Source organism: Nesoenas mayeri, assembly GCF_963082525.1.
Source record: "Nesoenas mayeri genome assembly, chromosome: 1".
Classification (NCBI taxonomy): domain Eukaryota; kingdom Metazoa; phylum Chordata; class Aves; order Columbiformes; family Columbidae; genus Nesoenas; species Nesoenas mayeri.
This window is the reverse complement of record NC_137541.1, coordinates 145469824-145601588: the sequence shown is the minus strand read 5'-3', so window position 1 is coordinate 145601588 and position 131765 is coordinate 145469824. Positions and strand designations below refer to the sequence as shown.

Sequence of the window (131765 nt, the reverse complement as noted above, 5' to 3'; positions counted from 1 at the left end):
AGATAGGTTCTACCACATTTGAGCAAATCACTGCTCTGAAGGTCTATTTTGATCTTTTGTTTGTGGATCATGCTTTGGAGCCTTCAATGGTTAAGGCTGTCAAATGTGATTGTGGTGATCCAAAGACATTCCAGTCTTCCAGATGTTCCTTGTTACCTGTCCCATGGAGAGTACCGTTCTGTGTCATACATTGCAAAAGGGAACATATGCCCATACCTTTTTCATCAATTTAAGCTAGTGCATCAAGCTGCCTGTAGTAGTACATAAGAGACCAGAGCATCACCAAAAAAACTCTTGTTCAAATTTAGTGGATTAATTTGATGTGCGTGTACACTGAGAGATGTTTGATGCTTGTTGATGAAAGCAGGTAGTTAAGAAAACTTCCTTTTAGAGATCCTATGATGTGCATATTCTAATACTACTTTTTTTTTTTTTTTATTAGCTATTACAGCAATGGCTTCAGCTGCCTAAAATAAACCACCACTGATCCAGGAGCCATGTATCTGTGTCAGCTTGGTGTTCAGTCTGTGCTAATATACTTCGCCTTTTTGAACACAACCCGTTCAGGCATCATCTGCCTCGTGGTATGATTTCATGATGTGACTCTTAAAGGTTTAAAAACTAACTTACCTGTTTCACAAACCATGCAATCTTCATTTTACAACTGGTTTTTCCCAAGTTGACAGTGTATGCAAATCAGGTGGTTGTAATATACAAAACCACATCAATTCCTTTTCTGATCTTCTTCCTTCTTGCTAATTATTTCTTTTGTTAGGTTGCTGCCCTACAAAAATTCTGAAACTGTTTCCTGTTTGGTTTCTAAAATGTTGACAGTGCTCAATGCTTTGTATCATGAATTTCAGGCACACAGAAATGCTGTTAATAGTTATCATGATTAATGGGTAAAGTTAATAATTATTAATGGTGTTAGGTTGACATCCCTGTGAGTCATGAATGTCCTATCCTCATTTTGTATGTGGGAAACTAAGACACAACTAGCTTTATGGAAGGACCTAGGAACACCAAGGATTAGATGGTCCAGTATCTAATTCCAGTCTCTTCCTGGAATCCAGATTTTGAGATTAGGTGTGTCAGTTTCCTCTCCAGCGGATGGTACTCTGGGGCAGGATTCAAGGCATCCAAAAGGCTGACGAACGCTGGAAGAGTGAGCAATTACAAAATGTTTTACCCAAGTGCGGCGTTCCTCTCCACCCTCACTTCTGACAGCACAGCGTCAGGCTTGTGGGACTGGGAAGAGGGAGCAAGAGACAATTTGACTTGGTAGCTTATGGATTTGAGAGGAGATGGGGTTCTCCTCCACATTCCCAGTGCTTTGTGTATTTTCCACACTTACTACAAAGTATTTTGTTGATTTTTCTTTTCCCATCTCCCTGTTCAATATGAAACTTTCTCAGGAACGTGAAGCTCATGCAACTTTGTACCTGTAGGGGCTATAGGGCCATTCTCTTGTCTTCCCACTGACTTCTCTGTCTCTGCTGTTCTCTGCTGTGCAGTAACACAACCCCGACAGGCTGAAGAATGAAAAAACGTGCATCCAGTCTTGGTGAGGGATGTGATTTACAGAAAAGGGAGGTTAGTGTAGGTTTCTGCTTTCTTGAGGTTATCTTCTGAGATTGACCTTGCTTCTGCCATGGCTGGTTTAAGCAAAGTGGGCATCACAGCCACTTTTTGTGAGTAAACGCATGAGTGTGCACTGAAAACTGCACTGAAAAAAAGATTTTGGGACTGAGACACAGTCTGGTGACCAGACTTGAGGACATAAGCACCAAACTCCTCTGGCTGGGCCACTTCAGACTCAAACAGGAGTGGAATTATATCTCAGCTTTGGAGCCTTGTTTATGACCCTATCCTGCTTTGAACATCAAATGACTCACTTTAGGTGATAGATCTGTTTTTAAGTTGGGACGTGAACTCAGGTCTCGTAAGATCCAGTCCAGTGACCTTTTTGCTAGAACACCTTTCCTATAGTAAAATTCAGGCTTGTTTTAGAGAACAGAAGGAAAATACTTTTTTTCCTCCCTCATAAACACTTCTGATCTTAGTTTTTTTTATGTGATGGCTCAAGAGATGCTTCGTACAGAGCAGGACATCATTTCAATGCCCACCTGCATTCTTCAGAAAAGCCAGATAAAGGAAGAGATTGGGGCCCTCAGTACCCGTTCACTTTGGAATATAGTGCAAACCAAGAGCCTCACATCTTACAAGTTTAAAGATCTTTGCTATCATTACTTACAGGTACACTAGATGCAGAAAAGACAGTCCGTGGGAATGTAATTACTAAACTGGCTGTATCTCTTTAAAAGTCAGGAAAGACAACTCTAGAGGGTTTGTTTGAGATGATGACAGAGATGCATCTTTAACTGGCCAGTTAATGGTAGGCATCCAACATGTGACAGCTGTCATGGGCAGTTTCCCTATAAAGCTGTTGTAAAGTCTGTGAATACCTGGTGTTACCTATAATTACATCCCAGACAAAAGGAACAACCTGAGAAATGCATCTGCCTGATGATGTTATGACACCAGAGCTGAGACTCACAACAGACACAGTAATTAGTACAGGTATTGTTCTAGGTAATTTTAGATAGCATTCTCACCACCCAGTAACATGGGATGATATCACCCTTGACCTGAAGGAGAATGGCATGTGCAAATACATAATGCTTTTCAAAATGATGCTCCATTTTGATCACATCCCTGTTAAGTGGGATGATAAAAAAAAATCGCCCTGGTAGGTCACTTGGCATGGTTGGGGGGCAGGGAAACAAAACAAAACGTTAAAATCTGTGAGTAGGGAAGAACTGGTGGTATTGAACCTTGGTGTGCTTTAGATCACAGGTGTACTCCTTTCTAGCTTATATAAAACAGGTGGAAAATGCTATTCTGTTGAGTAGCATTTATGTCCACTCTGTACTCCCTTCAGCTCAGTGTGATTAATGGTGTCAACAAGAGACTATGTCTGTGGTCACTGGCTGGAGCTTATTGCCGGGATGCCGCTCTGAAATGCAGGATGTTTTCCTGCTTCTTAAGCTTAAGAAGATGCAGATACCATTTGATAAGTGAACTTCTCCTCTTTCTTTGACTTTCCATCCCCTCCCTCCCAATCAGATGCTGTGCTGACCCAGAAGGTGAATAGATACTGGCATCCTTTGTGTGTAAAAATTACACAGCAGCAAAATTGGTTTAAAATTATACAGTTGTTTTTGTGTTTGCCTTGTTTCCTTTTATTATTAGTATAACATTTGTGACCTTTTTCTTCAATATTAATTTAATACATCATATTTCCATGGCTTTCATATATTTGAGGGCTAGCAGCTCACTTTCCTACTAAATGAGAGTCTCACAATATCATATGAATCCAAAACCTTGTGCTTCTAAACAAAATAACAAAAATAATAAAGAAATATATAAAAAAAGGTGCAGTAGTGTTACAAGAGAAGGTAACATTTTTCAGGGACATCAGTCTAGCACAGTCCTGGATATCTACTCATATTTATGAAGTCCAGCCATTTAGAAAGAGCTGCTTTAGACATATACACAAAGATGCCTTCTAACTCATCCCCTCTTCAGCCTGTCGAAAGTAGCGCCATATCACAGCTGCTTACATCCCTTCTGTCAGCTCATGGGTTGTCAGAGGTAACTGACACTTGGCATAGTTTTCCAAATTAAATCTAGCATAAAAATGAAAAATGAGGCTGCAGTAGTGACAGACACAGCCAGCTCTCATGAAGTGGTCCACCTGAATTTGGGTCTCTGGGTTTACATTCCCTTAGAGATCTTTGAGCAGAAGATCACGTTTTCTGACATCCTGCAGGTTCCATTTGGTGGTGGTGCCTTGGACAAGCCCTCTGGCTCAGCGTCCTGCCCCAGTCAATGTATGTGAGCACGACCTTGCTTCCGTAGAGGCTTCCTGCTGTTGGCATTCACTCTAAAAGGCAGTTGGCAAATTTTGCAAGGACAAAAATGTTTTTAGCAAGAAAAAGTCCCATTCATAATGCTGCTGAAAAAAATACCCTCTTATTTGGCCTTATACTGGAAAAGACATGAATACAAGGAATCTGCTTCAAGGGCCTAAGAGCATACAGCAGAAAAAAATAATTGTACCTAAATATATCAACCACCATTCAACGAGTAAATAAAGAGCAATGCAATGCAGAGCAAGCATTAGGAAAGAAATCTTACCTAAGGTCAGAGGCTACTTTGTAAAGCAAGATCTCAAGTCATTAGCATGAACACAGGTTCAGTGACAGAGGAACACTAGTTCCTCTAGTTATGGCTACCATGATACTGATTTTGTGAAAAGTAATTGGATGTTAATACTAAATTATTTTCATCTATTTGAGACACCACATGTCTTCCTAATGGAGGTTCTCTTATTCGATAGAAGGCAAATGAATGTATCTACTGGGTTTCTTGCGATCATGCTGTGCAATCTGACCTTTCCCAGCTCATTTCTTCTGGCTTTCCTCCCCTCCAGCATTTCTTTGGTCACTATTTCTTTTTGAAAGGATTAAAGCTGCACTTTACATGTGACATCTCTATTTTCTACCTGTTCTTTCAAAAGATACCACATAAATTCTTAACTTTTACATTATTTCAAACATTGCCTTTTACTATTTCAAAGAATCATAGAATGGTTTGGGTTGGAAGGGACCTTCAAAGGTCATCTAGTCCAACCCCCTGCAGTGAGCAGGGACATCTGCAACTAGATCAGGTTGCTCAGAGCCCTGTCCAGCCTGGCCTGGAATGTCTCCAGGGATGGGGCATCTCCCACCTCTCTGGGCAACCTGGGCCAGTGTTTCATCTCCATCAGTGTAAAAAATTTCTTCATCATGTCTAACCTGAATCTCCCCTCCTTTAGTTTAGAACCATCACCCCTTGTCCTGTCACAACAGGCCCTGCTAAAAAATCTGTTCCCATCTTTTTACAGGCCCCTTTTAAGCATTGAAAGGCCACAATAAGGTCTCCTCAGAGCCTTCTCATCTCCAGGTTGAACAACCCCAACTCTCTCAGCCTGTCCTCATAGGAGAAATATGAAATGTTAAATCCTCGTAAAAGAATTACTAAGTGATAATCTAGTCTGGGACACCACAATAAAATACTAGACTTGAATAGAAACAATAAACACCTGGCCTTGTTGTAATATTTGGTAAGATGTGTATTATTTCCATGTTTCACTCAAATAAATTAGTTTTATACTTAAGATTCACCTTAACTCATATCCCAATCCTCCTGTAACAACAGGGCTAAGTTCTCCAATGAAGCTTGCCTCCTTCATACTGATTCAGGATCTAAGTCCATTATATTTGTGTTTATTGATTTTTCAGGTGACGAGGCACACTTGATCATCTCCTGTGCTTTACAGACTGATAATCATTGTTTGGTTTTGAACTCACTATCTAATATCTGGCCAAACCAGTGTTTTCTACCTGCCATGTCTCAAGCTCAAGAGAGGCCAATTGGAATAGATGGATTTGTGATGTATCAAATAACGAAGAGAAGGCTACTGGAATATCTTGCTTTCTTAGCCTCTGCACATGCTGGGCAGAATCTGGGGAAGGGAAAAATGTGGGGAAAGGGGACAGGCTTGAAGGGCTTCAGCCTCCCAGACCTTCTTTCAATTTCCGAGCAACTCAGGTGTTTTACGTACGTGAAAAGTGTCTCAGCCATATGGTGGAAGTCTCTCAGAAACCCTCCGTGTGCCCCCAGTGGCTTCAGCTGCCAAGAGACCAGTCCCCTTCCTCCTCGTTTCAGCTGTAGCATCCTGCCTCCTCAAATCTCTAAGTCAAACCCTGCCTCTGCTCTTGATGGATTCAAGTCACCCTCCTGAATTAGATTTGCTGCAAGCAATGAAGCAGCGAAATGCTTTTATTTCATTCTCCTTTTTGGAATTCATATGAAAGTATGATAATCAAAAGCAGGCCAATCTGAAACTGAGGATCTTAGGAACGTGGTTTAATGACAGTGTTAGGTTAACGGTTGGACTTGATGATATTAAACATCTTTTCCAACAAAAATGATTCTATGAAATCATTGAAGAAACAAGACAAAAAATCCTTCCAGAAATACATCCAGACTGATCTCATGTACAAAGAGAGCACTAGACAGGGATTTGATTTTTGCCTGGCCTCTGCCACTGATTCACTGTGATGTTTTCTTCAAGTCAGTTATTGTGCATCAGTGTGCTCATTGATGGAGGAAAAACATCTCCTTTAACAGAGTTGTCCTGAGTCTTACTAACCATTGCTTGTGCAAATCTTTGGATGAAAGGAATCATAAGCTCTTAATAAATGTTACTTATTGTACTTTAAAACAAATGTCATCACACTAGGTAGAAATTAACATTCCAAAGCCTGTAGGGTGGGTACCTTTTCATACACATGTATATATATAAGTCATCAAGCGATCTGCCTCAGAGGAAGGCTGATTGAAGACAGGTGAGTCTGAATTCACTCATAGAATACCTATTTAGACACAGAAGCCTTGATTTTGCTTTGATTTAGCATTTTAACAATATTGTGATTGTTATACTCTATTTAAGGCCTGCAGTGATTTTTGTGATGGAAGAGAAAAAGAGAAAAAGGCTGTCAACTTAAAAATTTGTAATATGGGAATTTTCTGTATGTGGAAACATCCACAGCCTGTAGCTTTTGATGTGGCCTTGTATGCATTTGTGGCTGAATGAATAGACATTGGATCAGGCTATATTGATCCAGGCTTGCAAACACTCACTCTTAGAGCTCAAACTGAGCTACTGCATGTACCCAGCCTCAGCCAGGGGTGTTTGCTGGCCTGAATAAGGGACAAGGGAGTCTTTCCAATGACAGCGGTGGACTATTTGTTTTTGTGCATCCATGCAGTTTGGTTTGAAGTAGAAATATAGACTAGTGAAAAGATCACACGTTATTAAAATCAATAAGGCATTTTCAAGTGTTAATAGCTTTGCATGATGATTGCCTATGCAGCTCATGGTGTGCTTTGTACTTGAAACCCTCTGAGGGAAAAGAAACATTTGTAAGCTGTAAAAAAATGCTCAGTTTAAATGCACTCACCAGCAAGCCAATTACACTCAATGTGTTTTCCAGTTGATAGCTACTATCTGATGACATTTGGGGGTTTTATTAATAAGCACAATAGACACATTTATTACTAAAGTGATTATCTGCCATTATCACACATAGGAATCAATGCAGACATGGTATTTCACCAACAAAATCTTTGCCTTGCATGCTCTTAGCAGAGAGGGTCATATTGCTTGTTTTTCCAAAGTCATTTTTCCAAAAGCCAGACAAAAATCCCATTGCCTTTCGAACAGAGAGACAAAGGATGCATGCATTCTGTAGTACCTTAGACTTCAAACACCTGTATAATTAAAGCAAAGGTATTGTACCTTCTCACCATAAAGGTGTGCTACTAGTGTTATGGAGGGGCCATGTGAGCAAGTGGTATGAAGTGAGAGAGGCTAAAAAATCCCTGCTGTTCCAGGCTGCCAATGGGGACCTCCCTGCTCCCCAGCTGCCCAGGCTCTGTGCTTCCCTCTCGATGTGATGGTGTAGAGGCACATGAGATGGAGGAGACATTCAGCCATAGGAGAAGCCTGTGTCCCCCAAACAAGGAGGAAATATTGGCCAGATGGGGCTCCCATCACTTGCTTCTCCTCCCACTATCACTCTCTGAAGCTGGTGGCTGCATCCCATGCTGGGGGTGATGAGGGGAGTGTGCTGTGGGGAGCGTGCCTCTGCTCCCTAACCTGTTTTCAGCTAACACCACCCCTGTCTGGTGCCTCAGGTGCAGCTTTTGGCACAACAAGCTTTGCTACGGGGCTGTTGCAAATCAGCACAGATTTCTTATCATTTTGCAAACCATTCTGTTTCCAGGTCTCCTGGGGCAGCTGAGGAGAGTCATCGCCATGATCCCCACGCTGCTCTTGCTGGGCATTGTGGCCCTTGTTGGTGAGCCAGGGTTTGGGTTTGGTTTGCTGTCAAAAGCACCCCAGGACCGGTTTGCAGAGGGAGTGGGGAGAGCAGGGGTACGGTCAGGCCTGAGGTCCCCTTTCTGCGGGGCACCATAAAACCCTGCGTGGCTGAAGGTCCTCAGCTGCCATATGAGGCTGCCCACCCGCATCCTTTAAATCAGCACATCTGGGGCACAGGACTGACACCAAAAGGGAGGCGCAGCCATACCTTAACTTCATTTTCCCAGCCAACCTTATTTGATCTCTCTGCCTACTCAGAAATGGCCTCACAAATGTCGCAAGCTGTTTGATGGAGGCTACTCATTCCTCAGTTATTGCGGAAGCAGGGTAGTTTGCCCAGGCTGATGCAAGAACTTCCCTGAATTAATTCCTCACCAAGTTAGGGAGGGATACAGGAGACATTCCCTGCCAGGGTGCTTGGGTATCACCTGCTGTTATCTGAGGGGTCAAAGACATCAAATGGCATTGAATGGGAAAATCCCCTTAAATAAATGCAAATTCTGTCGTTCCCCTCTCCCAAACCAATCTTTAGACCTAGCAGGGCAGATGTCTATTCATGTAAGTTGTCATTAGCTTCACTTGCTTTGACCAATCAAATTAGAAAAGAACAAATTTCTGTTCTCTGGCTTTCTTTGATAATGTTACTGATGGAGAGAGTGGCAACAACACAAGCACAGCCAACACGAAGTGATATTGGGTTGCAGGTCTGGATGAATCCCTCATGCTTGCCTTGTACTCACAACATGCTGTACAATATTGCTCTGAAATCTTATGTGTTCAAACACCTTCATTTAATTTTTCAGCTCCATCCATGAGTTACAGTTGCTATGGTGATGTAAGTACTCTTCAAGCCCCCATGGTCTCCTGTTCAGCTGTCAGAGCCCCAGACTGTGGTAGGTATCATTCATTGCTTGATTTTGCGACCTGTTTGTAACCAATAGAGATGTGCTTCATCTTCCATTGTTGCCAAATTAAATGTGGTGCAGCTATTCAATTATCCAAAAGGAAGAAAGGAACACCTCCTCTCCCAAAATGGCAGGTACTGTGAAACCTCCAGACCTGGTGGGAAGTGGGAAGACAAACCTCAGGTCCCACGGTCAGGATTCTCGGCCTCTAAGCAAAGGGAAATGGCACAACCCCTCTTCATCAGCCAGGACTTTAGCATCAGCATCCTTGCAAAACTCTGGGGCCTGTCTGCTCAAAGGGAAAGATGAGCAGAGCCAGGTCCTGTGTGCTGTCATGTCGGCTGAGCTGGCCAGTGGTGACCTGCCAGAGACACAGTTTGCAGGGGCAAAGTCCCAAGTGTGTAGCCATCGTACCTCTGGGTGACCTATTTTCGGTATCTCCTTCCCATTTCCCTCTTTCTTGCCTTGTGCTGTTGCCCTGTGTCACTGCACAGCTGACTACGTCAGGTTCGTATTGCTGATGCCTACAGGGACTTTGCCCCGTACCTCGGATGTAGGCACCTCCAGGGCAGACACCTGACCATGGGTGTCCAAGTATGGATCTGAACCCATTTACTTGTTTCCAAACTGTTTCAAAATTACTTAAAAACGAACAAACAAGAACCAAACTTTTCTATACACAGACTAACAACGCAGCTGTTAACTGCAGTTCGGTCATCAGCAGTAACACACCTCTTGATCTTTTCAAATGCAATTTGAAATTTCACTTTTCCAACTCCAGAGCTGCATTTCTATGGCAGCAGAGGAGGACCACGAATGCACAGTCCCACCTCCTGAGAAGCTGCCCTCTTCCCTTCATCATTTTTGGGTGCTGGCACAGCAGCTCCCTGGCAACAGTCAGAGCCAATAGCCAATAGCTGCATTTTCTTCAAAATTGGAATTATGCCTTTGATACACCCATTCAAGGGGAAAGTGAGGGTTTTGTATGTGAGGGTATATAATTCTGCCCTTTCCTACACTGCAGGACTTGCCATGATACGGAGAACTGCTGAGGCAGACATTGTACGCCTGAGGAAATATGAGGTTCCAATTAAGAGAGTAGCCAGAAACCTGTGCTTGGACCCAGCGCTCATTGCTGCCATCATCTCGCAGGAGAGCCGTGCTGGTCTGCTCCTGGACAATGGCTGGGACCAGGAACGGCACAAGTACGGCTTGATGCAGGTACATCAGGATGACAAGTATGAATAATGGAACAGTAAGGTAGTGTATATCCCAGGGCCTTATCTTAGTGGATAAATGTTCTCTGTTCAAGATGGCACTTAATGTTTTCCCTCTACATCAAAGGCTGTGCTCAAGTGTTGTCCCAAATAAGGTCACTTCAATGAGTCACAGCCTAGGATCACAAAGAAGAGGGGGAAGCTACAGTGGCAGTTGTGTTCAGAGGGAAACCCATTTTCTTTCTTGACTTTTCTAGCTTGGCAGGCAGCAACAGCAATCTTTTGGAATGTGGGATAGTGAAGAACACATAAATCAGGGCTCAACTATCCTGGTTCTTTCAATTAATGAAGTACGGGCAAGACATCCTACCTGGACCTGGGACCAGCAGCTGAGAGGTACGCGAGTGGCTATATACTAGAAACAGACATGTTGAGTGATGGAAGGGCTGTGCATTTGTTGGTGTCACTTTTAAGGGAAAAAGAGCATCAGTCTGGCAGATTTTACAGCATCTCTTACAAACAAACAAACAAAAAAAAACACCAAACAAACAAAAAAAAACAACAACAAAAACACCTTGGAGTTTTCCAGTTTGAAAAAGGCAACCCAAAACTGCAGAACAGCAAGAGGTCTGACTATAGACGCAGTTTCCCAGCTCAAAGCACTGTTCACAGGGCCCCAAAGTTTCTGCCTGCAGAAGAGAGACTGTGGTGGGACATCAAGCTCCTTGACAGCTTTGCTGGAGTAGGAAGCAGCAGGAAACCAACTCAGCCTGGGAGCTGCTGCTGCAGCATGGATTCACCCCACATGGGGCTGGGCGAAGGGGTTGGGCACAGCCTCAGCAGGTCACCCCGTTATTTCAGTGACGAACACCCACGGAGGCCCACTGCTTTGAGTGGCTGGGCCATCACTAGTGAATGGCAGACCCTGGACCTCCTCAGAGTCCCTGGAAAGGGCATTGTGCTCAGTGGATGTGAACAGGTCTCACAAGTGAAATGGCTGTCAGGTGGATAAACAACTTAGAAAACAACCAACCAAAAGCCACTGGAGAAGGCAGAAGTTGAGGCATGGCAACACAACAGGCTTGTTGCGTCAGGCTGTTGTGTCCAGGAAGCCTGGAATCCAAGTTTGCTTGCAGTCTGAGTTATCTGCATGCTGGTTTGTTCTTACTCTCCCATGCTTGCTCTCACGCTGCCTTTTTAGATGACACCCTTTTCTGGGACCAGTGTGCCAATCCCATCCACATTTGGAGAGAGTCATGAGTTCTTCACTATAGAAATAAGGCTTTTGCAAAATCAATCACTTTTCAACAATAATGCACAAGTAGTGATTTCCCAAGCAGTTGTGTAGGTTTGGTGAAGTACATGGACCTTTTGACGAGGAATTTTTACTTTTAAATCCCCATTTCCTACTTATAAGCCCATAACAATTCCTTCTTAACTCTTTCCAGGGGGACTCTGCACCTACCATGCAAAAATGGGCAACCTCCAGGTGTATGAGGACGACCCGTGTGACAGAGACAACTACTACGCCAACAGCGTGATTAGGCGAGCCCAGTACTTTAAGAGACATGGGTTCTAGCTCATAAAGCCACCCCACCACCGAACCAAGCCTCTACATAGCCTAGCCCAGTAGTGACCATAGTACCCAGAGCAGTTCCTTGGGGTTCCTGGCAGGACCAGTGCTGGCAGCACTGTCACCAGCACTCCACTCACTCCAGCAAACTCCAGCTCCCTGCTGATTAAGGGGCGAGCTCAGCGCTGCATTCCAGGGGACCCACAGGGATGAGGTGCCACAAGCTCAGGGCCTTTGAAAGGCAGATGGGGACAGAGCAGCAATGTTTAAGTGTTGGATGAGGAACGTGCCTCTTCCCATTTGAAGCTGAGCCTGGACCTGTTCATGTATCCCCCACGTGTAGATGTGCAAGCAACTGTCTCTGAGCACTGGCTGTGCTCTGCACGTCTCCTCCATCCATCTTCTTCCCTCTCCATGGCCAATAAAGGGGAGAAGCCCCTGATCTGAAATCTTCTTTCCCCTTGATTATGCTACATACTGGGCAACAAAGAGACTCAATGAGCCTCTGGTCTCTGCATGGTTCTGCACTAGCTGTGTATTCCCATGGCCCACCTTGTGGCAAACAACGCTAAATATGCTTCTCTTAGTCTCCCAGTCCATGGGGCCCATGGCCATGTTTCAGCTGGAGACCGAATCCAGGTGAAAAGCAGCCTCACACATTGGGAAAGCCTTTAAATGGGAAGTACAAGTGCCATAGCAGGCATGCAAAACATCTCTCCACTAGAGAGCAGCCCTCCGAGCAGGAGCCAGCCCCATATATAGCCTCCCCAGGAGCCATATCACAACAGCATTGTAAAAAACCTCCACAACCCTTCTTGTTTTAGCTTTGGCACCTCTGTGCTGGGTTTCCCCCAAGTTTGAAAGCATTTCAGCATCTGTCCCTCTGCCAGGAATCTCAGCTTCGAATGAGGAGAGAATTAGCTCTGGGTTTATAAGCTCTGATTTAAAGTGTTCTTCAGCGTGGATGGGTCGGGGTGCAAATTTAGGTTTACTGAGAATAAGAGAGAAAATAAAGATAAATGTTAATCCCAATCTTTTTTATTTTTTCTCCCAAATTTCTTGGGGCCAGGTGGGCAGCAACCTGCAACTTGGGTAAATAACCCAATTCGGCACTCTTGGAATGGGTCTAAAACTCAGTTTGAGAACAGGGAGAGGAAAAGGGTGCTGTAGACCAAGGTGGGTGAGAAGAACCAGGCTGGGAGGAAGCACATGAGGCAACATGAGCCCGGCTGCTGCCCCCAAACCTGTGATCAGAGCAATAAGTACATTCACATTTAGCCTTTTGAACAACCATCTGAGAGGTGTCAGGCCACCTTTCTACCTGCTGTTGCCATTGACAATGTGATATGCCCGGCGGTCCTGGGGCTGTCGGGCAGGGTCAGCACAGGTAGCTTGAGAGCTGTTTTGGAGACAGCTTTTGCATGTGGAGCAGTTTTAATGCTATGCTCCTTGTCTTGCCAGTGACTCATCTGCTTGTCAACATGGCAAGGACTATGCATGATTAAATTATTTGCACGCAAACTGATCTCTCGAGACCAGAGGGAGCTATAGGACATCTCTAATGTTACTAGTAGTTTGGGGTTTTTTTTTAGGCTACAGAAAACAGTTTAGTGTTGAGCAACCAGGGGTATTAAATCATATATTATTTATTCTTTAGTGAATTCTGCACTATATTAAGAGAATTTTAGTAAAATCATTACTTTGTAATACAAACTTGGGAAACATATCATATGGTTTGATCCCCTCTACTTGAAATAGCTTATGTAAAATTCATAGGTTGAAGGATTTCCTGCATTATGTTACATAAAACTCTATATTATACAACCTCTTATGTAAAACCTATGAATGCATTTTTAGTAGATCAGTATAAATTTCAAATGGGGCGGGGAATCTCATTGCTGCCTATGTGTATAAAGTTGTTTTTTTGAGTTTGGAGAGTGAACAAGAGTAGAGTTTTCTTTGATTCTCTTCATGTCACCTTTAACTGCTATCAGCAAGCTCCCTGTTGCCAGCACTTGGTGTTGCCATCTCTGTGCCCCTGTGAGCTCCTCAGGAGTTCAATTTTTGCGTGCATTACCAAATAAGTGATTGTCTCCCTGTACTCGGCACTGGTGAGGCTGCACCTCAAATACCGCATTCAGTTTTGGGCCCCTCACTACAAGAAAGACACTGAGGTGCTGGAGAGAGTGCAGAGAAGGGCAATGAAGCTGGTGAGGGGTCTGGAGCACAAGTCTGATGAGGAGCAGCTGAGGGAACTGGGGCTGTTTAGCCTGGAGAAAAGGAGGCTGAGTGGAACCACCTGAAAGGAGGTTGTAGCATGGAGGCGGTTGGTCTCTACTCCCAAATAGCAAGTAACAGGACAAGAGGAAACGGCCTCAAGTTGCACCTGTGGAGGTTCAGATTGAATATTAGGAAATATTTCTTCCTGGAAAGAGTTGTCAGGCATTAGAACAGGCTGCCCAAGGAAGCAGTTGAGTCACCATCCCTGGAGGTGTTTAAAAGGCACGCAGATGTGGTGCTCAGGGACATGGTTTAGTGGTGGATTTGGCAGTGCTAGGTTAATGGTTTGATGTGAGGATCTTAGAAGACTTTTGTAATCTAAACAATTCTATGATTCTATGAAGCTGCTGCGTCATGTTATGGTAGCAACACCCAAGGGACTGCAGACCTGCCTGCTGGCTTGTGCAGCATTGCAGCATTAAAAAGCATTATTGCTTTTTAAAGTTTATTTAAAAGTCCTGGTTACAGGTCTTCCATATTTTGTTGCAAATATTATTTTAGGATATCAGCACTTTGTAGCAAGTAAGGAAAACCTCTGCAGAAAATCAGTTGAAATATAACTGCTTGGTAAATGGGCAAGGAGGAGTAAATATATAAGAAGAGCTTAACACTGACACACTGCCTTAAAATGTGAGCAAAAGCTTTCCTGATAAATACTGAGTTCAGATTGCTTTTCTCCTGCAGTATTTTTTTGTCGCCCATGTCCGCATTACTGGAAGTTACCCATCTGACTGGTGTACATAGGGCTGCTGGGGTCACACTCCTGGTCACCATTTTGACTCCTGGCCTGTTAAAAACAAGTAGCTTGCAAAGTAAATGGTGTAACACCAAGTAACATGTCAAAAAAAAAAGAAAGCAGAAGCACAGACAAGGGAAGAGAAAAGCTGAATCAGAGGGGAAAGAAGGGTCTGGGGAATCACAGACCAGGACGTCTGGCTGCAACACTGGACAAGATGCTAGGTAAAGGATACAAGGGTAAAGGATTGAATGATTGCTTCATGAGTGCCTGGGTGACGATGAAGCAGCCAGAAACAGTCAGGAGGATTCTGGCAGCTTGGCTTGGCGGGGGAAAAAACACCTCTGACCAATCCAAGTCCTTATCTCACCAGGTAAGTGCCCAAGAGAGAAGTTGCAGTTGTGCCATATAATGAGCTCAATAAGGCTTTCGGCAGCAATCTGAAGTGCCCTATTACGTGAAGGACCTCAAGATAAGTACAAAAAACACTGTTAATCAGCAGCTTGTGGGCAATCTGGTGAGAATTTCAAGTGGAGCCGCACAAGTCTATCCTACACCAGTTTCTTTCAAATTTGTGGTCAGAAAATAATAATGGACAAGAGCTATCGAATCATGGGCTAGACTGAGGGGGAACATGAGCACTTCCACTAATGGTTAAAGACTATGAAAAGCAGTTAGGAATCAAAGTACTGAAATAAAGTAAACATGGGTGCAAAACACTCAAAGAGCTCAAGCAGGGGCAGAGAGCGCGGGCAACCATCCCGTGAAAAGGGCTTAGGGTTCCAGTGGGAACCAAACCAATCGATGCCAGGGGAGTTGGAGAGGTGGGGAAAAAAAAAAAAGAAGAGTGAAAATCCATTTGGGAGATTCATTTTTATTGTAGCTGTGTGTATGAAGCACTTGGGGTAATTCAGCTGTTCAGCTGTCAGCATCAGTGAGGCTTGGCTACAGTGTTTGTGCCTGTTGCACCAACAAAAATGTGCTCAAGACAACTGCAACTCAAATGGAAGGTACAGTCTATAGAAAAAAAAAAATATATTTTCTTTTTTTCCAGAAAAACAAAAAAAGAAAGAGGACACAGTTACACCTTTCTAACATGCAGAAGAAATGGAGGGCAATGACCCATGTCCTTGCCTTCCCCTTGAGTGCAGGGCAAGTAGCACTGAGTTTGTCAGCAGGTTTGTGTTAGATACTACAAAAAACTTACAGGGCATTGAAGCAATGCATCGTTCACTGGGTGTTTTACAGAACAACAGGATTGCAACCTTAGAGCAGTTTCCCGCTAGCACTCCTCAAACTAAGCCCTTGTACCACTCTCTCGTGTTTCCTTCAATGAGTTCCCAGACCAGCTCTTTATGGAAGCAGGGATTTATTGCAATGAAAAATTCTGTTTCTACATCTGCTCCTGATGAGGCATTGAACTGGCCTATATGCATGCTCCCACTTGTACCACCATCCTGTATTTACTCCTTCTCTTGTCTCACTGACCACTTTCAGTGTCCTCATAAAGGACAGATAGTACAGTCTACTATGGCATTTTTATCAGTAGTGATTGAGATTTCCACACACAGTTTTTTAGAGTGCTTTTCCTGTAATATTTTTATGCTGTTACATTTTTATCCTTCTCACACGGCATCACTTCTCCGCATCTAACTCCTACCCTGTCATTCCTGTAAGTGCTGTATCTCATTGGTTCTCTAGCCTCCTCCAAGTGTCTGAGATGCCTGCTATCTTAGGGTTATCATTTGGCACCAGGCCTTTGGGTGCTCCTGGCTGGTTTTTGAAGCCTCTAGCAACCATGCAGAAGTACTTTAAAGTTTTCCCTTACTACGTTGCTTAATATTCCACATGCCAAACCCTTGCCACTGTATTCTGTCTATTTTGTCTTCCTCATTTATTGTGATCATGCTGTTTATTTCCCTCCTGTTTTTTGTTTGTTTGTTTGTTTGTTTGTTTTTAGAGATAAATTGAATGTCAGCCATGTCCACTTTGTAGATCACATCAGTCCAAATCAGGTACTCTTCTGCATCTGTTAGCTTTCCCCTGCTTCTAGGGGAAACACTTCTCTACAAACTCTTTAATTTCCAGTGCCAAAGCCTGGCTGCATTGCAGCTCAGGTGCAGCCCACCCCTTCTAGGCTGCTCCTCTCATCCACAAAGTTCCACCGGGTCCTCACACGCCTCAACTGTCTCCAAGTCCCTTCCCCCAAGGCCACAGTGCAGCCTCAGAACAAGGGACCTTACCCCAGTGTGGGAGCTCCCTGCACCCAGAGCATCCTGCACCCAGAGCATCCACCTCCCTGTCACAGGCTGGGTAACCTCCCACAGCTTAAAAGGGCTTAATTGCTTTGGGAAGCTTTTATCAGCCTAATTTCTCCCCTGAAGGCATAATAAGGATCACTAATTTCTTAACCTGCTTTTATTAAGTTAGTTAGCAAGAGAGAGAAGTGCTCAAGAGCATGAAAAAACCCACACAGTGAGGACACAGGTGACCCAAGACTCTTGTGTCCTCACTCATGAGCTGCCCTGCTACATAGCCCTTGGCCTTCCAGAAACACTTCATTTCCAAGGACTGGAAAGGTTTCTTGTTGTGAGGCAGGCAAGGAGAAAATTTGTCCCATTTCTTTCTTTTAAATTAGATTTTATTTTATGAATAACCTGCCTACTCAGCCACATCTCAGTTGATTCAGATCAAGGAACTGGCAAAGTTCAGGGAGGTGTTGAATGTGTGCACAGGTATAGAAATCAGGAATATAGATTCCTGTCATAATAATATAAATCCTGGCAGCATTTTTTGTGCCTTTTCCTTAGAAATTAAGACAATCTCTAACAAGACATGGCTGCATGCTTGAACCACAGGGGCTGTATAGGGGATCAGGTTATCGCACAGATATCTGCCCTGCAGCATTTCATGGCTGGAAGACATCTTTCCCTCCTGACAGACAGAGGAGAGAAAAGAGTGGCTGGTGCCAGATCTGATCTCGTGCCCTGCAGCCTGGTTTCTGGGTAAACCTGAGTTGTCTCTCCCATGTGCCTGCTGTGACTGGTGAAGAGCTCCCTACTGATAGTTCATGAATACTATTTAGTGACTGGATCATTGTGGCCCTGCCTATACGTTCTATAGGTAGTTGTTATGCACTTACCGCATACCCGAGCTATTTCAGTAGCAGGACTGTCAGGTTGCTCTATACAGAGCCTGAAAACTGGCTGGACTGTTGTGGCCAAAAGCAGGTGACCAACAGTTGAAAGATTTGCTGCTGGTCAGCTACCAGTGGCATACCTTGAGGACTGATCCTGCAGCTAGTACTGCTTGGTGTCCTCAGTACCAACACAGGACAGAGGACACTCCCAGTAAGCTCACAGGTGCTTGGTGGGATGGGACTGCCGCTCAGAGGAATGTGGACAGGCTGGCCAGGAATCTCACGAGATTCAACTACAGGTGCTGGAAAGTGCCACACCTGTGATGGAAAAGCCCCAGGCATCCATACATGCTGGAGACTGGCCAGCTGGAAAGCAGCTCTGCAGACAAAGTCCTGGGGGTCCCGGTGGAGAACAAGCTGTCCACGAGTGTGTGGTGCACCCTTGCAGCAAAGGTGGGCAACAGCCTCTTGGGCTGCATCGAGAAAAGCATCACCGGCAGGTCCAGGGAAGTGTTAACTCCCACCTACTTGACACTTGTGCTGAGTTTTAGGCTCTCCAGTATAAAATTGACCTTGATGTGCTGTAGGGCAGTACATGCCACCAAGCTGAAGCACAAGTTATACAAGGAGAGGCTGAGGAAACTAGGTCTGCTCAGCCTGGAGAAGACAAGGCTTTGCGAGACATTTCCAGACACCTCCTATAGAGAAGACAGAGTCATACTTTTCTCAGAGGTGCACAGGAAGAGGGTCAGATGCAAGTCACATGTTGCAACAAGGCCAATTGGGACTTGATAAAAGAAAAGGAGTTTTTCACCAATAAATAGATAGATAGATAGATAGATAGATAGATAGATAGATAGATAAAGGTGGGTAGTTAAGCACTGTCGTGGCTTGCACAGTGAGGCTGGGGAATCTCCATCCTCAGAGATGCTCAAAACTTGACAGTGCAAGGCCTTGAGAAACCCAATGTAACTTCAAAGTTAGTACTGCAAGGGGTTGGATTTGAGACCTCCTGAGGTCTTCTCCAACCTCAGTCACTCTGTGCTTTTGTGGCTCTGTGAAGACACAGCTGGAGGGGAGGATGGAAAATTTAGGTGTAACCTTCCCGACACCCATGGTGAGAGATGATAAATAAGCTGCTCACACAGGTGTTGCACAGTTTGCCACACAGAGGAGCTCCCTGCATTGGCTCTGGGAGCATCAACTTGGTTTTGGTGTCAGTCATTCAAGAGCTGGGCGGGGGAAAATCAGCAAAACAGTGATGCCCCCACCCAGGTGTAATGGGCCCGGACTGAAACAGCTCACCCCAGCATATTACGTGGCACTTTGGCATCTGTAGCCCTTCTCCCCACAAAGCTCAGCTTGGCTTTTAGAGGTAAAGAAGCAACATTTTAAGAAGGTTGTTTTGAGTCATCTCATTCCTGTGATTCTGTGGTTCCTCTGACTGCAGACCAACAGGGACAATAAACTGCGGTGGCAGAGGAGAGCAGAGCAGCTGGGAAAGCCGGCACTGTGGTCCCACCACAGGAGCACAGGACCTGCAGGAAAGCTGAAATCATGGGGCCTGACGGGTTCTCAGAGAAGACAGAGACAGGGAGCAGAGCAGCTAATCCAGTGACCAGAGCAAACAGTTAATAACCACCTCAGTGTTATTTGCCTTGCTCCAACTAAAAGTGAAGGGAAATTCCCACTCTACTATTCATTGTCAGCTTCTCCTTCTGTGAGATAATATTAAAATATCAATCTCCTCAAGCAAATATGCCAGGTCTATGAGATACTCCTCTGCCTAGGTAAACCACGGGGGAGCAGCATGTCACTCCTTTCGTCACAGCCAGCCTTGAGCAGCGGCTCCATCTCATGAAGGTGCTGTTGGAGGTGGGCTGAGACCCCGTGCATCCACACCATCGAAGGACGTGGGGTTTGCAAAGGAAGGCATTGGAAGAACAAGGCAGTCCCACCGCTAATAAAGCTGCGCCCAACAAGCCATCTTACACTTTACTTTTTGCCCTCGTGCACCCTTTGGAGGCTGACTGCAGCCTAGAAAAACACTAACCAGACTCCCCCAACCACAGCGGGTGATACTTTTCCCCCTTGTGGTATTTTTGGCATGTGAGGTGGCCAGGGAAGTGTTGTGAGTGTGCAGAAATGTGTCTGGGAAGCAGAGGGAGGAAGAGGTCTCTCAAGGGCAAGCAAGGAGCTTGGTGGACACAGGCAAGGGTCTCCAAGACCCTCTGACTTGGGCAACCACAGGCAAATGACCCCTAGCTAACATGACACCAGTATCCTTAGCACTGGTATCTGTCCCCAGGTGGCAGAGTTTCAGTGATAGAAAATGTCTGGCTCATTACAGTCCCTCTACTCGCAAGCAGTCGTATGCCAGAAAACTCTGCCCTTCACAGCAGAGAGAAATGTTGAGACAAAGGGTTCCTGAATAATTTCAGAGATGCTAAAAGATATTATGGAGAAAAAAAAAAAAACAAACACTAAAATGACAAGGCATCATTATTTTTTTCTGCTGACAAGTGATGTCATTGGAGCACCTGCCCCAGGTAGGAGGAGATGGGCCACCAGCATGGACATGGCCAGCCTCTCAGGAGAGTGCTGGCCCAGGTGGTAGGGCTGCATGACCATTTATGCCATGTACCTAAGGGTCAGTCCCAGCCCTCTTTTCCTGAGCAGCAGGGACAGAACCCAGGATGATGGGATGGAACTGGGGAAAACACCTGCAGAACAGCTGGATGTTGGGTCTTTAGCTCAACCCTAACCATGGTTCCCTCCAGGAACAGGGTGTGCAATATAAGCTGTAGGTGGAGAGACACACAGAAAAATAAGGTGGGGATTTTTTTCCCTTTGGAAATCTGAGAAATGCCACTTCCGAGAACATACTTGCCACCACACCAATGTCTACGGTGCAAGAGGTTCTGTTTACATTAGAAAAAAAGTGCTGTTCAGTCTCACAAAGCCACAGCCCAATACCTTTCATCACAGCCTTGGATTACCGCAGAACAGAAGTTACCGTCCCCTATAAATTAAACTTCCCCAAACCCCAGTCCTGTGCAAGAAGCTGAGCTGCAGACAAGCAGGTAAGATACCACCTCTCAGGGTGGGAACTCTTTTCATTCTCTTCAGCAATACCATCTCCTTGGTAGCCCAGGGGCTACAGCTTTTTGCTACATCAGATTTCTGCTTGAATAAGGATTCCTGTATTTGTGCTGTAGTTCTGGATTTAGGTTGCCTAAATTTAGCTGATCCAACCAAGAGAATCACCTTATCAGCTCAGAAAGAGATTTTTGTGTTTATTCGGCAAGCAGTGAGATATATTCATGTCTTCATTTTACAAGGAGGGTGGTGAAACACTGGCCCAGGTTGCCCAGAGAGGTGGTAGATGCCCCATCCCTGGAGACATTCCAGGCCAGGCTGGACAGGGCTCTGAGCAACCTGATCTAGTGGCAGATGTCCCTGCTCATTGCAAGGGGGTTGGACTAGATGACTTTTGAAGATCCCTTCCAACCCAAACCATTCTCTGATTCATGTCTGCCCACGCTGACTGACTGATTTTCAGGCTGTTCTGTGTGCTCGGGAAGAACCACGCCATGTACCCGATGCTCATGCTGCTTGTCCTCGCTGCCCTCCTGGGTAAGTCTGTCTTCCCTCGCTGCATCACCCCAAGCAGCTGGGGACACAGTTCCTGGGGATGAGAAGCAGGAGACATTGATGCGCCTTCTTGTCCCCCTCCCCAAAATCTCAGTAGCCGCTAGACTCTATTGGAGGAGAGAGTGCTCAGGTCCCCTTCTGAGTCCTGCACAAGGAGGGGTGGTCTCTGAGGGACGGGTGGGTGCAGGGTGCAGGGCAGGACGTCGCCTCCTCTCCATCCCAAGGAGTGATAGAGGCATCTCCTGCACATCTCCCATGCCCCACAGCCCACATTCTCCGGGGTGCAGCCTCCCCTTGGGTTTTACTTGTAGTCACAAAAGGCTTTCACTGCTTGAGCCTCTCTGTGTTGCCTCTGCAGGTGCCTCCCAGGGCCGCACGGATTGCTATGGCAGTGTAAGCAGAATTGTAACCCCTGGGGCTTCGTGCAAAACTGCAGCGCCAGAGGGTTTATCCTACTGTGGTGAGTATCCCCCTTCTGCCACATGACTCCATCGCTCCATGGCACAATAATCCCAAATAATTCACATTTCCACAGTGCTGAACACACACTAGCTTGCTGGGCCTGTGTAATATCCCTGTAGGCAATGATCTACCTCCTCCCAGAGGTGAGGAAAACACAATTTTGATGTAATTCTGTTTGTATTAGGAGGAGAAAAGTGAGAGACGATTCTGAATTTTAAAAGTTATAAAGCAAATATCTTTACTTTTTATTTTATTTACAGGTGTTAAGGCTTCAGAAAAGATTGCTGAACGGGACCTAGGCGCTATGAATCGATATAAAACACTCATTAAGAAAGTTGGTGAAAAACTTTGCATTGAACCAGCCGTGATAGCTGGCATCATCTCCCGGGAATCTCATGCTGGCAAAATACTGAAGAATGGCTGGGGTGACAATGGAAATGGATTTGGTTTAATGCAGGTATTTGCTGTTACTGCACTAAAACCTGATAGACAAATAGTGTATAAATAAAAGTAAGCCTCCTGAACATATCATCCATTACAGCAGGGACATTACTTCTTTTTGTTGTTTTGATATTTCTAGGTTGACAAAAACTCACATAGACCTGTGGGACAATGGAACAGCGAAGCTCATCTTATGCAGGGCACAAACATACTTATCTCTATGATAAGGGCAATGCAGAGGAGGTTCCCACGCTGGACAAAGGATCAAAAGCTGAAAGGTAAGATACAGGCCACAGGTTTTGTCCAAGAGTGAAGAAAATCTTTAGGACAAGAACATACTGAATTAGTTCCCATGTTCCTCAGTAACCACATTTCTAACAGGCTGTCGCTTAGCTTTTCACCCCTCTTTTATTTCACCGGCAAAACACAAGCTTTTTCAATTCTGTGTTGTTTTTGCTTTTCCTTAGTATGGCACTCTCACTGAATTTCCACCACCACACAGCAAATATTTATACACCTGAAATCTAGTCTATATAAGAGCTGAGCTTTCCTTATCTGACCATGAGGAGCCTCCTAAAGCCATTCAGGTTAACTGAATAGCTCTGTGATTTACTTGAATGGAGCCGGCAGTTCACTCCATGTCTCTGTTGACAAAGGAGACGAGGTGTTTGCTCTCAAGGAATTGCAAAACTGCACTGCACAATGTGGAAAAGCTGCCTCCTTCAGACCTTTGAACTGCTGGGGTGCCATGGTGGGATTGTCCACAGACACCTCAGACACCTCTGCTTTTCAACATGGCATATGGAGTAGCATATACACAGCTGCAAGACAAACTAAATGCAACGCATGAGTGTGTTTTAACCCTCTTTTAAGAGGAATACTTTTCAAGGATGAGCGAGAATTTACGAGGCTGCTGGATATGATATACTAATTATTCTATTCTGCTCTGTTCTAAACAAGCCTAGTATAAATGAACTTGTGCTGGGCCACGTAAATGGTACAAGTTCATCAAGCTGCCAGTTTTTGTGAACATAAAACCTCAGGTATTTTTCTTATGTTTTGACAGATTTAGGAATAACTGTAAGCTGTCTGCAGAGACCCACTTAAGTCAGCGGAGCTCTGATAACGCCACCTACTCCCCTTCTGAAATCCCAATAAGTGAAGGCTTTCAAAACCAGCAAAAGCAGAACACATCAGGCTGGAATTTTCCCTTTTTTTAGTTGTGTGGTTTTTTTTTTTTTAAAGTCTATATGACTCCTTTTGGTGTTTCATTTCAGGTGGGATTTCTGCCTACAATGCTGGTGCTGGTAATGTCCGAACCTATGACAAAATGGACATCGGCACCACTCACAATGACTACTCCAATGACGTGGTTGCACGAGCCAAGTATTACAAGAGACATGGATACTAGACTTGGGAATCTCTACTGAGTAACTTCCTTACCCTCGCTTGTGTGACACCCTTGAAGCAGCCAAGACACAGAGCAGCTGTACCCTGCAAACCCATACAGCTGAAAACGTACAGGAACGATTTACATGAATAAGAATCCAAAGACTGAAGTTCTGAATTTTTAAAACAATATTCAGTAAGAGACCAGTCATGTAGTTTCTTTACAAGCAGTATGGTTTGGAATTTACAAAGGGAATATTACCAAAATCTTAATAATTGTTTTTTGCTTTCTCCATATTTCTCTGAGTTACGAGGACTATCTTGTTTTGCTATTGATAATTTGTTGCCTTCCAGATCTTAATATACATTTCTGCCAAATCTGTCATTCTCTTAAGAGATCAAAAGGCAAAAAACTTCCTTGGGTATTAGTTTCATGATTTATTTTTTTGAAGCTGCTTGATATTTACATTATGCTGCACAGTAGTCTTTTTTTTTTCTGAATGCTAATTTTTCATATAAATGCATGGGCTAGAGATGGGTGTTTTCAGTCATACAGAAATAAGCAAACAGAAGCTGAATAAAAGTCTTACTAGCAAATGAAGCAGGACTCCAATGTACTCATATTGTCATGCGTGTTAGTGAAGTTTGGATAAGTACAATGTTAATTTTAGGCAGATAGAGAAACTGAGAAGGGAACAAAATGAAATACATGTTTGCACTTCACAAAATTCTTTTCCCTCTCTGCTGCTTGCAGAAAGAATAATGACACTTAGGAAAACAGCAGTCTTTAAGTTGGGCATATTTTGGTGTTCCTATTCCTTCTAGACCTGGAATTGAACTAATTTGGGGGTGGGAGGGTAGAAAGGCAACAAAAGGAGAGGGGTAGATGCCTGCAGGACTGAGTGACACTCATTCCCCAGGGCCAAAGGAAAAGCTGGTTCTGGTCTGGCAGCAAGCAGTGCCCTGCCTGTCTCACCAGCATCCACTTGCTTGCTGAGGGAATTTCTTTTATCCTTCTATGGCAAGCACAACTTTGGGGACTGGGAACAACTGTATGTCACAATAATTAGGAAAACCACTGGTTGCAATAATCTTAAACAGATGGGAAAACGCAATCCAAAGCCACTAACGGTGCACAGTTATGACACACATCCTTCCAGGAGCCATTAGAGACCATGGTAAAAACATTCAGCATGAATTTTAACAGGGTAAATAGCGCCTGGCCAACCTGTTTGCCTCTTGCGATGAGATGACCCACCTTATGGAAATGGGGAGAGGAGCAGATACGGTGTACCTTGACCCAGCAAGGTCTTTGCCCCAACCTGGGGTGGTATCCTTATAGACAGACTGGTGAGATATGGACTGTGTGTGCACATACGCAGGCACATTGCAAGAAGAGCCAGAGGCCACGAATGCATTTGCAAAGAGCAAGTTTTGTTTTAGTTACCTCTCTACTGGGGGATCTCCGAAGCCACACCTGAGCTCCTAGGCAGAGGTGACACCAGCAGGGACGCAGGCGCTGGTCAGTTCAGCCCTGCTGGAAGATCCCTGGGCCTGCTGAGCTCACCTGTATTTCAAGGCTTCAGGCAGGCGCAGCCTCCCGCTCTTTCTCATAACAAAGCAGGAATCTCAGATGTAGTGATAAGGTGCCCAGAGTTTCTCACAGGCCTATGTTATCTAACACAGAGGTTCTGCTCATCAAGCACACAAGGTCAGTAAAACAATTAGTGTGATATATGTGTTTTTTATACAGACAGGTGCGAGTCACTTGAGCTTATTTACATTTAACTAACCTCCTCGCCATTCTTCCACTATATCCCCATACAGACTGGATAGGTGAATAGAAATTTGGCTAGAAAGTCACCAGGCTCAAAGCATGATGGTCGGTGTTACAGGGTCCAGCTGGTGGCCAGTTGCTAGTGGCGTTCCCCAGGGATGGATCCTGTAGCCCAGCACTGTTTTGTTTCTTCAGCAGCAATTCAGACTAGGGACACAGAGAGACCTCCCAGAAAGTTCACAAATGGTACCAACTGGTAGGTCTTGGAGAGGCTGGAGAAATGGGCTGATGGTAGCTCCATGACTATCAGTTAAGACAAAGACAAAGCCCTGCACCTGGGACAGAATAACCCCATGGGCCAGTATGGGCTGGGAGACAGACAGCTAGAAAATAAGCTGTGCAAAAAGGAACCTCGGGGTCCTGGTGGACACCATGGGCCTTCGTGGAGATGTAGACTAAGAGCATGCTGAGCTGCATTAGCAAAAGTCTAGCCATTTCCCTCTCTTAGATGCTTGTGAGACCGCTCAGGTATCCAGTTTGGGGCTCCCTGACACAAGAGGGATACTGACACACTGAAGTGACTCCAGCAGAAGCCACTAAGCTGGTCATAGGCTGGAGCACAGGACACACAAGAAGCTGAAAGATCGGGGTCCAAGAAGAGTCAGCTTTGAGGTGACCATGCCGTCTGGGCCCTGACTACACTGAGGGGCTCTGCAGCCTCCTCTCTCTCTCTCTCCCAGGAGTCTGCCTGCATGGAAGGGCAGCTCTGGTATCACACTATGATAAGCCTCATCTGTTCTCCCCTCCCATGCACCTTCTGCCTGTTGCCCCAGCAGCTGCATCTAAGTTCATAATCTTGCCCTAAGTCCTGATCTGAGCTGCACTGGAAGTCAGCCTGCACCTGGCTTTGTAACCTACTGATCCTGATTTTGCCTTGCTGACATTCCTTCTTGGCATGCTCTTGAACCTGTCATGTAACTATGGACTTGCCCCAGCAAGTCACCTCGACTTGGAAAGACCCTGCTTGGCATCATCACCACGGCCTGTGTGGTGCTGTGAGCAGTTTGCACGGAAAGGTTGACTGGGAGGTGTCTGCCTTCTCACCCTGGAGAAGCGGCTGTCTGACAGCATACCCTTGGAAACCCAGGCGATACACTCTTGTGTTTTTTTTAGTGCAGGCTACACAAATCACTCAGAGGTAGCAAATATTGATCACTGTTCAACTCTTAGATGGACCCATTACTCCTGCAGATTGACTCTGATCAAGCACTTCTGCAGATGCCTCATGCCACTTGTTCCTGGGACCAGCACAGAGTGATGTCCCTTTCCCACAGCTCACCAACCCACAGGTTCCATTAGCTGGAAGGCACCTTGCTGACACTTCAGCTAGAGCTGCTATGAAGTTCCTTGTGTACCTGTTTTAAAGCTACCGTTTCTTGTCATACCTTGTACCAAATTCCTCAGTAGCAAATCTGAAGGCAGGGTCTTAGCACTGCCAATCTCCATACTAACTCCCACCAAGCCCATAGAACCAGTGTCAGGTGAGGTGAGGGTTGCTGTGCATTTAAATACAGTTAAACGTGAGCACCTCCATATTTTTTACCGTTGATGTAGCAGAGTTTTCCAGTAGTCATATCATAAATACGTGTCAAAACATCTTGCCTTTTTGTTTCTGATTCAGAAAAGAAAACTAGAAAGCTTTATAATTTGCCTCAGCAAAGATATAATTGACTTTAAATGTATCTTCACAAGGTCCTCCTTATGTACACATGGAGATGGCTGCAAACCTCCCAGCATATGTCCACTGCAGAGATCCCTCCATGTGGACACGTGGCATCTTCACCTTCTTCCCATCCATGCCACCAAGGTGGGATGTGCTCCACACACCAGGATTTATCTCCCATAGCTAGGGAGGGGATTTAGTCTCTATCACCTGCAGAACTGGGATGGCTTAGACAAGAAAAAACATGATATGGGTGGGTATTTGCATCTAAAACTATGCGATAGACAGCCAGGAAAAGGGAAGAAGTAAACAGGTTTGCCACATCCGTATGGACAGAGTAGAGCAGGTACACATACATAAATGCAAAAATACATGTAGTTTCCCATTTGGGGCTTTCATTTTTAATTAGCAATGAATATGAAGCATTTAAGTATTGTTCTTTAGGATATAGATGATATGGACATAGATATAGATATAGATATAGATATAGATATAGATATAGATATAGATATAGATATAGATATAGATATAGATATAGATATAGATATAGATATAGATATAGATATAGATATAGATATAGATATAGATAGAATATACCATTTGTTCATAAGAATGGTCTTTGCTGTACTTAGGTGAGGTCATGAACAAGACTTCCAAAATACTTGAGAATTTATATGAAGTCTCAGCTCACCTTTGCAAGACTCAAGGCTTGCAAAAATGAACTTATTACAAAAGACACCAAAATTTGTGCAATTTGTGTAAGTTCCATGTCCCAGTCCTATTTGCGCTCTCCAGCATGGGGCTTTATATCTGCTGTTGGGATGAGTAGAACTTCCGCAAAAACTACTGAGGACTTTTGAAACCAAATCAGAAAAATAAAAACAGCAGAGTTTTGAAACGTATGGTGTAACTTTTTTCCTGTAACAGGCACAGCCACTGCTTGCCTTCTCTCAGTTCTCTGTTGGATCTGCACTGTCAGGCTTAACATCTCTTTGATTGCTTAAATGTTAAACTATAAAACTGAGCTTTGCTACACTGGTGTCTTCAGTTAATTTCCTAAATGTGAACCGTTATTACAGAAAAGAAAAACACACAAACAAACAAACAAACCAAAGCAGTAGCTGAGAATCACAGGTCGTGAAGGGGAAGAAGTACTACTTGATCTGACTATATTTAACCACACATCCAACACCAAGAAGCCATGGGTGCTTCTAAAACAAGTCTGCAGCAGTAAAACAGATGAAGAATAATCCACTCAAAATTTTTATTACAATTGGGCTTGTGTGATTCTTTATGAAATGCAGGAAGGGCCTAAAAGCATGTTCTTAATTTGATTTATGCTACTTTAAACATTGTTTTGTGTCAGACAGGTCCTGTTTGACCTCCTTGGGTCTCTTCCCCTTACAGAGACAACTTCTATTATATGTACGCTAACATTCTCAAATATTGAGTGACCAGAGTGAAAGAGAGACTTGTTTCATTTTACGAGAAGAGGTTCTTCCTTCTCCTTACTGAAGATTAACAAGAGCTAAAAGAAACAGAAATCACAACTGCCTTCATGAATTGTTTAAACATTTCCCAACAGGGTTAGCCAACCTCCACTTTCTGACTCAGGAAAGGTCAGTGTTTCTCTGGCCAACAAAAATCCTGCAAAGCCAGGCAGGGCACACCAAAGGACAACACAAGCAAAAGTAGTAAATCCAGTAGAAACAGGTCAAGTAATGCTCCTACAGTTAAAAAAAAAAATCTTAATACAGTTCAAAAGCAGTTAAATATAAAATAAATAAACACTAATTAAAAGTAAACTAAATTTCATTAATCTCTGCAAGCATTTTTTTTTTTTAAAAAAAGCACGTTTATCACTGCTGTGTCTTTCATTGAAAACACTTCCAAGCCACCCTGTCCCAGGTTGCATGATCTCGCCTGCCCTCTCAGGAGCTTAACAAGGGTTAAGCTTCTTCAGACAAAGCTTTTGCAGATGAGCCGACATGCAACTCCCATGCTGAGAAATGACTCCCTGAATCTCTTTCAACTAACGCATGATCTGCTTCTGAAAAATTGTCGAGGATTTAGATTGCGGGGTGGCAATAAATCCTGGCAGATGTATTGTTAACCTCCTCTTGCCCCCCCTTTTGCCTCTTCCTCTCCCCCTCTTCCCACTCAGGACAGGCGATCGGGAGGAAAAGAAGGACAGAGAGAGAAGTGTTGGAAAAATTAACAATGTTTTACTAATGCTACTAATAAGAATAGAGAAAATAATACAAAATATACAAAACCAATCTTGAAAGTCTCAGCAACTGCAGAGCCGGCAACCAAAGTCCTGGACTGGACTCTGCAGCCAACCGGAGCTGGATTCAGTCTGTCACTAGGCCTCAGTTCGCAGGGACGAGTAGCAAGGTCCTCTCCTAATGTCGGCCATAAGCAGAAGGGAAAAGGGAAAGGGAAAGGAACGAGATCCCTGTGATCTCCCACTTTTATATGAAGGCTTGTCCTGGTTTTGTTAAAATCAAGTTTCTCTTTCAGTGAATTTGCCTGTCAGCTAAAGCCTTCATATTAGCTGCATTTTCCTGGAGAACCAGATACATGTTTTGGTAAACCTAGCAATGGAATGCTAACTTATTGATAAGCATGGATGGACATCTCGCGAGAGGGGCGACGAGAAACCGGTGATCAATAGACTGACCAACTGTGTACAACATTCCATTCATGTGAATACTTCATATAAAATGGGAGATCACGGGGATCTCGTCCCTTTTCCCTCTTTTCCCTTCTGCTTATGGCCGACATTAGGAGAGGTCCTTGCTAGTCGTCCCTGTGAACTGAGGCCTAGTGACAGACTGAATCCAGCTCCGGTTGGCTGCGGAGTCCAATCCAGAACTTTGGTTGCCGGCTCTGCAGTTGCTGAGACTTTCAAGATTGGTTTTGTACATTTTGTATTATTTTCTCTATTCTTATTAGTAGCATTAGTAAAACATCTTTAATTTTTTCCAGCTCTCTTCTCTCTGTTCTTCTTTCCCTCCCGATCGCCTCTCCTGAGTGGAAGGGGGGAGAGGAAGGGGCAAAAAGGGAGAAGTGGGGGGGAGAGGGGGTTAACAATACATCTGCCAGGGTTTTATTGTCACCCCGCAATCTTAACCCTCGACAAGGCTTTAGCTGACAGGCAAATTCACTAAAAGAGAAACTTGTTTTTTAACAAAACCAGGACAAAAATGCCAGGGCCTGCCACCACAGCTATTATCTCTGTTCTTACACCAAACATTTTCAGTTTATAGGTAAGTTTCTGTCTTGATAAATCTCCCACACATGGAAACCAGATTTAACTGATGTGGTTTCTTCCCCCTCTTCCGACTCATTCTGTCAGGCTTTTCCCCTCCTGACAGATAATCAACAAGTTAAATTATTCCTTCAGTCATGTATGTGTATATCCCTATTACCTTCAGATTATGCCCCTGCCTTCAGTGTGGTGGTACAGACAAAATGGACTGAATTCAGTGGCAGTTTCTGGGGAGAAAAGAAGCACTGGTGTCGCAGTGCCATGGGGTGACCCACAGCCCATGGGGCTGGCTCATGGCACCCTGTGGTGAGGTCAACACACGAGACCAACTTTTGTGGTAGATCCACACTCTGACGGGTTTTTGTAGCATTTCTGAGAGATGAAGAAAAACGAGGATGAGCTGGATCTGAATTGGAGGTTGCTGAATGCCTCAGCTCACAATGGGTACAGCGGGAATCCAGGACATAAACCACAATTTGGAGCACTTTTGAGGCTGCCCAAAGCCACAACCTATACCCCTGACACAGCAGGAGAGATGGCAGTGCGGTGTGGCTTATGTACTGTCTCCTCTGTGGTAGGCAAATGATGGGACGAGTGAGAGATGCTGCAAAGAGCGTTGACAAAAGCTACAGCCATTTCTCTGTCCCTGGAGCCCACAGCCTGCAGCAGCTCCCGAGCTGGAGCCTGCAAGCTGCAACTTGCTCAACATTGCGGAGGTGACAGGGCTGTTGTTATGAACCACTGTGCGGACATGCCATTCTTCCCCAGTAGTCTGAATACAGATTTTTTGAGGAAAATACTTCCCAGGACATGTGAGACTGTGAATGCATATATCATTAAACAGTAATTTCTGGATAGGGCTCCAGAAAACATGGGAGATCTACCTACCTGCCTCAATTACTGTGAGGGAGCAGAAGCAAATTAGTACATCCTTTACGATTGTCCTCCAGCAATAAGCAAATTATAGCACAGGCTGTTTGGAGATATTGGTTTGTGAACCACCTTCAGTGGTATTTTGAATTTTCTTTTTTTTTTTAATTAATCTCACTTCTGTTTGAGCCATATCTGTTTTCCTTCCTACCAGACATACTTCCCTCTTCTTCAACCGTCTTTAAACTCGTAATCATAAGCATGAAGAGCTCCATGCATGGGCTGCTGTGACTTTTTCAAGCTGGTTCTCTATGGGAGGTATCAACAGTACAGGAAAAATCTACAGATCTGAATCTTTCAGTGCAATGACACGGGATGAATTCCCCAGCTTAAAAACGTGAAAGAGCAAAACAGCATTTCACCCTCATGAAATTTACCGTGGGGGAGAAGCATGTCACGATGGGTGAGCAGTGACAGGGAGGTCTGCCATCCAGCGGCTTTCTTCCTCACTGCTGAGCAGCTACGGTAGCTTTGATCCATGTTCCCTACTTATTTGGGTTTGTGCCTTCACCTTTGCTGTCACTGCAGAAGAGGGGATAACAACAGGGACCTGGCATAGTCTCTGCATATCCAAGTTCTCAGCAGTTATTGCTGCAGGAACTTTATTACATGCAAAAGCGCAGGTTCCTGTTTCCCCACTGTCAGCTTGTTCTTGCTCCCAGCAACTGAAGGGGGGCAGTTGTTTTCAGACAAGGCTCCTCCTACTTCCAAAGTGTTAGCAACGGGGTTTAAAATTACATTAAAATGTATTTCATTTTTTAAAAACGTAATTGTGTTTGTGCTGTAGAGCAGAAACCATGTTGTGTTCGGGCGGACATAAAAGAAGTTGTTAGGCGTTCCTGCTTCCCATAATACAGAGGCGTGTGGGAAGTGCACTGAGTCAGCTGCTCCAAAATACTGACAGCTGATAAAAAGCCCATTTGTCTCTAGGAAGTGTGGTGAGAAGGTGGGGAGACATCCTGCAGCAAACATGTCAGGTCTGTGATGTTTGTCTAATATTTCTTGTAAATAATTCACTGTACCAAAGCGTGTGTTCCATTAACTGCTAGGCTCATGTTAGCATTGTTCCACTCAGTTGCTGTTTGCTTGTTTTCCATTCTGTAACTGTGTGTTTAGACAACGGATAAATGCAGATAAATCACAAGTCAAACAAACTACAAGTCCGATAAATTGTAATGGATGTAACTGAAGGATGTTTCTCTTCGATTTTTCTTGTTGATGGTAGCTATGAAAAAGCAAGCTGGAGCCAGTAAGTACTATAGGATTTCTTTTGACTCTCACAGATTTATTTTTTTTAAATAGAAAAAAAAATCTTTTGGAGATGCCTTCCTCCATTGGCTATGCAGGCAGCCCAAGTCACAAGCTTAGACTAGACAGCTAAGTTTTAGGCAAGTTAAAATTAGGGGAAATTAACTGCACACAAAGCAGCAGTTCACCTCACAAGCTACACTGTGGCTTTATGCTAGTACAACCAAAAGGTAATCCTTTCCAGAGCATACTATACTGTGACTGCATCTGCTAGCACAAATCCTACACTACTATCGAAATGATGCCAGGGGTTTCAGTCATGGATCTGAAAGCATTTTAATGGCATGCATCACACACCATGCTGGCTTGATGTCTGGTTATAAATATTGCTTTTAGGCTGTTTGGGTCGTTATGGGAATATACTGAATGTTGAAACAACTGGAGCTTCAGAGGCAACTGCGAAACCAGAAGGTCTGAGCTACTCAGGTAGGCGCTGATTGGGCTGTTCATCTCCCCTTGTATCTATGCAGGAGTTCACACCTATTATGGATCACGATCTCTGGCTGTCAGTCAGCTGATTTTTCCATAACCAATAAAGATCCTACTTGGACACATAAGTTTATGTTGCAAATATTGAGACAATATTCAAAACCATCACAGGGAAAATGCAAGGTCTCCTGGGTGCATCCAACCGCTGCCATCGAGCCTCCTTTTCCCTCTCCCTTAAGAGTATTGCCCTCATGACCTAAGTTTCTGAATATTTCCCCATTATAGTTCTGAATTAAAAGGAAGTAAATCTGGGACTAATCAACCCGAAGGCTTAGATTTAAAAAAAGATCTGTCTTTTAGTCTGCACGCTAGAGAACCGCCCTCTCTATTTGAAAAAAAACCACCATATTTTATATAATCTGTGTATTAATTTCTTGGGCACTTACCCTTCAGCAAAATGGGTCAATTCTATCATTGCTTCTCTCTAAATAGATTCAGAAGGATTCAAAAAGTCAGCTCGATCATAATGACTGTTAGAACAGCTTGTTTCCAATTTTAAAAACGAAAGGAAAAGTCATGCACATTGTGTTATAGGAGTTCTTGCCTCAGAGAAGATTGCAGAAAAAGATTTAAAGAACATGGAGAAATACAAAGCCAAGATTACAGAAGTTGGCAACAGCAAGTGTGTTGATCCAGCTGTGATTGCTGGTATTATCTCTCGAGAGTCACATGCTGGGTCAGTGCTGAAAGACGGCTGGGGTGACCATGGAAACGCATTTGGTTTAATGCAGGTATGCTCAACCTTCTTAAAAACACAAACTTTATCCTTCTTTTGAAGCAGAAAGTCAGAAGAGTAGCAGGGCCCCTGTTGAAAGCCAACACCCTAAACCTTTTCAGCCAACTCTGGCCAGAATAAAGCTGATGCTCACCCAGCTGTTAGCTCCTGGCACAGGGGAAGGATCCTGGTGAGTGCTGCCATCCAGCGAGACCTGGACAGGCTGGAGAGTTGGGTGGGGAAAAATTTAATTAAACATAAGGGCAAGTGTAGAGTCCTGCATCTGGGCAGTAACAACCCCAGGTTCCAGTATAAGTTGGGGAATGACCTATTAGAGAGCAGTGTAGGGGAAAGGGACCTGGGGGTCCTGGTGGACAGCAGGATGACCATGAGCCAGCACTGTGCCCTTGTGGCCAGGAAGGCCAATGGTATCCTGGGGTGTATTAGAAGTGGGGGCTAGTAGGTCAAGAGAGGTTCTCCTTCCCCTCTACTCTGCCCTGGTGAGACCACACCTGGAATATTGTGTCCAGTTCTGGGCCCCTCAGTTCAAGAAGCACAGGGAACTGCTGGAGAGAGTCCAGCGCAGGGCAACAAAGATAATTAAGGGAGTAGAGCACCTCCCTTATGAGGAAAGGCTCAGGGAGCTGTGTCTCTTTAACTTGGAGGAGACTGAGGGGTGACCTCATTAATGTTTATAAATATGTAATGGGTGAGTGTCACAAGGATGGAGCCAGGGTCTTCTCGGTGACAACTAATGATAGGACAAGGGGCAATGGGTACAAACAGGAACACAGGAGGTTCTACTTAAATATGAGAAGAAACTTCTTCTCAGTGAGGGTGACAGAGCACTGGAACAGGCTGCCCAGTGGGGTTGTGGTGTCTCCTTCTGTGGAGACATTCAAACCCCACCTGGACACATTCCTGTGTAACCTCATCTAGATGTTCCTACTCCAGCAGGGCGATTGGACTAGATGATCTTTTGAGGTCCTTTCCAATCTCTAACATTCTGTGATTCTTTGAGAGTCAGGGCATGAGCAGACTGCTTTTATACCGTGAAACCACTGCTTGCTTCCCAGCAATGTCTTGGGAATTAAGAGATTAATTGTCCCTATTTCATACTTTAGATAATAAGTATTGTTTCAGAAAGCATTTATTTTAACTAAGCAGCTACACACAGTCAGGTTAATTACCCTACATGCACCACAGGGCCCTGGCTAGTGGGAGATCTTGCTTCTTTATTCATGCCTACATTCATGCCTTACTGGTTTGCCAAGTTGTGTGCTTATTCATGCACTCCCTAAACATTTGCCGTATGTGTTGGGATCTGCTTTTGTAACAGCTCCAGCCTCCTCAGACTTACGCTTTACTACCCCATGGATACGAGGTGAAGAGGGAGAAGGACTGGGGCAGAGATGCGAGGGAGTTCCTTAGGTGAAACAGGGATTTTCCCACCCTTGATGTAGCTGGGGAGGCAAGGAGCAATTCCCTTTCAGCTGGAAAAGCTTAAGCAGCACTAACTCTGCTTTCCGCACCCCGTCACTTTTACAGCAGCAGCTGTGATGGTTTTTTAAGGCCTTGACAGACAAGGAGGTGGGGCAGGCATTCCTCTTCAGTGCTCTGACAGTCTGCTGGTCACACATCTGCTGGCTTCCCCTGCACCTTGAGCTGAGCTTGCTTCCTCTATGCAATTACAAAAGAGGTAAATGATGAGATTAAAGATCAGAATGAATACAGGCAGCCTGTAAACAATGAAGAGCTCTGGATAAATAGCAGGGTTTCTGGTGTGGTGGTATTGCTGTCTCACTTTCAGGTTGACAAACGGTACCATAAGATCGTCGGGTCATGGGACAGTAAAGAGCACATAGAGCAAGGCACAGAGATTTTATGCGGGATGATAAATGAAATTGATAAGAAATTCCCAACTTGGACAAAGGAACAGCAGCTCAAAGGTAGAGTTTTGTCAACTTTAAAACACTTCACACATATAAAAGTCAAGAGTGATAATGCTGTATAACCATGCACATCAGAAAAGTAAACACACCCCTGTCCCTCTCTTCATTTTATTGAAGTGTGGAACAATATTCTTTCATACTCATTAAAAGAAACAGAGGAATAAGATTTGATTAGCTTGCTAGCAGGCTTTTGGAAAACTTGGCAAATATCATGACATTTTCAGTTGCAAGGAGTAAGGGTGGGTTTTTCTCCTCCTCTCTCCATTTCATTCGCATACCCACCTACAAAAAGCTACTATCCCAGCAACTCTGAAGAAGGAACACATTAATTTTGAAAATGTAAGGTCCTCTCTGGAGGAAATATGGTTATATTCCTGAGAGCTGATTACAGCTGAAGCCATTGTTATCATTGGGTCCCTTTATTTCAACTACAATACAAAGGTGTCTGCGGTTATAAATGCGGGTAGGCGTGAAGAAATATGCACAAAAGGAAACAGTCACACAACTGAAAACGTTAACATTAGCAAAATACAGCAAGGGGACAATGAAAACCAAGTCTAGATGTAACGAAGGAAATTGTAATTTCTTCACAAAGTTAAAACATAAAAGGAACACCTCAGTGAGAAAAAAAAAGAGCTGGAAATAGTAATTCTTTGGCCAACAACACTAGTGAAAAGAGAGCTACAAACTAAAGCAATGCATTTAAGTTATTATTTTTGTTTGGTTGGTTATTTACTGACAAAGTTTCACCTCTGTTTGTGTGTTGCTTTCACTTTCATCTCAGGTGGGATCTCAGCCTATAACGCAGGAGCAAACAATGTCCGGAGCTACGACAGGATGGATATTGGCACAACACACCATGACTATGCCAATGACGTGGTTGCAAGAGCCAAGTTTTATAAGAGAAATGGATATTGAGATATCTGAGTAATTATTAGATTTGAATCACTGATTGCGTACTTTGCTTCTAATTTTAAAAACCCTGGAAACAGTTAGAATGGGAGCAGGCAATGAAGCCAGAAACAAGTGCAAGCTTTCAATGATTTATTTTTTCAGCTAAGGCTAAAACAGACAAACAAACTTACTTTAAAAGATAACACTACTAATAATCCAAACCGCAACCTATCTTTCGCCATTTATTTTTTATCTCACTTCATGAGAATATCCAGGCAGAGTTTTCGTCTGTGCTTGCAGTTTCTCAAGCAGCAGATTAATGCTGCAAGAAAGTTATACGCTGCTTAACAAGATTGTATTTGCTTTAGATTTTATCTGTAAATACATGTGTCTAACAGCAGTACAAAACTGATTGTTAACAATTTGCAATTTTGGAATTGGATATTTGCAATAAATATCATATATGTTTAATCTACAAGAAGAGTGTATGAGTGTATCATATCCTTTCAGAATAATTGCTCTTAACTTTGGTGATGTGACCCCAAAGTGGCTGTTTCTTGTGACAGGAGGGAAAATGCTAACCTATCCTTGGCATTCTTTTGCCCTTGATGCTACTCCATTTTAGCCTTTACAGTTGCAAACAATCTGTAAAACTCGAGCCACGCTAATGAATACTTCTATTGATAGCTTCAGTGCAGGGTGTGCAGTAAAAATAGGCACATTCCATCATGGTTTTAGTGGCGTGTAGTTTATAAAATATGATGCGAGTTCACGCACAATAAACAGATCCTTTTAATCAATCATATAATAAAGCTTTTGGAAGCCTTAGCTTCAGAGATGTCGGATTCATTCAGACATTTCAAGACATAGGGGAGAAAAGTGGTTAAGAGTGGTTAAAAAGAACCCTCAAGCGTACCACTAGGGGCAAAAGGATTAATAACAAAGAGTACAGGGGGTTGTTTGCTTTAAATACGGTGCACTTTTATAGAGAATATTTTGTACCTGTAACTAATACTATCCTGATGTTATTATTAGAATTGTATTGATCTACTCACACTACAGTATGAATTACCAAATCTGAAACAGTAAATGAACCTGTAACAGAACAATACCACAGAAATAGATTTTTTAAATTAAAACAGCACATTTCCACACTGCTACCATATATTGCACCAAAAAATTGTTTGAATATACTTTAAATGCTACAGCAGGTAGACACAGCCAATGGTTCCTACCCAAGAAGCAAGCTCAGTATGAGGCAGCTGTGTGCCCAAGCAGCACAGGCAGCTAAGGGTACCCTGGGCTGCATGAAGAGAATCATGGAATTATAGAACAGCTTGGGTGGAAAGGGACCTTTAAAGGTATCTAGTTCAACCCCCCTGCAGTGAGCAGGAACATCTTCAACTAGATGAGGTTGCTCGGAGCTCAGAAGCACAGCTTGACCAAGGGAAGGGATTACATGCCTCTACTAAGTACTTAGACCACACCTAGAGTAGTGTCCAGTTTTGGGCACTCTTGACACAGGAAAGACCAATTAGGTTGAGCAAACTCTGTGGAGAGAGACCAAGGTGGCTGAGGCTGGAGCACTTGCCCTGTGAGAAGGGAGAGCTTCAGGTGGACCTTGCAGCAGCCCCACAGTGCCTACCTGTGAGGGATGATTGAGGACACGGAGCCAGGCCAGCTCCTCCTGGTAGTGCAAGTTGGGAAATGACGAAGGCATAAGGGGCATAAACTCAAAGAAGAGAAGCTCGGACTGGGTAAAAGGCTGTACTTGGCATATAACCTTTTCCCCATGCGGACAGCCAGGCAGCAGAGCAGGCTACCCAGAAAGGCTCCACTGTCGCTGTCCTCAGGGGTTTTCAAGACTCGACTGGACAAAGTCCTGAGCAACCTGTCTGACCTCAGCGCTGGCCCTGCATTGAGAAGGAGGTTGGACTAGAGACCTGTGAGGCACCTTTCAATAGGTATTTTGCCATCATCTGAAGTCAGCCTGTTTGTTCCCTGCACAAAAAGGCGGTATCTCTTACCTGTGGTTCGTGAGAATTTACATGAAGCATTTCCAACGCTCCACTAATGAAAAGATGTGGACACATGCTGTTTGTGCACCCTGTTGGTTCAGGGTTTAGAGCTGACAGCAAATCTTTAGAGGAAGTATGCTTATAGACAGAAGGTTTGGGATAGGAGATTGACCATATGACAGTTGTGACCTTGGAGGAAATACTATTTTGGAAATGTCAAAACCTACACATATATTAAAGATCTTAAGAAAACACTATTTCCTTTCCCATGAAAACTGCCGTCTTGTCAATTAAAGACAGCTGTAAGCATCTCTTGTAGCTAAATCTTACCCAGAAATAACAGGTACTATTGAAAGCATTTTCCTTTTTCTGTATGTAGGAAGCAGTTATTAGCTCTGCTTTAACTAAAGTAGTTTATCACACACTTTTTATGTTGTGCACAGTACCAAGCAAGCTTCTTCATTAGCACGTTATTTCTGGTTTACACTGCAGTACTTTTGAAGGTTGTCGCATCTGTATAGTATAATGAATAGGAGATCCATACACATTCTGTGTATGACAGAACTGGCAGCACTCCCTCTGTAGGAGATTCACCAGGCTGCAGTGCCGTGGACACAAATCCTGATTGTGCTTGGAAAGGCTGAGCAATTGTGGTTTGGGTGCTCCGGGCCACCAAGCTTGCTACAAGACTTGTATTAGCTATCCCTCAGCAACAAGACCCATTTGCCTAATTTTCTGGGCCCTAGTACCTGTGCCACCTCTTTTAATCGTGCTCCGTACCTTCAATGGTCCTTCAAAAGGGCTGAAATTTCAGCTTTACTGAGTACCTCCCTGTGGGAACATGGTCACCACCCCACAGAGGCTGCAGTTGTAACACACTGCAGCACAAGATGCTATGCAGACGCTGGAAGTAAGCAGGGAGGGAAGAAAAGCAACATTCATTTCTCTGCTTCACTTCTGCCTTGCTAATCTATACACTTCAGACTGACAGCAGTTATTTTCTGCATCTGTCCAACCATAGCCTGTAGCTTATTGAGAAACTGATATTTTTTCAGCTCAATTTCACATTTCCACCTTCAGCAGGCCCCCAGAAGCCCTTACTTTTCAATGCCATTGCCATGGCCTTTCCTTCTTTTTCTTCTGCACACAGTGTCTTCAGCTTTTATGTTCATCTACCAATATGTCTGTTCCTTTGAACTCCTACTAGTGTTTACTCTTCTCTGCAAGTATGCAGAAAGGATAAACATTCATTTTCAGCAACTGTATCCCTCTGATCTCACAACATACAGTCATTAAGATTAACTCTGCAGCGTGTGTAGCGTGGGAGAGGCTCACAGTCTGTTAAACTATGGAATTTATGCTCGCTGGAATGAAAACTACTTTATCATTAGATACAGAAGCGGCTTGCTAACTTTGGCCACAATTCTTAAAACTGTAAATAAAAATATGCATACAGTACTATTTGAGATCCTTCAGTAAAAACTATTATTTTATAAGCTTGCAGCCCATCATTACTAACTTGCATCAGAGGCATGCTTTAGGGTCTCCAGATTTCTAAAGTCTGCAATTTTAGAAAAGGACAAGTTATCAACTTTCACCCAGACTGCAGCTATTAGGCTAGTACATTTCGGATTGAGAAATACATATGAAGTCAGACAGTACAACTCCTGAAAGACAAATTATACAACCTACCAAGATGTGAATCACTCCTTCTGTTACTCCCAAGCAGGGAGCTCAGGTACTTTTTAAGCAACAGAGGAGGCCAGGTGACAGACTGTTTGCTTAGGAAGAAGCGTGAGAGCTGGATAACAAGGTAAGTCCCCCAAATGCCTGCCTCAACCAAATGACACTCTCGGTGGACAGCCAGTCAGCTCTTGTGTAACTGGCAAACAGAGGGCTTTTCAATTCCAGTTCCCTCCTTCACGCAATAAAGATGTAGTCATGCACTGTCATTGCAAACCTTTACTATTAGCTGGAAATGCCCTCACCAGCAATAGCTAAATCTATTCTACTTATTTCTCTGCTTATCTGACTTTATGTTCTCTCATAACTAGCCATAAACTGCAGTAATCTAGCCACAAAGTTAAAACACAAGGAAAGAAAGCCTATCATTCATTTAATATTTCAGGCAAGCATTACCAATCTTGAATTTTATATTTGCACACATGTAATCCTTCTTTAAGCAGTGTCACCTCCATCACTCATACCAGACAGGGTACTAATTAAGCTTACATTTAATAAACAAACTCTTAACTCAAGAGTTAAATTATTTATTTTATAAAATATAAATCCAACAAGCACATCTTATGGCTTAATTTCTTTCTGCTCCACAGGTTTCAGATGCCGTTTAATGACAAGCTCTCCCTTGCTCGTAAGAAAGGTGTCCGACATTTCCTCTTCTGTTGGCAACCCGTAAGGTAGTTTCAGTGGCTGTATTCTACAGACAAAAGAGTTTGCTTAGTGAAGTCCTATGACTAGAAGAGAGTTACACTGTGTTCCAAATTAAACAAATAGTTAACAAACCTTATCAGATGTTTAACAACCTTCAGTTTGGAATTCACAGAAGGGATATTTTTGTGCAGTCTTGGCTGATGTGCCTGTAGAAAGTATAGAACAGGTTTTATAAATGCATTGCCAACCCCCAAATCTCCATTTACTAAACTTTTCACGCTGTCAGTAAAAATATAAACCACATTTGCAAATGTAAGATTTAGAGAAATCTCATGCGTCAAGAACACATATGAAAATATGAAATCAAAACTTCATCAAACTATATTCTGGTAAAATAACAAATTCGGCTTCATTCCCATTACGTTATAAATATATTCAAGTTTCTTCCAACTGTTAAAAATACTATACAGTTTAGGGGAAAGACTGCTTGCTTCAGATCTTAAATTGAACAACCACACATTTTTTTCTCTGCAATATAACACTGACTAGATGAATCTTTACACAGTGTGTTGTTGGCCTAAAGAATTTTGATAAAAACACCTTTGACACAAATTCTTAAAGTCTTGGATTTGGAAGCGTTTTCACTAACAAACTAGTCTTATCTATGTATTTGCAACATCTGAATAATGTGACCCACAGAAAAAAAAATTAATTCAAAGTATTTACAAATCTATTTTTATTATTTTAGCAGAATTCTCAAGGTAAAGTTCTCCTCAGGCATCCAGAGCAACACCACATAATGATATTCTGAATTCCCACTAAAAGGGCACTTGTAATTAACATTCCTCTCAGTTCTTAAACACATCATCATTTTCTCAACTAAATTTATAGCAGCTGTAAAACAATCTGAGTTTGGTGACTGCAAAATCGAGGTCCTTAAAAAAAACCTCATCACCTTAATTCTACCCTATATTTCTACATTTCTGATGTACACAATAAATATAAAGAACAGCACTCATACTTTATCCAGTCCAAGATCATGTATTATCTTCTTTTCCCAATACGGGCGACCAATTACACTTTTAATTCTAGTAATAACATGGATTTTGTGGGGCTGCTCAGGGTCACCTCCATACTTTTCATGATCTCCAGGCCGTGGCTGAAATACCTAGAATAAGAAGTTCACAAAAACAATGTTTTTCCCCTAAATATCTGAATTATTATTACAGATAACAAAATAACTCTCTAAAACATACTTCAACCTTGGTAAAAATTCTTACATGTTTAGCTGTCCTTCTTTTCAGAAGGTCAGAGCACTAATAAGTGACCTCAAATTTAGCTTTTGTAACATAAAGTCAAAAATATTTTTATATGGGTTTGCTGATGAATATATTAACTCCTGCATTTGGCAGTGTAACTGAGGTAAGGCTATACCACCAATGAATACAGCAGGCCAATCACCTCTTTTGACCTGCTGGTTATGCTGTTTCATGCACCCCAGGATGTGGTTTGCTCTCCTGGCTGCCAGAGCACACTGCTGACTCCCACTCAGCTGCTGTCAACCAGCACCCCCAGATTCCTTTCTGCAGGGCTGCTCTCCAGCCACTCCTCTCCCAATTTATACTTGGTGCCCAGTCTTACTTCATCCTAGCAGCAGAATCTGGCACTTGTTCTTGTTAAATCTCATGCCATTAATCATAGCCCAATGCTCTAGCCTATGTAGATCCCTCTGCAATGCCTCTGGTCCCTCAAGAGACTTGACAGCATCTCCCAGTTTGGTATCATCAGCAAACTCGCTAATGGTGCATTCAACTCCTGCATCCAGATAATTGATAAAAACACCAAACGGAGCTGTCCCCCTAGAACTGAGCCCTGAGGAACACCACTGGTGACCAGTCACCAGCCAGACATAGCCCCATTCACCACAATCCTTTGGGCTCTGCCCACCACTCAGTACACTGCACACCTGTGCATCTCAGAGCCTCTAGAAGTCTGTCACGCCACAGAAAGCACAGAATTAAGCAGTCTAACCCTTATTTTTCAGTTTCTTGGCTACTGAAGCACGTACCGAGTCTGGAATCCTTGACCTGGTAAAGAGACAACGAACCCACGCTATGGGCGCCATCCCCTCCATCCTCTTCTCCAGCACCTGCAAAGAGAGCAGGACTCAACTCGTCTGCATTTCCCTCATGGCTCTTCATATGTGCAAATACATTATGTAGCCAAACTCAGGCCGGCAGGGCACATATCTCGCGTTAATCACATCTCTGGGCAGCTGAAGAACAGCCTGTGCTGACACCGGGCGCCCACAAGCTCCTCGGCCTCCCCACCGGCCGCGCTCTCCCCTCAGGGGAGACACCGACCGGGCCCCGCGGCGGGAACGCCCCGGCATGGGGGGTGAAGCTCCCAGCATCGCGACGCCCGGCTCCTGGCGCCACCCGTGTCCCCCTCCACACGGCCGTCCCCCGCCGCTGAGTGGTCGCGCACGGCCAGAGGGGCGGCGCCAGCGATAGGTTGCTCCCAAAGAAACCCCCAGCCCGGGCCAGCACCTTCCAAGCGGCTATGTGCCCCAGGCCGCCCCGGCCCGCAGCAGCCGCCATCTCGGTGCGCAACGTCCCGGCCGGGAACCGACGCCGCGGCGCTTCAGTCCCGCGCTGGCGGAAGGACAACGGTGAGACACAACCCCGTCCTTCTTCCTCCGCGTCCGTGCCTATTCCCCGGGAGGCGGGGGGAGCGGAGCGCATGCGCACTGTGCCCCCCCGGCACTGCCGGGGGCGTGGCCGCCTGGTGCCGGTCCCGGTCGTGGGCCCGGTCCCCGTCCGCGCCGCGGCGCCCATGTCGCGGGCGGGGGGCGATGGCACCGCCGCGCTGGAGCGGGCCGGGGCGGAGACGGTGAAGCGGGCGGTGGAGCTGGACCTGGCGTCTCGCTTCCAAGAGTCGCTGGTGTGTTACCAGGAGGGCATCGACCTCCTGCTGCAGGTGGTGAAAGGTACCGGGCGGGGCGGCAGCGGCGGGCGGGCGGGTGAGGGGCGGTTGGGCAGCAGTTCGTTGCAGCCGTTGAGGAGACACGAGCCGCATTTAACGGCCTCGGTCCCCTGTCGGCTGGCGGGGACGCTGGCGGTGTGTGCCCCCTGCCTTGAGGAGAGCTGGCCTGGGCGCCTTTGATCCACAGCCACGAAGGATGAGGCCAAAAAGCACCGCTACCGAAGGAGAATATCCGAGTACATGACCAGAGCTGAAGACATTAAGAAACACATTGAAAAAGAGAAACAAGGTATGGAGCTGGGGTGTACCTGTTTGCATTTAAATACGTGTTGTTGTGTGAACGTTGTGGTTAAGGCAGGAGTTATGTCATGATGTTTACTGAGAGACTTCTTTCCAGATGGCAAATACCATAAACAAATCAGGATAGAGGACAATGCAACAGGTTTCAGCTATGAAAAGATTTTCCAAGAGTACCTCACTGAGATTCTTTCTGAAGTTTGGGTGGAGGACCCGTACATTAGGAGTGCTCATCAGGCAAGTAGATATTCGGTGTAACTAATACAGATGTAACTACTAAAAAAATTCAAAGTTACTAAATTAAATAACACTTTTGCAGTTGTATAACTTTCTACGATTCTGTGAGATGCTAGTTAAGGGGCCGTGCAAGGTGAAAACAATCCACCTCGTCACTTCCTATGATAAAGTAAGTGTCTAGACTTTGGTTTCTATTTCCCCATAATCAGGTGTTACCACATGCAAATATGTATATACAATGTCTTTAAATATAGATTTGTTGTTACTTACCAGTATGTGTTAGACTGAGCCTTCATCAGAAGACACAGATTAAAAGAAAAATAAGAAGTGGGAGTCAAACATAAGCAATTTATAAGTTAAGAGTTTTCTCATAACTCTAACAAATTCTTGGTAAACAGAATCTTAAATGGAAAAGATATTTTTGTGAAAGTTTTGTTATGGAAAATGTCATCAGAGCGAAAGCATCTATTGAGACATGTTTTTTTCTCTTCCAGGAACTGTATATAGTTGTCATTTTAGAGGCTTTGATGAATTAAAACCTCTCAAACTATCACTGCATTTATTTTGGCTCAAATAGTATTAGGTATCTAGTTTCAGAGAGGTGAGAGTGAGCACCTCCTCAGCATTCCTTAGCAAGTGTATGTGTAATGTCTGCTTTTTATCCTGTCTCTGAAACTGCAAATCTGCTTTCATCCAAGTTACTTCCTTTTGGTTTAAGTTTTTACTAAAAAGGTTTTGTTGGTGAGTTTAGGAAGAGGTGGCCAGAAGTAGAATAATACATGATTAAAAAAAGAAAAACACCACATTATTTTTACTTTTAACAGGGTAGTGGGAAGAGTCAGCAGATAAGTGGCTTGGAAGAAATACAACAATCATTGAGAAATTATGGAATAACACTGGATATCACATTTTCTTCTTCAATACATGATCGAGAAATTAGGTGGGTGATATAAAAAATCAGTGAATGCCAGTTATTTGAAGTCAAACTACTTAAGTCAAACAACTAGTCAAGTTGAAAACTAGAAGTCACACTACTTTTGGAACAACTTCTAATTACAGCTGTGGTTAACAAAAGTGAAAGGCAGTGGCCCTCTCTGGATAAAAGCAGCTCTCCATAGTTTCATGTGTTCTAACTGTGAACATAATAGATGTCTCTTTATACAGAACAATGTCCATACAGGTATCAGCTACACTAGGAAACAATTGTGATTGAAACAAGGAGCTTCTGCATCATGTGGATATAACTTTTTTTATTCAGCATACTCATAGTATTCAAATTTGTGAATTTTTACAACAGATTCAACAATGGATGGATGATTAAGATTGGAAGGGGTCTTGATTATTTTAAGAAACCACTGGTAAGAATGCTTTGACCTCTTAACTTATTCTGTAGAAGAGCTGATAGTATTTTCACCATGTCAATTCTGTTAATTTCTGCAGGGTCATTTCAGCATTGGATACTGTGACTTTGACTTGCGACCTTGTCATGAAACAACAGTGGATGTCTTTCATACCAAAAATACAAAGAAAACGTGATCAGATATGACTGCTTTTAATGAGTGTTTTTATAAGCATAAAAATGTAAGGCTGGAACATGCTGCTTGAATCCAGCTGTCCACCCTTAGAAGCAACTCTTCTAAGTGCTTAGTCTAGCGCAGCTTTTATAATCTATAGGTTTAAGAACATTTGAGATTTTTTCAGTGTGAGAAAGCACAACTATACAGTTCCTCCACTGTAGTTCTCCCATAATCTTAATTAATACAATTCATGTCTAAATTTTATCTTGGTTTCATAACAGACCCTCAGTACTGTCTCTCAAAGGCTCGTTTTTTGTCATTGCTATTTTTACTGTTAGTTTTTGTCTTGAGGCAAATTTTGGGCTTTTTAATCTTTATTTGACTGCCTCACAAAGGTATTTGAAGGTGGGCTGCCACATGTCCTCTTTTATAAGCAGCCTTATTTATTTTCTTTAATTCCTGTATTCTAGTCATGACTACTGTTATGGCGTGTTTTGGTCAAACGCGTAATACCTGATTTTGCAGACTTTACTAGTAACCTCAAATATAACATACAATTTTCCAAACTCCTTGCATAGAGACATTTTAGGGTCATCTTATTTGTCTCTGCATGATGGACGTTGGGTTGGAAAGGATGCAAACAGCTGTATTTTTTTCTCTGTCACTTGTGTATGTTCTTTTATTCTGTGATACATGGTCATATGCCTGGTTTCCATCCTTAGCATTAGGTGTGGAAAGGTTGCATTATCTTCTGACAAACTTTTCCCTGACTTGCAAGTTTATTGTCTTTCCAGCTAGTCATGCCAATCTGAACTGCAGTAACCTGTTTCCCTGCTACTAAGATAGTCCCCTAAATAATAAGAATTTATTTTTAAATTCTGCCACAAGTTGGATACCCTGAAACTTTCTTATTAATAATGATTCTAAGGAATTTGCTAATTGGAAGAAAGACAAAGTCTCTTCTTGTCTTTACTTAATCCTCTGTAAAGCAGAAGGTAGCACCTGAGCTGCTGCTGCTTTTTCTTGTAACACATGAGTTCTCGATCATTGTAAGCACGAATCTAGCAAAGTCCTGTATTCTGACATGAAGAACAGGTAGTAGCCTCTTTTACAGGTCACATCAAAGTCTTTTCAGCCTCAGGACTGATACGTGCCTTACGTTTTCTGTATTTTGTAATACAATAAGCCTCCGTATTCTAGTCGCATTGTTCAGTGCTAGAACTTTTTCTCTGTCCTGTGTTTCTTTTTCTGGATGGCTGGTCTATTTCATGATCATTTTTTTATTATTTGCTTTATTGTTCTTTCACCTTCTATCATCTAATGCTGCTTTCCTTTTATTCTTGCTTCTAATGCAACAAATCTACTCCATAGCTATCAAGAAGAAACAGAGCTGGTCTTTGCCTTGTTCTTTGGGTCACAGTTTGCCAGTGTTTCGCCTTCTTTATCCTTTTGCATAATAATGTGTCAGCTTTTCAGTGTTACATCAGCAAAAAGAATAATATGTGTGCCACAGAAGCTGTACGCAACCAGTCAGTCCCCTCAAACATTCCATAGAAGCTCCCTGGCTTGCTGCTGTGATACTAGATTTTTGGTGACTGTCATCAGATTTCTTCAGTTGTATATAATATATGCCTATTTTTAATGAGAATAAAGGTTATTTTTTATTATTTGTAGTTTTAGTCCTCTGTTTCAATTCTTGTCTGCACTACATAGGGTAATTCAAGGAAGCTGGGTCATGCCTTATAGATCAGCCATGTTTGGGAGAAGGTTCACTGTAAATAGAGTAAGCTTCCCAGATGTCAAGCTTTGTATGTTTTAACCTAGTCCAGCCATTTCAAACACAGAGGGGCAAAATAAAAAGCCACCTTAAATATTGTAGATCAACTATAAATCCTTATACTCAATTGGAAATAAAAATCTTTGTTTTCTCCATCTTGTAATACAATATGCCTGTCTGTTCTGGTAATAAGCTCCTATGATGTGGTCCTCTACAAATACCACACAAGGCAAGCATGGTCTTCCCTCTCCAGCCTTTTCATTGCCAGAATGTTTTCTGTTTTATAGTGAGACTATAAATCAGTAGCTAAGACCATGGCTTTCTTTTGCAGATCTCATGAATATGTGGTATCTGTACATATGTCCAGCTAAGCCTTTAGTGACATCCCAGTTGGTGCTGCACTGCAATTTTTACCTATAAGCCCTTTATTTCTGAATAGTTCCTTTCGCTGCCAGTAGGAACACCAGGTGTGAAGAGGAATAGGTGTTGATGAGCAGGGAAAAAATTATCAGAGAAATCTGAGAGTGCAGTTCTGCAATTTACTGACTCCAGGCCATATTCTGTGCTGCCACTCACACTTAGTATGTCAGGTCATCACCTGGGTTGTGCAGCCGGGACTGTCCTTCCTGGCACAATCAGTGGAGATGACCTTAAGCCACCTTCCCTACCAGAGTCTGTCATTCAGCCCTGCAATATGGCTGCCAGTCCCAGACAAGGGCTGGATTCACCCCCACTGACTGCTCTCCCTAGCTAAAAGGCAGGTCACTTCAGCAATGCAAATTCCTCCTGAATGCTGATCGACCAGCCATCTTGTAAAGGTTACAGTGTGGAAGGGACATAGTAACACCTCACAGCCATTTGCAGGCCTCACTTGTTAAATATTTGCAGGTAAGGGTCTCCTCTGGTCAGCACAATTTAATTAGCAAAGGAGGCAAGTATTCATAAAAGGAGAGACTGCTTAGGGCTTCCTAATCTGCTTAGAGCCTCCTTATTTGAAGAATTTCAGTGACCACTGTTAGTTACCACATCATGGTGCTTATTTGATGGTTTCATGAAGAATGAGTTGTATAACCCAGCAGTATATCAACTCAGTAACAGCCTCACTTGGGCGGAGGTCGTATCAGCAGAGGTTGTCCCTCTGCTGCTCTGTGTTCTCTCTCATAGCAATAAACCACTGCTGTTTGGACCTGATCAAACTTGCATTCCAGTTATGCTATGACAGAATTTGGTGCTGTGACTTGAATTCATACGCCCTGCTTCACCTGGGAGGATCGCAGACTGATCCCTGCCAAAACCCCCTTAGTGCAGCTCAGAAAGGTGAGGGACCTTTTGAAATCCCTGCTGGAGCTTCAGCTGAGGGCTGTCTGTGTGGACAACAAGGACACTGGAAATCAGAATGACCTTAGCAACCCAATTGTAAGTCTTTTAAGTCCAGCAGGACTCAGTCACCCTAACTTTCCACCCAACTCTTCCTTCATGCCACAGCCTCAGAAATGTGATTATGACAACCCAAAGGACATAAACATCATTGCTAATTACCTTCTTTGGGCCAGACTGGTCTTTATTTATCTTGCCTAATTATATACCTGCCTAATTGATACTGGTGTTTCTCAATCTACTTTATGTGCCTCTGATTTTCCTGCAGTTCCCTCATCTTCAGAAGTAGTAAACACTGTTGGTATTTCAGGACAACCCTTATGTTATCTGGTAACAAGCCCTTTGAAACCATCCGCCTCATTTCTGGATACCATGCTTTAAGTCCTACCACCCCATTTAACCACCTAGGAAAAGACGCCTATGTAAAGTGGGTTCTACTATTTATTGTGCCATGAATGGAATTTACCTTGATGTGCTCACACCTCGGACAGGGTGAATTTATGCCTTTTTTGCTAGATGAACCTCCCACTTTGTATTTAACTAACACTACTATTCAAGGGCAGTTTGGTGGAGAAAGAGTGTATAACCTAAAGGTATATAAACTCTGTAACTACCTCATTTGGGCAGCGTTCACATCAGCCAAGTCTGTCACTGCTGCTCTGGGTTCTCTCCTACAGCTATAGCAATAAACTGCATCTGTTTCAACCTGATCAAAATTGCATTCTGCTTATTTCGCAACAACAGCATAATACATCTTGAGCCTTTCTTTCATGATGTTACTTTATACTGAGCTATTATTTTTATTTCACATGAAAACTGTCATTTTCAGTTCACTATTGCCTTTCAGTAGCAATTTTTTTCCTAGGTAGTAACATAAGGAACCCTTTGCTCCTCAATCTGTATTTGCAAGTTATTTTCTAATGTAGTATTCCCACTTTTAGGTTAGATAGCAGTAACTATGGTAGCAGGGACTCCCAGCTTTGTGCCAGGCAGTGCAGTTACAAAGAAGGCACATGCAGCTTCTGTCCCACTTAGCCTTTCTTGCCCTCATCACATAAACCCCCACACTGAACTTCCTAACCCTCCCTTGCTTTTGGATATGCATAGACAAAAGCCCTAAATCAGGCTGGAACTTGCTGCAGAATGCATTTAATCAAACTATCATTTTAATTGTATTTTAGCTGTATTATTTTGTTTGAATAACCTATTTTAGCATGAATAGCCAAACTTAGCATGAGCGGCCAGGCTCGCTGGAATTCCAGGTCACATCTTGTGAACTTATCTTAACTTTGTTGCTTGGTTATGGGGGCCTTGAAGACTAGTACCACAAGATAGAGAGGAAACTGTCAGCAGAGGCTGCAAAAAATTCAGATGAGAACAGTTAAAAAGTTGCCTGAAGGACAGAGAAAGAGAATCCAAAAAGAAACAAAGCCGCAGACTCAGAATTACCATTGGAGCAAAAGGCATGCGGACACTGTGTGAAGTACACATGAAGACCAGGTGCATAGATTGTGAGGGTTTAAAAGCCCAAGCCTCTTTTGTCTCAGGGTCCCTCCCCTTGAGAGGCACTCAGTCTGGACAGTTTCTTTGCTGTACCTTTCAATTTATTTTTTATTTTACCTTTTAATTTAATTTTTTTTTTTTTTTAAGCAGACATCTGAGAGTATGCTACTGGAAACCTAGGGGCAGCTGCTACACTGATGCACTACACAGTGGTGAGCTTAGCTTACTACCGTGCTTGTAGGGAGGTAGAGGGTCACCAGCAGCACCCAAGAAAGGACTTTCTACCAGAAACCAGGGTCACATCCCTCTCCACACAGCTTAGGGGCTGAGACGTGGACTTTGAGCCACCGTTCGCAAGGAGCGGGATGCAGGCTGGGGCATCCAGCACAGCAGCAGAGCAGCAGCTGTCCCTCTACCCCAGCCCATCTGTGTCAGCCTTTTGTACCTCCTCTGCCACAGCACCAGTTCTGGATGCCTCCACCAGTTTCCCTGATTTAAGCAGCAGTGATGTCTGTCATCATGGAGCCATATAGGGCTGCAGGCTATTTAAGGGGCTTATATCCTGCAGTTTGGGAACCTCAGGTACAGGCAGCGTGAAAATTAATTGCTAGTACGTAATGTTAAGCAAAACAACAAGACTAAACAGCTCTAATAACTAATAAGAGAAAAATTCAGCTTGTAGAAATTCATGTTTTAATTTTGTTTTCAATAAATTAAAAAGCAGCAGAAGTTTAACTTATACTTTCAAAATGCAAGTCACATTAACCTTGTCATATTCTCACACAGCAGATTCCACCTGCTGTGCATCTCATCATCTTGTGGACACACTCTTAGTAATGTTGTTGCTAGTGTAGTGACTTCATTTGGGCAAAACTTACTGCCAGTAAAGCTGTTCACCAGTTCACTGCACAGTGCTGGTGGCAGCCACTGCTCTGGCAGATCAATGTTACAGACTTCAATCCTTCCGTGCTTTACATCTAGATCTACTTTAACATCAATAACAGAATCTTTATAGACCACATTCAAACAAGTGCTAACATTGAACTTGGGTGTCTTTCCATACACCCATTCCCAGGCTTGCAGTTCTTTAGTTTTATTACTAATTCCAGGAAGCACAGTCTCATCGGCTGGATTTACTAAGGTGATATGATGATCTATTTGGTGTTGTGTGGCATATTCTTCAGCAATGGCATCCAGGAGCATCTCAGAAGTTAAACTAGAATCCTCTTCAAAGAGATTTTTCACTGAGGCAGGCACACTAGGAGTGGCATTGCTTTTTATCCCTTTATAAGGACTTTTTAGCACAGAAGATAAAACAAACTTATCTGCATTACAGAGTAAGGTACAGTGGTGATAAGCAGTCGTCCTTCCCAGCTTTGCAGCAGTACCCGAGATTTTGTATTGCCCATCTAGCAAGATGTCATATCTGTCAGTGACATGTACGTCTAACTGGGGGCTCAAGGCTTTCAGTGCCTTCACAATTAGTTTCAGGTTTTCCATTCGTTCGTATTTTTTTCTCGCTGTAAAGAAAGTCAAATTGATATTGCCTAAGTCATGGTAAACTGTTCCTCCTCCACTTCTCCTTCTGGCCAGTTTTATATTTTTTTGCCTCATTAGCCTGAGGTTGCATTCTTGCCAGGGATTCTGATGTCTCCCTATTACCACAGCAGGGGAATTTCTCCAAAGGAAAAGGACCTGTCGGTTCTCTAAATTCATGTGGTCATGGATCCAGTCTTCCACAGCTAGATTTTGGTAAATATCATTAGATGTAGACTGGATAATGAGGCCTCCACTCGTTGTGCTTCTGAAACCAGCTTTTGGAGTCTTGAGGAGGCAGGATAACTGAAGGCAGCTCTTTAGTGATGACCGGAGTACCATATTTTTAATAAATGGACAGCAAATGGAAGGAATACTTGGTCTGGTAAAGCTGAATGTGGCAAGTGCACAACCTGCTGTTGTGACAGAAATGAAATGCTAGTGGCTGTCATGATGCAGTCCCACTGTTCCCAAAGCAGCAACACTCCCCAGCTGATGTGAGTTACAAGGCATATTTCTCCTCTTCAAGCTTGTGATGCTGTTCCAACCCCGACGTGTGTTTAACGTAAAAGCTGGGGTTGTCAGAGCAGCCTGGTGCCTGAAAGAACAAAGGAAGAAATGGAATCAAACAGTGTATTTTCCCCTCACTCAACACAGTCTTGCTAATACAATTTTACTTTGTGTATTTTACTAAAGTTAGCTTTAGCAGTCCAGGTTTGGTTTTTTTGTTTGGTTGGTTGGTTGGGGTTTATTGGGTTTTCTGTTTGGTTTTGTTTTTTTCTTTCATTGACCTGATCAGAAAAAACAGGTGTAACAAGTTCACGAGCTTGTGGGGTCAGTGCCGAGCCAGCCATGCCAAGGCTTCATAGAATTACAGAATGTTAGGGATTGGAAGGGACCTCAAAAGATCATCTAGTCCAATCCCCCTGCCGGAGCAGGAACATCTAGATGAGGATACACAGGAATGTGTCCAGGTTGGTTTTGAATGTCTCCAGAACAGGAGACTCCACAACCTCCCCGGGCAGCCTGTTCCAGCGCTCTGTTACCCTCACTGTGAAGTTTCTTCTCAAATTTAAGTGGAACCTCCTGTGTTTCAGGTTGTATCCATTGCCCCATGTCCTATCATTGGTTGTCACCGAGAAGAGCCTGGCTCCACCCTCGTGACACTCACCCTTTATATATTTATAAACATTAAAGAGGTATTAGTAGTATATATACGGCTTCTTGCGCTGGAGCCAGCAGCGCCCAACTGAAAGCCGAGGCGAGCCCCGCGGAGTTACCGGAGCCGCTACCACCCGCTGCCGTCCCGGGCGCCGCTTTGCTCTTGGCGCGGGTGTCCCGCTACCCACGGCGGCTCCTCCCGAGAACCAAGGCCACCCCTGGGCGGCAGCGGGTCCCCCTGCGGGGCTGCACGGAGGCAACGCACCCCCTGCCCCCGCTCCGCTCCCCTCAACGGCCGGCCCTGCGCGGGGTGGCCGGGCGCTACTCACGGCGCGGGCAGACCCGTCGGCGGCCCCTCAGCGCGCTGCGGCACGTCTTCCGCTTCCCGGGGTTAGAGGTGCCGGGGGCGGGCATCCGGCCCGGCGGTCCGTGATTCTGCCGCCCGGGTGGAGGCGGAGGGGGAGAGAGGAGCGAGGGACTCCGGCGCCCCGCTGTTGGTGTAGGGGCCGCCAGCTGCTCGGGGGGAACTGAGGGCAGCTGGTGGCACCGCGGCGAGCGGCGCCTGCGGGTACCGCTTCTCCCAGCGCAGCCGGGCCGGGGTACGGCTGGGGGACGTGAGAAGGGCTGAGAATGGTCAGCTGCTCTGCTACGTGCTGCTGATTTAAAGCTCTTCAGCCTGGTAAAAACAAAAAACACACCTCTTGTGGTAAGAGATTTTAAAATAGTAAGTGATATTAAAGAAAAACCTTTGTGACCTCCCAACACTGTAACTGCAGAGCATCGCAAAGAGGCAGATGCACAATGGATAAAATGGATGATTCTTTGTGCAGGACCCAGCTGTGCAGTTCCTCTATACAAGATATTCTGGGTGCTGGAAGCTTTCATCAGTTCAAAGGGAGACTGAACAAGTTAACACAAATGCACAGAGGGTTGTCAAATACATAGAAACTCTCCACAGCATTTGTGAACATATGGAAACTAAATGTTGATAGCATAATTCATTAAGAAGCTGGAAATGGGCAGACTAGATAATTAAAGATGTACTGCATACAGCAGATTGTCTTCAGATTTGCATTGATTTAAGCCATTCTTAAAGTCATCCAGACCTTAGCCGTAACTCTTCTTCAATAACTGTTGTCTGTATTTACATTGTGGGCTAACACTTAGCACTACTAGTTGAAATTTTTATGCACAGTAGTATCTATATGGGCAAATATGTGCTATATACCTCTTGCTGGTGTGCATGCATTCATAAGTGATACATTGCATGCCTTTATTTCTCATTCCTCCTCAGTATTGGAGTCCAAAGATGTGAAAGAATTGCAGAGAGAAAGGGTAGGACAGTGGGTTGTGATAGTTCACATAGACTATTCCTCTTGAAGAGGGACAGTTACAGGTAATTTTTCTTCCTTCCAGTTCTACGTAGCTTAGGAAGAAATACCAAGTCAATATTCTTATTTGGATGAAACAGTGAAATTAGTTGAGGAGTGATTTGGCTTAGGGTATGAGGTGCTCATATGCTTGCTTTACCAATAAAGAAAACTGTTTATGATGAGGCCTGAATTGCCTTTACCTTCTGATTGAAGAAACGGTACTAGAACAGCTATATTCCGTAGAAGGTGAAGGAGAAAAGAAGGTGGATAAAGGGTAAAAGGCTCCAGAGATTAAAGATTTGAGCTTGGGGTTGTTTCCTACTGAAGAACTAGATCATTAAGAGCAGGACAGTTCCTTACCCAACTCTTAAAAGAAATGTGTGGGTGTAGTAGGGCGAGGAAAAAGTAACAAATATGTCACCATGCCCCTGCACTTGGCAGGTTGTATTATCTCACTAAAAAAAAAAAAAGAAAAAAAAGTTGGTAATTACTTTAAGCGGTTTGAAATGGGCATAGCTTGTTGCTAAACTAGACTGGTGATAGCTTTTCACTGGGCTGAACTACTCTGTAATGCATAGGGTAAAAACCATATAGAATTTGTCCATAAAAATGTGTTGAGGTAGTGTTCCAAATATTGGAAGATCAGCTTTTGAGGCAGTTGGCAGAAAGCAAAAGTGAACCTGGGCACTGTAGCACTGGTCAGCAAAAGTGAAATGCATCTTGTGGCACTTCTGAAGTTAATAAAAAGCAAACAAAACACAGGACCATTTGTTTCGGTTTTGGCACTCTTGGAACTTTGTAGCGTGTTGTTCCTCCATTTTTGCCACGGAGTGTCACTAAAACATACTGTGTGCTGTCACACTCTTTTCCAAGTTGAAAACTGTAGGCCTAACCAAGGCAATTCTGTTCTTTTAATTAGAACTAGAATTTGCTAAAAATGTAAAGTGTACAGAACACTAGGTGGACAGGTAAAATTGTTGTGGGTCTGTTTCTGTTGCACTGAAGGATAAAATAGACATGCAACAGCAAATACCTCTCTTGAAAAATGGTTATTGTTGAAGATAAACTCAGCAAGATAATTAGAAATATTCTGGCCGTAAGCAAGAAGTATGAATTTATAAAGAGGATTGTATTACATTATAAGCCAGCAGAAGATCCTGAGAGATACACATAAAATCTCAGAATATAGAGTTATCCCATGGTACAATTCAGCAAAATCTACATTAGTGACACTGACACTGTTTGATTGCAGGGCGACAATAAACCGTGGCAGATGCTCTCTGTCAACCTCTTCACCTTTCCCTCCCCCCAGCCCCCTCTCCTCACTAAGGAAAGGCAACAGGACAAAGAGGCAAAGAGAGAGAGGAATTGCAAGTTGGAACAAGTTAAAAATGTTTTACTAATGCTACTAATAAAATTGAGAAAATAATACAAAATATACAAAATCAAACTTGAATTTCCTGGCACAGCTCAGCACTGCTCCAGCAGCTGCAGGGCAGGCACCTGGAAGTCCTGGGTTGGACTCTGCGGCAAACCGGAACCGGATTCAGGGATGCAGGATCTGTCACTAGGGCTCAGATTGCAGGTATGGCAGGCAGGGTCCTCCCCAGATGCCGGCCATAGTTGAAGAGAGTGAGACCCTCGTGATCTCCTGCCTTTATATGATGTATGACGTGGATGTGATGGAACACTTAGTTTTAGCTACCTGTTCAGTTCGCTCCTCCTTGCAAATGCACCCCTCTCGCTTATGGGACATGCATTCTTATTAGTGACCTTGCATACCATTGCTATGTCTGGAAAAACATGTATCCAACTTCAGAAAAGTGCAGTTACTTGGAAGAACTTAGCTGAAAGGGAAATTCACTAAAAGAGAAACTGGTCTTGTTTTTAACAAAACCAGGACAGACACTTATTCTGGTATTTCAGGAATGCAATTCTGGGTTCAGTCTCTGTGTGCAGGAATTCCAAAGCCATTGGGCTGCTCTCCTGTGGTGGAAGTCTGAGGCAAACGTCCATCTGCATAGCTGATGTTAACTTTCACAGAGACTCGGGCAGCAGCCTACAGAAGATTTATTACTTTCATCATTTGCTCCAGCAGAAGCTGAATTATGCATGAAGATGTGAGTGGGGCAAGAGGAGGGAAGAAGGCTTGTCTTAGCAGAAGAGAGGTTGAACCAAGTCTTAATAAAGCTGCCATCATCTTCCTGGTGGACCCAAGTAATACCTTTCTAGACTTGACTTCAAATATCCAGGTTGCAAACTGGACTTCTGCAGTAAGAGGTACTCTGCCACCTTAGCTCTGCTGTTCTCATAATAAATCTCAAATTTTTAAACGTTTTTTAGAAATATAACATTCTCCCAACTAATTTTAGAGAGATTTTCCCCATTTTCTGTCAGTCCTTAAAACCACCTTAGAACACAGACCTCCCTGTAACAATTGGAGGACTTTGTTCTTCAGGGGCCAGTAAATAAGCTGGACTTATACTGTTGCTTTGGTTCAAGTCTCATGGCCCAGCTACCCGATAAGCAATTCTGCATTCATGTTTTACTGCATTCACATCACTGGCAATGCAAACTGCTTGAACTTCTCACCACCCATCTCAGTTACTACTCTAATAACAAGTTGTTTGGGGTTTTTGTTTGTTTGTTTGTTTTTCGTTGCTGGAAACACAAGAAAGGGGCAAGCCTATCAAATTAACATCAACACAAGAAAACATCTCTAGCGTGTTATATTGGCTAACAGGACTAGTGTCCTTCTGACTTCTTAAACAGGCTGTGCATTCTGTTACAGAAACACATCCTTGATGCCCACCCTACCCCCAACAATCAAGGTAATTTGGAACAAACGATGATGTTTCAATATCTGCCCTAATTTGTCCCAGATTTCTGGATGTAGTATCTGATATGTTCCCAATGAATACAGTGTACACACCATGATTTATTTATCTCTTCACTCAGTCTAGTGAGGACTGCGTTATGTAGAAAGCTGTGAGTTTTGGAGGGTGAGGTTAATGTAATAGAGGTAGTACAAAGATGTACTAAAGCCATCTTCTCTGTGGACCTAAATAAAAACCTTTCTGTACTGGACTTTTAAAATTTCTTACATCTTAACCACAACCCTATAAATCACACACCTGCAAAATACAGCAATTATTAGATTTGCTTTTGGAAACAATTCTGTCTATGAGTTTCGTTCTTTCTTTGATCAACAAATTTTTGTTTGGTACACAAAAAGCAAAGCAACTGTTCTGCAAAACATTAACCAGCATTAACACATAAGAGAGAACTCACCATACATCACTTAGAGAAAACCACAGACATACCAGAACAATGCCAACTAAAAATATATAAATTTACTCCTAAAATGAATATTCATGAAGAATAATTTTGATAAAGTTACAAAAACCTGAAATGTTATATTTTCACATATCTTTTTGAGGCAAACATGATAATGCAGAATCTTCTGTGATTATTTCCACCATAACAAATGCAGGGTGAGGAGAGGAAAAGAAAATGACTGTTTCTCTTGCCCTTTTTCTGGAAGTTAAAAATCTTCCAGTTTCTTGTCTGTCTTTGGGTGGGAATCACATTTCAGTGATATTATTCCTAATTTCCAAAAAGGTGACCACGATCCATGAATACTTAATAGTGGCAGCTTGCCAAAAAGCCCTTGTCATTTACTCAGAACTGTCTCCAGAATATAAAATCTGTGTTAATGCCTCACAGGGAAGAGAGTAAGCACATTTTCTCTGGTGTGTCAGCTTCACTTTGGGACTACCTAAAACAGCCTCTTTCAAAGACTGTTTATATCCATGCCAGACATGAGCAGGCAATAAGAGTCACAGGATTCATGTAGCTTCCTTACCCTTTTCATGTAGCTTTCTTCAAAGGCACCAGTCTTATTCCTGTCTGTGCTATTCCAAGAAGAGACGTGCAGCTAGAGGTGCTGTAATTAAGAACTCCTCTCTTGGGGTGTAAGAAAACATAACAAGTAATTTATTTCATATGATTTTGTTACTGGAATGAAGAAAAGTGTAATTATCCTTGTAATACCTTTACATTTTACCTTTACAATGTTTGTAAACAAGTTAACGTCAGTCCTAGGCTTAAAAAGTGGGAACGAGTTCAGACTGGGGTTTATTATATGTGTGAAGCTAATGCTTGATACTGTCAAGAAACAAGTGTGATGTTAAAGGTAATATTTATTCTGGACAATACAACTGACACATATTTCTTACAAACACATATGTAAATTAGATGGGGTTTGGGTGGAAGGTAAGGTTTAATTAAAGGAAGGGAATTTTCACAAGATTAAGTCTTTCTTACATAACACTTGTTTTGTTCTTGTCAAGGCAGTACAGGAATTGCTGGAGTTTTCATCTGTAGAAGTGTCTCCTTGGATATTAGTTTCTGAAAGAGATGAAAGAGATGCTTCATGTGTGCAGATGGGCCCAGGGAGGTTTGAATTGAAGGTGTTTAAGGGTGCTTTAAAACCAAACTCCACTCAAACCAACAATAGGAGGTATTATTGCATATGTCAGACTATGTCAATCTGTGATATTCACCCATATCCCTGTTTTCATCCCCAAATAACTATGAAGAATTGTTATTTGAGGAAGTCATCTTTTTATCTGTCAAGCTCTGGAGAGAACATTATGTCACTTGAGGAGAGGGTTGGCTTAGCTCCCCCCACCCAATAAAAAAGCCATTCAAAAAGATATAGCAGCAACCAATCATGCAATATCCATTTGTATTTATAACCAAAAAGAAATATGAGCACCTTTTCTTGACTTTAGTAACATTTACTGAGGAGCTATGCTATAAGTCATAAACCTGATATCTGAAAGTTTAAATTTCATAGATAAGAGTTACTCAAAAACCTCCCAAGATGAAACCAAGTAGAGAAATAATGAAAATATCTATGAAGGCAGTGCTCATAAGTATTTATATCTAAATTAAGGGAAAAAAGTGTTTTACTGATAATTTTGTACAAGATTTTACAGTTCATCCATTTTTAAATGATTTTTTTTGATTATTTCTAACATTTCATTTGGTTTTGCCTCTAGCATTTCAGTCATACACACCTGTAAGGACAACAGGTATTATGATCATCTTCAAAAGCAAGATTAAAGAGAATAAAAGCACAGAGACTGCATTCTCACTACACAGAGCTACTTAGCTAGGCTGTTGTGCTGGTACTGAGCCAGAAGCTGGTACATCCATCATGGCTGCTTGGCTTCTTTCCTGCAGGGCTCCCAGCCCAAGGAAGTGGAACAGCCTCATGGGGAAGGGTAATATTGTGAGAATGTAGTGGTTATGGATAGCTTTTCCTTAGGGTACAGAGCTGGAGTCCAGGTTTCTCACAACCGTCCAGATTAGCCAAGGCTTTCACTCAGCTACCTGGAAGAATCAGAGAATATCAGGTCGGAAGAGACCACAAGGATCATCCGGTCAAACCTTTCTTGGCAAAAGCACGGTCTAGACAAGATGGCCCAGCACCCTGTCCAGCTGAACCTTGAAAGCGTCCAACATTGAGGAATCCACCAGTTCCCTGGGGGAATTATTCCAGTGAATTATCGTTCTCATAGTGAAAAATTTCCCTCTTGTTTTCATCAGGGTACACTTGATTCCATCATCCGGATCACTTATGAAGATTTAAACAGCTTTGGGCCCAATATTGAGTCCTGGGGGACTCTGCTCGTGACAGGTTGCCCCTCATTTCACTCTTTCCCATGACTTTAGGATTATTTCTCCTAGTACTAGATTAATAATCCATTTTATTTACTGGAAAATCCTCCAATAATCTCTCTGGATTAGGCTTTTTTCCCCCACTGTTACGCAGCATCTATGTCCAGAAACATACTTTTCTTTTTCAATGTAGATTCAAGAATAATTAAGGTTCAAAACAGTTCTTTGGTTCAGCTTAACTCCTGACATGTAACTCTTCATTTTGAAGACCTGCCCTTCTAAATCATCCCCCATCTGTTGCTGTTCAGAATGTCTTCAGCCTCTTAAATAACTTTGGACCTGTTAACTAGAAAGAAACACAATAGTTGTATTCAAAGCACTCACAGTATCACAGTATCACAGTATGTTTGGGATTGGAAGGGACCTCAAAAGATCATCTAGTCCAATCCCCCTGCTGGAGCAGGAACGCCTAGGTGAGGTCGCACATGTCCAGGTGAGTCTTGAATGTCTCCAGAGAAGGAGACTCCACAACCCCCCTGGGCAGCCTGTTCCAGTGCTCTGTCACCCTTACTGAGAAGAAGTTTTTTCTCAAATTTAAGTGGAACCTCTTGTGTTCCAGCTTGATCCCATTACCCCTTGTCCTATCATTGTTTGCCAACGAGAAGAGCCTGGCTCCATCCTCATGGCACTCACCCTTTATATATTTATAAACATTAATAAGGTCACCCCTCAGTCTCCTCTTCTCCAAACTAAAGAGACCCAGCTCCCTCAGCCTTTCCTCATAAGGGAGGTGCTCTACTCCCTTAATTATCTTCGTTAGTTCCCTGCCCTTCTTGAACTGAGGGGCCCAGAACTGGACACAGTATTCCAGGTGCAGTCTCACCAGGGCGGAGTAGCAGGAAAGGAGGACCTCTCTCGATCTACTAACCACTCCCCATTGTAATACACCGCAGGATGCCATTGGCCTTCCTGGCCACAAGGGCACAGTGCTGGCTCATGGTCATCCTGTTGTCCACCAGGACCCCCAGGTCCCTTTCCCCTACACTGCTCTCTAATATGTAATTTCCCAACTTATACTGGAACCTGGGGTTGTTCCTGCCCAGATGCAGGACTCTACACTTTCCCTTGTTAAATTTCATCAGGTTATTCCCCGCCCAACTCTCCAGCCTGTCCAGGTCTCGCTGGATGGCAGCACAGCCTTCTGGCGTGTCAGCCACTCCTCCCAGCTTAGTGTCATCAGCAAACTTGCTGATAGTGCACTCTGTTCCCTCGTCTAAATTGTTAATGAATATATTGAATAATACTGGCCCCAGTACTGACCCCTGAGGCACTCCACTAGATACTGGCCTCCAACTAGACTCCGCACCATTGACTACCACTCTCTGGCTTCTCTCCTTAAGCCAGTTTGCAACCCACCTCACTACTCTATTGTCTAGACCACACCTCCTCAACTTAGCAACTAGGATGAAAGTTGATCTGAAATGAGTGGCAACCCAGTTTGAAAATAAGCCGTTTTCCGCCCCCCTCTGCATGCGGCCTGTCAGCCAGTTCCCCACCCACCGCAGAGACCACTTGTGCAGCCCCTAACGCCTCATTTTCCCCAGGAGCCCGTGAGACACCGCATCCAAAGCTTCGGAGACGGCGATGCGCCTCCCGCCTTTGGAAAGCTCGGCCCCACCGCGGGGCCGCTGCTGGCGCAGAGCCCGGCGGGCCGTTCCCAGAGCTGACGAGACGTGTGGGCGAATGCCCGCGCTGGGCTGCCCCTTCCCGCCGTCCCGGCCGGCTGAGAGCGGCGGTTGGAGCGGGCCGTTGCCAGGGAGCGCGGAGGGAGGCAGCGGTTGGGGCGGGGAGCGGGCGCGGCGGAGGGTGAGTGCGCGGGGCAGCGGCGGGCGCCTCACTTGGCCCGGGCACCGGCCATGAGCGCCCGGCGCTCCCCAGGGCGCCGCGGAGGGAGAGCGGAGAGTCGCCCCAAGGTAGAGACCGGCGGGGATTTGCCTCGGCGCCCCGACCGGCTGCCCCGGGGGAGTCGGCGCGGAGGGGTGTGGGCCGAGCGGTGCGGAGGGCGGCGGTGCAGGTGTCAGGTGCGGGTGCTGTGTGCGCTGTGGAGAGTAAGGAGGAAAGCAGCGCCTGAAATGTTTGATCACTGAAGTACTTGGAACTCAAAAGCACTGTTGGGGACTTAATCAGTCCAAAAAGTTTCCTAACTCCGAGTTCTTCAGTGCTGCGTGAAACTTAGAGTGGGCTTAGTGTGAAGTTTTGTCACAGTTGCAAAGGGGTTTGCATGATTGCAGTTTGGAGGATGATGGTGAAATGTGCCAACAGCTGTAGTTAAATCTCACCACTTCACAGCAAGCATAAATAGTAGTTATTTTAGGAAATATTATCTTTCAAAAAGTTCTCTTCCATAAATTGAGTAAAAGTAGTGTTGGGAGTGAGCAAATACTATGTATTCTGTCTGTAAATTTGAGTCCCCAATGCTCAGCGAGGTACTGAATATTAGGATGGGATTCACCTCATCTGTCAATGGTGATGATGACTGTAATAGACATTTAGGCTGTCGTTATTGTCAGAGATACTCCCAGGGCATGATTAATTTAGGAAATGCCTAAAATTGATCGTGGGAATCACTTTCTAGAAATTCGTCTTTATAGGTACCCCAAATTAAGTCAGCTTACTCTAAACAAAACTATCACTTATATTGGTGCTTAAAAACACCTGGAGACTGACGGTCATACTAATACTTGGTGACCAGAGATTGGATTCAGATGAAGGTGAATGTGGTGGGGAATCATAGAACAGAATCATAGAATCATTTCGGTTGGAAGAGAACCTCAGGATCATCGAGTCAAACTATAACCTAACCTAACTCTAGCACTAAACCATGTCTCTAAGAACTTCATCTAAATGCCTTTTAAACACCTCCAGGGATAGTGACTCCACCACTTCCCTGGGCAGCCTGTTCCAATGCCTGACAACCCTTTCTGTGAATAATATTTTCCTAATACCCAATCTGAACTTGGCGTGACTTGAGGCCTATATATAGAGAGAGCAGAGTTCTGTGGTAGTGATGAAAAGCCTCCAGCACCTTGGTTTTGTTCCATTGGGCAGTTAAGCAGATGATGAAAGGAGATACATACACAACTTTATGGTTGTGATTATATAACTCATCGAACCAGCTGCTCTAAATTTCCTTGAGACTCTTGAATCTGAGCATGAAGAGAAACTGTTGTGGTTATTCTGATGGTAATAACTTCCTGCTGGTGGGTAACTGAATGTTCATATTCTGTTGTTAGACCTGTGGGCTACTTCCCATATGACAAGAGCAGACTCTGCACCGTGAGGCACTGGTCTACTTGACACTCACCCTGCCTTACTGTGTCTCATTCGTCTTTCACTGAGGGACTCATTCTGGCGACCCTCCTTTATCATAGTCATTCTGAAGAAAGCTGCCAGAGAGGACTCCATCTTTTCCTTCCTATCTTATATTTCAAAGTGTTTGTGGCTTTGTAAGGAAACATAAGCAGCAGTGCTGTGAATTGATGATAACTAGCTCTATATCCTTATGTTCAGCTCAGCTGAACAGAATTTGAACATTTAAAATATTTCTGGTCTTGCTCTATGTTTGAGAAGGTGCTAATTGATAGAGAAGATACATAAGTTATAATATGTCCATGTTTCTTATTATCATGTATTTCATTATATAGCTGAAATACAAAAAGATGGTTTTCTGCATCCTGTTGTGCCTAGGTACTTGAATGGTAGCATTCTCCTCCCCTGTTAATATTGCTGGAATAAGCTGTCATGAGCTAGAGCAGAATGCAGTAACATGACAAGTTGTTTGTACTTCATGATTTTTTAAAGTATTTTTTGGTAGTGGGGTATTGGGTTTTGAGTCTACGAAGCCTTAAGTGATCAGTGATTTTGTCTGCTTACAGACCACTTTCATTGTATTGCATTGTTAGCACAATTGTAATTAGTTACTGTGCTCTAATTATATTTCCCGTTGGTATAAAGTGGCGTAAATTGCTAAAATGGTATCTTCTATGAAGAATGCTTAATTTTGTAATCTTAAGATGGTATCTCTAAGTGCTTGCCAGAACTTTCTCGGTTATCCAAAAGAAGTTGAGGTGGGAAAATCATAGACTCATAGAATCATTTAGCTTGGAAAAGACCCTTAAGATATGATACAGGTTGGCTGTATGAAGCAAGAAAACCACTTTGAGTATAGTCAGTTACTTGAGGCATGAGGGTGTAGATGTGATTTGGACTTGACAATTTTGTCATTCTAAGTGTTTGTACATTCAGATACACAGTAGGATTTAGCCTCCCTGCCCTTCATTAGCACTCTTCTTCCTACCATGTAAAGCAGGCATCATTGTGAACTTCCTCCAGTAACAGCAGAGCTGTATTTTTCACATATTTTATAACTTGATGTACAGATGCTGTCTCTGCTTACCTTTGTGGATACTTTCTGTGGTGTGCTTTTGTTGTTGCCGTCATCGTTGCTGGAGGTTGGTTGATTGGTTGGTTGGTTTTGGGTGTGTTTTTTGGTTATTTTGTTTTGTTTTAAATTTTCGCTCAACCAATCCACAATTATCATGTTTTCAGGTTTATAACTGTGTCTTGTTATTAATTCAGTAGCATTAGCTGTACCAGGCTTGATCAAAACATAAAAATAAAAATCAATGAAAATAACTTCATTATTTTTTCACTGACTCTCCTAATATATTTGTATACCCATTGAACAGAAAAAAAGTGGCAAAATTAACTACTACAGAGTGTCACAGGACAGAGGCCACCCAGAAAGCCCTATTTTACAAAGCATCTTTCAGGTCTTTCTAAATAATTCAAGATGCACTGCTAGGAGTGCCTGAAGAAAACTCTCTATTAGAATGAAGTGAATCTCGCAGAATTCAGTATTCAGTGATACTGATTTCTCATGCATTACAGGATCAGCCTCTGCAAGCAACGGAGTTTCTGCATTGTACTGTATTCATACAGTGATTATGCTGGGATTTTAGAAATCTGAGGTCTCAGAAAACAGAAAAGCTGTAGGAGGCTGTAATGCTCCTATGGACTAAGACATTACAATATGTTGATAGTACCAAAATAGTTAGCAACTTCTGGTTTCTTACAAGAAGGCTGTATAATATTTTTTTGAAGTCAACATTGTTTCATGGAAATTATTAATATTTTATTAATTGATGAATTAGTATTAATAAATGATCCATTACATTTCTGCTGGCCTCTGTGATTTTATGTGTGAATGATACAGGCCCAACTCAAAAAGGATGATTGAAGGGCATTCCTAAGGTCTAACAGAACCACAGTGAGTGAGTTAAGGGTGTTGGAAACTTGAGACTAGGCCTGGAGAGACATTTCCTCTCACAGTACTATTGGAGAATAACTGTAGCGGCAGCCCAGCTAGAGATAGTTTTTAGCATAAACAATAAGGATCGGATTCTGTTGTCCAGAACTCTTCAAAATTAATCTGTATTAATCTGTTCAAAATGGTGCTAGTAGTGTGCATATTCTTCGTTTGTGAATAACGTATACTGATTTTTGTTTTGTTAAATTCCTTCTTCTTATTAAATACTTCCTGCAAATCCTTGAGGAGAACATAAAATACTTTCTTCTGTCTTGTCCTCACAGATTGAAGACCTGAAGAACATAAACTATGAGCTAAGGCAACATGTCATGCAACTGCTTGCTAAGAAGCAAGTGGTGGAAAGTCAAGTGGATAGGTTAACTTGTGAAAATGATCATCTGTGTAAAGAACTGGCTATAATTGGCGAACTATCTGAGCAGCTGGAAGAAGAATTGCTCTTGAATACTGCTGATAAGGACCTTGAGGAAGCAAAGGTATCTACTTACTAGAATTAATATTTTAATGTTGATTGCTAATATTATGGGGACCTTTTGTTGTTGTTGTTGTTTGTTTTTACATTTTGGGCTGAATTTGTAGTTTTCATCTCTATTTTGAAGAATATTTGGTGAGATGAAGGAGTAGGTTCAGGCCAGGGTGGTAATTTTAAAGTATAGAATGATTCAAGGATTAAAATAATACTTGCAGTTGGAAATAATGTAATTCAGTGAAAACTGTTTTTCATTTCACAGGATAATGGAAAATTGCATTCTGTGCTATGCAATTACATTATTTAGTAGTAGCCAGATGGGAGAAAGCATATTCTTTGTTTGCCATTAGTGTAACTGCATATTTATCTCATAGTTATAGTCAAACTATCCCTGTTTTCAAAAGTTCCTTGGTAAGACAGTTCTGAGAAAAGGTATCCCATGCTTCCTTTTTCCTTCACTCACCTGAGAGTAACTCAACTGTTACTGTTTTTTCTAATCCTGGACTGCATCTGAAATAAAACTTTTAACTGATTCTCTTCTAAATTAAGTTTATTGTTACTAAATAGTATGTTTTCAGCCAAGTTGAACTAGAAAACATACAATATTCTCCTTTGGACTAGAACAATAGAGCTAAAATGCTGGATTTGCAGTCATTATTATACAAAATTAATGCATCTCTTGCTGTCATTTTTTTTTGTGGTAGATTCAAATTCGACACCAGCAGAAAGAGATAAAGAAGCTGGAACACACGGTGAAAACACTGAAGTCTGTGAGTTAAACATGCATCCTTAATATATATGCAGTTATGAAAACAGACCATTTCCACATGAAATTAATACTTGTACAAGTGAATTTCGTATGCTTTATTTTCACTGATAACAGACAAGATATAAAATGGATAAACATATCTGTTTTCATTTGTAGTTCTTTGTCTCTAGATGGATGGGAATTTGTTTCTGTTTTGCAACTAACCTGTAATGATTTTGGTTTGAGAATCTTTTTTTATTTTTTTTCCTACAAAATTGCATGCGACTGTTTTGAATACATTGTAAGTCACTTGCAAACCAGAAAGAAGTAACAGTGTTTCTTTAAAAATTATATCTTAATATTCTGTTTTCCTTAAGGTGTAATGATACTGTTGGAATATTTTGAAATGTATACAAGGATGTAATTGTAGAAATATTTGCCAGTGGTAAATTTAACTTAAATTAACATTTGAATTTATTAAGTGGACTCATTCACCTGCTTCCAGTATAAATTGATAGGGAATTGTTAATGTGTTCAAGATAATAATTTCTTCCTGTAATTTAAAGATTTGCCTCTAATTTCAAGGGGATGGGAGGGGTCATATTTTTCTTTCCTGCATATTATAAAATGTTTGAACTTATGCCACAATCCTGCAAAGAACCCTCTCTGGTAAAAAAAAACACTGACCATTTAGAGCTTACTGCTTAATTACCCTGGAAACACTTTGATCCTTCAGCCAGAAAGCCTAGTATTTGAGAGCTAGATTCACTTAGAAATTTAGGTGATTAATTTATACATTTTCAGGAATCTAAAGACCTACTTCTGCATGCATCCCAACAAAAATAATAAATTTACAGAGTTTAGTATTCCCTAGGTGCTTAAACTTTCAGGAGTCCAGATACTATCTATCCAGATAGATAGTAATGGAGAGGGATTTCATGTGCAATTTTGAACTTTGGAATTGGCCCCTACGTAACTTCCTGGATTTCAACTATATTTACATGCACATTATTTCAATTTCAAAAATTCACCTTTTCATGGATTTTAAGCAAACCTATTGGCCTAATTTCTTTCTTATTTAAAAATTAATTAGATATGCGAATACAAACCTACTTTTTGAACAGATATATTTCAAGATAATTAACATTTAGCTTTTATGTAATTTTCTGTCCTGTTAGATGCATTTTAGAAAGACATTCAAACATATTCTGCAATATAACAAAAAAGAGAAAATATAGACAGTCAGAAGTTACTTTAAAGCATTACATGAATATTTATTTTGATTAGATATGTGCTTCATCTTCGTTTTGAAGAGTATGTTTATCCATCTTCAGTTGAAGTCTCTTTCATTACAAAAGTTCTATTTCAGTGAATGAATTCTCTCATTTTTGCAAATGCAGGTTATTATACAAACAGAAGCTGAAATAAATGAAGGGAAGTCACCGTCGAGGCTTGATGCCTTTATTAAGACATTGGAAGAGGACAGAGACTACTATAAGCGTCACACTGAGAATTTGCTGAAGGTACTTAGAAAAACATTTTCAAGTCCTGAGCAAACGTCTACTTGTGGCAGCATGTCACAAAAACTTCCATCCATCCAGGTGAGCTTGTGAAAACATTTTGGAAGAGGAGAAATGCATTTTTTTAAATGTTGGTTTATATTATGCTGAACTACCAAAGCCATAATTACCAGGAAGAAAAATTAATATATTGTAAACAGAAGGATGCATGTGATGGGAATGGGCCAGTAATGTGAACTTAACTGCCCTGTTACACTGTGTGTATGTATATCACTGTATATCACAAGTGCTTACATTTTAAGTAATTATTAACATGGCTGTCAGTAGCATTTGTAATAGACATTTTCTGCTCAAAATAATGTATTTTAGTGTGTTCAGTGTATTTTAGAAAACGGTATGTATATCTGGTCTCTACTACCAAGAAATATATATGTAAAGTCTTGACTATCTAGAAGTTGCTAGGTCGAAGGCTAAATAAATCTTCTATAGAAATTTCCAAACCAGTTATAATGAGAAAGCATATCAAGTTTTGTTTCTCTACTTTAACCTTATGTCACCTTATTCTTTAAGAGAGCGTGTTCTGATGCAGAGATTTTGAAAATATTGAGAGAACGTGAAGAGCTGAAGTCGACGCTGAAAAAATATGAGCGCCATGTGGCAGAAATTCAGGGTAACATCAAAGTTTTAACAGCTGAGAGAGACAAAATTGTCAGTCTTTATGAACGGGTAATTTTATTTATGTTTGTATGGTTAATTAAAATAAATTAAGGTCTTGTGCAAGGAAGAAATCCTGGTTCTGCGTAAAACAGAAAAAAATGCAAAGCATTGATTTAAAACATAGAAAAAAGTCTTGGACATTCAGGATTTGAATCTGTTAGTGAAATACAAACTTGCAAGTGCTGTCCTGAGTTAAGAATGTTTTCCTGAATCAAAGAGTATATGCACAAATCATTACTTCGTCTTTAATACTGCAGAGTTTTTGGGATGCTCTGCATTACCAGCTATATGTCACAGTAATATGTTACATAATCTATTCCATCTTTTTGTTATACTGCTGTTTTTAAAAACAGGCACAGGAAGAGATTTCCCGACTTCGTCAGGAAGTGATCAAATGCCCTAGGAGTCCTAAAAGCACCATGACAGCTCAAGCTATATTAAGACATGTGGAGATAGAAAGGGATATAGCACTGTCAGATTTCCAAAGGATGACTACAGAACGTGACAGCCTCAGGGAGCAGTTAAAGGTTTGATTTTTCCCTCCACCCTGCCAAGGTTATTTTAACATGAAAACTATTTAGTATTGTAATTAAAGTTGCTAAAGATTTCTACTCTAATACCGAGAGTTAATCGCATTGCACGTCTGTGGTGAGGCTGAACTTGTTCTATCTGTGGTTTTGTTCTTGTTATTCGATACAGATTTCTCAAGAGACTGCATTTAATGAAAAGGCTCATTTGGAACAGAGGATTGAAGAGCTAGAAACTACTATTAAAAATGTAAGGGTAAATAAATATTTGTGGAACTGTAAATGTAATACAGGTGATGTTCATGGTTAATACTGCAGGACCAACCTGTCTGCTTCCTATTGTGGAACAACAAGCTGAGAGCATTTACCAAGACTGTAGCAAGGCTTTTGACACTGTTACCCACAGTGTTCTTGTGTCCAGGTTCAGATGTTATGGTCCAGATGGGTGGGCAGCTGGATGGGGAACAATGTGATTGGATGGTCAGTCTTATCAGGTAGAAATTAATGGGTTGTATGTGGCCTAGAAAGTGTTAACATGGAGCACGAAAAGATTTGTTCTGAGGCCCGTCCTCTTTAACATCTTTATTAGTTGCCTGAAGGAGAAAACAGAATGTGTGCTCATAAAGTTTGCAGATTACACCAAATTAGAGAAAACTGTTGATATACTCAAGAGCAGGGCTGTCAGCCACAGTGACCAAGACAGGTAGGAATAATGGACAATGGGAACCTTATGAAGTCCAACAAGGATGAATGCCAAGGTATGAATTTAGGATTGATTAGGTCTGATTTTAGGCACCAATACAAGTTGGGGACCAATGGCTTTGGGAGTAGCTCTGCTGAAAAGGCCCTGGAGGTCCCTTCTGTACAGCAAGCTGTACATAAGCCGTGGTGGCAAAGAAGGCCAAGAGTGTACTATGCTGTGTGAACAGGACACAGGCAGTAGCTCAAGGGAAGTGATTGTCTCCTTTACTGAGCACTTCTTAGACCACATCTGGAATTCCACATCCAGTTTTGCCACCATGGTAGAAGAAAGACATTGCCAAACTGGAGCAAGTTTAATGGAGGGCTCCAAGGATACTCAGGGCTGGAACATTTTCTGTATGAGAGGAGGCTGGTGTAATTGGGCTTGTTTCACCTGGAGCAGAGGTGGCTTAAGGGGGACCTAAGTCCTACGTGCCAGTAGTCGTCAAGAAGTCATAAACAGGCTTTTCACAGCAGTGCATGGTGGAAGGATGAACAACAATGGACATCAGTTGAAATGAGAAGGGTTCAAGCTGAATATAAGGAAATACTTATGTCCCATGAGGACAGTCAAGCAGTCTTCAGCTTTGGAGATTTTCAAGACTGGACTGGACAAAGCCCTGAGGAACTTGACCTCAGAGCTGGCCCTGCTTTGAGCAGGAGTTTAGACTAGAGACCTGGAGTCCTTTCCAATGTAAATTATCTTATGATTGCATATTGTTAAAACCTGATGCTCCAAAACCAAATGTAATTGTCCTGTTTTGGCAGTTCTTATTTAATATGGGTTAAGTTACTTGTGTGTGCAGTTGTTTGTGAACATATGACCCTAAAATAGAAAATGAAAACATTAATAAAATGAATATAAATTTTAAATATATGTACAGTCCTGGTAGAACTTCATTTTTAAATAGATTAACATTGATTTCTGTAGTGTATCTTTCTTCTAGATCTTGTGTTTATAAATTCTGGTTCATTTTCTTTCTCCTCCAGCCTTTTAAATCCCACCATGCTTAAAAGCATAGTTCCAAGTATTATAATATTAAACTGACTGCGTCTGTGGTGAAGAATAACACTATAGGCTCAAATAGCACAGAGCACTCTGAGCAGTAAATTAGCTTTTATCACGCACTTGACATGTGATGTGTAGTGAATACTGGGAACAGTCCTCATTTAGGTACATCATCTTATTTCTTCAGTTCATTTCATAGTCTTAGAGGGCTATACATCAATATTCAATTTATGGCACTAGTATTGAAAAAGCTAATGCATACCAAAGGCTTACTGACTTGCTCTTCAGCAGTCTGATCTTGATTATAGTAGCACAGGAATTAGTACTGAAAGAGCTGGTAAAGGAGGAGAAGGATGAGGTGAGAATTTTTTACCTTAAAACAGCTGTTTCAAACAATTTAGAAAGGACAGTTCTTTACATGTTAAGTGTAAAGATTTTAATAATGAAAGGCAGCTTTCTTTAACTGTATATTTCAAACTAACTTTGCTGGAGACTGTGAAAGAGTTTCTGGACCTGTTGTCCTGGTCCTGATCTAAAGGTCTCATTGTGGTAACTTTGTCATATAGTGCTTTAAGCAAATGCTTTACAGTGAATTCTCTAGCCAGTTGTTGGCATAGCTATAAAACTTAGTAGAGGCCTAAATCCATCATTGGTAGTGTTGTATCCCGAACTGTGATTTCTCCCTTCCTAGACTCATAATAATGTTTTCAGTTATGTTACTTTGCAGTGAAAACTGTTAATGCTGATCAATGCTGAACATTTTTGCCCTTGGGCATAATTACCAGCCTAAAATTTACATTAATAAATTAAAATATTCTCAGAGATCTGAAACACAGGAAATTGATTGTCACAGGATTACAGAATGTTAGGGATTGGAAGGGACCTCAAAAGATCATCTAGTCCAATGCCCCACCGGAACAGGAACACCTAGATGACGTTACACAGGAATACATCCAGGATGACCTTCAACAGAAGTAAAAATCACATTTCAGCTCTTTGACAACTACCCTCAGTAGACTTGGAGTCAGGCCCTGTGCAAATGAAATAACTGGATGTTTATCTTCAGTGAAATATTCATACTAAACCCAGAGTAGAACTTGAATTAATAGGAGAAATTCTATGTGTAAATAAGGTGCTTTTTGGCATTTAATGTTTAATTATATTTGTAGTTAGATAGTGAACAGTTGGAACAGATGTCCAAAGTGATGCTAATGAAAGACACCATTAATTCTCTGGAAACTGAGATAAAAACATTGGCAAGAAGAGCACTGGACTCTGAAACTGAGCTGAACCGACGGGAAGCTGAATATGTTTCACTTAGGTAAGTAAAGGTATATAATTGCTTTAGTTTGACAAGTAACATCAGCCTATGTTCATTTGTTTTCATAACTGTTATATAGCTCAAAGGGAAAGGAATTTATGATAGTTGTTCTTATGAACCACTCTTCTTTTTGGAAGTAGATTGTTTTCCTCATTGCTTATTTATATGTAAATGTTCTTGGCTGTTGATATCATGATATGCTGAAAACTATCTTTAGTGAAGAAGTAAAATTCACTCAGAGTTAGGGGCTTTCTATTAGAAACAGCAGGGATTTATGTTTTTAGGGTGAATTGTGTATGAATTAATTTTTTTTTTCACTTTTTATTGTTGTTTTTATAGAGACAAGCAAATGCATAAACTGATGAGTGTCACATGTAGTTAGTTTCAAACATCCTTTTCTTACTCTTGGAGGCTTTTCATGAGAAGAAATAAAACCGAAGCCTTGCATAAGGTTTATGGCCTCCAACTGGAGTTCCTAACCATATTCAGAAGCATGTAGTGGGACTGGACTCAATTGGAGCTTTTAGGGAAGAAAGCATAGATCAGTGAGTGCAAGATAAAAAAGGATAATTTACTGACTAGAGGGAATGATCAAGCATGCGTGAAGTTTGTGCAGAGAGATAAGACAGACTAGATCGCAGACTGAACTAGGCTACAGATTGAACAGACTACAAGAGAAGATACTATGGCTTTTTCCTTTTGTATTTCCTTAGGCAAATATTCTCCTAAACCTGTTCTCCTAAACCTTTTTGTCCTTACAAGTGACTGGTGTAGTCAATGCCTAGGTTTTGTAGGTTTATTTGTTAGATTTTGACTGGTGGGAGTGCTGGGTGCGAGCGTGCAATATTGGGCTGGCCCACAATACCTTTCTAAGGACATTGTGGTTTCTAAAGTAACATAAACTCCTCTGCAAATGCAGTCCCAAATTATTGCTGCTCTATAATAAGTTGTCAGATTTATGAATGCTGTAAAAAATAAGTTGTTGAAGATTAGTTGCTGCTACTAAAATACCTTTTTCTTCCTGCCTCCTCTCAGACAGGCTGATAGTTCTCTTCAGTTTCAGTTTGAGACTCATTAATATTGCTACATGATTTGAATGTATGACTTGGATATAATTTGAAATAGGTCAAGCATTCCAATGTATGCCCTAAGTGATTATTTTTATTGTAATAATTTTTGATAAGTTCTTACGTTCTTTACATTGTAAAGAATTCTTCTTACTTTTCTGTGATTCTTTGTAGGAGTATTCAGACTTTAAAATCTAGAGATTAAGATTAACATTAATAAAATATCTCAAATAATCTAAAATATACAGAAGAATAATGCTTTTTTGTAACTTCTGCAATTTTAGTGGCATTTCAAAAAGGAAAAAAAAAATATATGTAAACTTCTGAATTCTCTTGTTAATGCTTCTGCTTTTCCAGTTTATTGAATGAAAAGACAGAACAAAGTCTTTCAGAGACTCAGCGAAACCTTATTAAGACAGAATATGAAATGCAACTTACCCAAGAGAAAGTTATGCTTTTAGAAGAAAAAATTGGTGAGTGACAGATACAGATTTGTAATAAAATTCAATAGGTTAATTGTTATATTACCACTTTTTTCTTTTTTTTTTTCCTTATAGGTTGAAAGAAAAAAATGTTGAATGCAAATAAATACACTGTTAGCAGTTTTAACATTTCAAGTGCAAAACATCTGTTTTCTTTCGTTATTAGAAGGTTTTTGCATTTTAGAATTATGCAATAAAGCTCTTGAAATGAAGTTTTAGTGATATTGCACAGTGTCAACTGAACAATGTGTGTTGGTACCAATGTAGAGTATCCAAGTATATCAGTTATATTTATGATCCACTAAGGCAGTGGTAGCACCTCTCTGCATCATAAGATGATGATTATGATGATGGAGCCAGGAAAACATCCTTTTAAATATATATGCTATATTGTAGGTTGCACCTTTTTAATATTATGAGAGTAAAGGAGGTGGATACAGGAATTATTATTCCTGTAGTCCCAAGGGATATGTTCTTACTTCCAAAATTACAACTGTATTGTGTTACAAGTCATATTTTCTGTAGGTGCAGTTGATGTAATCTGTTCTCAAATGCAGTGCTGAATTTGTGAAGGGAAAATAAAGCTAAGCTATAGCTAATGGCATCTAATGCTAGAGCTGCCTTATGCTGCTAAAGTCCTTGTGTTTTGTTTTAAAAGTTGTATACCCCAGTACAGTAAAGCAGGGGCTTAATGTTTGATAGGCACATCAGTGTTGTTGCATGTTTTTGATGATTTCCAGGCAATGTGTCCAAATTAGGCATATTTAAGTCTCAAAAAAAAAAAAATTCATTTCAGCTGAATAGACACTTCTCAGCATTTGGCATCTGAGGTCTCATATCATCTGACTGAAGCAAGTTCCAATCTAGATTCATGAGGATTTTTCATTACTGTAAGGCAAATCCAGTTAAAAAATCTTGAAATTAATGAAGACTGTCTGTATTGTGCTACTATCTTGTCACCACAGGGATAACAGTGGAAAATGCCAAAGGAAAGGAACTACATTGCAGGTGTGGGGAGAAAATGTTCTGAGAGAACAAAGTTGAGAGGTTTTAACTGCAGCATCAATAAGGAAAGGATACTGAGATCACAGTTTGGATGAGGCACCATAATCCTAGTGAAATAGGTAGAAGTGAAGTTAATAAAGAGCCAGGAGATAAGTGAATGGTAGGGATATTGGCTGGATGAGAATTTGCAATGAAAAGGATTGTTGTCAGAGGAGACTGTAAGTGTGAAACAGTGAGACTGGGAGTCAGTGAAAGAAGAAACTGTGTGGATGTGGCAGCAGGGAAAGCTGGGGCAACACAGGAAATCAGAGACACAAAATTAATAAAGTTAGGGGAGGGAGTGAAGAAGGATCAGAGACATCCAGTGAGGATAGCTCATATAAAGTGGTTAAAAAGACTGGAAAGATTCTTAAAACTGGATAAAACTAGTTCAGAGATTGTGGGTAGGACTTGGAGCTATTGGGCATGCAGAATGTCTAGAACCTATGAGCAGCTACACATAGAATATTTAGGACTTGGACAATGAAGCTGAAAGCAGGAGAAAGATTGGAAGCAAAAGGAGATTGAGGTGGAAAATGTGGATTTAGGAATTTGGGAAACTGGGACTTGGGACTGACCAATTTGGGAAACCAAGACTTGGGACTGACCAAGGTGAAGAGAAAGGAAGAGCAGCTAATGATATCTTTCTTCTTGGAGACGTAGAACTGCAGAAGATAGAAAGTGTGTGTGCCCACTAGAGAACCTTTTCACTTTTGGAGTCTGGAATGGAACTTGGGATTTCAAAGTCTTGAATTACCTTCTTTTGTCAGCAAAATAATGTAAACTTGGCAAAGTGTCTCTTTCCAGTGCTTGTCTGCAGAGAGAACAGCTGTTTAGTGCCCCGATGGTTTGTCTTCTATGTCATGTCACACATGATGGGAATCTAAATTGTGCTTTTTGTTTTTCACAAAAGTAACTTATTTCAGAGACAGACACTAAGAAGCTGGGAATGCCAGTGTTAAGGTGTCTGTACTACTTAATGAATAAACCCCAGTGTTGGGGTTTTTTTAACTTATGGGATTGTTTTTAATTACACTATCATGTGGTGTTTTTCTGTAGGATCCTTGCCGCAACTTTTGCACAGTATTTTAGGGAGTAAATCACTGTTGTCTAGTGAAGCAACTTGTCTGTCACATCTTCTCCTTAGCCGAAAATACAGTGAATAAAGCAGGTAATTGCAGAAAGAGAAATAATGCACTATTTAAACTGTTGAATATTATTATGCAGTATTTTATACTGTTGCTGTCTGCACATTAGAACTTTGAGGTGGTGCACAACCAAACTTTTCAGAATTGCTCACTATTTTATCTGTTTGCAGAGTGCCTCATTTGAGACTTTAGTTACTAATTTTCAGAAATGTTGAGCACTCACAGCTGTGGCAGCACTCCATCATTGTTTTTTTGTCATTTAATACTTTCTATCTGGAAAATTTAGGTCACAGATTGTACATTCAATATAATCAGATAGCATTTTCAATTCATTTTCAATCTTTGTGCTTCCACTCCTCCTCTGCAAAATGGTAAAAACACACCCTTGCTTAGAATCGCAGAATAGTTGAGGTTGGAAGGCATCTCTGAAGGCCATCTTGTCCAACCTCCCTTCTGAAGCAGTGCCACCCGTAGCCGGTTGCCTGTGACAGTGTCTAGATGGCTTTTGAATATCTCCAACGAAGGAGACTCCACAACCTCCCTGGGCAACCTGTGCCAGTGTTGGGTCACCCTCACAGTAAAAAAAAAAGTGCTTCCTAAACTTCAAGGAAACCTTCTGTGCTTTAGTTTGTGCCCATTGTCTCTGGTCCTGTCACTGGGTACTACTGAAATGAGCCTGGCTCCGTGCTTTTTGCACTCTCCCTTCAGGTATTTATATACAATTACGAACCCCTCTGAGCCTTCTCACAGCTGAACAATCCCAGCGCTCATCTTTTCCTGATAGGAGAGGTGCTCCAGTCCCTCAGTCATCTTCATGGACCTTTGCTGGACTGTCTCCAGTATGTCAGTGTCTCTTGTACTGAGGAGCCCAGAACTGGGCCCAGCACTCCAGGTGTGTCTCACCAGAGCTCAGTACAAGGGAAGGATCACCTCCCTTGACCAGCTGTTAATACTTTCCTTAGTGCAGCCCAGTGTTCTACACAGCAAGGGCACATTAGTGGCTCATGTTCAATGTGATGTCCACCAGAATCTCAGCTTTCCTGTGAAGCTGCTTTCCAACTTGTGTAATGGTGCCTGGAATTGTTTGTCCCCGGGTGCAGGACTTTGCGCTTCCCTTTGTTGAACTTTGTGAGGTTCCAGTCTGCCCCTTTCTCCAGCCTGTCAAGGTCCCTCTGGATGGCAGCACAGCCCTCTGGTGTATCAGCTACTCTTCCCAGATTTGCATTATCAGGAAAATTCATGGCGGTACAGTCTGCCCCATCATCCAGATCATCAATGAAGCCATAAACCAGAACTGGACTTCGTATTAACCCCTGGGGCACATCACTAGTTACCACCCTCCACCTAGACTTTGTTCCACTGATCACCACTCTCTGAGCCTGGCTGGTCAGCCAGTTTTCAATCCATCTCGCTGCTCATCCAGCCCTTATGTCAACAGTTCATCTCTGAGTATCTTATGGGAGTGTCAAAGGCCTTATTGAACTCAAGATAGACAACATCCACTGCTCTTCCCTCATCTGCCAGGCCACTCATTTCATCATAGAAGTTTGTCACATTGGTCAAGCATGACTTCCCCTGGGTAAAGCCATGCTGACTGCTACTGATTACTTTCCTGTCTTTAATGTGCCTGGCAATGGTTTAGAGGATTAGTTGCTCCATCAGAGTTTTCTTTAGAGCCAGGTTTGAACACTGCCTTAGCAGGTTCCAGAACCATGCATACAAAAATATGGAGTGGAAATTTAAGCGCCTTTCATCTTGCGTTTTGAAATAGAGAGAAGTTCTGTGGAAAAAAAAAGAATGTGAATATATGCTATGATGTCCCTGAAAGACTGAGCTGCAGACCATTTTACTTTGGATGTTTTATCTCCTGGAAGTGGTTAATAAGTATCATTAAATTATCCCAATTACACTGATATTTAAGGAGTAATTTGCAGCCTGCATGGTTTTTATGAGATCTAAGGTTCACTGTAACAAGGGTTTCTGTGTTTCTCCTCTCTGAATACAATGCAGGCAGATCATAAAAGGATTAATTCTCTGACCATTTAAAGGTAAATGTAAGTATATAGCACTTTGCTAGCTAAATGAAGATAGGGAGAGACATCTTTTAGAATTTCATTTTGTAGTGAGCAGATTTGTTTTTTTCATTATTACCTTCGTAATTTTAAGTGGTGCTGAATTTTATAAATGCATTAGTCTTACTTTTGCATAAAGTTCATTTAAATAGATTTTAAAAGGATTTCATAAAAACTGGCTAATACCAGGATATCCATCTTTTATTTCATCAGTCATTACCCACTGTAGTCTACATATTACTTCTGTGCATTGCACTTCTGTTTAAGCCTTTATTGTTGTAATACCTGAGAAAGTTATTTTTTAATGATCTAAATATATGCTGTTTAAAGATAGATTTGGTTTGAGCCAAGTAACTTAATACCTCAATCTAAGGAAGAATGCAGTTCTATAAGTATTAGTTGTATTACTTATATGTCTTGAAACATGCTTCAGTGTTGTCTTGAAGGGAAGCTTTTGTCATGTTCTTTTATGCTTTAGAGGTGTATCAAAATATTTTTTATTTCAGATAGGTTGAATTAATAAAAATGAGTCCTTTCTGCTTGTGTCCAGATAACTTTTCAAGACAAAGTCTTCTACAAAAAGAGGAGATCTGTGCTTTGAAAGAAACAATTGCACAACTTGATAAAGAGAAGGCAACTTTGCAAGACTGTGTGGAAGAAGGAAGAGAGAAGATTGCTACTTTTGAGGAAAGCCTGGCAATTAAAGTATGTTTTAACATGTAAATAGTCACAAAAGATAAACAGGGAAAGGATCTCTTGGGTCATTACATTTATCTTAAATGGTATCTGCAACAGTGCTCAGTGCTGACCTAGTTCTGCTTCAGTTTCAAGGCAACAATAAAAGTCATGTTGACTTCAACAGCAGCAGGTTTGAACAGTGTTGAGCATCTCATGTTTGATGTTTTGCATGGTTTATACTTATCAAGAGAGGAGACTTAAAGTACTTTATTGATGCAGACAAAAGTAAATTAGCCAATAAAATATTTTGTTTATAGTAAAATTTTCCTAAATTCTTCCCTGATGTTAGACATGCAGGGTGCCAAAAATATTGCCGTTGTTGTCATGGAAGAAGCATCTGAAATATATTCTTTTCACCGTAAGGTACTAGTTTACTTATGAAAATGTTATCAGTTTATTGCACAGTATGATTTCAAACTATATAATGAAGCTGCTTAGTTCTTAGTTCTGAACCATTGTTTTCCACTTCAGCTTAAGTCATCTGGATATTGATTTAGGATAAACCGAAGAAGGTACTTTTTAAACGTTGTGATTGCTATCCCAAGAAGTTGAACTCATTTTAACAAAATCTTAAAGAAAAGATGTTGCAGGACTGGCTATAATCATCTTGCCATAAGCACTGACTTTGCATTTTAAAAACTGTAAACTGTAAAATGGTATCCAGTTTAGAGTCTCCAGTGGAACACATTTCCTTAGCCTATCTTTTCTTCATTTAATATCTGGATCCAAAGACAAGGGAGTGAAGTAATATACTTTGCACTACCTTCTTTTTGAATTGTAGTGATGGAATTCTTGTTTTATCAATTACAAACTACTAGGCTCTGGTACTTCATTCATTGTAGAAAAGCTGTGATAACTTCTCTAATAGATAGAAAACATCGTTTAGTTTTGGGAATGTGAGCCAAATGCTACCTTTAGAACCACAAAGGATTACAAAGGTTAATTAAAGCTATTATATTCTGCAGAAGATATCAATATTTGTTCCTTTATTTGCCAAATTAGATTATCAGAATTTTCAGCTTTGAACAGTACATGATGAAACTTGGAAAATCACAATCCATTTTTCATTAAATAGTTAAATTAACCAGCTAGCTGAATAAAAAGATTTTTTTTCCATTTGTACTGAGGAATGGTGAGAAGTTTCTTTTAATTTTCTATTTTTTTTTCAAGGAGAAAATAATTTCAGATTTGAAGATTCTGATTACTGAGTTGGAGCAGTCTACAAAGTAAGGATAAGATGTTAAGATTATTATTCAGTTTTGATTAATTTATAACATTAACTCAAAAATTTAATCATAGGATATGCTACTGTATAATTTTTTAAAAACCTCTATTAAATATTGAAATATTACAGATTTGTTTCATGACTTGCAAACTTAACCACTAGAAAAGCTATAATTTGTCTTAGGTTGAGCGGTATTTTCATACCTGAAGTATTTATTGTTTGCTGCGTAGAAAATCTGCTGAAGCACTCTGTATCTGTGAGAAAGATATCACCAGTTTGCATCAACAGCTACAAGAAACCAACAAAGAACTTGCACAGACTAACAAGAACAGAGAATCATTAGCTCAGGAGAATGACAGGTTACAAGAGCATCTTTGTAATATTAAGCAAGAAAATCAGGTATATTTGTACAGAGAACCTTTGAATAAAAAGGAAAATTGTGTATTTTTCAAGTAGTGCGTAGAATTGCTTGGTCCTCATCTGAAGTAAATCTGCAAACTAGTTTTTAAGCTCATTTTTCAAACTCTGATTTCTTCCTTATTGCTGGGCTCGCATTTATAAAAAGGACCAGCTATTCATATGTAATGCTTTGCGTGTTTATCTTGAAGAAGAGCTAATTAATGTTTTCTCTTTTTTTCTGATATTCATGTAAAAACACTGTAGCAGTTATAAGTATTGCTTATATGGAAAAGTGCTATAAAGGAGGCAGTGAGTATTTCTTACATTGTGCTGTGACTGGCCCAGAGCACTTAGAAGCTTATGAATTTGACTTGCTAATAATTTAACACAGTACACATTTTAATAAGGTTCAAAACTTTATTAATAGTATCGTATGTATTTACATTCCTTTAAAGTGGCTTTTGGATAAAAATGCTGGCAATATTTGGTTATAATACAGGATTACATAATCTACTGTGTTATTTCTGTGTGCAGTTACTAATGAAAGTAGTTAAATACTTAAAACTTAAGTCTTGTCTTATGCATACATGATGTTCATGCATCAAAGTATTTTCTAAGCAGTTAGAAATTAAGCTTAATATCTGTAGTAGTTCACCACTATGTAATGTTCTGATTTTCCTTTGTTTTGTTCAACTTCTTGCCACAATTTAGAATTCTGGTACTTGCTCTTTCTTCTCTGCACTTATTCTACTGCTTAGGATATCTTTGTCTTTGAAAATACTTGCTGCTCGCCTCACTTTCTTTTTCTCTGAAAGTGCTACCCAGTTTTGAAGGAGATTAACTTCACCTGATTTTAGGTATATAAAAGTTTTAAGTTAGTAAAGCTCATTTTTAAGTGAAGAAAAGCCCTTCAGAAGGAGATTCATCCCATCTCAGTTTTTAAAGTGATTCATTTTACATGTCTCTCTCTTCATTATAAAGTATAGCTAACTAGTTCAGATCAGATGCCTAATTCTGTGCTGCAAAAATTAGGTGAGACAACTCCCATGCTAAATAACTCTTCTCTGAAGCACATTAATCTTTCTCTTTAGCACCTTCCTTGAGCATGCTAGAAAAGTCGAGGTCTTTGTAGCTTTAACTACCAAAGGTAGGCAGTGAGTGTCACTAGAAACATGGATTGCTCAAAGAGATTATTCCAGGTAATCCCTGTTCTTTATCTTCTCTCAGAATCACAGTTGATACAGATGTGGTCAGCTGGGGCAAGGCAGCCTCCTGTTGCTTCTGGCTACCTTGGAAAGCTTCATGGTTTCCTTTGCAATGCCTGGATACTTGTAGAACCAGTTAGAAACAAAAGCCTCACAGGATCAACTACTTTTTAATGGGCTTGCCTCTGTAATACATAATGTTTCCTCTAGCTTCTTCCATTAGTTTAGGTGGTATCCAAAGTATTTAAAGTAGCATTGCTTCTTCCATTAGTTTAGGTGGTATCCAAAGTATTTAAAGTAGCATTGCTTTTTCTTTGGTTCAGCCTGTTGAAAAAGTTCAGACTCTGCTTTTGCCAAGAAAGGTTGGACCACATGATCCGAGTGGTCCCTTCTAACCTGACTTTCTGTAATTCTATGATTGAACCTTTCTCAGCACTTCACAGCCTTTTCCCAATATGAGTTTCTCCATAGCCTACTTCCCTCCCACTCCCCACTCACCACCCTGTTTCTTCCCCCCCACCCCCCCTGTACTGGTTCTTGCAGCTGAGTGTTCTCACAGTAATTTTGTAAGAAAGGAAGAGTTTCTGAAGAGGGCAGTTCAAGACAGCCATTCTGCAGGGTTTTTTCTTCACTCTGTTCTGTTTCTCAAGCAATACTTGTCAGAACTGTGTGCATTCTCCTAATACTTGTGGCTTTATTTTTTCTCACTATGAGATAACCACTTAATTAGTTAATTCTATTTTTATCTGTCTTCTTTTTCAAATGTGAGCTTTTAAGAGACTGTGACATGCCAAAAAGAGGGAACTGACTCTCAGCCCTGCTTCTTAAATGGGGCAGGCTATTTTGTTATGGCCACCTAACTGCTATATAAAGTCTGCTAAAAGTCTTTTTCTTCTTAACTGCTCTGTTCTTTTATTAACGCTTTTCTTAGTTTTTAGAAAATTTAGCATTATTTGTAAATCAAAGAATGTAAATATTTTTGACATATGCAAAATTTCATTTATAGAAATATGTATGGCTTAGATTTAAATAATTACTTACTAGAGCCATAGATGCTAGATACACACTAATTCTATTTTTTTGGTAAAGGTACAAACAGTATACTTTAACCTTATGGAACAAATATTTCTTCATAGGTACTATATAAAAAACTAGCAAAGTACCAGAATGAGCTTGATGATGTGAAGTTGAAAGCCCAGGATTCAAACACAGATATTGTCAGGCTGAAGGGTATACTGAAGTCTAAAGTGAGTATATGGATTAAACGTGTTTTAAAAAAAGCTGTTGTTTTAATAAAAAATGAAATTTCAACTGCATTTCCATGGAAGAATTTGCCTTCTGGCTAAAACTTAGTTGTATTCTACTAACATGTTTTTAATAGTTTGAACACATTTTCTTAACTGTTTTTGCAGTACACAGGTAAGGAAGTATATTACACTGTGTGATTATTAAACTTAAGAATTCAGACAGTGAATAGTACAGAGACTTGGGACTCTTTTGACTTTATTACCATACAGGATTAATAGTAAAAATAATATTTCTGCGATATATTGCTATACCTAATATTTGAAATGTTAATTTAGCCATTTTTAACAGATGTCTCATGAGCATTAAAATGTGCCCACCTTGAAGAAAACACTGGTTCCTGAGAAGTCTCTCAATAGTTTGGCTAAATGGCAGTTTTCAATGGAAAGAGAACATCCACTGCCATGTCATACATGTAGATGTATAGATACCCCTATTTTGTGAAGCTTACTGTAAGTTATTAAACAAACAAGCTTTATGTCTTAGGAGAGAGAGAATTGCGAGCTTTTGGAGAACTATCATAAAGCCTGTAAACAAGGAGAAAGTTGGGAAGAAAAATGGCATCAAGCAGAAGCAGATTGTAGCTCTGTTAGAATGGCACTGATCAGTGCGGAGTCTGAGAAGCAATGGTTGAAAGAGAAAATAGAGACTCTTGAAACCGAGATGGAGCAAGTAAGTTGAAATCGTTCTTTCCATAGTTCACCCTTGAAATAGTCTGGTAGTATTATCATAGAATCATAGAATCAAGACACCCTCAGGATCATCGAGTCCAGGCATAACCTAACTCTAGCACTAAACCATGTCCCTAAAAACCTCATATAAACGCCTTTTAAACACCTTCAGTGATGGTGACTCCACCACTTCCCTGGGCAGCCTGTTCCAATGCCTGACAACCCTTTCTGTGAATAATTTTTTCCTAATATCCAATCTAAGCCTCCCCTGGTGCAACTTGAGGCCATTTCCTCTTGTCTTATCACTTGCTACTTGGGAGAAGAAACCAAGCCTGTAGCTGATTAAAATTATGCTTAATGCCACTTCTGATATTTTAGAGGTATTTGCTACAATGAACGGTATGGAGTTTGAGTTTATTTAATAACATTACTAGAATTCCATTGGTCACACTTGGAAAAAAATATTTTAAAATAGCATATTTCAAGGAAAAAAAGTTACAAAATGCTCTTACGTTTGGAATGACTGAAGTCATAATGTCACGTGCAACTCTACAGCATACCTGAAACATACCTAGAGCTTTGCCACCTGTTATATTCCTGTCTCTGCTTTTCTTGCTTCCAGCTTTACAACCTTTTTTCCACTGCTTTAGGTGTCCCAAAGATCTTCCCACTTCAAAATCTGAGGAACTTGAAGTGAAATGCACAGCATGGCTTTGGAAATATGTTGTGAACATATAAATTATCTTCTGGTTTGGGGTTGTTATTATATTTGTTGTAGATCATCTCTGCTTCCCAAATATCACATAGGCTACTGAGGGCTACCTGTGCATGTTACATACTCAAAAGGAACTGGGCTGCTGCTGTTCAGAAAGTGGGGGAGAACTTAACAGTGGCAAAACAGCACAGGAAGATTGTGTGCTCCTTTAAGTAAAGTAAGTGTAATCTCACACTGCTGGAGGTGCAGATATTGGTTTGTTATACCAGGTGTCATTTCCTGCATGTAAATGATTAATCAGTAGTTTCTTGCCTCAACAAAATGTAGACCTTCCCTCCTTTAATGATTCTGTCTACAGTCTGTATCCATTGATCCGTGTATTTAAAAGAATTTTGTTGTTTTTATCAAGTACATTTATATGCTGATATATACATTGGGTAAATTTATAAATCTGACACAAGATTTTGACTTAGGGCAAATATAACACTAATCATCCATTTTAGAGTGAGAGAGAATTTTGGTCATTAATCCCAGACTCTTTTTTAAAAAAGAGGTTGCCATAATAGATAGATAAAACTTTAAAATCTTTTTTTTTAGCTGCAGAGCAAGTGTGTGTCATCCCATTGTGAAACAGAGCTGCTGAGAAAACAACTGGGAAATGAAAGAGCAACTTTGAAACATCTGGAATCTTTGCTTGTGTCCAGTCATGATAAAGAATTTCAGGCACAAAGAGCAAAGCAAGAAAAAGACACTGAAATTCAGCTTCTCAAGGAACAGCTTTCTTTAGCAGAACATAAACTGTGAGTAAATGGCCAGGAAAATATTATAGGTTTTTTTCATTCTTCCCAAGTGTATATACATACAGATGGTTTTATATCTAGCTGCATTTTCAAATGGCTGAAGTACCTTGGTTGCTTTAACAGCAGAAGATACTAAAACTTGCTTCTGATTCCTCAGCTATACCCTAATAGACTTTTCTGTGTAGTGTTATATTTTACTCAAAAAAAAATGTTCTTAATCTCAATTGCATGGTATAGCTGCCCTTTTAATTTTGGATAATTGTATTTTGTAACATACTCAGAGGATTATAGTTTCTGTCTCACAGAATCACAGCATGTTAGGGATTGGAAGGGACGTCCAAAGATCATCTAGTCCAATCCCCCTGCCAGAGCAGGAACACCTGGATGAGGTTACACAGGAAGGCGTCCAGGCGGGTTTTGAATGTCTCCAGAGTAGGAGATTCCAAAACCTCCCTGGGCAGCCTGTTCCAGTGTTCTGTTACCCTCACTGAGAAGAAGTTTCTTCTCAAATTTAAGTGGAACCTTTTGTGTTCCAGTTTGAACCCATTACCCTTTGTCCTATCATTGGTTGTCACTGAGAAGAGCCTGGCTCCATCCTAGTGACACTCACCCTTTATATATGAACATTTTATAAACATTAATGAGATCACCCCTCAGTCTCCTCTTCTCCAAGCTAAAGAGACCCAGCTGCATCAGCCTTTCCTCATAAAGGAGATGCTCCACTTCCTTAATTATCTAATTAAAGTGTATGGACTTTACAGTGCTGTGCAGAGTCAAGATTTTACTCAGCTCAGAAATAGAGCAGCTCAGCTAGAGTCGGAACTGGCTATCACCAAAAGACAGCTGGAGACTGAGCGCTTTGAAAGGCAAGTACGTTTTTGTATTGTGCTTCCTGCATCTAGTTGGTGTGAATGCAAAATAGTACCAAGACATCGACTCATTAGTAGGATAAACAGCAAAGTTTTGGTTTGCGCCATTCTACATCTCCTGTGTGTTCAGGGACTATTCATGTCACTGAATTCAGTCTGTGTAGCTGTTACACATGCTAAGTTAGCTGTCTAGATTCCCTTTATACCACATGGAACAATACAGTGAGATAAACTGCCCTCTGGAGTTGCCTATTCTAGGATGAGATGGATCACTTTCCTGAAGATGCTTGTCCGTCTTTGCTTATTTATAGGGATACCTGTTTTGATGTATAGTGAGAATCCAGGTGACTAGCTGGCTAGACAAGTGATCTATAGACTGCTAAGTCCTGTGATATGAAAGGCCACCTTTTGGTTACCCCAGTACTAGTGAACTAAAGCAGGTCAGAGCACTGACTTGAGGGGTGCACACACCTGTGTACTTGTCTGTACAGTTGTCAGTACACACTCTGGAATTATTTTAGCCCATACCAACCTGTCTTCTCTCAGGTACTGCTTGAGGCACAGAAGGTGCTAGGGATGGCTCCCAAATGGCAGTGTGGCCAAAGTAATTTTTTGTGTGTGTATGTGGGAAGAGAGTTAAACAATATGTACAAACTGTTTCATATGATTTGGCCACAGTACCAGAGAGCCGCTTCTGGGCTGCTTCCTGAGTTACTTTACGTAGTCTCAGTGTTTTGAATGGTTTTCTTGTCTGTGAAACAATGGTACTTCTCTATTTCGTGGATGTACTAAGGATAAAACATTACTATGCTGGACATTATTTTGGGTATGTAAAAGAGATGGCGAGAAGAAGCAGAGCGATGCAACTATAGCACAGGTTTAAGAATCAGATGTCTTGTTTAATTGTAGCAAATCACTTTGATACTCTGTGCTCTCCTAGGTTTTGGAGGGGGCATCTTTATACCTGGTGTTAGGTCTTTTAAAGATGGATTTCTTGAATGTCTCAGTGTATGTTACAATTTCAAATTGGATTATCCTTTACTCTTAAGTCATGGCAAAAACTGCTAAACTTTTGTGTTAGGTACACAAATTCATTTAAAAGGTGGCATCATTTGTACTTCTTCGGCTGCATAGAAAAAGCCAGACTGCGTGCTAATATGGCATTACCTTTATTTTTAAAGAAACTCTCTCTTCTTTAGACTGTTGTTTCTCTACTCCCACTGTGTGAATGCATCCATTTCATGGTCTATGGGTGCTCCCTGGTAGGGACTGCAAGTGTTCTTGAAGTGTTCATTGGCAGAAGGTTGAATCAGCCTCCTTACTTAATCTCTTCTCCTAGTTAAGGACAATTTGTTACTCATGTGGTTGTTTTTAATTGCAACAATATCAACACTTAGTTTACAGTTGGTTAGCAAAACAAATATTAGAGTGAGCCTATGCTGAGGCAAAGATTGCCAGTTTTCATTCTTGAGGAGAACTTCTCTTCTGCTTCAAGAGAATTACAAACGTAATTATCTAAATTGTTTTGGAAAGCAGCATGCAGTCTGTAAGTCAGTTGCAAAAACAATATGCAGAAATATTAGATAGCAAAAACTGAAATGTTCTTATAAAAATCTGAGGCTGATATTAGATTTAGCTGTCTGAAAGGCTAGAGCTTTTTTCTTTTTTTTTTTTGGCTTTTTAATAAAGTCAAAACGGTGTCCCTTCAATGTCCAACAAAGGTTACAAGAATTTACTTTTCTGTTTTTACTCAGAAATTTCTGCTTTACAAGAGCAGACATCTGTCTTCCTTGCAGGGAAAGGGATTCAAGCTCCAGGTTGGCTTCTTACAGCCAATCTTTTTTTCTGGTGCTGGCAAGTGAAAACCAGAAAATCAGCCAGAGAAGAAAAATACTATAATTAAAGTCAGTATCGAGATAGTATATAATGGAAGTAGCAGATCTCAATACTGGCCAGTTTTTGTTGTTGTCGATTTAAACAAGTGCGTAGATGATATCCTTGTAACACTGACTTAGCTAGTCATATTGATTTACTGCCTTGGTGCAGAATGAAATAATGCCTGAAATTAGGCGGTGGAAGTGCTAACACTGTCAGGCCTTGAATAAGCACCAACACAATGATACCAGGAGGCTTGATTCATCTCTCTGGGTTTTTCTTTACCAGTCAGGAAAAGCACCTCCCCATGGCTTCCATCCTTCTGACTGCAAAAGCAGTTTGGACTCCTGTGGAACAACAGGTTTGATATACTGCCCTATTGTGGCTCCAGTGACCAAGCACAGGAACTGTCAGATACCCCTGGACAACCCCAAGCCCATGACTTGCATATCTTTTTATTGCTTTTTGTTTCTTGACCCTCCTTTTTGCTGCCCTTGTACCTCTCCCTGCCCCAGTTTCCTCCCAGATAAAAAACTTGCCCATGGTTGCTTTTCCGCGCTGGTCACAGTTTTGCTACACTTGTACCCAAACTCAGTATTATACAGCAGGATATTACCTGTGAGAGCTGCAAGCATCTGCGCTCTGACTTCCCACCACTGTCAGCACCATGTTGACCATTAAAGCCAGTGTGGCATAGAATCATAGAACCACAGAGTAGTTTGGGTTGGAAGGGACCTTCAAAGGTCATCTAGTCCAAGCCCCTGCAATGATCAGGGACATCTGCAACCAGATCAGGTTGCTCAGAGCCCCGTCCAGCCTGGCCTGGAATGTCTCCAGGGATGGGGCATCTCCCACCTCTCTGGGCAACCTGGGCCAGGGTTTCACCACCCTCATTGTAAAAAATTTATTCCTCATGTCTGACCTGAATCTCCCCTCCTTTAGTTTAAAACCATCACCCCTCGTCCTGTTGTAACAGGCCCTGCTCAAAAGTCTGTTCCCAGCATGTGCATAGTAAAGCCCTTAAGAGCAATAATGCTAGTAAGACTGGCAGTCAATGTAGACAAGTCTGGTTCCATAGTCTTTACAGAGCATCTGATGCCTCCCCAGGCACAAGACTGTGAGATGTTGGTAGCTGGGTGGAAGACTCTTCCTGTCTCACAGGGCTCCTGCTGCTAGAGTGAGCCCTTTTCTTGCCTGTAGATTCAGCTCCATGAGCTGGTGCTGGATCTGATCCCTCTCCTGCAAGTTTGCGTGGTCTGCTCCAGGGGGCCGCTCCATAGGGAAGTCTGTGGTAATGGCAAAGCCACACTGGAGTCAGTTTCAGTTCAATACCATAGAGGCAGTCCTGGTTATACCTTTATTTGCAAGGTTTTGGACAACATGGAGTCCCTTCTTCCAGCCTGGGTCAATGCTATCCTCCCAATATACCCATTCATTTATAAAGAACCATTGTCCAGGTTTTACTGGGGTTCTACACTGAAACGCAAGGGTTGTTGTAGCCACTCTTCCTAGTAGTTTCCCAGTCCAATCCAGACTAGATTCTCCTTATGTAAATGATTAGCAGCCTGAAACCAGGATCCCACATGAGTACGTACCTCCAAAATATTCCAGTGTATTCTCCAGTCTCATGTATTCCTCCCTGTACACCCAGATGCAGGAGTCACAGATTGATCTGGTATCCAGCCCCCACCTCCTGCAGTCAAAATGACTAAACTACCATTTTTTTTACAACTTTCCTACTGGGGTGTCCTGCATCTCTTGAATATCCACCAGCTCTAGAGCACTTTAGGTAGACTCTAGCAGCACAAGAATACCGCAAGCAACACTGTTCTTACGTTAATATCATTGCTGATTTTAGTGACTGTCCTTATGTTGCAGACTTATGAATAACCTTAAAATTAGGCTCTTGCGGGAGTTTTCATAATTTTTAGAGCTTAACCAGCAGCAACCATGACTAGCTTCTGTCTTGTAGGGAAAAGAGAGACAATGAATATGTAGAACTAAACCTGAGTAAGGGAGTAATACAGAGAGAGTCAAAAATCTCTTTCAGAGAGCATATGATGAACACATCTTTTAAAGTGAAATAAAATTTAAAACCTGACAATCTCAAATAGAAAAAAAGTTATGACTGTGAGATAATGTTGATGATTTTTGAAAAGTTATTTGTCTCACTGTAAAATAATGTTTCTTTAGGGAACGTGCCATACAGGAGCTTCGACACCAGAATCATGCAGTCTCATATCAGTTAGGCTCTACATTAAGAACATCATCACCTGACCATTCCCATTATCAACCTCCTGATTGGTCTCTGGACTTGTCCCAGGACGGGTAAGTGCTTCAACAACACTTAAGTTCCAAACACTGAAGAGGGGTAATAAAAAAATACTGAACTCTGATATTTCTTGTTGAAATATTTACTGAATTTTATGGAATTACATTGCTCCAAGAAAAGTTACAAGAAGATTCAGGACAACAATCTTTCGATGATATTCCTTTTATTTTTTTTTATTGAGCTGCAGCAAAACTATGTGGTTAAGAGCAACTACTTGCACCAGGATGCTATAGTCATAAATTCTTAAAACAGTAATAGAAATAATGCTACAGAAAATCTCTACCTGACTTGCCACCATTTTGTGCAGGTGTAGATGTAAATATTCTTTTCTACATAAAAGCTCTTAACTATTCAGCCTTTCTTCTTCTAGTAGTTTTCAGAATAGCTTTTCCTCTCTATACGTGCATTTTTTACAAGATACAAATGCATTCTACAAGTCTTCAAATACTTGTAACCCTGAGGAGGGACAAGCCCAGCTTTCCTTTTAACCATCAGTGAAATGGAGCCTCCACAATATGCAGGTGCTCCCCTGTCAGTTTGGTATCAGATTAGGTTCATGTTTCATGGCGGTATGCTTTTGCACCACATTTTTTTGGTAGATTGATGGCAACTTGCATTTAAAAAAATTGCCAGTTGAGGAGGAAAAGTTTTAATTCATGACTTGCAGGAAATAATTTCTGCTTTTGAGATGGTTATGTTAATACATCGTTAACTGAGATTATTACCTTTGGCAGTTGATTAATCTTTGTTATCCAAGGCTCCTATAAATACACAGGTCCCAAGAATACCGGACAAGTTTCCTTGGGTTAGTGAGCTGGTTCTGGTACCCTTAGTAGGAAAACACAGCTGTGCAAGACTGATTTTGTAGCTATTGCCTGTCCTTGATAGCAACTACAGAGAATCTTAATTCTTCTCACAGAACCACATCTACTCCTCCTTAGTCTGAGAACAGCATAGCTCTTATCATTTTTTCAAATAAGCATTGTATCATTTTGCATGGTATAATTTACTTTTAATTACCATAACACGTTCTTCTATTTTTGATACCATATAAAAAGCGGTATCAATCCATGTAGTCGCTGCACTGATACTAATGATCATGGTGCTTTTTCTAGTTGTATTACTCCCTTTTCGAGGCTATAGAATTCCTTTCTAATTAGTAAACATCTGACTAAATACCAAATCAAGACTAATCTTCTACAAACTAGATTATGAATTCAACTCTATTCTTGTTTGCCTTTTTTTGTTTGTTTTTGTTTTGTCCTGACTGGCCTTATGTGGCATAATCTGCTTTTGCACATTACTAGGGAACAATGAGTTCAAGGAAGGACTAAAAATGAAATGTGTGAGCCAGGTATAAATACTTCACTTAAAATCATCAGCTGGTTTAAACTAAATCTTTCTCAATTAAATCAATGTAGCTTTTGTGTGCAAATGAACTCAGGTTTTTTTCTGCTTAATTATTTTCTGGTTTTGACTGCTCAAGATACTAACATAATTCCTAACTTTTTTCCTCATCCAGCTCTTTGTTATACTTTTTTGGCTAAGTGGTAAAGAACTAGGGTTGCTTCAGACTTACTGACTTATTTAAACTACACAATTTGGAATTGTTTTCATTAAAAAGCCTGTGCAATAAAAACTGAAACTTTGGCAGTCTGTGCTATGTTTTAAAAGCTTAGCTGGAAAGAATTTATCAGGTTTTATAGTTTAGTGATAGAGTGTTGAACACCGTAGCCTGTTTGATAAGGCTCTCCTGAGATAGAGCAGAGATCTGAATCTGGGTCTGTCTGCTTTGTGTGATTTGTGTTTGATTTACCTATGTCTGGGTAAGTGCTGCAAGGTCGAGAATACTAAAGTTCTTGATAAATTTTATATCAAGAACTCTGAGTCTGTATCAAGAAAAAGACAGAATAGTAAAAATGTCTGAAATATTTATGAATGATTAAATCATTTCCCAACTAGCTAACTCTAGAAAGATTCAGAAAAATCCATTGAGACCAGAACAAAAGAAAAAACAATGTAAAATATGGCCTGAGAGTAAAAGCAAGAATATTAATGCACATATTTGAGTGTAATCATCAGCAGAATCACAGAATTGAGACTTTAAATATATATATATATGGGAAACTGACGAAACATGGTCTACTTGTATGTTCCTGATGGATTTCAAGCAGAATACCAGCAGAAATACTCCTCCAGGAGGTGACATTTCATTTTTCAATTGCTTGCAGACAGGTTACAAGGGACTGAAAAATATACTGTAGAAGCAACAACTCATTGTTAGAGAGGCTTCTGGCACAGCTGATATCCGACTGCAGTATGTGAAGCGTTAATGAGAGAACAGGGCTGGAACCACCACGAACAGCCTTCTTGCTCCCCAGTGTCTTGGTGCTATTTTAGCTGACAGACGATGGTGGGAGATGAGGCAGACAGCCACCTTCTTATTTTATTGAGAAAGTGATATCAGAAGCAAATTGGACAGTAACTTTTTCTTATTCTTCCATCTTTCTCTCCATCTTTATTGCACCAGACTCCTTGTTTCAGTGAAAAGCATATGCCTTGTACTTTGTCTTGCAGACTTAGTGGGAAGGACCTTTTCTGTCTGATTTTCTTAAGTGATAGGAGTCCAAAGCTTGCTTTTCATTTCAAGGAGCATTACAACACTTTCGAACAACAAAATCTAATCCTTCAAATGATACAGATTGACTGGTGAAGAGACTAAGGAAGCCTGCTCAAAGTGCTTTCAGAATCAAAACCTAAAAGTCTTGCACATGGAAACATCAGAATGTACTTCTGTATTCACTGAACATGAAACCAATTAGATTTATTTTTCTTTCTAGGAATTTCAAGGACAATGGGCTGTGAAGACTCAGCACAACATCTGGAGAGTTAAAGTTTAATGCTTACTTAATTATCATTTTTCCCTGCTGAATGCTAAATTTCATTAAATCTATTTCACAAATGCTTGCACAGGTTTTTCCTCACTCTTAATGTTGTTCAGTGGGAAGAATTCAGTTTAGATCACTTCCTGTCTCACCCCTCTCCTAGCTCTTGTATTGTTGTGTGAGATGGCTCATCTCAGTAAACAGGAAAAAAACCCAAAAGAACCAAATGCAAGTTCCATCAACTTTACTGACAGTGTGCTTTTATTTTAAAAGTGTGCATAATTTAAAGTTTTTTTTATATAACTGAAAAAAGGGAAAGAAAAATGTGAAACTTTATTAGGGGGAAAAGTATCTATATATTCAGGTGTTCTGATTTCGATGTATTTTTGCTGAACTATGTGAGTATTATACTTCAGAGAATGCTATGCCATCTCAAGACAGGAAGAGTTTGGGGTTTTTTCACTCCCTTCAAACCTGAATGACTTATTAATTTGGATAAGTAAGATAGTAATGCCAGCAGATACCAGTGTTTTGACATCCATCTATGAAGATGTGTATTTTTATGTATCTCCATACATACTGGAGATGACTCAGAAATTCTGCTCCTTATGTCACAGAACCACAGAGTGTTACCGATTGGAAGGGACGTCCAAAGATCATCTAGTCCAAACCCCCTGCTGGAGCAGGAACACCTAGATGAGGTTACACAGGAATGTGTCTGGGCAAGTTTTGAATGTCTCCAGAGTAGGAGACTCCACAACCTCCCTGGGCAGCCTGTTCCAGTGTTCTGTTACCCTCACTGTGAAGACATTTCTTCTCATATTTAAGTGGAACTTCCTATGTTCCAGTTTGTACCATTGCCCTTGTCCTATTATTGGTTGTCACCTAGAAGAGCATGGCTCCATCCTCCTGACACTCACCCTTTACATATTTATAAACATTAATGAGGTCACCCCTCAGTCTCCTCTTCTCCAAGCTAAAGAGACCCAGCTCCCTCAGCCTTTCCTCATAAGGAAGATGCTCCATTCCCTTAATCATCTTTGTTGCCCTGCGCTGGACTCTCTCAAGCAGTTCCCTGTCCTTCTGGAACTGAGGGGCCCAGAACTGGACACAATATTCCAGATGTGGTCTCACCAGGGCAGAGTAGAGGGGAAGGAGAACGTCTCTCAACCTACTAATCACCCCCTTCTAATACACCCCAGGATGCCATTGGCCTTCCTGGCCACAAGGGCACAGTGCTGGCTCATGGTCATCCTGCAGTCCACCAGGACCTCCAGGTCCCTTTCCCCTACACTGCTCTCTAATAGGTCGTTCCCCAACTTATACTGGAACCTGGGGTTGTTCCTGCCCAGATGCAAGACTCTACACTTGCCCTTGTTATATTTAATTAAGTTTTTCCCCACCCAACTCTCCAGCCTGTCCAGGTCCCGCTGGATGGCAGCACAGCCTTCTGGCGTGTCAGCCACTCCTCCCAGCTTGGTGTCATCAGCAAACTCGCTGACAATGCACTGTGTTCCCTCATCCAAGTCATTGACAAATATATTGAATAGTACTGGTCCCAGTACCAACTCTTGAGGGACTCCACTAGATACAGGCCTCCAACTAGACTCTGCCCCATTGCCCACGACTCTCTGGCTTCTTTCCTTCATCCAGTTCACAGTCCACATCACTACCTGATCGTCCAGACCACACTCCCTCAGTTTAGCTGCAAGGATGCTGTGGGAGACGGTGTCAAATGCTTTACTGAAATTAAGATAGACCACATCCACTGCTTTGCCATTTTCTAGCCACCTGGTTATGTCCTCATAAAAGGCCGAGGTTGGTCAAGCACAACTTCCCCTTGGTGAAGCCCTGTTGACTGCCCCTAATGACCCTGTTATCTTTGATATGCCTTGAGATGGCACCAAGGATAAGTTGTTCCATCACCTTTCCAGGGATGGAGGTGAGGCTGACCAATTTATAGTTACCTGGGTCCTCCTTCTTGCCCTTTTTGAAGACTGGAGTGACATTTGCTTTCCTCCAGTCCTCAGGCACCTCTCCCGTTTCCCAAGACTTTGCAGAGATGATGGAGAGTAGCCTAGCAATGACTTCAGCCAGCTCCCTCAGCACCCAGGGTTGAATCTCATCAGGACCCATGGATTTATGGATGTCCAGATTGCTTAACTGGTCCTTAACCCAGTCCTCATCAACCAAGCCAGACTCCTCCATTGTCCTGACTTCCTCTGGGGTCTCAGCGGTACGGGGCTCCTCAGGACAGCCTCTGACAGAGTAGACAACGCATTCAGTAACTCTGCCTTCTCTGTATCTTCTGTCACCAGGGCACCCACCTCATTCATCAGGGGGCCTACATTGCCTCTGGTGTTAGTTTCATCTGCCATGTATTTGAAGAAGCTCTTTCTGTTGTACTTGACCTCTCTCGCAAGGTTTAATTCTAAGGAGGCCTTAGCTTTCCTAGTTGCCTCCCCATACCCTCTGACAGCAGCCTTATATTCTCCCCAAGTGGCCAGTCCCTCCTTCCATGATCTGTAAACTTTCCTCTTCCACTTGAGTTTGCCCAGCAGTTCCCTGTTTAACCGTGTAGGTCTCCTGGCTCCTTTCCTTGACTTCCTACCTGTTGGGATGTTCTGATCTTGAGCTTGGAAGAAGCAGTCCCTGAATGCTACCTAACTGTATTGGGCCCCTTTACCTTCAAGTACCCTTTTCCACAAGACTTCCCCTAGTAATTGCTTGAAAAGGCCAAAGTTGGCCCTACTGAAGTCCAGGGTTGCGATTCTGCTTGCTATTCTGTTCCTGTTACATGAGATCCTGAACTCCACCATTTCATGGTTGCTGCCGCCAAGGCAGCCCTCAACCTTTACCGCTTCAACCAGACCCTCCTTGTTAGTGAGGATGAAATCCAGCAGCGCTCCTCTCCTAGTTGGCTCATCCACCATTTGCATCAGGAAGTTATCATCAATGCACTGGAGGAACCTCCTGGACTGTGTCTGACTGAGTTCCAGCAAACATCAGGGTAGTTAAAATCCCCCACGACAACAAGGGCCTGTAATCCTTAATGTAAAACAAAGTCTCTTCAAACTAATCCTAGAATGCAAACTGATTGCTCTATTTTCAAAAAAGTTAATCTAGAGGGAAGGGCAGCCAAAGAGCCAAGAATCCATACTTTATATAGATTGATAAGGGCAAGGGTTTTGTTTGAATGAGATGAAAGAATTATGTAAACTGAGGCAGGTGTCAGGCAGTCTGTAAACCCTGCGGTACCCAAGCAATGGGGAACAGGGGAGGGAATCTGTGGCTAGAGTAATACAAGCAGGGGATTTTTGCCCTATTGTATGTGCTGATCATTAGGTAGGACACCCAGTTTTGCAAAATTGTTAATAAAATATGCTTTACTGAAAGATCCTACCTGAGCTTGTTATATTAGCTAAGTAATTGTTTCCTACATGTATTTATTTTGGCGGGGGGGCAGGTGGGGTTGTAGCGGGGCTGGAGGTGGTGTGCAGACGGGGAGGAAGCGGGGAATAACGGGGACGAGAGGCTGTTGTTTGTGTGTGGAAGGAGCATTTGGGGCTGTGAGGCGGGCGGTGTCGCTGTGGCGTGGCGGTGGGAGGCAGCGCGTCGGTGGGTGCCCCCGGAGGCGGGTGGGCGGGCGCGCAGAGCGGTGTGAGGCCCGTAGGGGGCGCCGTGCGTTCTCCGGCCGCGGGACCTCGCTACGGGAGCGGCCAGGTCGCCGGACCCGAGGTGTGGAGGCTGCCCGGTTCGATCCCCGGTTTTCCCCGCGCACCTGCCTCGCTCTGTCGCTCTCGCCTCAGCCCGACCTGGCCCGGCACCGCACGCCCAAAGCCCTTTGCCTTTCCTCCTTGGGGCTCAGGAGCCTGCACTGGCTGCCGCCCGCTTGGCCCTCTGGCTCTTGCCTCCTCGGCCCCCGGCAGACACGCAGCCAGGGACACCCAGGCAGCACAGCAGGAGGGGAGCCTACCTGCTGCCCGCCCGCCCACCGCAAATCGTGCATGCGCTAGGAAAGGCTGACCTGGATCTGGAAGGCAGCAGCAAGGAAGAGCAGCGCTCCGGGCACATGCGGAATCCCACAGCATCCTCACTCCTGAAGTTGCCTGCCCGAGGTGGGGGCTGGAAGAAGGTCATGTATTACCTCGCCCACCTGAGCCCTGAAGCCGCAGGCGCCCACCGAAGTGGATGCACATCCTGGATTTTTTCTCACGTGTTAAAGCAGCAGCTCCTGGTCCGCAGCCCAGACGCGCGGCTCCGGTTGCCGAGCGACATCGGCCGGGGCTCCTCCCCCGCAGCCGCACGGCGCCGCGGCCTCTCCCGTCAGCCCCGCGGGCTCCGGCCGCGGCCTCTCAGTGGCTGCTCCCTTCAAAATGGCGGCGGCGGGAAATCCGAGCGGTGTTTGTGGCTGCCTGGTCTGAGAGCGGGGCCCAGGCGCCATGGATGCCTCGGGCTGTATGAAGTCCCTGCTCCTGGCAGCCACGCAGTACCGGACGGCCAAGACCCCGCCTAATGCGGCGCTGCTGCAGCGCGGCCTGGAGGTGAGAGCGGCGCCGGGTCGGGGCTCCCGCGCGGGAGCGGGGCGGGGCGGCCGGGCCTGTTTGTGTGGCCGTGGTGTCCCTTCGGGCCTGTGGGCACGGGTGGCTTTTTTCGGGTCCCGGCCTCGACTGGCTTCTTTCCGGCGTCCCCGCCCTGGGCGACCGCAGCGCGGGCTCTGGAGCCGCCGGGGTCCCGGCCCACTCTGCCCCGCCGCTGGCCGCAGGCGCCCGGGGCTGCGGGCCCGGCGTGGCCCGCGGCCTCCCCTGGAGCTCAGCGCCTGGAGATGGGGACGCTCGCCCGCTGCCCGGCTGGCAGGGGAGCTGGGGGCCGCTTCAGTGTTCAGCCACATCTCCGGACTACGACTGTGTACTCCGTTATAGTGGTTTACGCTGTTTGCGTGTGCTCACGGAAACGTGCAGCATGTTTACATGGACGCAGGTGAAGCACATAGTGTGCCCTTTGGGGGACTTTTTTAATATTCCTGGTAATTCTGAGCCTCGAGGATCGTTTACTTCCACAACTTTAAAAATGCGGTTTGATGGGTGAGCTTGTCTTGTATCAGGTGTTTGCCAGTTTCATGCAACACATAATGAAAGGGGTTTGCTGCTGAGGGGGTCTGAGCTCCAGGTAGAGCCTTGTGCACAACCTTGGCCTGGGGACCATGCTGTGGTGAGAGATTGACACGTTGACTGAATTGCTTAATCTGCCAGGTACCTAGCTCAAATACAGGTTTACTTGTTAATTGCTCAAACATTAATACAAAAGTTAGTGTTCAGCTGAACTTTCTCCTGTATCTATTGCAAAGAGATATACAGGGATATGCAAAACCAACATTATGTTCCTCAATTATTCGAGTGTAACTTGTGCCTGCCTGTACTGATGGGCAGATGCATCATTTTCAGCACCTTTTTATAGAGGCTTCCTTGAACTCAGGTTCTATTTTCTTGTCTCAAGCACAGAGTACTCTGAAAGCTCCTGTTACAGCCTGTCCTTCATGCACCTTTGGGTTCCTGTCTGTGTCTGTGGAAAGCAGTCTGTTGGGCTGAGCTGAAGGCTGATTATTAAATGTTTGTGTTGAGAAATCTGTTTGGTGGTTCTTTCAAAATAAACCCTATCATTTATCTATGCTAAATGTAGGAAGAGTAACCTGATATTAATTCTCTTCAGTATGTGAAGAAATACGAACTGTTCCTCTGCTAGAGCTATGAAATTAAGAAGAATGCTGTTACTATGGATGCTGTCAGCATGCAAGCAAAGGCAGCTCCAATGTGTTATAAATGATCACAATGTAAACTTGGTACTCTCCAAGATAAAGGGAAATGCATCCATGGGAATGAAAGCCAGATTTTTTTCAATTTTTTCCAGTGAATGTCCTTTTAGAGTGGTGTTTAACATCCTCAATTTGTCAAATAGGGCAAAACCTGTGCTTTGATGTTTTTTGTTAAATGCTTTACTGCAGTTGAGTAATTAAGGTTATTTTTCTCCCTTTAGGTTATCTCTGGACTGAAGCTTACACGACTATTTGCTTCAAACCAGATTCTACCAAGTGAATGTCTCAGTTGCCTGGTAGAACTCCTTGACGATGCCAATACAAATCCATCTCTCACCTTGTCTGTGGTTACTTTTCTATCACAGCTGGGTAAGGTTTGCATCTGAACTTTTTATCTTTGGTCTGGGAAGGGGAGGGCGAGACAGATGCTGATTCTGTGGCATGGATGATGAACCTCTTGGAAAAAGCACAAGGTGAGACAGAGGCAATGTTTGTAGTGGAGTGCTTGTTCTGAGCCAACTGGCAGTATGTACAAGGCCAGATAAGATTTTGAGTCATTGTGAGAAGCAGATTTTAAGTCATATCTGTGAAATGGCGATGATCATGCTTTTCAGAATTTGCTTCCTTGATTTTTGGAGCTTGAAGAGACTACCTTTTTTAATGAAACGGATAAACCTGCCTAGGGTATGCAAAGAGAGGGAGAAGCCATGTTACATCAACAACTGTCATCACCTCAGTTACCTCTCCCATTGGAGTGTTTGCTGGGCAGCAGTTTGGGCTCTCCAGTGGCCTGGTCTTGTGTGCATCAAATTTCCAAACTACAAAATATGTTCTATTGCTTCTAACTTGTTTCTTGAGGTGCATTATTTCTGCATTTCACAGGACTGGGACTTCATTGTTCAGGGAGCTCTGTGCTCACCATAACCTATGTATGTAGGCTACCTATATAAGGAAAAAACTTATCCCTTCCCTACTTAGTTTCTCATCACATATGAGTAATTATTCAAGATTTGAGTCCTTCATCATAATCTCTTGTTTATCTCGTTTGGTTCCTGGAGTTTTTAGCCTCTTTAAGCTTCCTTGTAGGTTTTTGAAACAGTTACTGTAAAATTATATTGGTTGCTGGGGTGTGAAACTACCTTTTCTAACCTGTTGGGTCTGGAAAACGTTAAGGATTAGTCCCTCTCCAACTGATCTGTTGCTTTACCTGTCATCCTTGTTTGCTGCATCTTTTCCAGGACTGCCTAAGCAGAACTGGCTTTTTAATTTAACTCTTGCTAAATAACCCTCTCAAGGTATCAGTTTTAGTCCACTTGCCCACCACAGTGTGAAGCAAGAAATGGAGAGAATTTATTTCAAGCTTTTAAAGCTTAAATATACATGAAAAACTGCTCAAAGACTTTGGCTTCTGCTTAGATTGGTCGCTATTAGACAGGGTTATTTTGTTAATAATTCTTAAATACCAGCTTTAGACAATGAGACTAGAGAAGCTCTTCAGGATACCTACAATCTGACCAGTGTGCTGGCAGGCGTGGTTCATCGAAGCTCTACGAATCCCAGTGACCCAGTTGTATTACAGGTAAGAGGAACTAACACTTAATTAAATTTGTCTACTCTTATATAGTATCTATTATACCACATGCATGTAATAATTCTTTTGAAGCTCGATCTAAAATAGAGTGTTGGTCTTAGCTGTGTATCTTGTTTGCTGTATGACGCTTGTATGACAGGACTTTAACTTGCATAGAGTTCTTTGTATTCTCTCTTTAATCTTGCTTGTGCTTCTTGCCTACTCTAATTGAAACAAAGCAAAAAACTGAACATAACAAAAGCAAACCAACAAAACTAACCCAACATAAGAAAACCAATCAAACAAAACCCCCTCTTTTTGAAGTTATTTCAAGAAATCACTGCTTTAGAGCTTGGGAAGTTATTTTCCAGCTGAGGTATTTTGTTATTTCTTCTACTGTTTGTAACAAAAGCTTGGAGATGCTTTTGTCTAATCAATTCTTTGACAGGCAGTTGTGAAGGAGTGAAATGAGAGCCGTGGCTGCCAGTCCTCATGGAAGGTCTGTAGGGCACATGTGCCTCCTGCTCTCTGTTCAGTGCTGTCTGCCAGTGAGTACAAGGGGCTGTGCCAGTGGAAGCTGACTTGTAGGAGCCCAGTGCAGACATTATTGTTGTGCGTTTAAATTATTTTTTGTGAACACTTAATATCTCACAGCCTGACTTTACCAACGTTAAGATGTCCTTTCTGTGCATTACACACAGAATCACAGAATGTTAGGGATTGGAAGGGACCTGAAAAGATCATCTAGTTCAATCCCCCTGCCAGAGCAGGAACGCCTAGATGAGGTTACACAGGAAGGTGTCCACGTGGGTTTTGAATGTCGGCAGAGTAAGGTTGGGCAAAACTTTTTTTTTAATATGCACAGGTTTTCTCATATGGATTTTCCCCAATATTGTATATTATCCTTGCAATCTTTGTTATAGGCATGGATGCTTCTTTTTCTTCTCTTATGCATTAAAATGGTTGATGTATTTGGAGTCAATAGAGTCAATCTCCCTAAAGAACATGGTCTTCCTTTTATGTAGGAAGGAATTCTTTGCCAAGCTCTATCTCCACAAATTAGAAAAATTCCTGAGGGTAATTTCAAAGGAATGTTGGTAGCCCTAGATACATTTGGACTGGTATAATTACACCAAAAACTCTGTTTGGGATATACAGATGATGAAGTGTTTACCACTTGCATGAGAGAGAGAAGTTTTTTCCTGAATAATTGAAATATAGACAGAAATCCATTTTTACTGATCCTAGTAACTCAATTTCTTGAGGTTCCAAACCTCCTTGTGGTAGGTCTACAACCCAGCTGTCCCAATTATCTGTCACATTTTTACCACCAACCAATTGTTACTTGTTTCCAGGTATAGGCCAGGTATCTAGTGGAACACCAACCAAACATGTTGCAATAGGATTGCTCGGAGGTGCAGTAGCTAAACAGATTGAGTCTTAACCCGTCATGTTGGCTAAAGTTATCCAAATGTTAGTCTTTGGCTGAGAAGAAAGCCAAAAAGCATTGCTTATGTTTAGCACTATTAGAGTAATGCCTACTACGCATTGCAAAATCCATAACGTCATTGAACTCTGTATGAATAATCAAAGCAGTAATATTATCCCAATAGATTAGAACTAGTCAGTCTTGATTTTCACCCTCTATGTTATTAACTGTATGTAAGGTATCTAATCAGTTTCACCACTAGATGACGCTGCTTCTGCTTCTCGCTTCACGTTGCTGTTTCTAACTTCTGTGCTCTGAGCAGTGTTTTCTAGCCAGGGTTTGATCCACTTTGCTGGAACCCAGCTCAATCCTGATCCTGTAACAACACAGGCGTATCTCTGTCCCCATGTTACCAAGTTCCATGGACCTTTCCGTTGTCCTGTAACTCAATTTTTTACCCAAACTTTTGCTTGTCCCTTTTTGACTTGCTCTAAACCTTCTGTTAAACCTGCACCCTGAGTTACCATGGGTAACCTTTTCTCCCCTGGGTAGCCTAAGATAGTTCATAACATATATCATTTGTTGTAATCACTCTCGAGATGCTAGGCCAGCCTTCCCCTTTTTTTGTTTTTGCAACAGCTGTTGTAAGGTGTGGTGTGTACGTTCCACAATAGCTTGCCCCATTGGTTGATGCAGTGTCCCTGTCGTGTGGGTAACACCCCATAAGGATAAAAATTGATTAGTAGCCCGAGCAATATAGCCAGGACCATTATCTGTTTTAATTTCTTTTGGGATACCAAGAGCTGCAAAAGCTGCCCTTAAGTGTTTTTTGAACGGGTTTGCTAGACTCTCCTGCCTGAGCAGTAGCCCACATAACATGAGAAAAGGCATCAACTGAAACATAAACATACTTGAGACATCTGAATTCTGCGAAATGTGTGACACCCATTTACCATACTTCTAAAGGCCCAAGACCCTGCAGGTTAACACATCCTGAAAATCCACCAGAGTGATTTTGACAATCAGCACAGGACAAAACAATGTTTCCTGCATCAATCTCAGGGATATGAAATTGTTTCTGTAAAATGCTAGCTGACTGATGGAAAAAAATCATGTGAGCGACGAGCTTGAGCAAACCTGTCTATAGAAGGACCTGTCCAAGCAGGTGCAACTAATTTATCTGTGTGTTGATTACTTTCAGCTAAGCTACTAGCAATTCCTGTATGACTTCTGATATGAGTGATAAAATAACAATATGTTTATAGTCTGTACTGTAGTAAAGTGTCAACATTCTTCAAAATTGCTCTTTCTAACCGCAATACAACCCCTACAACATACAGTGAATCGCGTACTACATTTACAGGTTGTTTATCCCATATCTTAAAGACTTGAATTACTGCTTGTAGTTCTAAGAGTTGAACTGAACTCTCTAGATCAGTTAGCACATGATCCTTCCATTCTCCCTTTTTCTGTCATGTTATTGCAACTTTCTGTGAATGTCCTCCTGCATTTGTAAAAACAATGATACCTCTTACTAGATTCATAGACAAAAGAGGCATCTGTTCTATTTGAAATGTCGGTAACCGCCCCATAAACCTATGTGGAGGGTAATGCACTCAAATTGGTCCTGAGTAATCTAACACTGCAGACTGTAAAGCTATAGAATTCTGTAATGCCCGTTGCAAATATTCAGCTGACAAAGGTATGACTACATAATCTGGTTCTTTTCTGCTTATTTCCACTCTACAGGAGTGACCTTTTATTATCAATTGCACAAATGTTTCTATTCTGATAACTACTGATCGTTTGGGTTGAATTGAGAGAAATAGCCATTCCAAAATTCTGAGTGGGTCAGATTCTTTTGTCCACTGCATGATCAAAGCAAAAGGATGTGCAGAGTTATTAATAATCATTAATCCTATTTCTTGTTCTGGATCCCATCTGCATGTATAATGATTGGAAATTTTTTGCATAGTGTTCACTAATGCTTGCTGTACTTCAGCATTTGCTGAACATGGAGCATTGACCCCACCTCCTCCCTGCAGTAATTTAGCAATTGGCAGTAAATCATCATTTGTAATACCATAACAGGTATGAATCCAGTTCAAATCAACCATCATTTTTTGAACATCATTTAGGGTTTGAATGTCAGTCCTGATAGTAAATTTTTGCGGATGAACTGTAGCCTTAGTAATTTCCCAACCCAAGTATTTTCAAGGCTGTGTGTATTGAATTTTTTCTGGTGCAATTTTTATACCTTTGGTCCCTAGCTCTTCTTCTAATTCTGCAACTATCAATTCAATTTGTAGCTATTTCCAGCAATCAAAATACCATCCATGTAATGATATATGATCAAGTCTCTGTGTTTGTCACAGAGGCACCAACGCCCAAGCAACATATGATTGGCACATAGTAGGTGAATTTTTCATGCCCTGGGGTAAATCAACCCAATGACATCTTTTCATAGGTTCTTGCTTATTGATTGATCGAACTGAAAAAGCAAATTGTTCATAATCATCCTCATGTAATGGAATTGTAAAGAAACAGTCTTTCAGATCTATTACTAACACATCCCACTCCTGTGGAATCATGTTAGGGGATGGTAAGCCAGGCTGTAGTGTTTCCACGTTCTTTTACCGATTTCCTCGCCTCCTTAACTATTTCCCAGGGAAAAGAAGCCCAGTAATTAGGTTTCTGTTTCCTGTCATTCCATGTACCCCCCAGTGTTACTGGATATGCAGACAGTAAAACTTCCCCCTCAAGCAATGCATTTTTTATAACACCCTGCCACCTCATGGTAGGATTACCTCCCACAGCTCCTGTACCTCCCACTGCCCCACTAGAATGCTTATCAGAAATGTTCTGTTCCAATCTATGTATTATCATGTCTTCTCTGTTCATTTGATCTTCTAAATAAGCTTGTTGAATCTGTTGTTGTATCTCCAAATTTTCCAGTTTCCAAATAAGCTCTTGGGCCCATTTAGGCTCATCAGGAAACCCAGGATGAACTGGAGGTTCAGGAGTAGGTGATGTAGGCAGCGGAAAAGGAGGATAAAATAGTTTCTTCTTCATCAAGTCGGTCGGTGCATTTTGATCAATTTCCATGTCCTCAGTACACTGGCTCTGTTTTTTCAATGATTCTTCTTCCAGGGGAGATGCAGACTGTTCCTCTATCGGCACTTCCTCTGGGAGTGAATGCTTTGTTGGATCACGAGCAAAAACTTGCAACTTAATTGGTATTTGAGCTGGAAATACCTGTTTTGAGTCACTAAGGCTCGTAACAGTCTTTTCTTCTTTTGTAGGACTTAATGCCGAGAATGCGCCTTGTGTAACAGTCTTTTTGGCTTTTAACTGCTTCAATGTAGTGATTATCAGTTGCCAGGTGGTTACAAGACCAAGAATATATTTTTCACCGCGACTGATCGCCTCCCACAATGCAGTTCCCACTTTTTCCCAAGTCTCTATTTGAAAAGCTCCTGACAGATCGGCAGGAAATCCATTGTCCCTGCACCAAATTAATAGTCTTTTGAGGTTACTCTCCTCACCTTTCACCCCTCTCCTAGAGAGGATATGCAAGAGGAGCCGCAGTATTGCTTCTTCTTTAGATATATTCTGCCTCTTCTCCTCTTGCCCCCGGCTGCTCACCTCTTTGGGTGTCTGTTGCAATGATGTTGGATCCTCTATTCCTCCTCTGTCGCTTCTGCAGCAATCATTTGGGAGGCAGGCAGCCCACAGACCATGTCTCAGTCACGGTCCAGCCATGCCAACTCCAGCCAGGGCTCGTTCCTAGCAGCAGTTGCCCCTCGCTGTAAATTCTCTCACATCGGTGTCACCACTTGCGAAGGTGAAAAATCATGGACTCCACACAATCCAATGTGAATTTAAGCAAAGCCCTTTATTACTTGTTACAACTCTCCTTAAGTATCTTTTGACCTGTCCACGCGCTGTCCACGCATCAGAAGGCTGCTCGTAATTGGTCAATAACTACTGTTCGTGCACCGCAAACTAGCAGGTGATTGGATTATACGTTTCTGCACAAGCTCTAATATTAAGCAAGATGTATCTGTGCTATAGCTGACTTGCTGACTCCTTTCTTCATTAGACAGTCTTTCTTTTGTTTTACTCAAGGTTGTACAAAGTCACGTAAGACATGTAAGCGGCTCAACTCTTGTTCTCTTGCTGGACATGTAGGCCTCAGACGCCTGTTCAGTTCCATACAATGTCCATTAATTTCAAGAAAATCCCTTAAATCTCCCACACCAGGGGTGTCGAACTCATTTTCACTGTCAACCACATAAGCCTCACGGTTGTCTTCAAAGGGCCAACTGTAATTTTAGGACTGTATAAATGCAGGAGTAGTCAAATTTATACAGTCCTAAAATTACAGTTGGCCCTTTGAAGGCAACTGTGAGGCTGATGTGACCCCTCGTGAAAATGGGTTTGATACACCTGCTCTAAGCATAATTTCTGCAAGAGGTTGCAAAGCGCTTTTTGCATTTTAGTGAAACTTGTAGATCTTTCAGTAGGACAAAGCCCCTTCCTCATTGACAGAATGGAGAACTTGCTGACGAGGCAAAGGGTAGAATTGGCTGGGCTAAAAAGGTAACGCCACTGTCAAAATAAAACCTTATTCATCTGTTTGGGCTTTTAATAAGTGATGTCCTGCCACACTGATGTACTTAATGTGCTCACAGCAGCTTGTGTAATTGTTATGTTAACATCACAGGGTCTGAAAATTAATTCAGTTGTGGTGTCTTGTTATTTGTCCTGTCAGTTCCAGCTTTTGTAATTTGTAACATTCTTCAGTGAGATGCTGTAGGAAAGACACATATAAACAACTTTTTATTTCCTCAGAGTATTCAGCTGCTGCAGAGGCTAACCTACAATGTTCCCGTCTTTTGTGCTGGTTCAAACATCGATGAATTAATTTCATTTCTAATGCATCATGTGTAAGTGTGTACTTAGTTGTCTTGTCTTATGGGAAATACCTGGCTAAGTTTCTAAACTTTCTGAAGGCCATTTGCATATTGCACTAACCTGGTCTCCAGAGTGAGCTGTGGCATTTTTGCTCTGAAGTAAACAGAGATTTTTTTTCTTTGCAAAACATGTTACAGCCTGTCAAATGCAGTGGTTGTGGGACTTTCAGTGACTGGATATTAATTGCCTCTTAGCCCATCCCCATACCCCACGGAGCTGTCAGAGAAGAATCAGGGAAAAATTCATGCTTGTCATTAGGAACAGACTTAGGTTAGATTTAAATGAGTTTTGTGCAAGTGTCCTTTTAAGAGATCTAGTGACTATTAAAAGCACTTGCAATAAAGGACCTTTGATAGTACTGGTTTCTGATACCGTTTTTTTTTTACAGATGTCCTCAGTTAAAAACTGCCCACACTATGGGGATTGCAATCTGAATTTTGCTTGGCTTGGCAGAATGGTGTTTAGTTAAAAAAACAAAACCAAACCCCCGCACACTGAAACAAAATAGAGAGCCCCCCAAACACCCCACCTCCAGCCCCCAAATACTTGTAACTCATTTCTGGATGCTTTAATAAAAAGTCTTTATTTGACTTTCTGGACTTTTCTTTTAAGTCAATCCACGGAAGACGAGGTAACGATACCATGTTTAGGACTCCTGGCAAATCTCTGTCGTCACAACTTACCTGTTCAAACTAAGATAAAATCTTTGGTAAGAGTTTTGTTTTTGTGGCATGATTCTCTAGTTTGAGGACAAAAGAGAGTTACTGTGCTCTAGGGAATCACCTTTGTATTTCTTATGGCCTTTTTTGCGGGGCCAATAACTAAACAGATCCAAATAGATATCCTAGAGAACAGCTATAATTCGAATGTATTTCTAATATTGTTATTCATGAGTTGTACGGCTTATTTATACATATGTAAAAACTGTAAGGTTTGTGTTTTTGTAGAACAGAATAAAATTTGTAATACCTATGTTTCTCCTTTTTGCTTTAGAACAATGTGAAGAGTTTCTATCGCACCTTAATAAGTTTCCTGGCCCATAGTAGTTTGACTATGGTCGTGTTTGCACTTTCAGTTTTATCAAGCCTTACTTTAAATGAAGAAGTAGGAGAAAAAGTAAGTGATATTTTGAAGTTTGTTCTATTATTAAGTTGTAGGTAAAACTGATAGTCACACTGACAAAATAAAATTCTGATGCCAGGTAGTTTTAATAAGCAAGAGACCCAGTAAAGTAAGTATGTGCCTGTATGTAACTTTCTTCTTTCTTTCAGCTCTTTCATGCTCGAAATATCCATCAGACATTTCAGTTAATATTCAATATTGTTGTAAATGGAGATGGTACTTTAACAAGAAAATACTCTGTTGATCTACTCATGGATCTTCTGAAGAACCCCAAAGTTGCAGATTATCTTACCAGGTATGCCTTTACTTCATAAAAGTGTAGGGTATTTTTCCTAGGCTCTTGTTAAGTTCCTTTGCTGTATGCTATTTGTATTCTGAACCAAACATTGGAAAAAATTCCCTAGATGCTTTTTGAATGTAACTAGTTGATTACAACTGCTGTACCTAAAACTAAAGGATTCTTGCGTTACTAGTGTCACACAGAAGTGTGGATCAAAATCTGTTTTTTCATTGTCACTCAAGCAATATTGAATAATTATGTTCAGTAATTCTTTGTCTGGACAAGTATCAGTGGTCAGAAAACCTGAGCAATAGCTATCATGCCTTTTACAGGCCTGTATGTTCTTCTAGTGGAATAGTATGGTTGAAGTTGTAGTAATTTCACTGGAGGCCATTACAGAGTAGTTCTGTGGAGGGCTTGACTGGTCATTCTGCAAATTCAGTGAGCAGAATTTGAATCTAAATCTGGCAGTAAAACCAGCTGGTAAATCTTGGCTTATGTTAAGGAATTTGCTTTAATTCTTAGAACATTTTTAAAGTTTAGTCTGTGTTAAATAGAAATGACATCAAAGCTATCACTATACTTGAAGTGTTTGGGGGTAAGGAGGAGAATAGGACACTTGCATTCATCACTCCATATAAATATTTGAGTGTTGAAATTCCCTTTTTTCATGTTGTTGTGGTTTTGTTTTGTTTTGTTTTTCCTCTTCTATGTATGCTGCAGATATGAACACTTTACCTCATGCCTTGGTCAGGTGTTAGATCTTCTTCATGGAAGGGATCCTGATTCGTCATCTAAGGTATTTATACTTTTTCAGTTTAAGCATAAGAGCGTAAAACTACTAATCTAGTTCTACTTCTGTAGGTTCCTTGTATACGAGGGTTAATAATTAAATACATACTTCATGACTTATAAATGACCTATGGTGTTCACCAAGTTTGCATTTTCTAGTTCTTCAAATGGCTGACAGGTTGAATTTGTAGTAGCTGGTGTGTTGTTTTGGTGGGGTTTTTTTTGGGCCAGATTATGTGTGTCTGCTTTCAGGCAACAAGACATAAAGGCAAAAAGCCAACACGAACACTTTTTGTGCTTTAGCTAATAAGAAATTCGGGGATCTACTGAAATGCAGTGTGCGCTCCACTTCATTGGCTAAAACTTGAATTAATACTCAGACTTTGTAATGATGATCAGGGAATGATGATGCTAATTTCAAAGATTTAGGAGTAAGTTCTTTATATTAGTCGAACAACTTAATGCCATGTTGGGTTAAGCAGTTAACTGTCACATTCAGCTTTGTCTCACTGCCACCCTAAATAAATGTTGCTAGAGGCTAAAATATAAAATGTTGTGAAAATATTTGGGCTAAATACATCTGTGAAAAGAATCTTAAGCTTTTTTTATGGATGCATTTCACATAATAGTAAATGATAAATGCTGATGTTTCAGTGTTTGTGATTTTCTTGTTGTTGTTGTTATTTATTGGTTTTAATTAGAAATACATATCGATGAGGAGCTTTCCAGGGTGCTTTCCTTTGTCTCAGAGTTTGCACATGTGCATCCATTGGTGTGTCAGAATATTTTTCCTTCTAAACCTTTTTTCATTCTGAGTGTATGTGCATTTCTACTGCTTATTAGATCTGTAGCCAGCAGTCATGTGTGGGGTTTTTATTGTTTGTTTGTTTGTTGTTTGTTTGTTGTTGCTTTTTTGTTTGGGTTTTTTTGTTGGGTTTTTTTTGGTTGTTTTTTGGTTTTTGATTTGTTTTTTTTTTTTTTCTTTTAAATGAAGGAGACTAATACACAGAATGCTGGCTGTCCCAAGCGTTCATCACTCTAATGAACTGTATTTCTGCTGCTGACTTGTCTTTAAGGAGAAAAAACAATTCTTCAGAAACCTTTAAAGTGCTAAAAGGAGTTGCATAGAATTTACGTATCTTTTTAGACTTGTACTATGAGAGTTGAAATTTCTGTCTGAGTACTTGATTTAAAAGCATTTGAACTCTCATTCACTTCACACAGATCTTAGAACTGCTGCTTGCCTTCTGTTCTGTGATAGAACTGCATCATACCCTGCGGCAGGCAATACTGGAACCATCTGGCTTGCCGGTCTCTGGAAATACCAGATTTACGACTCGCTCAAAGACTTTTGAGCCATCTGTTGCATTGGTGCACTTGTCAAACCAACCATTGGAAGGCTCTGAAGACTGTTCAGTTCTAGCATTGCAATTATTCAAAGAGATTTTTGAGGTACCGAGACTGATAATTGAATTTAAAGAGCTTCTTAGCAGATAGATTTTTTTTTTTTTCAATTGATTTTTCAATTAACTGTTAACATTTGCCTTGAAAAGTTAATGTAGAAATATACCAGAAATAAAATTCTCCCTCTTCTAGAATTCCATACTTTATAAACGCACATTTCTTTTAAAGTCACGCTGCGTTTTAGAAACAAGTCTGCCTTGAAAGTTAAGTGGAAGATATGGCTGTTCATGAAGTCATGAGTCAGATACAAAGCTATCAAATAATTGCTTTCTAGGACTTGTAGAAATGAGGAAGTTTCTGCTGTTTCTGTACTCTTTGTTAAACTTCCTCCTCCAGTATGATACTTACCAGCAGTCTTAAACCTGAAATAGCAAGAGGCTGGGAAAGCTAGAAGACAGGCTGGTGGAGGAAGGGGTAGAATAGGCTTGGCTTCTTGGTTATTTAGTTTAAAATATTGACACAAATGAAAATGTGTTTATTACAGGATGTTATTAATACTGGGAACAGCACCTCAGCTGAGCACTTTGTGGATCTTCTGCTGCCTGTTCTTATTGATCATCTTCAGATGCCGGAACAGATTGTGGATGAGCTATTAGTGAAGAAAAAGTGTGAAAGAATGGTCAAGGCTATTAATGTCCTGACAAATATCCTTTTTGTTTGCCTATTGGCAATTTATTATTCCTCCAAGATGATCTGCTGTAAGATGTTAAAAGAAATATCCATCTTGGGTCACTTTGGTAGTTTTAATGACAGTAGCTGCCATTATTTTACTTAGGACTGTCATCTTCAAAGACCTTAAGTAGCTTTCTAATTGCTTTGAAATTATTGTGTAATACAGTGGTGCAGGATAAAATGTGGTGGCTATTCAACAGTATAGAAGCACTTTGCAGATCAAAGATGAAGATGAGTGTTTTCAGTTGTAATTGCAAGGGGAGTTTGGGTGGCCATCTTCTTGATCAGTATAATATTTTCATATAGTGAAGTCATATACAGCTCCCAGTCAAATATGTAAACTTACATCAGTGAAACATGGAAAATTAATGTGAAATGATACAGTTTTTCACTCCTTTTGGATTCCTGTTGTCCACAGTGTCATGTAGTAAGAAGGACGTGACTGCAGGACATAGTCCTGCATCTAAGCTGATTTCTGTTGAAAAAGTCTCTTTACTAATCCACTTCTAGAGAACTAGTTCTTGTATAAGAAACTGATTGCTCATGGCCTTTTGTTCATCATCTTTCTTTATGCCACTCATTTTATTGTGATTTCCCTTAGCTCTTGGTTTCTGCCTAAGTGTGAATTTTAATTGAAAAGTGAGGGTTACTTGGCTTGTGAGTTAAGCATTACTTCAGTAGTTGTGTTTTAATAGCACTTTTGGAGGCTCTTGTCCTTTGGTACACTAACTTTCGTGTCTTTTAGTATTAGCAGACGTTGCCTTTTGGTGCTAGTACCTAAATATAGGTATATTAAGTTTATCCTTAACTCAGTCTACTGCTCTGTAGAGATGACGTACTGAAAATGCGTGCCTCGAAGGTCCTGACTGCCAGCCAGTGCGTGTCTCTAATAGAACACCAGTTTACCTATAGTGGGATTGATACTGGGTTTGGGACAAAAGTAGTGGACTCTAAAATGTGGTAAGCACACAAATTTATCTAAAATCCAATTCTGTGAGACCTGTATGACCACTGTGATATTGTTTCAATGGAAAGTAAATTGTAGTTGGAAGTACCATTTAAATCAAACTTAGTAAGTAAAACCTAGCTTAAACATTTGGATACTGGTTTTGGTATAAGCTGGAAATCCACTTATGTGGAACAACGAACTTAAAGCTCATGCCGTAGCTCAAGCTTATCCAAGTTGAAGCTTCCCAGAACTTCCCATGGCACTTAATTTTTCATTTTGATTTTATGCAACCAGAGTTTAAAAATATCACATATTGGGAGGGGAAAGGAATTATTGCACTACAAATGGAATACACATTCTTTCAGCTCATTGTCATTAACTTGAATGTTGATATAACTAAGAGTTATATGGCCAGAACCCGGTGAAATATAATTTGACCTGTGATTAAACCCTCCTCGCTTTCAACTTGAAAGTGCCTCTTTTTTCAGTCTTCACTGTTTCCATCCTGGGCATGCTGGAGAAACTCATCAGCATGTCAAGGAATTTGGTGATCTCTCTGTGTTTGCACTGTTGCCTTGCTAGACATATTTAACTTCTTTGTGAAGGTATTTATTAATTTTTTAAAATGGATTGAATTTATTTATCAGTGCTGATCTGACAGATCTTGTTCTGCCTTTTTTGTCTTCCACTTTGATTTTCTATTTGTATGTTTAAAAGCAAACTTGCTGCTGATATTATTTTGAAAACACTTGATCTGATGAGCAGACTGAAGCAGGATGTACCTGGTATGGAGGTCAGCTTCTACAAAATTTTACAGGTATGATTTTTAAAACATCTTATGAAGCATATCTGTGAGGAAGGTGTCATTGCACTACAGTAATTTTAGTTCTGAATGTTTTGTGTGTTTATTTCTGAAGTGGTAAAACTTCTATGACAATATAGTCCCCTGGGCACACTTCTTAGAGGTTATTTCATTGTTAATTCTAAAATAAAAGCAGGTTGCTTTTAGTCCATTTATTTCAGTAATGCATGTGAAATTGTACTTCACCTGCCTGGTAAGAATTGTCCTTTTAAGACTCTATCAGGACTGCAGTTTAAATGTAGCAAAATAGAAAAAGTTGGCACAAGCATATAATTATTTGTGGAGTTGGTTACTATTAAATATATACATCTAATTTGTGAGTTTGTGTAATTGGTCAGTTGATACCTTAACAATTTACTTTGTAGGTGGAAAATTAATCCAGATAGTCAAACGCTTCATGCTCTTTTGAAAGGTTTTCTTTCAAGAATGGGAATTCTGTAATTTAGTGGGTAGCAGTGAGAGTTTCATGCTCCTCAGAAAATCCTTGTAAGACTTAAGCTTGTGACTCTTGATAATGGAAATCAAGCAATTGAAAACTTGAAGGAATTAAGGTCGTTTTTTTTTACCTGTTGCATTTGGCTTTAATGGGAGAACACATTTCTAAATACTCTGAAGTGTAAACTATTTTTAAAATCACTTCTCTTCCATTGACTTCAGGCTGAGAAACTTAGAAGGGTGAATTTAAGAAGGTAGCTTAAGTTTTGAATAAAACACTTCTGTGCTCATAGACTGATATTGTGATATCTGGGTGGGATTTTTATTGTTGACTGTTATATCTTGTTTTGACCAAAGTAGTTTTTCTTTTAGGATCAACGCTTGATCACACCTTTGGCATTTGCTTTAACATCAGACCATAGAGAGCAAGTCCAAGTGGGACTTGGAATACTGTTTGAGGCTGCACCCTTACCAGATTTTCCTGCCACAGTGTAAGTTTATTTTTGTGGTAGTCTGGTAGGATTTGACATTTTTATGGACTTAATGATATTGATGTTTCTTGACATATGCCTTTCAGTTCATCAGAGACAGGAGCTTCAGAAAAATTGTCTTGTTCTTCTTTATCTGCAGTTAACAGACAGTAGCGATTTGGTCACCAGAGGAAGTAGTTCAAATGCTGATGATATTCAATTAATATTGGATCCCAGAGAACATAGTGGTGATTGACTTATGTCCCTCAGCATTCATTTGTCTGAAGTCTGTTCTTGAAACTTCCTACATGGAGTATGTCTAATACTGTTGGATTTCTCTCTACTGAATTTTGTCACACATGTCACTCTTCAGTTCTTAAAGTCTTTCTTATGCTTTTGCAGTAACTTCCAAGAAAGAACAGAATAGGATAAGACACAGGCAGATGACAATTCAGGTAGTATATTTAAGGTGGTCTAAGTACGGGAAAAATATTGAGATACTCTGTTTGATGGGGTCCTTATGCTGTAGATGTAATAGAACATGCAAGACAATCTTAAGTTGTATTACAGTCTTTGCAACTTAGAAAACTAATCTGACACTTCTTCCCATTTTGTTAGCAGAGCTTTTTAAAAACAAAAATGGGAATTGTTTAAAAGGACCTCCAGATTGGATGTCTTTTTGGCATTCGAGCTAGTTGTCTCAAGTGAAAGGTTTGTGACATAACTAGCTTATCTGGGAACAGTGATGGAATTACTAATTATATGGGAGGAAAAAGTAAAGGAAGATGACCTTAACCAAATCATGGTAATTTGCCTCATTGTAGTTCTTTGGTTGTTGAACATATTTGCACATATAAGAACTTTAAAAAACAAAAACCTCTCTACTCTGTAGGGAATCATATTCCTTTCAATCATAACCCAAAATCAGGCCAGTGATAAGAACACAGTCATAAGTCTAAAACTATGTTCATCCTAGAAACATCAGTGCTATATTTATGATTACCAAGTAGTACTATGTATCAACAATATCAGTATAACTAGTTAGCTGTAAACTTAAGGAAGGAAATATGGGGGCAGGGCAGGGGAGCATGTTGTTTAAGTAGAGCAATGTCTGTAAAACCACCAAAACAGGTACAAAATAAATCTTGTAAGTTGAAGCGCTAACCCAAATAGAGTTTCAGAAGAGGTATGCAGCTCCAGAAGTCTTGGGCTGCAGGGACTGTTTAGAAATTCTTATTAGGACTGGGGCAGTAGGAGATGGTCTTTTAGTCTGCAGGAGGTGTACAATTGCTGAGAATCTGTGGTGTCAAGTGAAGGAGCTGCAGGAGGTCAGCAGCTTGTGAGTATTGGAGATGATGAGGAAGAGATTAACCACATCCTTCTTCAAGACCTTGCAGTTTCAAGTGCCTGATACCCCAGACATACCAAAGGCAGGGCAGTCAGAGTTCATGCCTGTTGGGCTGGGAAACGGAGACTCATGATAGTGGCAGCTGGAAGTCATAGGGGTACAGGTGATGTTGCCTGTGATTCTACCAGGAAGGGGGCAAGGCTTTGAGGAGGAGTGGACAGATTCTGTAGGCCAACAATTGGTTGTGCAACAAGTGCCAGAAACAGTTTTTGTTTGGTTTCTGTGACCATGAGACTGAGGATCAAGGACTGGCCAACTTGATGAGGAGACCTTTAAACTAAAGGCGACAAAGGAGGGGAAAAGATGACGAACAATCAAGTGAGAAGGTAGTAAACTGGGTTGGAAAACAACGGGTTTGGGTTTATGTGAACAGGAGGAACGTTGCGATCATCACAGTAGGGCTAAAACTGGGTCACTCCAGTATGCACGTAAATACGAGATTGCCTACAGGACAATATTATGGGGGGAAAGCCCTTATACTCTTCCTGGGAAATCACTGAGGTGGTGTGCCCCTCTGAAATGCCTACAAAATAATACACACAGCATTGGGAAGAAGCAGGAGAAACTGGAAGTAAGTCTGCATGCTGTTATAGGGCTATTGAGAAAAAACTTCTTCTCAGTGAGGGTGACAGAGCACTGGAACAGGCTGCCCAGGGAGGTTGTGGAGTCTCCTTCTCTGGAGACATTCAAGACCCGCCTGGACATGTTCCTGTGCCACCTCACCTAGGTGTTCCTGCTCCAGCAGGGGGATTGGACTAGATGATCTTCTGAGGTCCCTTCCAATCCCAAACATACTGTGAATCACAGACTTGTGGTAGGATGGCTCACGTGACTGGAGCACTATAATGGATGGATACGGGATCTTTAGGAAGGATGGGCCAGAAAGGCGAGTTGCCCTTTTTATGAGAGAGCAGAGGGAATGCATGGTACTCTGCCTTGGGATAGATAAGCCAGCTGAGAGTTTGAATTAGGATTGGGGGCAGACCAAAACAGTCAATGTTGTAGTGGGTTTCTGCTGCAGATTGTGAGATCAGAAAGAAGTTGTAGATGAAGCCTTTTGGACAACTGGAAGAAGCCTCATATTCACAGGCTCTGGTCTTTGTAGGAGACTTTAACGACCTTGATTGGTATCTGCTGGAGAGGTAGCGGTAGGGCACAAGCAATCCCTGAGGTTTCTGGAGCACACCATTGACCAGTTCCTAACATAGAGTTGAGGAGCTGATGATAGGAGGCATTCTACTGGACCTGATTTCTCACAAACAAGGAAGGACTGTTTGGGGTTGTGAAGGTCACTGACATCCTTGGTTGCAGTGACCATGAGATGGTGATGCTGAAGTTCCTGAGAGAAGGGAACAGGGGGAAAAAAAGTAGAATTAGAACCCTGTACTTCAGGATAGTAGATCTTGACCTCTTTTTCATGGTTGGCTTGGAAGAACCCTATGGTGTACAGCCCTGGAGAGAAAAATGAGTCAAGGAGGGCTGTTTGGGTGGGGTTTTTTTGTTTTCCCGCTGCCCCCCCTCCCACTCCTGCCCCATCTCTTTCACCCCTCCTTTCCAAAGGATCATTTTCTTCAAGGCCTTAATTGTCCATCCCATTCCAATGAGCAGAAAATCCATCAAATGTGGCAGGCGACCTGGAAGAAGCTCCTGATAAAATTCAAATATAAAAAGAAAGCATGCAAGAGGCAGAAGCAGAGACAGATTAGCTGAAAGAAATAGAGAGTGTCCAAGTGCACAGGCATGAGGTTAGAAAAGCCATAGCTCACTTGGAGTTGAACCTGGTGACATGTGTGAAGGTCAAAAAGAAAGACTCCTACCAGTACATCAGCAGCAAAAAATAGACTATGAAAAATGTGTGCATCTCTGCTGAATGGGACAGGGGACCTGATGACAAAGGACATGGAAAAGCTTGGTATACTCAATGCCTTTTTCACCTTGGCCTTCACTGGTATGATTTGCCATTTGGGAATCGTAGGTCCCTGAGAGCAATGGGAAAGTCTAGAGGAAGGAAAGGTAGCAGAGGATCAGGATATGGAACACTTAAACAAACTGAACACATACAAAAGTCCATGAGATCTGACAGATGCATCCATGAGTGTTTAGGGAGTTTGATGTCATTGCAAGGCCACCCCAGGTTATCTTTGACAATAATGCTGACTGGGAAGGGTTCCTGTGGGCTAGAAGAAAGCAAATATAACTTATATTCTCAAGAATGGTGAAGATGATAAATAGCACCCTGGAATGCATTAGGAAGAGTATTGCTGGCAGGTTGAAGGAGGTGACCATTCCCCTCTGCTCAGCCCTGGTGAGACCATATCTGGAGTGGTGTGTACAGGTTTGGGCTCCCCAACACAAGAGATGCAGACATACTAAAAGGAGTCTAGTGAAGAGGCATTGAGATGTTTGAGGGACAAGCATGTGTCATACAAGGTAAGATTGAGAGAGCTGGGGTTGTGTAGTGTTGAGAAGACTTGAGAGGGATCTTATCAATCTGTATAAATGTGTGATGGAAAGGAATGAAGAAGATGGAGCCAGAATCTTCTCAGTGGTATCCATTGACAGGACAAGAGGTAGGCACAAACTTGAACTATAAGAAAAATACCTTTTAAACTTCTTTATTTATGTGTGTGTATATATATATATATATACACACACACATAAATAAATAGAAACCTTTTACTGTAAGGGAAGTCAAATGCTGGAAAAGGCTGCCCAGGGAAGCTGTGGAATCTTCATTCTTTGAGACAGTCAAGACTACTGCATGTAGTGCTGGGCAATGTGCTTAGAGCTGGAGAGTTGAATGAGATTATGTTTAGAGGCTTCTTTCAACCTCAACTATTCTATGATCACATCATTTTGTGGATATAGGAAATGCGTTTATAATGGCCGGTAACAAATACTCTGGCTGGAAGAATAAAGGATCTGTACAATCTAGTATGTCTGGAATTGTGCAATGTAATAGCCAAATAACATGTCTATAAATGCAAGTTAAAAATACTCTGTTCACTTAGGAAGCAATTGAGACAGCACTTCAGTGAAATGATTGGGATAACTTAGTAATTAAGGAATTTATTGAGGGGAAATGATTTTTTGGCTGACGCCTCAGAAATCAGCTCTTGCCCTCATTCTCTCTGATTTGGAACATGTCATTAGTAGCCGACTTGAAAATACCAGCCACAATTTACATACAGACACTGGAATATAGGTGCTGTACTTACTTATGTCTATGCTTTTGTGTTCTCTATACAAATTTTAACCAATTGCACTTTTATCTACATACTTAGAATTCAGTTAAAACTTACCAAGTTAAATGTGCTGTACTCAATGCAGTATTGTAAAACAGCCTCGTGGACAAGGAAAACAAAGGTCTATTGGTAGCACTCTGCCTTTTCATGATTCAATCTTATTTTTATGCCTAATTATAATCCTTTTTAAATACCCTCTCAGTGTTCCTACTTATAAACAGTGGCCTAGTTAAATTGAATAACAACAAATGAAATAGCCTGTTTCTCCAGCTAACAAGAGACAGATGATGATGTGATCAGTTCTGCTCAAGAAGAGCTGAACACCATGCCCTTTCTGGTGAGGTACAGCATTTGTTTCTCTAGGCTAGCCATGACAGCCTTTCATTTTTTTCTGCTTCCTGTATCTCTGGACAGTGTGTGCACATCTGATACTATGTCTTAACATTATGTGATAATGCAAATGTGACCGTTCCCAGTAGTCTGTTTTCAGCAAAAGAGAAATTAATGTTACGAAATTATTCTCATCCTCAGTCCTTGCAAGAATATTTGTAGCAGATGGTTTCCTTAACAGCCTTTATATTTTATACAGGCTTGGTGAAAGCATTGCAGCAAATAATGCTTACAAACAACAAGAAACGGAGCATGCATCAAAAAGAATCCAAATGCAGTCAACTGTGACCAATGTTACTTCAGTGAGATGCTCTTCATCCTGTCCTTCAAGTGATGCATTCACAACTTCAAATATTCAGGAATTAATACAAAAACTTCACTCTGGACTAGAGGTTAGTAGAATTTATATACTGTTACTAAATATTTGACACTTTGTTCCTGGGGAGTGTGGAAATTAATATCCAAGTGTCAAGCTATAGCACATGTATCAGTTGAATTCAGTTTACATTCCTGCTTGTTTAGAATGTGCTCCTTTTACTAAGCTCCTAAGCAGAATTCAGTTACAGTTAGAGTTACATCAGAAGCCGGGCTGTTCCTTATTGAGATCCCTTTCCCAGTGGGGTTGCTCACACTCTTCTAGCTGTCAGATGCGGAGGCAGGTGTCAGATGTAGTTGCAACTGCCTAGGTTTGCTGGGATACATACAAGGGACCTCCTTCCCCACTTCCTAAGAAATAGCCTGTGATAAAACAGAGGTCATAAGGTGCTTTATAAGAGCATGGTGCATCTCTTTTATGCTTAAATGGGCATACAGACGTTTTCCTTTTCTTGACTCTTTAGCATTTGCAGTTCAGTTTTTGTGGCCTTCTTGGAAAGGTGCTATTATTACTTCAGAAGGAAGTTTTTACAGCAACGTGCTTTGTGAATGAAACACCCAAACAGGCACCACACACAATGTGCTGCTTTGTGGGCCATACAGTTAGATACTGAATATATTTCCTCTTTCTCTGTTCAAAGCAAGTTAGTTGCTTTGTAGCTGCTTTAGACTGAGTGATGGATTGTTGCTTCTGTTTTCTTTTGGCTGGACAGTATGCAAATTGGGAAAATGAACAGAAAGTGCCTGATAATGGCTTGATATCTGTGTGAGTGGCATTGCCTTCAATCTTATCTTTGCAACCCTCCTCTCTTTGTTGTAAACTATAAGAATGAATCTTGGTAAGCTACCAGTTCCAGTCAGCTGCTAGAATAATACTGAAGAAAGGTCAAATGAATCTTCATTTTCTTACTTTGTGCTCTGCTACTGTATGCCTCCACTGATCATCTCTTTCAGGACTGAATGTGAGAGTCTGTAGGTGCACTTCTGTGCATGTATTAATGTAGGCAGGTGCGTAACATCACTGGTGCAGCAGCTTCCAGTAATGTGACAGATTGTAAAGCAGCTTTGATTATTGAGGGGAGAAAGTTGTTGATAAATTGTTGACTGAATTAGACCTTCTAGTTAGTAGAACTTTCCATTAAAAATCAATATTCACATTCACTTAAAGTTCAGTACTTCATCTCTATGTGTGTTCCTTATGTTGTGTGAAGCTCAAATGTGTGTAAAAAATGTAATTGAGAAAATGCTTCTAGCAGTATTACTATGCAGAGAGTGTGAAGGAAACTTGTAGAAGCTTTTCCTGTAGTACTAATATCTAAAAAGAATGTAGAGTTGAAGTGTTTGCAGACAATAAAATAAACTGGAGCTATGTGGAGGCTACTGTTAATATGCAAAAAAAAAAGCCCAGAACTTACATAATGGTTCAAAATGTTGCGGAGATGGTAGCTTTTCAGTAGGTGTTCATTGTATGAACAGCTGGGATAGCAATTACTTGGTTGCACATCAGCATATATGAACAGATGTTCAAAACAGGTGTTACAGTAGCATTGCCTAAGAAAAAATATCCTGAAATCAACAAGTAGCTCTGTCACTTGACTAGGGCATACGTTATAATCATGGAATCATACAATAGTTTGGGTTGGAAGAGACCTTTAAAGGTTATCTAGTCCGACCCCCCTGCAATGAGCAGCGACATCTTCAACTAGATCAGGTTGCTCAGAGCCCCGTCCAGCCTGGTCTGGAATGTCTCCAGGGATGGGGCATCTACCACCTCTCTGGGCAACCTGGGCCAGCGTTTCACCACCACTATAAGAAGTTTCTTCCTTACAGCTGGTCTGCATCTCCCCTCTTTTTAGGTTAAAACTATTACCCCTTGTCCTATCATAACAGGCCCTGCTAAAATGTCTGTCTCCATCTTTCTTAGAAGCCTCCTTCACTTATTGAAAGGTTGCAATAAGGTCTCCCTGGAGCCTACTCTTCTCCAGGTTGAACAACCCCAGCTCTCTCAGCCTGTCCTCACAGCAGAGCTGTTCCAGCCCTCCAATCATTTTTGTGGCCTCGTCTGGCCCCTCTCCAACAGGTCCATGTCTTTCCTGTGCTGAGGGTCCAGAGCTGGACACAGGACTCCAGGTGGGGTCTCACCAGAGCAGAGCAGCGCAGCGGGGCAGAATCACCTCCCTCAACCTGCTGGCCACACTCCTTTTGATGCAGCCCAGGATACAGTTGGTTTTCTGGGCTGCAAGCGCACATTGCTGGCTCATGACCAGCTTTTCATCCACCATCACCCCCAAGTCCTTCTCTGCAGGACTGCTCTCAATCCCTTCATCCCCCAGCCATATTGATATTGGGGGTTGCCTTAGTCCAGATGCAGGACCTTGCACTTAGCTTTGAACCTCATGAGGTTCGCATGGGCCTGCTTCTTGAGCTTGTCCAGGCCCCGCTAGATGGCATCCTGTCCCTCAGGTGTGTCAGCTCCACCACTCGGCTTGGTGTCGTCTGCAAATAAACACCTAGGACTTGTGCCATATATGGTAAATAAATTTCCTCTGCTAAGTCAATGGCTTAACATAACAAGTCCTGTTCTGGATAGTATCCTTTCAGAACAACTTTCCTGGGGCCTTTCTGATAATCTATGTGTTGTGAGAAGGCCACAGAGTATGAAGAAGAATTTTTAGCTATGTGTGTTTCATGCTGTTAATATTAGGGCAAATTACTTTAGGTGTCCTATGAGGGGATTGCTAATTCTCCAGCAAAGATGAGACCAAAGGGAACCACTTTAGAGTGGTGATGTTATCTTTTCATAGTGCTGGACTGATAGTCTTGTGCAGTTGAATCCTACTCAGCCTAAATAGTTCAATTTTTCACAGATTTTCTGCAAGAGTCAGGTGGATGCCTTTGAGCAGATAATCTCAGATATAAAAATAAGAACTTGAAAAGCTAGTAGACAGGTGGAGCTCACAAAACTACTGAGCTCTTTAGGCACATGTTACCTGTCTAAGTAAATACCAATTTACAGTGCCGGTAATTGGAAAATATTTCCACAGATGAAGGAGCCAGTCACTGATATGAGGATATCTGACATAATGGATGTCTATGAGCAGAAACTGTCAGCATTAGCAGTGAGTATGACCTAATGTGAATGGGTACATTGCTGCCTATACATTCAGAAAATGTTAATGAAAAATGTTCTTATGTACAGTCTAAAGAAACCAGGCTGCAAGACCTTTTGGAAGCAAAGGCGCTGGCTCTTGCCCAGGCTGACAGGCTGATGGCTCAGTACCGATGTCAGAGAGCCCAGGCTGAGTCTGAGGTAAGTAGCAGAAGCTTCATTCTGGGACTCTGGGGTAGGGCTGAGTAAAAAATTGGCTGGGGAGATTCAGCTGTCATTGCATGTGTAGAAACTGCATACTGCTTAGCTGTATGCTATGCTTGCACTTTAGAGCAGTCTTGATTTTCACCGTAAATATCCTATTTTCCTTTGCATTCTAAGGTTATAATAAAGAGTGGGCTGCAGATTACTAAATCCATAGCTAAAATGTATTATCTTTCACTTTTTTCTTCCTTTTACCCTCACACTGTCTATAAAGGCAGCTAAAGGAATTTAGAGTAAACAAATTAATTTGTAGTTAATATTAGGTGAGAGAAATCAATTTCTTAATGTAGCTGATGGCATTTTACTCTTAGATCTATGGCTTCAAATATGCATATTACAAAGTGACTTGCAAAACAGAATTGCCTGTAATTGTAAATTGGGTTTTTTTTGATGGGGCGTATCTTTCCACTCAAAGGCAAGAACTCTTGCTGCAATGTTGAAGGATGCAGAACGAAAAAATGAAGAACTTAATGATTTGCTGAAAGCTCAGCAGGTAGAATCTGAAAGAGCACAGACTGATATTGAACAGCTCTTTCAACACAACAGGAGACTGCAAACAGTGGCTGAAGAACATGAAATACTGAAAAAATCCTCTGTCGATCTTCTTCAGAGGTAAGATCTCTAAGCAAATACTTCATATTCAAAGCATGATAAAGCCCTTTCTTGGGCTAAACACATTATAAGGGCAACATTACATGCTACTTCATGTTTTTAAGTGACTTTTTTCTGTATGCTTGTCAGTGAGATTAACTTAAGCCATTCTAGAAGTTAATATGTTAAATGGAGTGAGAACTATAAACTTGTAGATGTTGAAGGTCCAGTTCAGGAAATAGCATGAACTTTGTAGGAAAGGGAATATTGTTTTCTAAGAAATGGAAATAACAACACTAATTTTCTATTAGTATTATACCATACTCTTGGCTTTTTTTCTTTGATCTTATATGTTGTCTTGACAACATGCTATAAATAGTCTGGAGAAACAGTCAGTACAGTATGTCTGTATAAGGCAGGAGCTTGCATCTTTGGTAACTTCTGTAGGAGATTTGACTGCAACTAAGTAAAAGTAAGGTAGGAAGGAAGGAAGCACTGTGTGTGTCCTGAATTATTTATAAGCATTCTTTCTTTGGCATCTCAAGCTGAAAAAGGACATGTGAGACCTAAAAAGTACATAAGGATTGGAACTATGAAAATACGCTTTGGAAGAATAAAGGCTTAAAAGAGCTTTGGCTTTTCCACTCCCATGGATTGGTCTCGTCACTAGGTGTCAGCAAGGCAAAGCAACTGGTAAAACTTTAGAGCAGGTTTCTTGCTTAATAATGGGAGCAGACATATTAGACGATTTTTAAGGCATACTGCTGCCAATAAGGGATTTATTGAGGGAGGAAAAACGTTTAAGACTTTTGTCCATTATCAGATTTCTTGAGTAAGTAGCTAGTATGCTCACTGTGGAAGTGCCTCCTTTTTTGCTTGAACTGTATGCAGCCATACGCTCTGAACATGTATTTGACTAATTTATGTGAAACAAATCAGCTTCAATCTAGTATATAACAGCTGTAAATTCTCCAAAGTAGGAATAAAATAGCTGTCTGATTCTTTATAAAGCAAAAACTTGCTTTCTAAACAATGTGCACATTTTAAATATGGGGTTTCTTAAAAAAAAAAAATTATAAAATTGACAGCAGGGCAGAGAATTTTCCTTTTGGTAGGAAAACATTCGCTTAGAGCATGAAACCTTCCTCATAAACTTGTATTAATTGCACATTGCATCATTGTCTTTAGTCTGTTCAGTTTTTAGTATCACCAGACAACTGGAGATCATAGACTGACTCAAAGGATCCCTAAAAGATGACTGCAAATAGCTAATTTATAACAGTTTGTATATGTCAAATTTCTAAAGGCATCTGTATGTTTTAGCAGTTCCTAAGAAATTTCTAGTGGAGGAAGGTTGCTTCTGGTTGTTAATAAACAAGGATATGTAAGGGAGCCACCAGAGCTTGGTTTGATTTTGGTTTTGTATTGGTGTTCTCCCTCCACCCCAAGTAGGTTCATTTAAAACAAAGTAGCCAGACAAACTACCACCGAAAGTCCTCGACCAACACTCTCTGTCTTCCCCTCCAAAGCACCTTTTAGCTTGAGTAGGATGATTGCACAGATAATGCCAAGTATGTTTACTTGACAAACTATTAAAGGAAAAGCTTTTCAAAAGCACTTATGTTTCATCCATAACCCCCCAATTCATTTGTAGGTATGAAACAACTGAAAGACAATATAAAGACTTACAGATTACATACAATTCACTAAATAAACAAATGGAAGCAATGAAGAAACTAAATGAATCACTCAAGCAGCAGAATGACAGGTAAGCTCAATTCAGTCTTTTTAAAGCAAATTGAAGATGAACAGTAAGCCTAAATAGCACTTCAGTCTCAAATTTTCAATTGTGCTTTAAGTAACATCTAAGAAATGGAATTAGAGGAAGGGAAAGATGCTTCAGGTTGCTTTATATGTGTATGTTAGACTAAAATTTGTGGTAGTGACTTCAATAGTTTGCTCCTGTATTGGTTGGTGGTGGTGGGGAATACCCACAGACTTCAATGACAGTAGGAATTAAAGTCATGAAGGTGACCCAGTTCTTGGGTGCATGTGGGGGAGAAGGGAGGTGTGTCTTACATTGTTGAATTCTTAAATGCTGTTCTCACCCAAAGATTTTCACATATTTCCTTTTAACCTGCAAGGTTTCTTTGTAAAGTTGTCAGATCAGAAAAAAATGAAAAGAAAAACAAAACAAACACAAAATAAACAAACAAAAAAACCCCAAAACAAAATAAAAAACCCCAAAACAACAACAAAAAACCACAACAAAAACAACGCCACTGTATTAATACATTTAAAAATTATATTAGAAATAGTGATAGTTGCTATTCAGTCTGTGGTATAAAATGTCATTCCTCAACCATAAAACTAGCATTACTTACATCTTCTTGAGGACCAACTATATTTTTTTCCTTCTGGATGGATTAAAATAGAGGTCTGATGTACTTTTCACCAACGTAAGCAAGGGAATAGGGTTCCTATTTGAAAAATGTTATTTAATACCTAATTTTGCAGAAGATATCTTTAAAATATGCTCATAACCAGCCCTTGTATTCAGTTTAGAAATAAAATGTTATTCTTGGTTTTACTTGCAAAGTTCACTTCATCCTTCCAGGCTCTTGCCTTGTCAGTAATCAGAGCAATCCAAGTCACTGCCTTGAGTTTCGATTCAACTGGAAAAATTTCCTTACCAATACATTAGTTTGCTACTGAATAAATTCAGATACTTGCTTTCACTGGTGCAATATGCAGCTCAGTGTAGTTGGGGAGGTATTCTGATGAAAGCCGCCCCTTTTTAAAGGCAGGTCAGAGGAGCAGTTATTATATAGGTATCCTTGAATTGCCACGAGTAAAATGGAGACCATGCAAATATACTCCCCTCATCTCTTGCTAGAGGCTGCAGCTTAGAAACTGGTAGATAGTAAGTGGACAAATAAGTAAACAAGAGTGACAGTAGATGCCACTACTCAAGGCAAGTGGCAGAGAGAATATACCTTAGAAATTAGGCTAACTAGTAGAAGAAAAAGTAAATTAGCTTCACGGAACATGAAGTGCTCTGGTTACAGCTATAATACTGGTAGATGACAGTACCTATATACTAAATGATGCTGGAAACTAAATATTATCCTAATTAGGGAGGATTGCGGCAGACCTATTATGAGCTATGGCAATATCTTCTAAACTGTGGTGGTGGTTGGTTGGTTGGTTGATGGGTTTGTTTTGTTTTTTTTCCTCTGAGTGTTGTGTGACAATCTGGAAGATGTTCAGAATGGTATTGGAAAACCTTTATGCATAGATGTGCTTGCTTGGATGATGACCTAAACAGATTTTCCTAATGGTATTGTCACTTCAGGAGTATACTAAAAGCTAAAACCTCAGCCTCCCCAGTCACTAATGACAGTGAATTTTGACTTGGGTTGAATGACAATTTCAAGTTCTATCATGATATTCTGACTGCTTTGTGGCTGTAATCAAAAGCAACAGTTTCTTGGGTTTAATCTCCACGTATGAACCTTTTTACTGTATGTCTGTGATCAGAGAATGGAAATTACTGTTTCATGGTGAGGGGAAAATGGAAAAAAAAAAATCTGTCTCTACTCAGAGCCCACAAATTCATAAGTTTGTTGATATGAAGCTCCTGACAGCAATTGGAAGTGATACAAAAATCATGCTAGTTTCTTAGGACAAAAAAATGGTGGCATATCTCACTTTGATAATATTTATTCCTCTGCAATTTTAGGACTGCTGCACAGTTGGTAGAAGCTGAAGGTCACATAAAAGAATTACAGCAACAGCTACAGGAGAGAGATGACAAAATAGCAAGTAAGTCACTCACCTAAAGGTCACTGAACCTACAGAACTAACTGGATCAACTGGATGTTGTTGTTATGTGCTCTGGATAAGCGGCTATATCTTACTAAGTAACTTGTAAATCTTAAAGTTAGCCAGGGATACGTAATAGCTGAACGAAGCAAATATCGATTTTTATTTTCTTGAAAGGATACATAAATGTGATTTCCCAAACTATATGGATTTCACTTAATCTCTGCACAGCATCATGTGTCAATCAGCATGTCCATTAGAACTATTTTCTGTAGGAACTGCAAATTAAAAGAACTTAACTCTTCTGCAAATTACTGTATGCAACCACTGAAACTTATCACTAGGTGGCACTACTCAGTAATTCAGTTATGAGCAGTCATGCAGAGTCTAAAAAAACCGCTTGTTTCTTAGGCAATGCAGTATCTCTTTTCTAAGTTTGGCAACCCATCTTTTGATGTATTTGTTTTCTTAAGCCTTGCAACAGAAAAGAAAAGTTCTGGAAGAAAAACTGAAAACTCAGCAGAAAGAAAAAACAGATATGGAACAAACAATAGATATTCTGAGAAAGGAATTAAGTAAAACGGAACAAGGAAGGAAAGAACTGAGTATCAAGGTAAGAAATTATTTGCAGCTGCATTCTAGAGACCAGAATTGTAGATAGCTATAGAACTGCTCAAGCTGGTAAATCAAAATTTCAGTAATAAAGTGGCTAAAGAAACCAGAGCAGTCTATACAGTAGACAAGAAAAAATTCTCTCAGCTTTAATTGTATACCTTTTGAGTAGCTGAGCTTACATTTTGGAGAAAAGAAGTCAGAGTCAGGCTCTGAGGCATAGTGTGTGAGTATGTAATGTTTGGGGGAAAAACAACAACAACAAGCCAGAACACAATTGTAGTGCAATATTAAATAAGAGACGCCTTTTCATTAGCTTTGACTGCTGTAAAATGAGGATTGGCTTGCTTTCTGCCCTTTTTTGCGTCCTCAATTAAGGTGTCAATGCTACATATGTACATACCAAAATGCATCTGATTTTCTTTTTGATCTTTGAAATTCTAATAAAACATCTATTTCTATCTCTAAGAAAAACAGCGTCTTTTTTCAAAACAGAGTTAACCAGGCAATGTCTAAAAAAAAAAAAAAAAAGAACCAAAACAAAATCCTCAAAACTTTAGTACAGCCTGTATGTCCTTGCTGGTAAAGTCCCAAGGCAGAGTTTCGTTGTACATGCAAACTGATCAGCAGTCACAAAATGTGCAGACCGGGAAAGCACTTCCTGTATTTCCATTCCCTGGAAGCAAAGGCTAATCTCTCCAGGCAATATTATCTGCTGTATAGCAAATATTTCCCTTGTTCTTGGTAAATATTTACCAGTGCGGGGCTTGAAATGAAACGTGGATAGCTTAACTGTGAACACTTCTGTTTAAATAGGACAATGATAATGTGGGAGTTGGTGCTTTCCCATGCTATTTAATGTTTTGAAATGTGGCAGTAGCTTTAATCATTCTTTTGCACCAAATGTATAGCTGAGAAAGATATTTCTGAAACAAGCTTTTAATTTTAAAACTGTGCTGTTTAATTACTTCCTTAAATTCACCAGCAGGCCACTTGGCTTTCACTGTATTGTGTATGTTTTTCGGTTGTTAATGAAATAAATGATAACATTTTCTTTGTTTCTGCAGGCATCTTCTCTGGAAGTTCAAAAATCCCAGTTGGAAGGACGCTTGGAAGAAAAAGAAGCACTTGTAAAACTACAGAAGGAAGAACTGAACAGACACGCCAATATGATTGCAATGATTCACAGTCTAAGTGCTGGGAAGTTAAGTACAGAAACAGTGAACCTCTCTTTATAGGGCTCTGTATTTTGTAGATGTGTATGAATATATTTAAAGATTTTTAAACTTGAAGCTAGCGTACTATCTGGCTTAAAAAAAAAAAAAGAAAATTGAAGTAGCTTAGCTATCAACTGAGAAGAAAAAAGTAGTAATTGTGGAAGATTTGGTCTGAAAAAAACTGAGCTACTGTATAGCAAAGAGATCTTCTGATGGTCTTGGTGGAACTATTATCTGTATTGGGAGCTAAATGCAACTTTTTTTGCTGGCTAAACTTTCTAAGTGTACATATAGGGAAACATAAAGCAAAATAGCACTGTCACCTTTTCTGTCTGTGTGTTCTTCTATTGACTGTCAGGCAAACCGCGTGCTTAATAGGTTAAGCACTTTTATAGTTTAATCTTGTTAATTTTGACTCTTCTGCATACCCTTATTATTTGTGTAGTCTTACTTCCTGATGTCTAAGGTACAAACATCAAAATAAAATGTTTTATATCAATTAGAACATGTTACATTGAAAGCCGTGTTTATCTGTGTGTTGGTGCAAGCACTTCATGTAGCAAATATGTGGAGGTATTTCTAATTATGAGGATATCTGAATCTGAGCAAGTAGAACACCACAGCTGAATGACTTCTTAGGAAATAGCATCAATTAGGGAAAGCGTGCTAAAATGAAATACATGAATGTACAAATATTTCTTAAAAACTAGAGAATACTTTCCTAATCCTGCAACACTTCCTTTCATTCTTTGAAAAAGATCTGCACTTTTTTTGACAGTCCTGTCTGGTGCATGCTAGCTGTTGTCAGCATTGTCATTTTCTGCTGTACATGAACAGGATAACAAATACCATTCATAGTATAAATACTTAGGTATTTTTTTTAAATGTACTTTCGTTTAAAGATTATTACTAGAATTTGATGCATGTTTTTGAGTGGCAGAACACTGTCCTTAGTTTACAGGGGACGTAAATAACATGTCTTCTAGCATTTGGCAGAATTATTTCATTATTACCTGTATTTTGATAGGACTACTAGAGTTCTGGGTGATCTAATATATCTTTTTCTGTAGCATTACTGCCTTCATTTGTATATAATTCATAATGGCTAGGTTTTAAATACTGAGATTTTGTTTTTCAGTTGTGTAATAGATGTTTCTTACCAAATCTATTCAACTCATGTCTAAGTACAGCCTTGTACATTCTATTGCAATTATACAACATCAGATGAATTGTATCTATTTTAACCTGTTCCTGAAATATATTTTTTTATAAGTTAACCATAGGTAAGATTTATAGACATTGTTCTTGTCTCTGAAGATGCGGGCAATAAAAAAACCCACAACATAGTAATTGCTCTGTTTCTGGTGGTTTATGTATTCTCTCAGGTGAGGTAAATTATAGGGATGACTGCCAACTTTGCACAAAATACATGTGGTTTGGTTGTCTTTTGGCATAAAATACAGTCACTGTTTGGGAGGGTAAAAAGTTTTATCGGAAATGCCAAGGTGAGGGGATTTGTTAGTGTTTTGCAACTCAGTTGGGAAAGAAAGCTTCATTAACCATAGACTTTTTTACTTCAGTCTAAGGGGTTAAGAAATTTTAGTGTCAAGGTAAATTTGCAGATGTGGGTTGATTTTTGTTCAAGTCTCCTGGTCATGAGGAAAGGGTAAGTATATGTGATTTACTCCCTTTCTGCCAGAAACTGCTCATGTAAGGAAATCCAAGTAGGAAATGTCCTGCATGTTGCTAATTAAACTGTTAACTGCTGGTCTGACTTTGTTTCCAAATGGTGAAATGAGGGTAAAAACATCAAGTTGCTCACCAGAGTAAGGTTATGCAGTAATAAGGTTCGTGTTCCCAGAAAACAGTAATCAAATATTTGGAGTTTATGTGAAAAAATCCACAGTAATAAGC

General features: G+C 41.3%; 8 protein-coding genes across 8 annotated transcripts; 6 read left to right on the top strand and 2 right to left on the bottom strand.

Moving 5' to 3' along the window:
• Positions 1–7927: 7927 nt before the first annotated feature.
• On the top strand, positions 7928–12621 carry LOC308037038 (lysozyme g-like; the record flags this gene model as incomplete). The annotated part of the gene is made up of 5 exons (XM_080338480.1): positions 7928–7970; positions 8797–8886; positions 9923–10119; positions 10373–10511; positions 11564–12621. The coding sequence occupies 5 exons, from the start codon at positions 7928–7930 to the stop codon at positions 11692–11694; spliced, it is 600 nt and encodes a 199-aa protein (XP_080194606.1). The 3' UTR covers positions 11695–12621.
• An 8091-nt stretch (positions 12622–20712) lies between these two features.
• LOC308051494 (lysozyme g-like) lies at positions 20713–24351 on the top strand. Its single transcript, XM_080361934.1, has 6 exons — positions 20713–20926; positions 21406–21479; positions 21856–21957; positions 22220–22416; positions 22540–22678; positions 23678–24351. Exons 2-6 carry the CDS (start codon positions 21437–21439, stop codon positions 23809–23811), a joined length of 615 nt encoding a protein of 204 aa, XP_080218060.1. The 5' UTR covers positions 20713–20926; positions 21406–21436; the 3' UTR covers positions 23812–24351.
• Positions 24352–30942: 6591 nt separating this feature from the next.
• LOC308052659 (lysozyme g-like) lies at positions 30943–36875 on the top strand (the record flags this gene model as incomplete). Its single annotated transcript, XM_080363235.1, has 6 exons — positions 30943–31109; positions 32424–32470; positions 33138–33227; positions 33825–34021; positions 35816–35954; positions 36742–36875. 6 exons carry the CDS (start codon positions 30943–30945, stop codon positions 36873–36875), a joined length of 774 nt encoding a protein of 257 aa, XP_080219361.1.
• A 4248-nt stretch (positions 36876–41123) lies between these two features.
• MRPL30 (mitochondrial ribosomal protein L30) lies at positions 41124–43973 on the bottom strand. The gene is made up of 5 exons (XM_080363949.1): positions 43810–43973; positions 43329–43409; positions 42282–42428; positions 41393–41466; positions 41124–41306 (listed from the first exon to the last, which is right to left on the bottom strand). Exons 1-5 carry the CDS (start codon positions 43858–43860, stop codon positions 41174–41176), a joined length of 486 nt encoding a protein of 161 aa, XP_080220075.1. The 5' UTR covers positions 43861–43973; the 3' UTR covers positions 41124–41173.
• A 64-nt stretch (positions 43974–44037) lies between these two features.
• MITD1 (microtubule interacting and trafficking domain containing 1) lies at positions 44038–47969 on the top strand. The gene is made up of 7 exons (XM_080360811.1): positions 44038–44249; positions 44433–44534; positions 44643–44779; positions 44862–44948; positions 45604–45719; positions 46077–46137; positions 46220–47969. Exons 1-7 carry the CDS (start codon positions 44096–44098, stop codon positions 46313–46315), a joined length of 753 nt encoding a protein of 250 aa, XP_080216937.1. The 5' UTR covers positions 44038–44095; the 3' UTR covers positions 46316–47969.
• A 3740-nt stretch (positions 47970–51709) lies between these two features.
• LIPT1 (lipoyltransferase 1) lies at positions 51710–52941 on the bottom strand (the record flags this gene model as incomplete). The annotated part of the gene is given in 2 exon segments (XM_080345233.1): positions 51710–52887; positions 52890–52941. Coding segments are annotated over 2 exon segments (1230 nt in total).
• Positions 52942–62627: 9686 nt separating this feature from the next.
• On the top strand, positions 62628–94055 carry TSGA10 (testis specific 10; the record flags this gene model as incomplete). The annotated part of the gene is made up of 17 exons (XM_080363223.1): positions 62628–62819; positions 66364–66573; positions 67271–67336; positions 68715–68915; positions 69905–70078; positions 70251–70328; positions 72998–73149; positions 74574–74689; positions 79513–79667; positions 80871–80926; positions 81156–81324; positions 83666–83776; positions 84321–84506; positions 85818–86020; positions 86782–86886; positions 90958–91092; positions 93937–94055. The coding sequence occupies 17 exons, from the start codon at positions 62628–62630 to the stop codon at positions 93959–93961; spliced, it is 2334 nt and encodes a 777-aa protein (XP_080219349.1). The 3' UTR covers positions 93962–94055.
• A 4368-nt stretch (positions 94056–98423) lies between these two features.
• Positions 98424–130241, top strand: CIP2A (cellular inhibitor of PP2A; the record flags this gene model as incomplete). The annotated part of the gene is made up of 21 exons (XM_080359196.1): positions 98424–98525; positions 100015–100162; positions 101260–101372; positions 107647–107741; positions 108382–108478; positions 108763–108885; positions 109041–109186; positions 109895–109970; positions 111188–111415; positions 111912–112066; positions 112913–113059; positions 113766–113865; positions 114718–114836; positions 120058–120250; positions 123278–123352; positions 123433–123543; positions 124022–124218; positions 125852–125965; positions 127940–128022; positions 128496–128635; positions 129702–130241. 21 exons carry the CDS (start codon positions 98424–98426, stop codon positions 129870–129872), a joined length of 2733 nt encoding a protein of 910 aa, XP_080215322.1. The 3' UTR covers positions 129873–130241.
• Positions 130242–131765: the final 1524 nt, after the last annotated feature.

Bases quoted from the DNA above. Each gene is read 5' to 3' on its own strand.
- MITD1 (XM_080360811.1), top strand. From the start codon at position 44,096: ATGTCGCGGGCGGGGGGCGATGGCACCGCCGCGCTGGAGCGGGCCGGG. The intron at 44,250-44,432 runs GTACCGGGCGGG...TTTGATCCACAG, and splicing joins CCTGCTGCAGGTGGTGAAAG to CCACGAAGGATGAGGCCAAA. The intron at 44,535-44,642 runs GTATGGAGCTGG...ACTTCTTTCCAG, and splicing joins CATTGAAAAAGAGAAACAAG to ATGGCAAATACCATAAACAA.
- MRPL30 (XM_080363949.1), bottom strand. From the start codon at position 43,860: ATGGCGGCTGCTGCGGGCCGGGGCGGCCTGGGGCACATAGCCGCTTGG. The intron at 43,410-43,809 runs GTGCTGGCCCGG...CTCTCTTTGCAG, and splicing joins GGCACATAGCCGCTTGGAAG to GTGCTGGAGAAGAGGATGGA. The intron at 41,307-41,392 runs GTTTGTTAACTA...TTTTGTCTGTAG, and splicing joins GTTGTTAAACATCTGATAAG to AATACAGCCACTGAAACTAC.
- LOC308051494 (XM_080361934.1), top strand. From the start codon at position 21,437: ATGTACCCGATGCTCATGCTGCTTGTCCTCGCTGCCCTCCTGG. The intron at 21,480-21,855 runs GTAAGTCTGTCT...TTGCCTCTGCAG, and splicing joins TGTCCTCGCTGCCCTCCTGG to GTGCCTCCCAGGGCCGCACG. The intron at 22,417-22,539 runs GTATTTGCTGTT...TGATATTTCTAG, and splicing joins ATGGATTTGGTTTAATGCAG to GTTGACAAAAACTCACATAG.